This window comes from Pinus tabuliformis, chromosome 5_2 (assembly GCF_031772625.1).
Source record: "Pinus tabuliformis cultivar Carrire ecotype Pingquan chromosome 5_2, CPIR1, whole genome shotgun sequence".
Taxonomy (NCBI): Eukaryota; Viridiplantae; Streptophyta; class Pinopsida; order Pinales; family Pinaceae; genus Pinus; species Pinus tabuliformis.
In genome coordinates, this window is record NC_142306.1 from 234,378,590 (window position 1) to 234,522,768 (window position 144,179).

Here is a 144,179-nt window from a genome sequence, read left to right on the forward strand (position 1 = left end):
CCCCTTAAACATCCTTATCTGACCTCCATTTCCACTTTCCCACCATTTTTCCACCATCAACCCTCCAAAATCCTCTTTCGAATCTTCCTGTAGAACATCCTGTAGAACCCTTCCAATCTTCCTGTAGAAGTTCACGTGAGCAGTTTTTCGAGATCCAATCACTGTGAAACTCTCTAGAAGGGTGTTAGCGACCCCTTAGGCCCTCTTATCGCCTTCCAAACTTCCTGCAATTACTTACCCCATTTCCTTTCATCAATCAACCTCTGCACAATCAAAAATAGTTAGAGCACATGCATAATCATTCTACAAAATTACTCAAAAATGCAAAAAGACGTTTTTTTTTCCAGATTTTACTGCAAAAGTAGCTTAGTCACATGAATTTTACTTTTCTAAAAGTAAATGGCATCCATTCCCACTGCTTTCATCACTTTTCTTGCACCGGTAGAGTTAGTCGGTAAAACTAGGGTTTGCTAGGGTTTGCATTTCTTTTCCACTTTCAGCTTCTGTCTGCAAGTAGACTAGCTTCCTTTGAGTTAAATTTCATCTATCACAGTTAAAAGCTTCTTCCAAGAGCTCATAGAAGTTGGCTTAAGCTCCTAGCAGACTTGTGCCAACTGATCAAGTGACAGCCTGCAGCAAGAGCTAGTACTTGTGCATATAGCACCGTCGCTTCCAAGTTTGTTACGAACAACCAGGTTGATAAAAGTAAAGAAGGGAGTCCCAGGAGTTGCAGCATCATTGCTGCAATAATGGAGCCCACCAATATCACTCCAGGCTCATAAGAAGATGATAGATTCCCTTAGAGAGAGATGGATAAAGGAAGAATTGGAAAGAGAATTGGAAGCACGGAGGCACAAGGAAGCTATGAGAAAGAAGGATTAACAATTGTATCAGCTAAATCGACAGGTATTGGATCTAACGGATGAAAAAACCAAGCTCCATGACCTTGCCCTAAACCTACTAGCATGCAGGCTGCCATCCCTGTCATATCCAGTGTTCCTTTGGGAACGTTATTATTTATTTCAATTAAAAGTGGTTTTTGAGAATAGGTCCTATTTGGGTTCTTCAACCACATACTTTTCTTGATATTTTTTGCTCCTGCAACTTTGATGACTAGAGCTTGTTGTGTAAGTTGTTTTGCATAATATCATGTGTGAATATGTCAGCACGAATATGGTAGCGATTGTCTTATCCTATATGGGAGATTTGTAGTTGCGGGCCTTCCTTTCATTTATGAGGAATTTGATTGAGTGTCATCTAGCCATGAAATCAGCAGAAGCTAACGAGGAGAGAATAACATCGTGGGTCAGATTCGAAGCAAGGATGGTTTACGAACTCAGGCATGAGTTTAAGCTATTCTTGAGCACTCCAGAAATTAGAGAACAGTCGACCACCTATAGGAAAAGGATCATGAGGATCTTCCTCAACCTGTATGAAATTATGAAAAGACGAGCACTAGCAGGATGTCTTAAGCGCATTGAGGCCTGTAGTGTTGAGTTATAAGAAGGGGATCCTTTTGAGTACATGAAATTTATGGTTGTTGTTACACGATTTCTTGAGTATGCTCGAATTGTGCAGACATCGGGGGCATTCTAGATTGGCCTCAGATTCAAATTTCCTTTGATTTGGTTGCCAGTAGAGGAGTATCAGTTGGACTACCACCTATATTACTACGAAGAGGAATCTTGTCCATGTCAATTGATGGCCATTCAAAGGTACAGAGCTTTGGGTGAAGACACTGCTGGTGCCTACAATTTCACAGACTTGCATTGGGGGTACAGTAGGAAGAGCTAATATTTTGCATTGGGACATGAAGTTGCTTCAGTCGAGGGGAGATGTTGGGTGTGTTTTTTTACCTATTTTCTACACATTCTTTCCCTAGTTTTGACCCTTTTGTTCCCCAGGCCTATGACTTTACATGATCAATTTCCTTGTTTTCTCACCTTTATAACCTATTCTACTGTCATGTTACTTTTCCATATTTTACTGAATAATACAATGCTTTATTCCTTTTTGTGGCTAAATGGGAGAGTATTAAAGAAGTATTTTAGGAAGCTCTTCTTCGTTTCAAGTGATTTCTTGTGAGAACAAAGCTATGAAGCAGACATGAAGCACAGATTAACTATAAAGAAGGATAGTGTAGTTTGTTGTTACACCTTGGATGTTGTCATAGGTTTTTGTTACACATTGGATGCTATTACAGTCTGTTGTTACACATTGGATGTTGTTACATGATGTTGTTACACTACGCGCTGATATAAGAGTTCGTTGTCACACCAAAATTGTTGTCGTCAGTGATGTCATGACATCCCAAACCATTATTCACTATTCTACGTAACAACTGTCAGCAGTAGGGATTGTTTATTTTGGAAGAAACATACCCAAGCAGTTGCAATCCTAACTACTATATATTTGTATTTCGAAATAGGTTGTAACTACTTTTATTTTTTATCATCATGAGAATCATGAGATTCTCATGACTGATCTGTTTCTAATTTCGAGTTGTAATAACTATAAAGGAACTCGATTTTTCATGTACAAGGACACGACATTTAAAAAAGTATTGTTACTATACTTCTGTAATTTTGAGTTTATTTTTAATATTAATCAGCACGGTGATGCTGTTACTTCTCTTCGGATGATTCGTTAATTACTTTTGTGTTATTCCTACACCTTTCTAAGGAGGAAGGGCCCTCCTCTTTAGCAGGGACTGTAGTGATAGAGGTAGTGTACATTCTAGTTTAGCTAATTGATTTATGGTTTCTCGTTTTTGCTGTACAAATTGTGGATTGCATTCACTATTGTTTCCATTTATATTATGTTGTTACAATGTGTTAATCAACAGAATGGTAGTAACCAGTTGGAGTAGATATTATTTCCTGTGTGGCATGCCTTTACTTTGATAGTTGCGAAGTGTGATTAATTATGTAGAGTTTTTTTTTTGTGTCTACATGAATGGTTTGATTCAGCAATTTGGTCCAGTGACATCTTTTACTGTTTTCTGCATTTTATTATTCTTGGTTGTAGTGTATCGAAACAGACAATGTGAACTCCATTGAAACAACAAGACCTACCCTGGGTTGAAAATTAAATGTTGTAGTCTCGGTTAATTAGGATTGATTAAAACAACACTACATCTGGCAACTCGAGGAAGAAGCCAGTCCACCCACAATAGCATTCCAGGAAAAGACAAATAACTTGCCAGAAACAATTCCTATTTCTAAATTTAGTTACAAACTCCACTTTATTCCTGGAAAATTGTTAAGATTCACAATATACCCCTCTTGTATTTCAATTTCCTGTTAAAAGCCCTAATTTGTAATTTGATTCCTATATAATTTTAAGAGACCGCCTAGAGCAGGGGATGGAAGAGATCAGTCGATCGATATACACGCATAGAGACAGGGACATGCACAAGCACAAAAGGAATGCGTGGAAGGGAACAATTGGTCCTAATGTAGCATCACGCAATTATAACCTGTGGATCGCTCCTCTTATTTGCTGGAGTTAAGTGTTGTCTCATGATGTAAAGACTGAGTTTTCAAGAATTAATTAAAAGCATTTCTAGACATGCTTTGTTTATTTGTTTGTTGAATCTAATGATTTTAATTCCTATGTGAACGAGGTTACTAATAGAGGGTCTAAGCTGTCTGGGTTAGCTCCCAGACCAGCTCGACACCACTCTGCATATTTTTAGATTAAATTATATTTAAATTATTTGTTGTGTGAAATTCTTATCGTAGGATTTAATTACCTTCAGTCTCTTTCCTCCTCCAAACTGATGTTATTTAATTTGCTGTAATGTTTTCCTTTCGAGTGTAAGATTGATTTGGTTTTCTGCATTAGAAATTGTTCTTGCACCCGAAATATTTTTTTATATCAAATAAGGGTTGTGTCCCTTCAGAACATCTGAATTTACAAGATCGACTTATGCATTGATACTCTTCCTTTATGTAATGTGCAACTTGAATCCTTTGAATTGATTCATATCCATTTAATTTATATTCCAAAACCTGAAGATCAATTTAAGTGTTTATGGTTTCAGGGTATTAACGCACTCATTCAATCTATGCTTACAAGGAACCATATATTACTCAGAAGCAGAGATCGCATATATATTTCCGTCATGATTCTTGCAGAGCCAACATTTATGAAAATGAAATTGCCTCATGTTTAAAAATGATAATGTTTATTTTCCATTGAAGTTCTGGACAAGTTTACAAGATTTATTTCTAGGGACAAGGAAGGTGAGAGAATCTATATTGAATCCATTTCTTTCATAATATTTACACAGTAAATATTTCCAATGCTTCCAGGTTAATTTTACATAGAGGTATATGCAGTAGAATTAGTGCAGGTAGAATGGTTTTGAATTGCTCTTGATTTTATTCCAACATTTATAGTATTTTTGATATTATGCCAGCATGCTTTGTTTCCAGTTCTGATTTCCCTTCTGTTTGCTCGTACTTATAATTTCCTTTCACATTATTAAATAGTACAGGATTTCATTTTATTTCCCGCATGCTTTTGATTGCCTGGATTGATGTTTTCTCAAGTTCCCTTTTAAGTGAAGGATTTCATTTATTGCGCAAGTTGGACTAGAATTTGTTTTGTAGATTACCAGGGACTCTCTCTGGGATTTCCAGTGACGTGTCTCGAAGTTCACAAACTTTCCGAATTGAAAAATTAAATGTTGGTACATTTATAAGCCCTATACTACACCCAACATTTTGGCACCATTTCCAGGGAGGCACTTAGGGATTGACCTTGGTGACCTGTTGCATTTATTTTTTCCTTCACCTAGTTTTTCTCGCAATTTTATGATCTTTGAATTTATTTATTTCCTGCATATCTTTGTTTCTTTAAGTTTTCTCATTTTCTCTTATGTTGTAAGAACTCCCCACCCTACATATATATACATACACTATTCATGTGTTAACGAATGTACCAATTGGCTTGTTAAAAACAAGAAAATGGTATTTTGAGGAATCATCTAATGAGGAGTTTTTATGCTGCTACAGAGACATACAATTCATCCAACGAAGAAATAAGAAGTGAAAAAATTAATATTTTGATTGAACATAAGAATGATATTATTAAATCTTTGATTTCAAAATTGGATGATTTGTAGGAAGAGCAGAAGAAGGATGACAAACCATTGTTTATCTTTTGCACCAACTACAGAAAGAAACACTTCCTTGGAAAGTGTCCACTTAATAGCTTGGAAGTTTGCAAAATTTGTGAAGAGGACCATTCAACAGAAAATTACCCATCACTACCAGGATTACTAAAGGCACTCATGAAATCAATTAAGGAATCAAATTGACTACCAAGTATAACTCAAAACCCATCACTATCGGATACTTGGAATAATTTTTATAATTATCTTGAGCAGGTTCCTCAACATGTTTATAATCTTGTAGTTTCATGGCAAACTTTTAATCCTCCTCCAATTGAACACCCTGCTTCATGGCCATAGTTTCCCTCTCCTTGGCCCTCATCCTCGAGCCAGATATCTCCATGGCCTTAAGAACCGTTTGGATAATTCTCTCTACAACAATCTCCCAAGCAAATTCAATCACTTGAGCATTAACAACAACCACAATTTATTTCCAATGCACCATCAAGTTATCCTCCTCCATGGTCTCAACTAAATGTGCAACCTTACCCTAATCCTTGCCCTAACCCTACTCCATACCCTTATCCTAGCCTTAGTCCATACGCTAACCCTAGTCCATACCCTTATCCTAGCCTTAGTCCATACCCTAACCCTAATCCATACCGTAGGCCTAACCCTAGTCCTAATCCAAAACATAGTCCTAACCCTAGTCCAAAGATTAATCCCAATCCAAATCCAAAGCTTAGTCCAAGCCTTAATCAAAACCCTAGCCCAAACCATACCTTAAACCCTAATCTAAACCATCAGGTTGCACAACAGTTTGAAACACCTATTCTTCCCGCTATTGAACAAAATGTCACATCTTCCATGTTGGGAAAGGGAATGAATTTGGAAACTTCCCCCATTACCACAGAACATTTACCCAAGGAACATATAATTCAAAGACCACTAGATGAGAAATCTTTCATTGGAACTTGTTCTCAAAATGTTGTTAAAATTCAAAACCCTAGAATCTCTCTCAACCATTTTTGTTAATTTGAAAATCAAATATTTGAGCTTGTACTTGAGGGATTTATCTTTTGTCTTTCACCATATTCTTTGTGCCTCCAGGAGAGTGACTATAAAACTGTGGAAGACTTGCACTAGTTGGAGAATCATAAATATGTGGATTCCATTGAATCCTGGTTTCGAGGGGTCATCGACCCACCTTATTTCCTCATCATTCAGAAATTATTGATACCATGTCAATTGAAGCAATTTGTTTCTCATGCTTTGGTATGTATTGAGGTCTATTCTTTAAAACTAAGTGTGATTATAATCAACATTTTGTTACGCACATGGCTTCATTGGAAGTACGCCTACACTTAAAGGTGATATTTCTCTTTTTAAAAATAGGGTAGGGTAATATGAAAATAATGAATAAAGATGCATAATAATGCTCTTAAACTTGTGATTCCCTAAAAGTGCAGCTTTTGAAATTTCTATTATTATGCACTCTCATGGTATGATTTGTCAGAAGAAATTTACACTTAATGCCTCATATTTTAAGGTGACTTTGATTGTTTATCAATATACCGGTGAAGGGTATTGTTATAAATTACATATAATACTTCTCTCCTATTCTAAAAAACTATCATCCAAAAAATATCTTCAAGTTCCTCTTTGAAGGGACCAGTGAAAAACCTCCTATGGTGGACCATGCCTACAAAACTCTAATAATCTTTCATAAAGAACCCTGACATGACCAACTCAAGGAATATTTTTAGTCATTATCTCAGATGTTTTCTTTTTTTAAAGTCTTTAGGGTAGCATGACCAACCAATAAAGAATAGTAATTAAAAACTTTTCACAACATCCTACACTCTTAAGGAGTAGATTTGCTTCCCCACCTATTAAGTAACCCATCTGAGGTTAATCATAATCAAAGTTTTTGTTATAAACATAAACGAATTAATTGAGGGATAGGAGGTCCCATTATGATCTAACCTACTATGATCATGGCTCCTAAGGAGAATGACATTACCACATTGGTCACTAAGCCAGGGTAACGGCTTTCAGTTGAAGAAGCTGGAAAACAAGAGGTCTCATCGTGAGTCAGTGTCTTCATTCTTGTTAGTTCCTATGAAAGCACTGTTGTTAGCTGGTTACCAAGCCAGGACAGTGGCTTTCAATTAACTTATAGAAAGAGAAAAAATAAATTCTATTAAATAACTCTAAGTCTATATCTAATAGGTGGAACACAAGCATTTCATGAGGTTAAAAGGTATCCCTGTCGAGGCTATAGATGCCTACTAGCAGCATGGCCATGCATGTGGTATTAAAGTTAACTCTACACTATAATTTAGTTGGTTGTTTTTGCTTTCCCTAAACTCATCATCAATATCTTTGAGAATGGTTTTAAAATCCTTATGTTGTTATACCTAGGAGTTCTATCTTTTTGGAATGATTTTTATGGACGTGGGACCCTTAGTGCAGGTAATTCGTTGTGCCCAGACAAAAGTAGCTTCAACTATACATTGATAATGGTAAAATGGTCACTGTGGGAAGGTATTACTATGTTTTCTTTTAATACCATGGCTTTTAAATCTTGTCACTCATATTTACAATGAGGATTTTAAAGTGTAACTTCTGATTAGGGATGCCTCCGAGATATTTTTTGGAAATTTTAAAAGATAGCTATTTTTTATTCAAGTAATAACACCATCCTTGCAATTTAGTTTTTCCATGGCAACTTTTGTTTTAGATTTTCTTGAAATCAGTCTAAGTAAATAAACAATCCAATAGACACTTTGTTTTTAACAAGTCTTATTCAGCATAGAAAATGTGATCACATATAATTATGTAAGGAACATTGTTTTGAATGCCTACAAATGTTTCTAATTTTGTTTCTTCAAGGGAGTGACAGCACCAGAATTCCTTGCATGTGGAAATGCAAGATGGTCATCATGGGGGGATTTTTGGCCTCCATTTTGTCCTATTATTACTCGGAATCTCTCATGTTGTTGTTTGGCTAAATGATTATTTTCGAGAGTATTTGTTACTTCCCTTGTTTTATCAGGATTAAAACATTATTAATAAAGGTTTGTATGTTTCAGGTTTAAAACTGGTTCGATCATGCCTTTATACAGGCTTTGGTCATGCATTTACCTTCTTGGACAGTGTAGTAGATTCCTACACTATGCAATAGATTCTTGTACCATGCAACAAATTCTTGTACCAATTGGGATTCTTGCACTAGTTACAGTGGGATTCCTACACTCTAAAGATTTCTTGGGCTACACTCATTTTCACTTATCATCGGCATCATATTGGTCTTTGTGTTACATGTGATTGGAGTTTATTAGTGGTATAGAAGAGATGATCTATTTTATCCACTTGTTATGCTTCCTCCAAAAACAATACCAGTATTTTCTTTCAACTGCCTTGATTTCTACAAAAGGTTCAAGGAATTGATAAGTGGTACTTCACAATTCATTACTATAAAGCACATGGAAAATGTATTGGCAAAATATGAACTTGGAAAGAGAGTGTTCCGAGAAGTTTGTATTTAGTGTCAATTAAATCATTCCAATAGATTGACACTTTTATAGCACCATCTGAGACTCCATCTGGAACAGTACTAATTGCCAATCAGAGGAATATTAGTCCCACTCATTGGATACGGAGTCCATTGAATTGGAGCAAGACTCCAGCGAAACTGGGAACCTGAGCAAGGGTTTTCTGTCTAAAGAAACAAATGCAACAAATGCAGATTATGGAATGGGTGTGTGTGAATCACAATCTATCCTTTGTATTAATAGTTCAAAAACTTTTGGGTATCTTAAGTTAGCTGACAAACTAATTAAATTAGAGAATGGTAATCATACATAGCTGTGAGGAACAAGTTTCTGGCTGGTCTTAGTACACCTATAACATTTAGCAACATTGTTGGTATTTATCAATGTGTGCCATCAAGTTCTTCGGCACAAGCTCGATTGCAGGCATTTCAAAATCACATTGAGATTACTAGAAAATTCTGTGGCAAAGCTAATATCAGATATTCTGTTATGGTACTTCTCAAAAGGATGTAGCTAGACTCGTATTACATTTGTTTGGCCAAACCAATACACCCAACAATGGGGCAGCTTATGGCATTGGTCTTTATCTTTATCCAGAATATTGTTCACATGTCAGTGTTGGCTATTCAGATGTTGATGAAAATGGCTTACGACACATGGTATTATGTTGAGTAATAATGGGAAACATGGAGTAGGTTCAACCTACCTCTTAATAATTTCATCCTAGCAATGAACATTGCGACAGTGGTGTTGATGATATAAAAAATCCAAAACATTTTATTATTTGTAGCACACACATGAATACTCATATCCATCCAGAGTACGTTGTGAGCTTTAAAGTCTCTACCCAAAAGCATGATTATCCTGGATCAAAAGCAGATGACTTTCCACATAGCATTTTGGCAGTTGTGAAACATACAATGATGGATGACAATGTTTCTAGCAACTCGACAAAGAAGTTGGTCCACCCACATCATCATTCCAGGAAAAAAGGAATGAATTGACAGAAACAATTCCTATTTCGAAATTTAGTTACAAACTCCATTTTATTCCTAGAAAATTGTTAAGATTCACAATCTTCCCCTCTTGTATTTCGATTGGTTGTTAAAATCCCCAATTTGTAATTCAATTCCTATATAAGTTTAAGAGACTACCTAGAGCGGGGAATGGAAGATTCAGTCAATAGATATACACGCATAGAGACAGAGACACACACAAGCACAGAAGGAATGCATGGAAGGGAGGAGTCGGTCCCAATGTAGCATCACGCACTTATAACTTGTGGATCGCTCCTCTTATTCGCTAGAGTTAAGTGTTGCCTCACGATGTAAATATTGAGTTTTCAAGAATTGATTAAAAGCATTTCTAGCCATGGCCTGTTTATTTGTTTGTTGCATCTAATGATTTTAATTCCTGTGTGAACTAGGTTACTAATAAAGGGTGTGAGCTATCTGGTTTGGCTACCAGACCATCTCGACACCATTCTGTATATTTTTAGATTAAATTATATTTAAATTATTTGTTGTCTGAAATTATTATCATAGGATTTAATTGCCTTCAGTCTCTTTCCTCCTCCAAACTGATGTTATTTAATTTGTTGTAATGTTTTCCTTTCGACTGCAAGATTGATTTGGTTTTCTGCATTAGAAATTGTTCTTGCACCTGAAATCTTTCTTTATATCAAATAAGGATTACGTCCCTTTAGAACACCTGAATTTACAAGATCGGCTTATGCATTGAAACTCTACCTTTATGAGCTGTAATGTGCAACTTGAATCCTTTGAATTGATTCAGATATGTTTAATTTATATTCCAGAACCTGAAGATCAACTTAAGTGTTTATGGTTTCAGGGTATTAACGCACTCATTCAGTCTATGCTTACAAGAAACCATATATTACTCAGAACCAAAGATCACATATATATTTCCATCATGATTCTTGTAGAGCCAACATTTATGAAAATGAAGTTGTCTCATGTTTAAAAACAATAATGTTTATTTTCCATTGTAGTTATGGACAAGTTTACAAGATTTATTTCTAGGGGCAAGGAAGGCGAGAGAATCTATATTGAATCCATTTCTTTCATAAGTTTTACATAGTAAATATTGCCAATGATTTTAGGTTAATTTTACACAGAGGTAGATGTAGTAGAATTAGTGCAGGAATAATGGTTTTTGAATTGCTCTTGAATTTATTCTAGCATTTACAGTCTTTTTTATATTGTGTTGGCATGCTTGGTTTCCAGTTCTGATTTCCCTTATGTTTGCTCATACTTAGAATTTCCTTTCACATTGTTAAATAGTACAAGATTTCCTTTTATTTCCCGCATGCTTTTGATTGCCTGGATTGATGTTTTCTCAAGTTCCCTTTTAAGTGCAGGATTTCATTTATTGCGCAAGTTGGACTAGAATTTGTTTTGCAGGTTACCAGGGACTCTCTCTGGCATTTCCAGTGTTGTATCTCAAAGTTCACAAACTTTCTGAATTGAAAAATTAAATGTTGGTACATTTATAAGCCCTATACTGAACCCAATAGCAGCCAATATGGCCATATTAGAAAATATATCAGTGACCAAAAGCACAGTCATTCCATTCTTGGCAGAAGGAATACTAGACATATGGTCCATGGATATAGATTCCCAAGGCTAGCTAGGGGTAGCCAAAGGGGTATACAGACCTTACTTCTTAATGGTTGGCTTGGCGACGACACAAGAAGTGAAGGATATGAAATATTTTCCAACATCCTGTTAGAGTTTTTCTAATAAAAATAAATTTTCAGTATTTCCATTATCTTCTCCACACCAAAGTGTCTTGCAACTCATTTGTAATGTGCCTCCCAAATCAGTTTGGCATGCTCACTTGAAGCAACCCAAATATGTTGCAAATAACACAACAATCCATCTTAAAGGTGGAATTTTGGAATTGGCTTTCCATCCATCAACCTATTGTAGATGGAAGTGAATTTTGATTCATTGACATATAGTTGTGGACATCTAGAGGTCTCGTGCCCATAAGAGTTTAGAATTGTGCTCAATGAAATGAAATACGTGACCTGGTTGGTGCTACCCTTCCTGTATTTGATGTTAAAATGGAATTGTTGCAGATATGTGGACCATTTCTGATGGTGATCATTCTACAACTTCTCTTCTGTCTACATAAACTAAATAGGTCAATGACCGATGTGGATTATCTCCTTCCCCAGAATATAATGTTTCCATTGCCTGTAGGCCTGCACAATAGAATATGTTTCCTTGTCATAGGTGGGGTACCTTTGAACAATATTAGAGAGTGTCTCACCGTGATAGGCTATTGGATGCCCTTATTGAGTGAGGATTGTACCAATAGCATAATCATATGCATATGTCTAAATCAAAAATGGATGTTGTAGGTTTGACAAGGTGAGGAATGGTGCAAAGAAAAGACAATGTTTCAGTTCAATGAATTCCTTCTATTGTGACTCAGACCAAAAAAACTTTATTTTTAGCTACCCTTGGTAACTTGACTTAAGGTCCAAGTGATATGAGAGAACCACAACACAAATCTATGATAGAAATTAGGAAGGCCCAAGAAGCTGGGAAGCTCTGTTAGAGTTATCAAGGCTAACCAATCCCAAATGACTTGTATCTTAGCTGGATCCACATGCATTCTTTTCTCGTCAAGTATGTAACCTAGATATTGGACCTAGTCTAAGCCAAAGAAGCATTTCTCTAGATTGGCACATAGCTTGTGTTTTCCTAGAGTTTGAAGGACCCGTAGAATATGTTGCAAGTTCTTTTTCCAACTCTTTCTAATGATGGGGATATCATCCATATATACAACCATGAATGAGTTGATGAATGGCTGCAATATGTTATCCATCAGCTTCATAAAAGTTGTGGGGGAATTTTCCAACCAGAAAGGCATGACCAACCACACAAACGGACCCTCCTTAGACTTCAAGGAAGTCATCCATATATCCATGGGTTCTACTAGAACTTGGTGATAGTTGGACTTCAAATCAATCTTGTTGAAGTACTTGACCCCCTTGAGCTGGTCAAAAAGGTAATTAATCCGTGGGATCGAGTATCTATTCCTTATTATGATTTTATTCAGTTCCTTGAGGATATAATAGAGAGGTTCATGTATAATGCTAAAAGGGGAAAACTACATCATTTAGGATCTGACATACTAAAAATCCTCTTACTTAGAACAATTAGGGATGAACGCATTGATCTCCTTGATCTCATGAGTAGAGGTGATGTATACCAATTATCATTTGAATAAATTTGTGAAACATGCAAACACATATCAAGAGGAAGGGAAAGAGTAAGTCAATCAACATCAAGATTGGTAAGTCAAACTAAACTTGGAAATTTTCTTGATAATTTTAAAATATAAATTCTTAGCAATCTAAGTGAAAAAGTAGAAATGTTAAGAATACAAAATGAGAAAAAAAAATGTTGATATTTTTGTTCTCCATGAAGAATCACATGATGTTAAATATTTCCCCTCATTACCAAGGTTGAAGGAATTTTACCAAGAGCATTAAGGAGCAAGTCAATTTCCAATGCATCTATGTTATGTAGCTCCAAGAGGACCATGCCACCTATTCAACCTGATATGATGTAGGAGCCTAATTCAAAATTTCCAGCTTATGCATATCCATCTCAAAGGAATTGGAACACGCCATTTCCTTGGTAACCTTGGCCATCACAACCCCAAAACCAATCTTCACAACAAGGTTAGAAAGGAACTTATTAGAGGCATCCACAATATCCTTAATATTTTCCTCTGTTGACACCTAATCATGGGGATTGGGTGAACACTTGTAAATAATATAAATATTAAATAATGGAAAAGGAAGACTCATCAGGAGGTGAAACCCAAGAGTCACTCCCTAATGTATATTACCATGAGTAATCTTAATTAAGAAGTGATTTTAGGAGTTACCTCCTAGCCTAACATGGTATTAGAGCCAACTCCATTTTTAGCTTTCTTTCCCTTGTAACTCCCTTCTACAATTTCTGGATTCTTCTCATTTCTACAGTATGCCATATTATTTGTCCCTTTGTGTGGAAGATGGTGTGAATGATGAGAAGGATGATTTGAGCACTTAACTGGGCAATGAGGTTGGTCTGGACTAAGCGTGAAAGTTTTATGTGTTAATTTTAAATACCAGTGTGCATTTTGTTGCAACATGTGAACGTGTTGAACACTGCGGTTTTTATATCTATGAATATTGTCTTATGCACTTATGATATGCCCCATACACGTTGTTCGACTCCAATTCGATTTAATACCCCTCCATACCCACTTCCATTTTTTTAAATCTACTCCTTCGTTGTTGTTATAGAAATGTATTATTCACTGCATTTTTTTAACACAGTGGACTCTACCATATGCGCCATACCTCGAGTCTACCACATATATTAACACTTCCTCCATACGCAAAAATCACCATACTTGTCCACAACGTCCTTCCCTCCATACGCAATAGTCGTCGTACCCTTGATTGTGTATACCATTGTGTATTGTCTCCGTGGTTCAGTCCTCTCGATTACCAACCTGCTCCCAGTTTGTGGTTACAATACCTCCCTCCACGGTAATGCAACTCTGGTTGGCTCATAGTACGATTACCCATATTATGCGGCAACCACTCCTCGAACAATGGAACCGTACCCCTTGTTCATAATCTACACCCCTGGTTCATAATCTGCACCCCAGTTCATAATTCCACACATTAGCTTGCGACCCTCTACACATGTGCAACACCTTACAGTTACCTTCAATGCATAGCAGATTTGGTATTTTAGTTGTGTGGAGGACTGGTTGAAATTTTCTCTTTAGTCTAAGTGGTATCTTGAATAATTTTCCACACTTCCTTTTAAAACGTTGGTCGATATATATTGCATGATAGAGAATAATAGAGGTCTGAAATTGTTGTATGGTGAATGTATTGGTTGGAATATAGTGTGAATGTGCATTATTATATATTGGATGGTACATATATAATACATGATCTTTGAAGACCGCATATTTTTGGATAATATAGGTGATGATGTTTTGGAGACATAGCCACTTAATTTTATTACAAATACATCAACATTTTTGTGCAACCACTGAAATGTTTTGAGGCCAAATCAGTTTTTTATAATGAATTCACTAATTTCTATTGTGGGAGTGGTTCTCAATGGGAAGGAGAACTATCCTGATTGGTTGTGGAAGATCAAACACACTCTCATTTTTAATGAGCTGTGGAAAGGAGTTTGTGTTGTAGAAGGAGACAATGAACTAGCAAAGCCTACCTCAGACAAGGAGTTCGCCATTTGGGAAAACAAAAAAAGCATGGCATATGCCTTTATTGCAGCATCTATAAATGAAGAGGTGAGTCACCATATTTCACCATTTTCAAATTCTTTTGAAGCCTTACAAAAATTTAAGGAACTCTATGAATCACACTCCTACTTGAAGTTGTCCAATTGATGATTAAATTGTTCAGCCTTGAATTACAAAATGATGATCCTTTTGCTCTTGCATCAGAAGTAAAATCTATTATGCATGATATCAAACTAATGTTGAACTAGACATTCCTTTGATAGCTTTTTCCAAGACACTTTATCCCACTTATTCAAATTATCTTGAGTCATTGCAAGCAAATGGAAACCTCAAAGAAATTACCTTTGACTCCCTTATGAATAAATTTGCTAAGAGAGAGAAAGCTTTTGGGAAGAAGATAGATCCTCAGTCTTTTGAAGAAATTGTGTGTCTTGCACATAGAGAAAAGAATCATGCTCAAGATTCTTCCAAAGGAAGAGGTGCTCGAAGAGGAAGAGGAAGAAGAAATTTCATAAGCAGGGGGGTAGACAATCTCAAGGAGAAAAGTCTAACTTACAATGCATACGTTGCAATAGAGATGGATCACATGATGCATCCACATGCAAGTTTCCTTGGGACAGAATTAAGCAGGAAAGAAACCAACCCAAAGGTAAAATTAATGACAAAGAGAAAGGTAAAGCACCTGAATTCGCTCACTATGTTGTGGTACATTGTAATATTGGAGTAAATGAAGACTTGGTTAATGCTTCACTTGCTTCTTGGAAAATTTATTGGTTTCTTGATTCAGGAGCAACTCGCCACATGAATTTTAGGAAATATTTTTTTGAAGAATTTACTGACATTGTTGATGGAGAAATATATTTTGTAGATAAATCAAAACTCAAGCCATCAGGGCTTGGCACAATCAAGCTCAAATTTCTTGGTCTTCCAGACTTTCTTCTGCATAATGTTTTATATCTCCCACAGCTGAGGAGAAACTTGTCCTTGGTCCACATCCACTAGCAAGGACACTCCATTCATATGTTTTATGGCAAGGTTGAGGTGAGAAAAGCATCAAATCACTCACTTGTCATGACGGGGATAGAAGAAGAAAGGCTTCTCAAGTTGCAAGGTACCTCTGCTCGCACACAAAATTTCTCATACAGTTCTCATTATGATGAAGGTACATTTCCATCCAGTCTATTAAGTCATGCTATATTTGGACACTTGAACTATGACGACCTTCTCTTGTTGAAGAAAAATGGTGTTACTAGTTTTCCTGCAATTCTTAGGAAACTTATGGAATGTGATGCTTGCATTCTAGGAAAGCATAGAAAACAGTGTTTTCATGATTCAGATTCCAGAGCACATAGAAAACTTGAACTCATTCATTCAGATTTATGTGGTCCAATGCTTGTTCCTTGTGCAAATGGAAATAAATATATGATCATGTTTATTGATGACTACACCAGAATTTGTTGGGTTTATTTATTGAAGAAAAAATATGATGCTTTTCAAACATTCAAGAAATTTTATACATGGATTGAAAATGATGCACAATCTCATATTGGCTTTATTCGCACTGATAATGGAAAATAATACACTTCCAATGCATTTGAAAACTATCTTCACCAGCATGGGATCAAACATCAAATAATTGTGCCTTATCATCCCCAACAGAACGAAGTAGCTGAAAGAATGAATAGGACAATTTTAAATATGGTACGCTCGATGATGTTTTTCAAGAATGTAAAATTGATGTTTTGGACTGATGCAGTTCTATGTGTTGTATATGTAAAGAATAAATATCCATTTAATGCTATTAGAAACAAGACTCCTTATGAAATATGGTATGGCCACATTCCTTCGGTAAAGCATCTTAGGGTCTTTGGTTCCACCTATTATACCTTGATAACCAAAGTACATAGAAACAAACTTTGTGTAGCGAGTCGTAAATGTATCTTCTTGAGGTATTAAAATACCTCCAAATCATACCATCTCTATGATGAAGTTAATAAAAATTTTGTTGTATCTAGAGATGTAATCTTTCTTGAATCTTCCAAAACTGACAATGTTGTTGAGCGGCAACTTGATCGCTTGGATAAATTCAGACATGAAAAATAATTTCAAGAATTTGATATTCAAATTCCTCATCTTGAACCGAGGATTCCTATACTAGATCAATCTGTGGAATATTCTTCTGAACTACTCTCTCTCCCACATGAAACTCCAATCATTGATGATACTTTGAGTGATTTAATTGACAGAATTGGGAGACTCAATCTTGATTCAGTCCCAACTCAATCAAATAAGCAGCCTATACCATCTCAGAAAGGTCCCCCAAAGTGGCTGACAAAGACACTTGAAAGTGTTCATCCTGATGAGGTTGGAAAGACAGGAGCAAGAAATTCAACCAGGAAAAATGGAGGTGATGTAGATGATTCTAACTCACTTGTTGATATGTGTTGGGTTGTGTTATATTCTTTCCACGACTAGCCCACGTAGTTAACTGGGGGGTTAGAAGGGGGGTGGAGCCCCCGCTTCGTTGCACCGATTGTGTAGTGGGGGGAGTCACGGGGGGTTTGAGGGGTGCAAGTAACCCCATTGTATGGGGTCTGGGGCAACGCCCCGGAAAATTTTGGTTTTGGACCTTATGTTAGGTTGGGCAGACCTACCTATGGTTTTGTGCATGATTTTCGCACATGGTTTGGACGCAATGGTTTTCGGTCCATGGTTTTGGACACGATGGTTTTCGGTCCATGGTATTGGATGCTTCGGCATGTATAAATATGTATTGTAACATTAAAAGAAATATAATGAAAAATCAAGCTAGTAGTCCCGGTTTTGGGATCCATGTGAAAATCTCTATGTATATGTGTTTTATGTGTTATGCTCTCGCATTGTTTATTTTCTGTGTTTTAGAATTCATATGCAAGTAATTTTTGTACGGGGTTAAAACCTACATTTGTTATTGGAGTTGTTTTGGCTTCAAGGGGATGCCTTTGTTGCTGAGGGGTTTTTCTTGGGCCTGTGGTAGACCTTGTTCAATGGGAGATCTACGACATCGATTCTGGTGGTGAAAGAAGATGGCGAAGAGTGGAAAGATAGAGATCAAGAAATTTAATGGTTAGAGTTTTGAGTTATGGAAAGTCAAGATGGAGGATCTGTTGGTGGATAAATATCAGTGGATCGTGATAGATCTAGGTACTAAACCAATGGGAGTGTTCGATGAAGAATGGAAGAAGTTGGATTGGAAGGCAAAGAGCACAATACGATTGTGTGTCTCAGATTCAGTATTGTTGAATGTATCAGGGGAAGCTACGAGGAAGGATTTGTGGGACAAGTTAGGGGCTTTGTACCAATCTAAGTCTCTGGTGAATAAACTATTCCTACGGAAAAAGTTGTATAACCCGAAGATGAAAGATGGAGACTCAGTGACAGAGCATCTGAACGCATTTATACTGTGGTAAGTCAATTATTATCTGTTGATATTAAAATTTTAGATGAAGATAAGTGCATTAGTTTGTTGTGTTCTCTACCAGATTCGTGGGATAGTCTAGTTATTGCAATAGGTAGCAATGAAACTACCATGCAGTTCGATGAAATAGTCTCATCCTTGCTGATGGAGGAAATGAGACGGAAAAATATGTAGAGCCAGAATGGTGATGCCTTGTCTATACGAGGATGGTCCCAAAATAGAAACAAAAATAATTCATCGAGTGGGAGGTCTAAATCTAGAGGGAGATCTAAAACTCTAGGAAAACCTGTAAAGGTGGTGTGCTGGAAATGTGGAAAGGAAGGGCACTAGAAAAGGGACTGTAAATCTAAAGCTCCTGATAAAGGAAAGGGATCTGATGATGCTCCTTCTTCAGAGGCGAAAACCACCTCAGATGAAGGTGGGTATGTGTACTTGGCTTCTTCAAGTACACATTTAGATCATGAGGCATGGTTGATTGAATTAGGTGCATCCTTTCACTTCACTCCCCATAGAGAGTGGTTCTGCGAGTATGAGAAATATGATGGTGGTGATGTCTTCTTGGGGGATGACAGGAAGGCTAGAATCATTGGTCGTGGAAAGGTATAGTTGAAGTTTCAAGGTGGAAGGGTTAGAACACTTCTGAGTGTTCTGCTTATTCTTGCATTAGCTAGAAATCTAATTTCTGTAAGCAAGCTGGATGATGCAGGTGCAAAAATAGTGTTCGAGAAGGATACCTGCAAGATGGTTCGGGGGGCACTGGTATTGATGCGGGGAGTTCGAAATGGAACTTTGTACAAGCTGCAAGGTAGCACTGTTATTGATGGATGCACTAGTTCTGTGGTTCCTGAAAGTGGAGCAGAAAATCTAGTGGTCTCTGGAGTGAAGACCATGTTGTGGCATCAAAGGCTTCGACATATTGGAGAGAAGGGCCTTTGAATACTTCATGGTAAAGGTATGGTAGAACATATGAGTAATAGCTCTCTAGATTTTGACTTCTGTGAAAATTGTGTATATGGGAAGCAGAATCGGGTAAGTTTCCCCTTTGGTGGTAAGAGGGTGAAACAAATATTAGAGCTTGTGCATAGTGATGTGTTTGGACTTGTGAAGGTTCCACCATTGGGTAAGTTTGTGTACTATGTATCATTTATAGATGACTTCTCAAGGAATATATGGATATATTTCCTTAAGAATAAATTTGATGTCTTTGACAGGTTTAAAGAATTAAGGTTTTAGTGGAAAACTAGACAGAGAAGAAGATAAAGGTGTTGAGGACAGATAACGGTGAAGAGTTTTGTAGTAAGGAATTTGAAGAATTTTGTAAGAAGTGTGGTATAGCACGGTAGAAGACTACTCCATATACACCTCAGCAAAATGGAGTTGCAAAAAGAATTAACAAGACGTTGATGGAAAGGGCAAGAAGCATGCTCAGTGGTGTCGGGTTATGTTGACACCTAATCCTCAACGGATGGGTGAACTGGAAGGTGAATAGTCATCAAGAAGATGAACTGTTCCGTCTCCTTTTTGTATATAAACAATAGTTCTCTAATGAAATAAGATATCAGTTTTTCTTCCGCTCATTCTGGAGTTACCCTGGCCTGACATGGTATCAGAGCACAGGTCCCAGGTTCTAAAAATAGTTGTAACTCCTGCCTCTGTCCTGAGCGCTGCTCTCTCCTGAGCGCTGCTCTGCCCTGAGTGTCATTGATTCTCTGCGCATCATTGATTGTCTGCGCCTCTGTCCTGCGTCTCAATGATGATTCTCTGCGCTCTCTGACTAACATGAACGCCAGAGACTGCGCATTGTTTTTATGAACGTATCTTACCGTTTTAGCATCCATAAGCACTGAGCTATTCAAACGTTACACATACAATCGCCTCAATTGTTTAGCTGAAACATTGGGCGGATATCTTTGTGAAAAACGTATTGCAGGACGATCCCTTGATCTCCTCCGAACGATTACACACCTTGTATTTCCATCTGATCATCTTTTCGCAAGACACCTTCTACCAATCCGCTCTGCGCCTCGGTACTGGTCTTCACACTCGTAGGTTTTGAATAGCACAGAGTCTCCGCGTCCATGAAGCACTCAAGAACCAGTTTTGATAAACTGTAACCCTGAGCTTGTGATCGACTGTATCCATGTCCGAACCACCCAAGAGCGTGTTGAAATTCGTATTGGAAAGCAGAGAGTTGGAGATGGTCACATCGGTGGAGCCCAGAATTACGCTGTGGACCGAGGCGTGAATGGGAAGTTGAGTACAGCGATTGCAGACATTTTGGAGTCCAAACTATCAGTGGACAAGTCACGCTGGTATATCAGTGGACAAGTCACGCTTTTATATCAAGTTTTATGATGCACAATCTCAAGTTTTACTTTGGTTTCAGAGGCTCCACATTTTAGAAATTTGTGTGGCGGAAGGTTTCGGCTCTAGAGAATTTCATATAATCATAGATGGTTGATGCAAAATAGCTCACATGGACTGGACATGGAAAGCATTTATAAGTTTCATAACATTTTAGCATAGCTTATTTAGTCCACGTTGCATCTTGTTATAAATAATGTTTCATATACTCAGAAACTTTTGCACCAGATTCATATTGCAAGACTTGTGAAATGAATAGAAGTGGCATTCGTAGATGGTTTTCGAAAGGCTCAGTAGTAAATGTCTTATTAGATAGCCAATTTAAAAATATGGTGACATGAGAGCACTGTAATTTATTTGAGAATAGTTTTGTCATCGTTTATTATTTGAGAGCAGTTTGGATTCTATTTGTCATCACTCACGACCACAAGGATATGAGTGTGAATGTCTGAATGGAGTCAAGTATTGCGCAGTTTATGTAAGCAGTCTTTCAAAGCAGTCAAAGTATTGTGTAGTTTTCAAAGGGTTTATTTATCATTCTGAGTATTGCATTGTTCTTCAAAGTATTTATATATATCAATCAAAGTGTTTGATATTACGCAATTTATTACACAGTTTTCTTTTGAATGATAATGCTACATTGAAAAGTTATCATTTCAATGCTGATGCTTCTAGCAAACATTAGAGGGATTTGAAGGCTGTAACGTAAGAAAAATTTTTTTTATCAGCAGAGATATTTTTTTATAGAATGCATTCAATCATCTCTATGGTCGGAATAGTTCTCACTGGCAAGGAGAACTATTTTGAATGGTCTCGAATGGTAAAACACACCCTCATCTACAATGAGTTGTGGAAAGGAGTGTGTGTCGGAGAAGAAGACAAAGACCCTGTGCAGCCTACATCAGATAAAGAACTTGTCATTTGGGAAAACAAGAACAACAAAGCCTATGCATTGATCGCAACATCTGTAAATGAAGAAGTAAGTCATCATATTTCATCCTATTCCATTGCCTTTGAAGCTTTACAAAAGCTGAAAGAACTCTATGATTCACATTCTGCACTTGAAGTTTTTCAGCTCATGATTAAACTCTTCACTCTTGAACTGAAAAATAATGATCCCCTTGCTCTTGCATCTGAAATAAAGTCTATAATGCATGATATTAAATCCACTAAGGTTGAGCTGGATATCTCTCTTATTGCCTTTCTCAAAGCACTCTATCCTACCTACTCCAATTATCTTGAGTCTTTACAAGCAAATGGAAATCTTAAAGACATAACCTTTGAGTCTCTTGTGAAAAAGTTTGCTGAAAGAGAGAAAGCCTTTGGAAAGAAAACAATCCCTGAATCTTCTGAAGAGACTGTTTGCCTTGCTCATAAAGAAAAGCATCCTGCTCAAGATTCTACAAGAGGAAGAGGTGGACGAAGAGGAAGAGGAAGATACTTCAGAGGCAGGGGGGGCAGACATTCTCAAGGAGAAAAGGCAGATCTGCATTGCATTCGCTGCAAACGAAATGGATCACATGATGCTTCTACATGCAAGCTACCATGGGACAAAATTGAGCAGAGAAGAAACCAGCAGAAAGGTAAAACTAATGACACAGACAAAGGTAAAGCACCTGAATCCGCTCACTATATTGAGGCACAATGTAACATTGGAGTAAATGAAGATTTGTTTAATGCTTCACTTGCTTCTTCGAAAAATGATTGGCTGCTTGATTCAGGAGCAACCTGTCATATGACTCATAGGAAATATTTTTTTGAAGATTTCACTGACAATGTTGATGGAGCAGTATACTTTGCAGATCAGTCAAAAATCAAGCCATCAGGGCTTGGCACAATCAGGCTTAAACTGCCTAGTCTTCCAGACTTTCTTCTGGATCATGTTCTATATCTCCCACAGCTCAAGAGAAACTTGTTGTCCCTGGTCCACATCCGCCAGCAAGGTAACTCCATTCATATGTTTGATGGAAAGCTTGAGGTAAGAAAGGCATCTGACCACTCACTTGTCATGAGGGGTATAGAAGAAGAAAGACTTCTTAAACTGCAAGGAACATCTGCTCATGCACAACATTTCTCATATATTTCTCATCATGAAGAAGGTACACTTCCATCAAGTTTATTATGGCATGCTAGATTTGGACATTTAAACTATGACAGTCTCTGCTTATTAAAGAAAAATGGTGTTGCTGGTTTGCCTACAATTCCTAGAAAACATAAGCAATGTGATGCTTGCATTCTAGGAAAGCATAGCAAACAGTCTTTTCATGATTCACATTCAAGAGCACATAGGAAGCTTGAACTCATTCATTCAGATTTATGTGGTCCAATGCCTGTTCCTTCTGCAAATGGAAATAAATATATCATGACATTTATTGATGATTAGACCAGAATGTGTTGGGTTTATTTATTGAAGAACAAATCTAATGCTTTTCAAACATTCAAGAATTTTCATAAGTGGATTGAAAATGATGCACAATCTCATATTGGGTCTATTCGCACTGATAATGGAAAATAATATACATCAAATGAATTTGAAAACTATCTTCGCCAACATGGGATCAAACATCAAACAACTGTACCTTATAATCCCCAACAGAATGGTGTAGCAGAAAGAATGAATAGAACAATCTTGAATATGGTACGATCCATGCTTTTCTTCAAAAATGTAAAGATAATGTTTTGGGCTGATGCTATTCTATGTGCTGCATATATAAAGAATAGATGTCCATCTAGTGCTATAAGAAACAAGACTCCTTATGAATTGTGGTATGGACATGTTCCTTTGGTAAAACATCTCAGGATCTTTGGTTCCACCTGTTATGCTTTAATACCAAAGGTACATCGAAACAAACTTGGTGCTAGAAGTCATAAGTGTATCTTCCTGGGGTATTCAAACACCTCTAAAGCATACCGTCTCTATGATGAAGTAAATAAAAAGTTTGTTGGATCTAGAGATGTCGTTTTTCTTGAATCATCCAAATCTAACAGTGTTGTTGAGCGGCAACTTGATCGCTTGGATAGATTCACAAAAATGAAATCATTTCAAGAGTTTGAGAATCAGATTGCACATCTTGAAGGGGAGATTCCTATACTAGATCAACATATGGAATCTTCTTCTGAAGAACAATCTCCCTTGCATGAAACTCCAACACTGGATCATCCTTTAAGTGATGTAATTGATAGAATTGGGAGACTCAATCTTGATTCATTCCCAACTCAATCAACAGAGCAGCCTAGACCATCTCAGAAAGGTCCCCCAAAGTGGCTGACAAAGACACTTGAAAGTGTTCATCCTGATGAAATTGGAAAAACAGGAACCAGAAATACAAACCGACAAGATGGAGGTGATGTAGATAACTCTAATTCACCTGTTGATATGGATGTTACTTATGATTTTGAATTGAACTTGTCTACAGATTTTGAACCAACTTCCTTCAAAGAAGCTTCTTCTCATGATGAATGTAAAGAAGCGATGCAGAAGGAGTATGATGCCCTCATAAAGAATGGCACTTGGAAGCTGGTTGATCCTCCATTTGGATCCAAACCAATTGGCTGCAAGTGGGTCTACAAGAACAAGTACAAAGCTGATGGCTCACTTGATAAGCACAAAGCTAGGCTTGTGGCAAAAGGTTTTTCACAAAAGGAAGGGGTCGATTATGAGGAAAATTTTGCCCCCACAGCAAAATGGGCCACCATCCGGACACTCTTTGCACTAGCTACTCAGAACGGTTGGAAAGTCCATTAAATGGATGTAAAAACTGCATTCTTGAATGGAGATCTAAAAGAGAATGTTTTTATGTCCCAGCCTGAAGGATTTGCTGTGAAAGGACATGAACACAAAGTATGCAAACTTGTGAAGTCCTTGTATGGCCTCAAACAAGCACCACGAGCCTGGTATGAAAAACTAACTGAGCATCTTATGAAACTCAACTTCAAACATTTTGATCTTGATGATGCAACTTTATTTTTCAAGAAAGTTGGCAAAACAGTTGTATATCCTATGGTATATGTAGATGATCTTTTAATGACAGGGAACAATGAAAGCTATATTGCCTCCATAAAGAAAGAATTAGGAAAAAGTTTTGAAATGACTGATTTGGGCTATGTTCATTACTATCTTGGCATTGAAGTAACCCAACATCCAAAATCCATATTTCTTTCTCAAAAGAAATACATTGGAGATTTGTTAAACAGATTTGGCATGACAGAGTGCAATCCTCTTTCTACTCCAATGGAAAAAAACTTGAAGCTCACATCTATTGAAGGAAAGGAATTTGAGGATGCAACAAAGTATAGACAACTTGTAGGAAGTCTCATCTACCTCACTACTACCTGACCATACATTTCATTTGCTGTTGGAATCCTCTCCAGGTTTATGCAAAAGCCTTGTGAGGGACATTGGTCTGCTGCAAAAATAGTTCTAAGGTACTTGAAGGGAACTCAAGACCTTGGAATCAAGTATACACAGGTGGACGACTTCAACTTGATTGGATACTCTGATTCAGACTTCGATGGAGACAAAGAAACTGGGGTATCTACTTCAGGATATGCTATGAGTCTTGGATCAGGAGATGTCTCCTGGAGATCACGCAAACAATCAGTACCAGCAGATTCCACAACAGAAGCAGAATACGTGGCAGCAGCTGAAGCAACGAAAGAAATTGTGTGGCTCAGGAAAATTCTTGAATATTTGCAGGTAAAACAAATACAATCAACTCCACTCATGATTGATAACACCTCTGCAATAAAGTTGGCCAAGAACCCAAAGTTCCATGATCATACTAAGCACATCAATACTAAATATCATCTGATCTGACATCATGTTGAGGCCAAAACAATCCATCTCCGTCATTGTTCCACAAACGAGCAAATTGCAGACATCTTCACCAAAGCGCTTGGAAGAGAAAAGCTTGAAAGATTCAAAACGATGCTTGGACTCACCAACATCCCTTCAGATTAAGGGGGAGAATGTTGACACCTAATCCTCAACGGATGGGTGAATTGGAACGTGAACAGTCATCAAGAAGATGAACTGTTCTGTCTCCTTTTTGTATATAAACAATAGTTCTCTACTGAAATAAGATATCAGTTTTTCTTCCGCTCATTCTGGAGTTACCCTGGCCTGACAGGTTAGGACAAGAATTCTGGGTAGAGCCGGTGGAGACTGCATGTTACCTGGTCAATAGATCACCTTTGTCAACGTTGGAGGATAGGACTCCACAAGAGGTATGGACTGGTAAGAAACCCTCTCTTTCACATTTGAGGGTATTTGGATGTGATGCATATGTACATGTTCCAAAGGAGAAAAGAACAAAGTTGGATAATAAATATGAAAAGTGCATCTTTATTGGGTATAAGGATGGTTTAAAGGGTTATAAGCTTTGGAACCCAATAACAGGGAAGGTTTTGTACAGCCGAGATGTGGTGTTCAGAGAGGTGAAATATGTTATTAAACATGAATTCCAACCAAAGGAATCTTAGAAGATAGAGTTTGAACTAAAGGAGGAAGAATCAGACTCTACAGCAGAGGAGGAATCAGAAGATGAATAGCCACAAACTCTAAGTGTGAGAATATCAGTTCGAGAAAGAAGGCATCCATAAAGGTATAGTCCATCTATTTTCTATTCAAATTTTTCTTTATCTATTACTGATGATGATCCTAGAACTGTGAAGGAAGCAGTAGATTAAGAGGATGGAAAACTCTAGAAAGAGGCCATGGTTGATGAAATGGCATCTTTGCACAAAAATGAGGCTTGGGATATACTGTAGTTGCCAGCTGGAAGGAAACCCATTGGTAGCAAATGGGTGTTCAAGAAGAAGACAAATGCAAAAGGAAAGGTGGAGAAATACAAAGCTCGATTAGTAGCAAAAGGTTATTCCCAAGTGCCGGGAATTGATTTTGGTGATATTTTCTCTCTTGTTCCCAAGGTAACTTCTATTAGATTACTTTTATCTGTTGTTGCTGCTTTTGATTTTGAGGTAGAACAGATGGATGTGAAGACAACATTTCTTCACGGGATCTGGAAGAGGAGATCTACATGAAGCAACCTGAAGGTTTCGCGGTGAAGGGTAAGAAAGAACTGGTATGCAAGTTAAAGAAGTCTCTGTATGGGTTAAAATAGTAACCAAGGATGTGGTATCATAAATTTGATACATTTATATGGGGACTTGGCTTCAACAGAAGCAAAGTAGATCACTATGTGTATTTTAAATTAATTGGTGACCGTGTTATTTATCTAGTCTTATATGTGGATGATATGTTGCTAGTTGGAAATGACAAAGAAATTATCTAGGATTTGAAGACCCATTTGTCCTCCAAATTCGACATGAAAGATCTTGGTGCTGCAAGCTATATTTTGGGCATGGAAATTAAAAGAGATCGTAAAAACAGGAAGCTCTGGTTAAACCAGAGGAAGTATGTCGAGACAATATTGTAAAGGTTTAATATGCAGGATAGTAAACCGGTGAAGGTTCCTATTCCTGTGGGTGTAAATTTATCTGTTGAACAGTGTCCCAAGACACAAGAAGAGGAAGAGGACATGTCCCGTGTTCCATATTCAAGTGCAGTCAGTAGCCTCATGTATGCAATGTTCTGTACTAGACTAGACATTGCACATGCAGTGGGAGTATTCAACAGGTTTATGTCAAAACCAGGGAAGGAGCACTGGACAGCAGTGAAGCAAGTTTTTAGGTATTTGTGCGGTACTAGTGATTATTGTTTTGTTCTACCAAGGAAGACCAGGATTGGACAGAGTGTTGGATATTTGTGGCTTTGTTGATGCAGATTGGGCTGCAGATCTAGATCAGAGAAGATCTACAAGTGGGTTTGTGTTTAACTTGTTTGGAGGTGCAGTCAGTTGGATGAGTAAGAAACAATCTATAGTGGCATTATCAACTACAGAGGCAGAATACATGGTAGCCACTCATGCAAGTAAGGAAGCAGTTTGGTTGCAGAGATTGTGTTCAAGTATGGGGTTAGTACAGGGAGGTTTTCAATATCACTTTGTGAGGGATATGATAGAAGACAAAAAGGTGTTGCTAGTAAAGGTGGACACTTTGAAGAATACAACAGATGCATTGACAAAATCTGTGAGCTCTGAAAAGTTATCTTGGTGTAGAGAAACAATGGGCGTTGCAGGGTTGGATAAATGAATAAGCTCTCTTGTGGCCCCCTGTGGAAAGAAAACAACAAGTGAGAGAATGTTGGGTTACATTATATTCTTTCCACGATTAGCCCACGTAGTTAACTGGGGGGGTAGAAGGGGGGCAGAGCCCCCCCTTCGTTGTGCTAATTGCGTAGCAGGGGGAGTCATAGGGGGTTTGAGGGGTGCATGTAACCCCACTCTATGGGGTCCGGGGCAGCGCCCCGGAAAATTTTGGTTTTGGACTCTATGTTACGTTGGGCAGACCTACCTATGGTTTTGTGCATGATTTCGCACATGGTTTTGGATGCGATGGTTTTCGGTCCATGGTTCGGCATGTATAAATCTGTATTGTAACATTGAAAGGAATATAATGAAAAATCAAGCTAGTAGTTCCAGTTTTGGGATCCAAGGGAAAATATCTATGTATATGTGTTTTATGTGTTATGCTCTCGCATTGTTTATTTTCTGTGTTTTAGAATTCGTATGCAAGTAATTTATGTACCGGGTTAAAACCTACAATATGGATGTTTCTTGTGATTGTGAACTAGATCTGTCTATAGATTTTGAACCAACTTCCTTCAAATAAGCCACTTCTCATGATGAATGGAAAGAAGTGATGCAAAAGGAGTATTATGCCTTGATAAATAATGGCACTTGGAAGCTGGTTGATCCTCCATTGGGAACCAAACCAATTGGCTGCAAGTGGGCCTACAAGAACAAGTATAAAGTTGATGGCTCACTTTACAAGCACAAAACCAGGCTTGTGGAAAAATTTATTTCATAGAAGGAAGGGGTCAATTATGAAAATACTTTTGCCCCCACAACAAAATGGGCTACCATCCAGACACTCTTTTCCCTAGCAGCTCATAACGGTTGGAAAGTCCATCAAATGGATGTAAAAATTGCATTCTTGAATGGAAATCTAAAAGAGAATGTTTTTATGTCCCAGCTTGAAGGATTTGTTGTCAAAGGACATAAACATAAATTATGCAAACTTGTGAAATCCTTGTATGGCCTCAAGCAAGCACCGCGAGCCTAGTATGAAAAGTTAATTGAGCATCTTATGAAACTCAACTTCAAACATTATGATCTTGATGATGCAAATTTGTTTGTCAAGAAAGTTAGCAAAACAATTGTATATCTTGTGGTATATGTAGATGATATTTTTGATCACACAAAACAATGAGAGCTATATTTCATCCATAAAGAAGGAATTGAGGAAAGTACTTCAATGGAACTCAAGACTTTGGACTCAAGTATACACAGGTGGGTGACTTTATCTTGATTGGATACTTTGATTCAAACTTCGATGGAGACAAAGAAACCGGGGTATCTACTTCTGGTTATGTTATGAATCTTGGAGCAGGAGCTGTCTCCCGGAGATCACACAAACAATCAATTCCAGCAGATTCCACAACAGAGGCAGAATATGTGGTAGCAACTGAGGCAACAAAAGAAATTGTGTAGCTCAGGAAAATTATGGAAGATTTGCAAGTAAAACAAATACATTCAACTCCACTCATGATTGGAAACACCTCTACAATAATGTTGGCCAAGAACCCAAAGTTCCATAATCGAACGAAGTAAATCAATACAAAATACCATCTGATTTGACATCATGTTGAGGCCAAGACAATCCATCTATGCCATTGTTCCACTAATGAGAAGATTGCATACATCTTCACCAAAACACTTGGAAGAGAAAAGCTTCAAAGATTTAAAACGATGCTTGGACTCACCAGCATCCCTTCATATTAAGGGGGGGAATGTTGACACCTAATCATGGGGATTGGGTGAACACTTATAAATAATGTAAATAGCAAAAAATTGAAAAGGAAGATTCATTGAGAGGTGAAACCTAAGAGTCACTCCCTCATGTATATAACTATGAGTAATCTTAATGAAGAAGCACAACTGATTTGAGGAGTTACCTCCTGGCCTAACATCCTCAATATCCTCCATATCCAACTCCATGTTATCCCTATCGTTCACCTCCACCACAACCACAACCCCAACCACATCCATTTCAAATATCCACTCCCACTCAACTACCTGGACCACCATTTCCAAACCCACACAAGGAGGTAGCTCAGCCCACTTACAATGTTGAGGCACAAAACTTCCAAGCATCTCCTCTTGATCAAAATGATATTCATCTTAGGTCGGGAAGAGTATTGCAAAAAGGATATTCACTCGATGCCATTGAAGGACAACATGCAGAAAAAGAAGATTCAAATGAGAAGACCAAAGAATCATGGGCTGCACTTGATGAAGAGAAGACATCATAATCAGATATTGGGAATGTGCCCTCATGTTTACCATCAAATCCTCTATGTGTTCAAGATAATAATCAGCAAAAATAAGAATATCTGAATTTCATGGAAGAAGAATACATCCAAGATGATCCAAATTAGCAAGTGGACTAGGGGAATCACAATTATATTGAAATATGGTTCCAGATAGTCACTAAGTTGCAGTAATACTCTCTTCTTCAATTTTTCTTGATATCATCAAATTCAAATCATTTAGTCTCTTACATTTAGGTACATGTCAAAGAATATGTTTTGAGCCTACACATGATTTTATCTCTCATCTAGTTATGCAAGTGGCTCCATTGAAAGTATTCGTACACTTGAAAATTATTTTGTTTTTTCAAGTAAAGTAGGATAGGAAAAGAGAAAAAATGAAAAATAAGAGAAAAAATAAAATCTCAGGTGAAAATCTCCTTTGAGGCCCCTGAGATTGGCTCATTTATTGAAAACCTTCATGAGGCGGTCAATGGTTTGAAAAAAGGAGAAAAAAAAGAGAAAAAAAAATCATAGGTGAAAACCTCCTTTGAGGCACCTAGGCAGACATACTAGATGAAAACCTCACTGAGGTGGTTAGTGGGTCTAAAAAAAAAAAAAAAAAAATTCTCCATGTATGTCTCTAATGAATGCAAGTGCTCTCCAACATCTACAAGCAACAAAAACAAGTTGGCACCAAAAAACAAAAAAAAATTGGTCAAAATTCTAGTCAAAGGAAGTCAAACTTGGACTTTCCCCTCCTTTGATCAGATTCTCTAGAAGGACCAAGATCATGCCAATCAATCACCCTCATCTATTTCCACCATCAACTATCATTCCCAAGTTTTTCCCATTCATTATTCTTGTTGTCCTAAAATACTACAGGAAGGCTTTGTTTTACTACAGGAAACAAAAATACATAGAGCAGAAAATTATTTTTGTCATATCTTGAAAACCATGCATCCATTTACCAAGCTGTTTCAGGTGGAGATGCATATGGATGATGGTAACGTGCTCAAGCAATTTCAGAAAATTCTAGTGAACAGTTTTCGTGAAATCAGCCTCCATCACCTACAATGATTTTTAAATTTTCTTGATATTCGTGCATCCATTTAAAAAGTTGTTTAATGGGGAGATGCATATGAATGATAGTAACATGCCCAAGAAATTTCATCAAATTCTAGTGCACGGTTTCAAAGAAATTGACCTCCATAAACTTCAATCATTTTTATTTTTTCTCGAGATTCGTGCATCCATTGGCTAAAATTGTTTTTTGGGGAGGTGCATAAGGATGATGGCAACATGCTCACAAAATTTCAGGTCAATAGATTCCAATGTTTGGGAGATATGGACAAAACAAGGTTGCTACAGGGTTTCTTGTAGTACTATAGGAGTCCTAGTTTTGCTACAGGAAACAGGCTAAAAGCTATACGAAGGTACGCAAGTTAAAATAAAGTGTGGGAAAGGTGTATAATTGTGGAATAAGGTATATGGAAGGTGAACATCACCCATGGAAAATCCAAACACTCCAAGAAGGCCTATTTGACTAAGATAACTTGCTCATGGTAAATAGAAGACAAAGGTTTAGAATCACCAAGCTATGAAGACCTATTTAGAAGCAAACAAAGGAAATTATTACCTCGAGATGACCATGGATTGATCATCAACTCAGCAACAATATGCATGTCTCTCCAACAACCATCAGGTAGGTACAGGTATGCAATATTCTTGACCTCTTCTCTTGAGCATATTATAGTTAGAAATTTGTTGTCAATGGATGAGAGATGAGGTTTTATAAGCTAAGGATGGGTCAGCACTCTCGGCCACCTTCAACTAGTTAATTGAAGCTCATTCCTTCACTCATGCAATGTGGAAAATCCAAATTAGGAAGGGTGATGATTTCGAGGAATGGGGACAACGGTTAAAAGAAAAATATTATGCAAACTCCAAGTCACCACAATACTCCAAGCCCTCCATCCGCTTCATATCCACTATCTATCCATCATTCATCTATCCAATTTCATAAGAAAAAAATTAATATTTTTCAAGAACAAACCCTACACTCTGTCTCACCCTGAAAATTTCTTGAAAAGATACATAGAGCACATCCTCTCCATTTTCACAAACCTACACTACTCCCTCTGAGCCCTAGCATCATCCTCCAAATCCTCTGCATCATTTCTCATCACTCTCATACAGTTAGAAGACCCAGAAAGAGGAGGAATGACTGCTACAGCAAGGCAAAATGCTGCTACAAGAAGGAAGAAAGGAACAAATTGCACTAAAACCCAAAATGGCAATGCCTAAGAGAGACCTAATCAAAATAGAGAACTCCAAGGCCATTAGGCAATCATCTAGTCCACAAAAGAGAAGAAGAAGGCAACAAAAGGAAAGAATGCAGTCACCATCAAAATAGAACTCAAACTGCAGTAATGAAAGGAGGCTTTCCAAGAGGTCTCTAATCTCTTTCTAGCTTTTTTCTAGGGCCTAAAAGATGTTATAGAAATAGGATAAAGGCATGGAAGTCAAGTTGAGGGCCTACCCTAGGCTTAGACTATCATTTCTGCTCAAAATAGGTTTAAACAGCATTTCCTGTAGTACTACAGGAACTGCTACAAGGTTTCCTTTATTACTACAGGAAACGCTAAAGGGTTTCATGTAGTTTACTACAGGAAACATCGATTTACTACAGAATGTCCTTGTTCTCATCTAAAGGTGTTTTGAAGATTTCATAGGTGTCCAAATGGTGGAAAAAGGTAGCAGAAGGTTGGAAAAGGATGTGGAAGACCTTGCCAAACTAAAAAATATTCAAGAACCCATCTTGAATAAGGGAAAGAAGGAAGGCTAACGGTCTCAAGAAACACTATGATTTTTTCTATACACAAACAATTTTGGAAAAATGAGTGAAAATGGAAAGAAGGTTTCCAGGGAGAGGATATGAATGATATGGATCTGTAAACCAATAGAGTTCACTTGCAAAGAGGAAAGTTATGTTTTGTTTTTGCTTGAAAGATTGTTAAACAAACATGAAAAGAACAATTGAATTTTTGTGTTTGTCCTTGCAGAACTAATAGCCAATATTCTTAAGAGGAAGGACTGAGGAATTCACAAGAGAGATGCCACCGGGCCATGAATGAGGCACAATGAAGTCACTAAGTTGCTTAGAGGATGATCAACACTTTCAACAGGGGTATGATGGGCCTCTAAATTAGACATAAATTAAGGCCCATCTGACCATCCTTCAGCACATTAAACCTCTATTTTTGCATTAGATAATGTATTTTTAACTTTAATATGTTCATTATGAAGGTTTATGGATAATTTCATATTTGTGCCTAATATTATTTATTTTTATGGAATATTGTGAGAATATTGGGAAGATTATGAATATTTGGAAGAGATAATTTAGGGACTTTCTTCCTACTATAGGAGGATCAATATTAAATAATAAATCAACAAGATATTATAGAATTATGGCACAGATTGTGGAGCTCTAATGATTGAGAAAATATAGGAATGTGTTCCCTGCCATTTAATGCAGATTCCTAGTATTGGGAACCACATCCACTAATCAAGGGATTTTGGTGGGGAAAGCTTCCTCCTTTCATGGGGAATGATTCCTAATCATTTTTAATAAGTACCAAGTTGAATTTTCCTCTAGGGGTTGAATTTTATTAGTCTTCTTGTGGAGAAAACCTGTATTTCCGCAACTCCACCGTCATTTCTTACAGGGATGTAATTGTACTAATGGAAATAATGAAGATTGGTGCCATGTTCAAATTGTAAATCTTGATCTCCTCCATAGGACTCTGAGTTTCCTTGGGCTTGGTCATCCTAGGAGCCTCAGATCCCTTTTGTATAATTTACTTTTCTTCTTTTCACTTCTTATTCACATGCATCTCTTGTTCTTATCTTTTTTCTATTTCTGCACTTAGTATTAAAGATTTCTTGTTGTAGGATTGGGTTAAATGGTTGAAGTAAGCTATTTTTCAATATCACAAGCATAATTTCATCATTGTAACAAATTTTGAAGGTCATAGTAATCATTGAGCTACTTGGATTAGCTTGCTTATTCCCAAATCTAGATTTCTGGAAGTCCCTTGTGGCAAATAACTATAAATTTCTATTATTTTTTTAGCATGATAATGAGCTTAAATAAAGTTTATTCCACTTGAATTAGATCAAAAAAAAATTCTAGTTAATAAATAAAATTACCCCGTTACATTTGCACTTGATTAGGTTAGACATTTGATAGATTTACTAGCCCACTAGTTCTTGAATTTCTAGATTTTAGACTAGTAATTTTCTGCCATTTTTTAGCATGGGTTAACAGAGGTATTTTTTAGTCATTCCACTTGGAATGGAGACCTAATACATCTTAGTCGATAAAAAATTTTGTCCCATCCAATTTGGATTTGATTTGGTTGGTCATTCGGTGAACTATAAGTCCCTATAGAAAATCTATTGTTTCCTGTAGTAAACTACTAGAAACCATGTAGCAGCCTTCTAACATGTATATATTTTCTTAGATTCACTCAATTATTAGAGAAGACTAAAGGTTTCTTAGAACCTTCATCTTTACCTGTACAAAATATTTCAATGATTTGGGTTAATTGACACATTTATGAATTGGATAGAACAATGATGATTTTCTTGATTGCCACATCCAATAAAATCTATTAATGGATATAAACTCTTTGAAATGTAATGGTTTACATTCATCTTTACTTTATGCAATTAGAATAGGTTTCTTTCCGTTAAGGTTCCCATTTCTAGCATTTCATTTTCTGCAATTAGTTTAGGATTTGATTTTATTACATTCACTCCATTACATCATGACATCAAAGGAAGCACACATTGTATGCTGCACATATAGTGTCGATACCTCTTAAGTTTGTATGAACCCTAGATTGATAATTAAAGTTGGTAGACTTGGGAGTTGTAGCATTCTTGTTACAATACTGAGGCTCATCACTTTTTGGCATCGTTGTCAAGGAGGTGTCAAAGTATGCATTGTTTTCTTCTTTAGTTGATTCATTTATTTTACTTTCTGCATAAACAAAAAAAATCATTCCATTAGCATTCTTATTCAAAAAATAATAATTAAAAATACTTCTCCAACACCAACCCACCCCCATTTGATCACGTGGTGTGGTAAGAGCCACATGACCATCCATTTTTGTAGGCGGAAGAAGAAGATAGAAGAAACGAATGGAGATGATGGCAATGAAGAAGATCCTATTGGATCTCTCATTCAAGATACTGATGTCAGTGTGCATATGAAGAACATCTCTCCATCTTTTCTTCCAAAATTTCATGGTCTAAGGTCAGAGGATCTGGAAACCTTTCTCTTTGAATTTGAAATCTTTTGTATATCTTATGGTTACTTACTAAACACTCAAAAATTGAGATTGTTTCTGGCAGCATTGAAGGATAGAGCTCTTAAATGGTTCATGACTTTAGGGACTAAATCAATAAGATTATGGAGTGAGGTGCAAAATATATTTCTAGAAAAATATAAAGATCATGATACTAAAGACGAAATATTTAGAATGAATCAAAAAGAAAATGAGATCCTTCAGGATCTAATAGAGAGGTTCATGTATAATTTTAAGAGGGGAAAACTACATTATTTAGGATCGGACACACTAAAAACCCTCTTACTTAGAACAAATAGGGATGAATGGATTGATCTCCTTGATCTCATGAGTCGAGGTGATGTATACCAATTATCATTTGAAGAAATTTGTAAAACATGCAAACACATATCAAGAGGAAGGGCAAGAGTAAGTCAATCAGCATCAAGATTGGTAAGTCAAACTAAACTTGGAAATTTTCTTGATAATTTTAAAACAGAAATTCTTAGCAATCTAATTGAACAAATAGAAATGTTAAGTATACAAAATGAGAAAAAAGAAGATGTTGATATTTGTGTTGTCCATGCAGATTCTCACGATGTTAAATATTTCCCCTCATTACCAAGGTTGAAGGAAGTTTACCAAGAGGAAAAATGAGCAAGTCAATTGTCAATGCAGCTATGTTATTTAGCTCCAAGAGGACCATGGAAACCTATTAAACTTGATATGATGTAGGAGTTTAATTCACAATTTCCAGCTTATGCATATCCATCTCAAAGTAATTGGAACACACCCTTTCCTTGACAACCTTGGCCATTTCAACCCCAAAAACAATCTTTGCAACAAGGTTGGCAAGGAACTTATGGGAGCCATCCTCAATATTTTCCTCAAAATCCTCCATACCCAACTCCATGTTATCCCTATCATTCACCTGCACCAAAATCACAACCCAAACCACATCCATTTCAAATATCCACTACCACTCAACTACCTGGACCACCATTTCCAAACCCACACAAGGAAGTAGTTCAACCCACTTATAATGCTGAGGCACAAAACTTCCAAAAATATCCTCTTGATCTAAATGGTATTCATCTTAGATCAGGATGAGTATTGCAAAAAGGAGATTCACTCGATGCCAATAAAGGAAAACATGTAGAAAAATAAGATTCAAATGAGAAGACCAAAGAATCATGGGATGCACTAGACGAAGAGTAGACATCATAGTCAGAGATTGGAAAAGTGGCCTCATGTTTACCATCAGATCCTCCATGCGTTCAAGAGAATACTCAGCAAAAAGAAGAAGATCTAAGTTTCATGGAAGAAGAACACATCCAAGATGATCCAAATCAGCAAGTGGACCAGGGGCATCACAACTATATTGAAATATGGTTCTAAATAGTCACTAAGTTGCAAAAATACTCTCTTCTTCAACTGTGTTTGATATCATCAAATTCAAAGCATTTGGTCTATTTCATTCAAATACATGTCAAAACATATGTTTCAAGCCTACACATGATTTTATATGTCATCTAGTTATCCAAGTGGCTCCATTGGAAGTATTCCTACTCTTGAAAAGGATTTTGTTTTTTCAAATAGAGTAGGATAGGAAAAAAAAAATGAAAAATAAGAGAAAAAATAAAATCTCAGGTGAAAATATCCTTTGAGGCGCCTTAGATTGGCTCATTGATTTAAAACCTTCATGAGGTGGTCAATGGGTTGGAAAAAAAGAGAAAAAGAAAAGATCCTAGGTGCAAACCTCCTTTGAGGTGCCTAGGTAGAGCTACTAGTTGAAAACCTCATTGAGGCGGCTAGTAGACTTAGAAGAAAAAAAAGGAAAAAATAAAAAATATTTTCTCCATGTATCTCTCTGATGAAGTCAAGTTCTCTCCAACATCTGCAAGCAACGAAAATAAGTTAGCACCAAAAAAAGAAAAAATTGGTCAAAATTCTAGTCAAAGGAAGTCAAACTTGGACTTTCTCCTCATTTTCTCAGATGCTCCAGAAAGACCAAGGCCATGCCAATCCATCACCCTCATCTATTTCCACCAACCACCTATCATTCCCAAGTTTTTCCCATTCATTTTCCTTGTTGCCCTAAAATACTACAGGAAGGCTTTGTTTTACTATAGGAAACAGAAATACGTAGAAAAGAAAATTATTTTTGTCATATCTTGAACATTATGCATCCATTTTCCAAGATGTTTCAAGTGGAGATGAATATGGATGATGGTAACATTCTCAAGCGATTTCAGAAAATTCTAGTGCACAGGTTTCGTCAAATTAGCGTCCATCACCTAAAGTGATTTTTAATTTTCTCCATATTATTGCATCCATTTGCAAAGTTGTTTCATGGGGAGATGCATATGGATGATGATAACATGCCCAAGAAATTTCAAAAAATTTCACTACGCGGTTTCCAAGAAATTGGCCTCCATCAACTTCATTCATTTTTACTTTTTCTCATGATTCATGCATCCATTGGCCAAAATGTTTTTATGGGGAGGTGCATAAGGATTATGTAAACATGACTAGAAAATTTCATGTCAATCCATTCTACCGTTTGGGAGATATGGGCAAAACAAGGCTGCTACAGGGTTTCCTTTAGTACTACAGGAGTCCTAGTTTACTACAGGAAACAGGTTGAAAGCTATAGGAAGGTAAAAAAAGGTGAAATCAAGTTTGGGAAAGGTGCCTAATGGTGGAATAAGGTATAAGGAAGGTGAACATCACCCATGGCAAAGCCCAACACTCCAAGAAGGTTGGATTTGACTAAGATAACTTGCTCATGGTAACTAGAAGACAGAGGTTTAGAATCACCAAGCTATGAAGACCTGTGTAGAAGCAAACAAAGGAAATTATTACCTCCATAGGACCATGGATTTATCATCAACTCAGAAAAAGCATGCATGCCTCTCCAACAACCATTAGGTAGGTACAGGTATGAAATATTCTTGACCTCTTCTCTTGAGCATATTATAGTTAGACATTTGTTGTCAATGCATGAGAGATGAGGTTTTATAAGCTAAGGATGGGTCAGCACTGTCGACCACCTTCAACTAGTTAATTGAAGCTCACTCCTTCACTCATGCAATGTGGAAAAGCCAAATTAGGAAGGGTGATGATTTCGAGGAATAGGGACAATGGTTAAAAGAAAAAAATTCTACAAAGGCCAAGTCACCACAGTACTCCAAGCCCTCCATCTACTTCATATCCACTATCTATCCATCATTCATCCATCCAATTTAATTAGAAAAAAAATTAATATTTTTCAAGAACAAACCTTACACTTTGTCTCACCCTGAAAAGTTCTTGAAAAAACACATAGAGCACATCCTCTCCCTTTTCACAAACCTACACTACTCCCTCTGAGCCCTAGCATCATCCTCCAAACCCTCTACATCATTTCTCATCATCCCCATACAGTTAGAAGACCCTGAAAGAGGTGGAATGACTGCTACAAGAAGGAAAAATGCTTCTACAAGAGGGAAGAAAGAAAAAAATTGTGATAAAACCCAAAATGGGAGTGCCTAAGATAGACCAAATCAAAATAGAGAACTTCAAGGCCATTAGGCAATTATCTAAGCCACAAAAGAGAAGAAGGCAGCAAAAGGAAAGAAGGAAATCACTATCAAAATAGAACTCAAACTACAGTGATGAAAAGAGGCTTTCCAAGAGGTCTCTAATATCTTTCTAACTTTTGTCCAAGGCTTAAAAGATGTTATAGAGATGGGAGAAAGGCATGGAAGTCAAGTTGAGAGCCTCCCCTAGGCTTAGACTATCATTTCTACTCAAAACAGGTTTAAACAGGGTTCCCTGTAGTACTATAAGAACTGGTACAGGGTTTCTTGTAGTACTACAAGAACCGCTACAGGGTTTCCTATAGTTTACTATAGGAAACACAAATTTACTATAGAATGTCCTAGCTCTCATATAAATGCATTTTGAAGGTTTCAGAGGTGTCCAAATGGTGGAAAAAGGTAGCATAAGGTTGGAAAAGCATGTGGAATAACTTGCCAAACCGAAAAATATTCAAGAACCCATCTTGAATAAGGGAAAGAAGGCAGGCTAATGGTCTCAAGAAACAATATGATTTTTTCTATGCACAAACAGTTTCGGAAAAATGAGTGAAAATAGAATGAAGGTTTCAAGGGAGAAGATATGAATGAAATGGATCGACAAGTGTTGTTGGGAAAAGTATCCAATACGGAATGACCCTATCCCACTCTAAGGGTGATAGTACCTTAGCAACAACCAAATGCAAAGCTATTCAAGATTACTTCTTTATGAGATGTAAGAGAGGGGAGAAAGAGATCCACTAACCGTTGTCTTCCGCTAATGTTTGATCCAATCTTCTCTCCTTGCTGCTTGCTCCCAACTCCTTGCTCTTTCACTGGCCTAGCCACACAAAGATCCTGCAAAAGCACAAGAAAGGGAAACTACAAGAAGCATACATCCATAATTGATTCAAGGATTAGAATAAATCAAATATACAAGCATCAATACGCCACAGAGACACATGCATATAGAAGAACCTCAAATGCTTTATTAATGGAAGAAGTAAAGTTCTGAGAGTGTTACAACCATAATAGGCCCAATCCAGCAACACCTCCCAGCAGAAAGAAATCTCCTCTTCACCTCCCTCAAAGCAATCACCCAATAGTTCTATACTCAAACCAACAGCACTTCCTTACATTCACAACATTCCAGCCTCTATAGACCTCATGAGAGAGCTCTATATATAGGAGATTTGGAGAAAGGATGAGTCAGCTTGAGTTTGGCATGAAGCTGACTAGTGTCCTCTCCCACTTCAGTTATACTTCAGTTCTTGAGTCCACTTGGAGTTTCTTGCTTCCACTTGGAGATCTAGATCCTCTTACTCATCACAAGGCGAATTCCCTGATCCAAGTGTCATTTTGGAAGCTTCCTGGGCATTTGACACCTTGCAGAATGAATGTGCCACTTGGCCAATCTCGCCCAGCGCAGGTAGCCTTCATTAGATTTGACATTCAGCGCAGGTACAGAGTGGAGCAGTTGACATTCAGTGCAGATGCTCAGTGGAGCAGTTGACATGATCCAGAATTAGCTTGTTTTTGAGTGTTTTCAGGTGGAGAACTGATTTTTAGTGCTGTGGTTTGCTGACCTTGTTCCTCTAGGGGTAGGAACAACATGTTTAGGGACTTTGGATCCCTCGGTTTATCGACATTTCATGCTTCATGTTGTAAGGCACAAAAATGTTTATAACAACAAGCCAGTAGAGTCCACTTGCAAAGAGGAAAGTTATGTTTTTTTTTTTTTTTTCTTGAAAGATTGTTAAACAAACATGAAAAGAACAACTGCATTTTTGTGCTTATCCTTGCAGAACTTATAGCCAAGATTCTTAAGAGAAAGGACTAAGGAATTCACAAGAGAGAGACCACCAAGACCATGAATGAGGCACAATTAGGTCACTAAGTTGCTCAGAGGATGATCAACACTTTCAGCAGGGGGTATGATGGGCCTCTAAATTAGACATAAATTAAGACCCATATGACCATCCTTCAGCACATTAAACCTCTCTTTTTGCATTAGATAATGTATTTTTAACTTTAATATGTTCATTAGGAAGGTTTATGGATAATTGCATATTTGTGCCTAATATTATTTATTTTTGTGGAATATTGTGAGAATATTGGGTAGATTATGAAGATTTGGAGGAGGAGATAATTTAAGGGATTTCTCCCTACTACAGGAGGATCAATATTAAATAATAAATTAACAAGATATTCTAGAATTATGGCACAGATTGTGGAGCTCCAATGATAGAGAAAATCTAGGAATGTGTTCCTTTCCATTTAATGCAAATTCCTAGTATTGGGAGCCACATCCACTAATCAATGGATTTTGGTGGGGAAATATTCCTCCTTTCATGGGGAATGATTCCTAATTATTTTTTTATAAGTACCAAGTCAAATTTGCCTCTAGGGGTTGATTTTTATTAGTCTTCTTGTGGAGAGAACTCGTATTTTTTCAACTCCACTGTCATTTTTTGCAGGGATGTAATTGTATTTATGGATATAATGAAGATTGGTGCCATGTTCAGCTTCTAGATCTTGGTATCTGCCATAGGAATATGAGTTTACTTGGGCTTGGCCATCTCTTGTTCTTGTCTTTTTTCTATTTCTACATTTAGTATTAATGGTTTCTTATTGTAGGATTGGGTAAAATGGTTGAAGTAAGTTATTTTACAGGATCACAAGCATCATTTGATCATTGTAATAGCTTTGAAAGGTCATAGTAATCATTGAGCTACTTGGATTATCTTATTTATTCCCAAATCTAGATTTATGGAAGTCCCTTGTGGCAAATAACAATAAATTTCTGCTATTTTTTCAAGCATGATAATGAGTTTCAATCGAGTTTATTCCACTTGCATTAGATCAAAAAAATATTCTATTTAATAACAAAAATTACCCCAATTCATTTTCACTTGATTAGGTTATGCATTTGATAGATTTACTAGCCCACTAGTTCTCTAATTTCTAGATTTTAGACTAGTAATTTTCTACCATTTCTTAGCATGGGTTAACAGAGGTATTTTTGAGTGATTCCACTTGGAATCGAGACCTAAGACATCCTATTCAATAAAAAAAATTGTCCCATCCAATTTTTATTTGATTTGGTTGGTCATTCTTTGAATTATAACTTCTTATCGAAAATCTGATGTTTCTTGGAGTAAACTACAAGAAACCCTATAGCAGCCTTCTAACATGTATATACTTGCACAGATTCACTCAAGAATCTTGGATATTATCCATTAGGGTTGAATCAATACCCCTAGGTTTTAATTCAATTATTAGGAAATACTAAACACCGCTTAGGACTTGCCTCTTTACCCATGCAAAACATTTCAACGATTTTGGTTAATGAACAAATTTATGAGTTGGCTAATACAGTGATGATTTTCTTGATTGCCACATCCAATAAACTTTATTAATGGATATAAACTATTTGAAATGTAATGGTTTACATTTATATTTACTTTATGCAATTAGAACAGGTTCCTTTCCTTATATTTCCTTTTTTGCAATAGGTTAAGGTTTCCATTTCGAGCATTTCATTTTCTACAATTAGTTTAGGATTTGATTTTATTACATTCACTCCATTACATAATGATATCAAAGTAATGACACATTGTATGTTGCACATATAGTGTTGATACCTCTTAAGTTTGTACAGACCCCAAGTTGATAATTAAAGTTGGTAGTCTTCGGAGTTACAACATTCTCGTTGCAATACAAAGACTCATCACAATAGTGGCACTGGGTTTTGCATCAATGATTTATTTCCCCTTGTTGAGTTCTGGCTCAGATTTGGAACTTGCATCTAACTTTGAATATTTTAATTCAACCACCAGTGAAAGCTTTGTGTGACATTCATTTGTGTTGTGAGTTGGGATCTTGTGGAACTCACACCAATTTCCTATTTATTTCTTCATCTTCCCATTGTTAATTTTTTCTTGTGGCTTCAACAAATTGTCCTAGATCATTCCACCTTGGCTCCATCCTTTGTTCTATAGTTTGGAGTTTCCCTTTCCCTGCTTTGGGTTCATAGATCCAAAGTCTCACTTCTTTTGTTTAAATTTTTTCTCAATCTTGAAAACATATCGTTATGTTGCACCAAGCGAGGAGATGTCCAAGAACTCCAATTATGCCTCGCTGTTTTTTTGTAGATAAACATGATATTTGAGCACCAAATGTCATTTATATTCCTTGATACCCAAATTCGTGCATAGGGTATGAAAGGTATTCATTAACTCTGACACTTCTTAGTCCCTTTTTTGTCATAGTTTGGTCCATTTTATGTACTTGTCTTCATAGCTCCCAATAGGGTAATATTCTTCCTTAACATCTCAAAAAGAGCCCCAATAGGGTGTGACTAAAAATAGTGAGGATTCCTCATCGAATCTTTTCTCACAATAAGTTTCCCGCCAGTCATTTACATGGGGGGGGGGACCTTTAGGAGTGCAAAATAAATCTTTTTTCTATTGGAAAAATTATTGATTGAAAATATCCTTCTAGTAGATTGAACCATTTATCTAAAGCATTTGGGTCTATCTGGCCTTCAAATATAGGAATGTCAAATTAACTTGTACATTAAAGGGGGTGGTGCCTCCTAAATGACTATTGGATGAAGATGTATCACCCATTGGCCTTCGCCAAAGAATCTAGAAAAAAGTATCCATCATCTCGTTCCTTTATCACTCAAGGGATTCTTCGAGAAACAATTTGATAGGATCTCCTACTCCCTTGTATTTATTTTCATCTATCATGTGAGGTCATTGAGTTCGACGAGGTTGGTCTTGCAAGGGATCAAGGAGTTCAAGTCCTAACTCCTTGTTCCTAGACCTCGTTATGGATATGCACAAAAAAGAGAGAGAGAGAGAGAGAGAGAAAGAGCAGACTGCTCTGATACCACTTATCTAGATTTATGAAGGAACAAAAAAACAATATAGATTTCAACAAAAACATAGAGATATAGTGAGACAAAGCTTCAATAAATTAATAGCAAGTGTTGAAAAGTTTTTACATGTAGAATGAAAGTAGACTAGCTCGAACAATGGTAGCTTATATCTGAGAAGGGAAATGACAACTACATGCCTTCTAAACTATGTTACAATAAGGCTCTAAGGAATTTTTATCATAAATAAATAATGAGAAACCCAAAAAATCTAAAAACCTAACCATAGGAGATGAAGTGCCCAAAGCTTATGAGCCTCAATGGGGTTAGTTGGAAAGTCAACTCCTCAAGGTCGTAACTTTGAAATATGATCTTCGTTTGGCATGCATGATACCCCATTAGAAAGGTCTATTCAAGGACAACAACTTTCTACTACAAATGTATTCATTGGCTAATGTTTTCTTGTTTCCCTAAAACTGTCATTTAGGGCCTCGTAACAGCTCCAAAAGTTTAGGACCCAAAAATTGCCAAAAAAATAGAAAATTGCCAAAAGAGGAAATTGCTAAAAAATAGGAAATTGATAGGAAACATTGTTGTGGGTCCAAGTGGAATAGGCAGATGAACACTATATGCACCTAGTCATGTGATATGAACAAGCGATCCAATATTAAATAGGAATGCAAAAAATTACAGATATAACCATAAATACAGAGAAGAAGCAAAAATAACACTTCATTTCATTAATATCAAATATTGAAATATGCTTACAAACAAAATGGAAATAATACTAGCTCGGGCGATCGTAGCTTATCTCTAAGAAGAGATGTGGTGGCTACATGCCTCTAAACTGTGTTACAATGAGGCTCGGAGGCCTATTTATTACTAAGAAATAATGGAAAATCATAAACATCCAAAAACCTAGCCCTAGGAGATGAAGCGCCAAAACTATGGGCCTTGTTTGGGTAAATTGGTACATCAACTTCCCAGGGTTGTAAGTTTGGCATACAATCTCTGTTTGATGCGAAAAATACCTCGTCAGAAATATCTATCCAACAAATACAACTTTTGAGTGGCCAACATGGGTAAACTACCCATGTTGGCCTCGGTTTTCCCAAAAATGTCCTTTATGGCCTCAAACCAGCGCGAGAAGTTCAAGACCTGAAAAAACTACGAAAAATAGTAAATTTTGCTACACTTAAGGAAAATGAAAAAATGATAGAGATAGTGTTGGGGGTCCAAGTGGAATAGGAGGTGGCCACCAACATCCATTTGGATCATTCTTGCCCCCTTAGGAAGCAATGGTACCCATTGCGTTGACTACCTCCATGAGATGGGGAAACTTCTGTTGAACTTGGTCCCTGGTGAGCCACTTGCCTTGGTCCAATAGTTGGCCAAATTTGACAACCTGATATAGTTGGATCTTCTATTAGCAAGTGTTCTTGACCTGTGTGTCCATAATCTGATCAGTTGTGGCATGTTCCATGCAGTCTGGGTTTAACTTTGTTGGTGTGACTTGTTCTCTAATGTCTGATGTGTCCAGTAATGGTGGGAAGTATGGTCGAAGGTGATCCACATTAAAAACTAGGTGCAAGAAAAGGAATGGGGGAATATTGTGCTCAAAATCATTGTCTCCCGAAACCTTGGTAATGGTGTAAGGACCATATATGAGTGTTCTGAGCTTCCGATGGGATTCGATAAGGCGTTCCTTCTGAAAATGTAACAAAACATTGTTGCCCACCTAAAACTTGTGTGGCACCCAATGTTGATCATGTTATTTCTTGTACTTGGCATTTGAATTCTCTAAGATGTTGTGAACCACTGGTGGACGTGCCGGATGCATTCAATAAATTTGGTCACTTTATTAACCTCGGACAATACATGTGTGGATTCTACCAGTGTAGTCCCATTAGGCATGGAAACATTAATCAGACACAATGGTTGAAATCCTAGGCCTTTGAAATAGTGTATAGAGTCCTGACTAGAATGTGCTGAGGAACCTGTTATCCTACTCTGATATAATGGTCTGCGGGATCCCAAAATGTACCCATACTTGTTCAAAGAAGATTTTTGAAGCTTCCTATGTTGTGATACTCTGCTTGTAGGCTATTGGTGGGCTCCAGTATTGCAACAATGATGTTGCAACTCCTAGGACTCCTTTCTTTACTTTTATCAACCCGGTAGTTCGTAACAAACTTGGAAGTGACGGTGTTGTATGCACAAGTACTAGCTCTTGCCGCAGGCTGTCACTTTATCAGCTGGCACAAGTCCACTAGGAGCTTAAGCCAACTTCTATGAGCTCTTAGAAGAAGATTTTAACTATGATGGACAAAAGCTAACTCAAAGGAGGCTAATCTACTTGTAGAAAGAAGCTGAAAGCTGAAAGGAAATGTAAACCCTAGCTTTACCGACTAACCCTATTGGTGCAAGAAAAGAGATAAAAACTTCCAAAATGGTTGCCATTGACTCTTGGATAGGTGAAATGCATGTGACTAAGCTACCTCTGAAGTAAAATCTGGAAAAACATCTTTTTTTATTTTTGAGTAAACTTGCAGAATTATTATGCATGTGCTTTAACTGTTTTTGGTTGTGCAGAGGTTGACTGGCGAAAGGAAATGGATCGGGCACTTGTAGGAGGTTGGGAAGGTTAGAAGAGGGCCTAAGGGTTCCCTAGCACCCTTCCAGAGAGCTTCACAACAATCAGATCTTGAGAAACTGCTCACATGATCTTCTACAGGAAGTCTGCAGGGGTTCTACAGGATGTTCTACAAGAAGAGCCGAGAGAGGATTTTTGAGGGTTGATGGAGGAAAAATCATGGGAAAGTGGAAATGGAGGTTGGATGAGGATGTGAAGAGGTCTAGGAATTGGTAAATGAGGCTAAGGAGTGATGAAGATGGTTGTATTTGTTCAAGGATGGAGGGAGCAATGTTGCACAAAAATGTAGAAATTAGGTCAAATTGGAAAAGTGTGGCAACTGAAGGGAAAGAATCTGGAATTTGGGGCTGGAGCAGGCTGTGTGATGAAGGAAGGATAGGTAGGGATGTATTATAGGTTATCTGCACACCATTTCTCAAAACTGATCAAAGAAAGACTAAAAAAATCAAAGATCTATCTACTTTGACCTAATCTGACCTAAAAACAATAAACATGATGAACAACAAGTTATGAATAGCAAATTATGCAAGATAACTATGGAAACCTAAGAAAGAATAGATCTAAATATGCAAGCACAACTGGTATCAACTTTTCCAACTAAAAATCTAACGCTAGCAATTGCATTGAAAGGAAAAACAGTGTTTTTGTGGCAGCAAGTATGCCTTGGTCTTAGTTCATGGTCCCAAGGAGGGAGAGATGAGATCAAGGATTGCTTGGTGGCCTCTTTGCAGATATTTTCTGTTATCAAATTGTCAAATCAAACTGAAGCATGGAAAGTTATTTTAATCATCAAAAACAACCTAAGTAACAAAGCAAGATATTAACCTAAATAGCAGAAATTATTCTATGAATGCAAAAAGAACACATAATAGTACACAAAGGAAGTATTGGCACTTGGGTTGGGCCCAACCCCAAGAGCTACAACCTCCTAAGAAAAGCTCAGAGCTGGTGTAAAGTGAAATTTATCTCCATTACTCAAAAAATAACCATGTTACAAAAATGTTTACAGCAAAAGCTCGAAAATGAGCTGAAAGGCAGAGCAGTACCAAAGTGTGAAAAACAACTGTTCAAGAGCTAAACTACCAAGGCTTGAAGCCTTCCTACTTATGCACCACAAGGACCTCCAATAGCCCTCCTTAACTTGAGGGGCTTGGCTGCTCAAAACTGTAAGTAATTAGCCACTTCACAAAAGCTGCTTGGCTGCCCTTGGAAACCATCTTTGGTGGGCTATTGAACTCTGAGCTGATGGTGGAGAACTCGAGAAAGGGGCCATTTAGTGCAGGAGACACCCTTCCTACTAATCCTCAGCCTTGTTCCCTCATATTTGGCTATCAACTTGCTCATAAATGCTTGACCTTGGTCCAAAAGATGTCCAAAAATATGCAATAAGCATGTATTAGACTTCATGGTCAAGTGACTATTCTCATTCATTCAATTAACATAAATATATTCAAAAGCATGCCTAAAATATGAAGAATGGTGGATTAATCGAGAATAATAGGAAAAATGAGCCCAATAAGTTACCCATTTTTGGGGCTCATCATCACCCCCCTACTAAATGTGTTTCTCATCCTCTGAGCAACTAATCCAGCTCATCATATTTGATTGCTTTGACTGCCTCTCTAACATCTGAAGCTTCTGAGGTGATGTCCTCTTCTCGGTCATGAAACCTTGTTTTTCTCTTTACTTCCTCCCATTTCTTGTGCTCTTCTTCTTCTTTGACCCCTTCCAGCAGTCCCAAAAGCAATGGAGGACTGAACTTTAGGCTGATCCAGTTGGCCTGCAGAGTTTGCATTGACTATTTATAAAGTGGTACCCTTGCCAAGGCCTCCCTCATCCCTGTTGGGGAGTGGTACTCTCTAATTTTCAGACTGTGGGACAATGTGTTCCATCTTCTTGTGCAAGCATGAATGCAGTTATCACCCAATTGTTTTTCCATGTCCTCAAAGTAAGCAATGGCCTGAGATTTATTTTCAATGTAGTCTAGGAGAACCTGCAGGTTGTTGGCAAGGTGCTGATGGGCATACAGTAAAGCTGAGGGATCTTTTGGTTTTGATCTGATCATGAGTGGCTCACTTAGCTCCCGGTTCATAACATTCCAAATCTCTACTACCCTCTTTTCCTCATGGTTTAACCAAGAGGCCATGGCCATGAGTTGCACATCTCCCAATGTAGCATTTCGGTCCCATAGATTCATGTTCGGAAGGGCCAAGTTGTGTAAATAGAATTCTGATAACTTGGCCTTCTCTTCTGCTGAGCTACTGTCACATAAGTCCATAAACTGATGGTAATTCTGAAATGGAATGGTGCCCCTTTGGGCCAATGTGTTAATTTTAAATTGCAACCATTGATCTTTAAGATATAAGGCATATGACTTAGCAGGTTTCCTACATTGTAAGGCTTCTACAACTGTTGTTTTAAAACTTGTATCTTTTCTACTGCTTGAGACTCCTGTTCTTGCAACAATTTTGTGAGCATCTCCACATTAGCTTGTAGCTCTTCCTCCTTCTGTTGTTTCTCAGTTGTGTCCTTGTCTACTGGAGGTCCTTCTTAATGTTGTTGCCCTCCCAAAATGGACAACCTACCTTCCTTGTGGACTTCCTGTAGCTGCAACTGTTTTTTCAATAGCTCATTCTCCTCCTGCAGCCGGGTTCTTTTGCAGCTTTCTACATGCCTTACCATGGCCAGTTCTCCTCTCAATTCTTTTAACTTCTCCTCCATGTGGCCTATGTCCTCAATTCCCTTAGATTTGGCAATTTTCATCCATGTGTGTGTTCTGATCCTCTCTTGTTCCAATGCAAAGAAGAGTGGCACAACAAATTTCTGTGGGATGATTTTCCCACCCTCTAACAGATTGTAATATGAGCCCAAGCTAGGCTGAGGGGTAGGTTCAGGTATTTCTTCGGTTTTTCTCTCCCCTTGTGATTGTTTAGCTACTTTCTCCTCCAATTTCTTAGTCTCTTTTAACTTGGATAGAGTTTCCTATAGAGATGTTGTAGCTTCCTGTAGAACTGCCTTTGAGTCCATCAACTTATTTTTCTCTTTCCATGTAGAGGTTTTTGGGCTTCCTCTTTCATAGGTGATGGATATCTTGGAATGAGGATATCTTGGAGTGAGTCCTCAATGACAATTGGTTCCTTGGCTAGTGGCTGAGGTTTGCCTGCCTTGATCCTTGTGCTTCTCCTTGCTTTAAAGTACATGGAGGTTTGCCTCTTTCTCTTTCCTTTTTGTTTTGTAGGTGTGCTTAAGGTAGCAAGCACAGCTGCTGCCTCCCTTGCCAACATCTCAGGTGATTTCTCCTCTTGTTGTTCTCTTTCCTTGCTTCCTGTAGAAATCCCTGTGTCCACTGTTTCTGTCTGTGTTGCTGATATCTCAAGGTGTGTCTTTTCATTTTGTTTCTGTGTGCCTGCTTTGGCTATGGCAGCCTTCATTTGGGATTTCTCAGCCTTTTCCTTTCTACTCTGCATCCTCTTTTCCCTTGGTGATTTTGTTGTTGTTTCTTCCTCTGTTTTAGGCTCAGCAATCTGGCCCATTTCCCCTTTTTCTTTCTGTTCTTTCTGTGCTTGAATGTCCTATGTTCCTTCATCATTATTTTTCTCACCTTCTTCAGTGTGTTCTTCCTCCTCACTGCTGGATGGGGTGATGTTTTCAGCCAAAGTTCTAATGTTTCCATCCCTGGACATGTTTCTGAAGATTTCCCAAGATATGGGGACAGTGTAGGTGTGCAAAGCATCTTCCACTAATAGTTTGATGAGCCCATAATGGGCCAACTGATCTAGGATCCCTTCATTTAACTTTGTACCACATTAAATTAGGGACTAAAGAAGGAAATATGGGATTCTCAGCTTCTTGGCTAGAGGCAAGTCAATCCCATGCCTTAATTCACACAGCAACTTGAAATGATATCCATAGATAATGCTAAACCTCCCTTCACATGTGATATACTTCATAATTTGAAAACTAACTTCACTCTAGAGAGGAGGCAAGTTGGTTATTCCAACCCCATTTTTATATTCTACAGGATGCTTTGTGGGCAGAAAAAATGAGTTCTTAGCAATTTGGCCCAATGATCTCTCTTCTTTGCTCCAAGGGAGCCCCAATGGTAGACCAGTAACTCCACTGATGAGCTCAGGGGTGAGTTATAGGGTCAAACCCCTAAAACTAACTGTGGCATGTGTTTTTGACTATGATCTCAAGGACATTAAAAACTCCTCAGTTATCTCCTCATCATGACCCTGAATTTTGTTAAAGAACGATATCCAATTTGATTGAGAGAAAAGGTCCACCACTTCAAGATGCTTGTGCAATTTTCCTGAGTCAGAGGGCTCCTTCCTTATGAATCCTCCTGGCATGGTGTGAGTGCTCTTTCTATGTTTTAACCAGAAAAGAAAATACTCAGGCAATCAAACAATCAATCTGAAACAGAGGATAGCTGAATTCGGTTTCTTCTGAACCCAAGAAGGAATTTCTCGTGTATTCAATATCAACTAGCAACAATTTCCTTGGTTTAAGACTGCTGTCACCCAGAATTCGACTGTCTTCTTATGAAAAGGAAAATTTGGTTTTTACAGAACAGAGCATAGGGACACAGGTTCCCTTCTCAGCATGCAGATAGATATGTAAATTTAGTTTTTCACACACATAGACTGGTTTCTATGACTGCATATATCCTCCGTGCAGGAGAATTTAAAAAGAAACATGGAGGAGATTTCTGATGCAAAAAAACTGGGGAAACTCAGTGAAATATGCAGGCAACTTTCACGTTTTTCAATACACAGGCAGACTCTTTCCTTTTGTTTTTCAAACTGATGCCATTCAATTCACCACCTTGCACAAGCAGCGTATGCACATAAAAGGTTTTTTTCGAGCCTACATCGTTTGGAGCTTCAAAGTCAACGAAAATTCCAAGTTTCTTTTCCTCGCAGAGTTGTTCTGCCTTTCCTATAGAACCCTTCCTGTAGAAATCTCCCGGTTCCTGTAGAATGAAACTGTACTTCTGACAGAGCCCGATGCGCGGGAGATTTTTGAAAATAAGCCGAAAGGCTGGTGGAGGATGACTGGTTAACTGTTTTTGGAAGCGGTGGAGGCGTACTCCAGTCAAGGACATTGTGAGTGCAGAGTGAACAGAAGGTGGTGCATGTTTCAGCTAGGCATATTTTAACTGTGGCATGATTCGTGGTGAGGGGATGAGGTGGCTAGACCAAACCGTTGATCCAACGTCATAGCCATAATGTTTCTACGTGTTTCTGACCGTCATCACCTCCTCTCTACTATTATCCGCCTCCACCACTACCAGTCCCGATGATTTCTCCCTAGATGGACTCTCCACACGTGCTGGCTGCACATCTCATCGGCCATCTTGAATGTAACGGGGCTCATTTGGATCCCATGACGATAGGTAACTGGCCAAGGGTGGCCAGTTGACTAGCCACCAATTCCACTCAATCTGAACCATTCCCATAGGCATGCAGCTTTTTAAAATATGATTTATGCAATTGAAGAATGAGTTTAGGCACTTACCTGCGTGGTCACGGTCGTGTTATGCAGATTTCGGGTTTTGGAACCCATTCCTTCATTTGTTGTTGCTGCATGCACACTGCATGCTTGGCTTTAGCTACTGGTGATATTCTTACGTTCAAAAAGAGCTCTTTGCATGTCTATTTTTTCATTCTTGGCTGTCCCTGTTTCCAGATTATGTCTTCCAGAGGGATTAGCTGCTACAGGGTTCCTATAGGATGTCTTGTAGCTACTTCTCCTCCTGGAATGCAAGCTAGAATGAGCAGGGCTACACTGTTGATGAGGGTTTCAGCTGATGAGGCGTCTAGATGGAGGGTGACAAGTATGGTGAGTGAGAAATTGCTGCTTGATTTGTCATCAAAAAGTTCTTTTCTGGCAGTATGAAGAAAACAGGATTCTGTGTGTGACTGTGCAGGAATATATAAAAAAATGGGTGCAATGGAGGTGTTCAGAGATAGAAGAAGGCGACATATGGTGATGAATGGAAACAAGTATGTGGACAGGTCTCATAGGTAGATTCCCAACCTTCGGATTCCCTTCTGAGAACAATTTTGCTCGTCTATGGGTTCTACAGGATCTTCCTGTAGAAGACACAAGAATTCCTATAGAAGACACAAAACTCCCTGTAGAAGGTGAAATCTTGGCCCGAATGAGATCAAATATTAGGGAAGGGTAGTGGCCATGGAGGAATTGATCATGAGGGATGCCTGCAGCCTGGTGCTAACCTCTGTCTTTGTCTTGTGCGATCCTCCTACCCTGCAATGTCCTTCCTGCAACCTACAATTTGCTCAACAAAAGTCAGGTTTATTTTTTGTGTTTTTTCCTTTTTTTTCATTTTTTTTTTGAGACAGTCGGGGCGCATCCAGGAGGTTTTCACCCTCACTGCCTGCCCTGGGTGCCTCCAAGAGGTTTTCACCCAAGGATCTTTTATTCTTTTTCTATTTTTTTCTTTCTCTTTCTTCTTTTTTTTTTTTTGGTGCTCAACATGTGGGTGGGGTGGAGACAGGGGCTTGCTCCACTACTAGCACTGATTTATCTAGAGTTTTAATGAACTCCTGCTTAGAAAGGGACTTCCTGTAGATCTTCGATTGATGCCCATTGACAAGCATGGAGATGGCTTCTTCATCAATGGTCCTAATAAGGACTGAACCATTGTCGTTACATTTCTCCACTATATATGGTCCCAACCATCTTGTCCTCAACTTCCCTTTGAAATCCTTGTATCTTGAATCATATAACAACGCCCAATCTCCTGGCTGAAATTGATTCTCTTTAAGGTGCCGGTCATGCCACATTTTTCTTTGAAGTTGGACCACCTCTGAGTAGAGGAGGGCCTGCATTCTTTGTTCATCTAGTCCATTCAGCTAAAGTAGTCTTTCTTGTTGTTCATGGCTGAGATCTAGGTCCATCTGAGCTACCAACCTCAATGTGGTGTATTCATTGAATTCTATGGACAACAAAGCCTTCTTCCCGTAGACCAGCTCATAAAGTCTGAAACCTGTTGTAGTTTTCCAAGTAGTGTTGTAGGCCCAAGTGGCCTCAACCAAGCGATCTGCCCAATCTTTTCTGCTGCTGCTCACCACTTTAGTCAAAATCTCTTCCAAAGCCCTATTAGTGACTTCCACCTACCCATTTTCTTGCGAATGATAAGGGATGGAAGTTCTGTGCTTCATCTTGTGATGAGCAAGTAGGTCTTCAATCAGGTTAGAGGTAAACTAGCTTCCTTGATCTGTGACTAATTCTCTTGGGTAGCCAAACTTATAGAAGATATTTTCCCTCAAAAACTCAGCCACTTTTTCTTCTGTTGCTGCTTTGATTGCCTTTGTTTCTTCCCACTTTGTTAGGTAGTCTGTGCACACAATGATGTAAGACTTTTGTTTTGAAGGAGGGTTGATAGGACCCACAAATTCCATGCCCCACTTCTCAAATGGCTCGAAATTCACCTGAGGTTGGAGGGGCATTTCATCCCTTGGAGTCGGTTTCCCCATCCTTTAGCATCAGTCACATTGGCTTATGTATCTTCTGACATCTTGATGAAGAGTGGGCCAATAGTAGCCTGCCTGTAGAATTTTGAAAGCGGTTCTTTTTGCTGCAAAGTGGCCTCGACAGGGTCCATCATGACCGATTAGGAGGATGTAAAAAACTTCCTCCTCCCTAACACAATGCCTCAAAATCTGATCTAGGCCAAGTTTGAACAGGTTGCCCCCAATCTAAGTGAATGGGGCGCTTTTCCTCACGATCTTGCTCTTCTCTTTTGAGGATAAGTGTGACGGGAATTGTGCCGAAACCAAGTAATTTGCTATATCAGCAAACCATGGAGAGAGTACTAAAATAACAAACAGGTGTCATCTGGCAGTTGAGCATCGACCACCCCTTCTTCACCTGCAGGCAAATCTAGTCTAGACAGAAAATCAGCAACAACATTTTCCTTACCTGGCTTATCAACAATGGTCAAATCAAATTGCTACAATAAAAGTAACCATCTAATGATACGAGCATTTACATCAAGTTTATTCATCAAATACCTAATTGCAGCATGATCAGTGTGTATGAATGTTTGATAACCAGTGATGTAGTGCCTGAACTTGTTTAGGGAATGGACTACAGCTAGGAGCTCTTTCTCAGTTACAGTATAGTTTAATTCTGCCTTGGACAGGTTTTTACTGACAAAATATATGGCATATGGTAGCTTCTCTTCAACTTGTCCTAAGGCTGCCCCTATGGCTTTGTTCGAGGCATCTGTGTGGATGTGGAAAGGTAGGGCCCAGTTTGGACCTCTCAAGATTGGGGCAGTTACCAGCTTATCTTTCAACACATTCAGAGCCTCTTGACAGTTATCAGTCCATATAAACTCGACATCTTTCCCCAAAATACCAAACAATGGAGAGGCTAGCTTACTGAAATCTTTAATGAACCTTCTATAATATCCCGCTAAGCCTAAAAAACTCCGAACATCTCTTACCTTTTGAGGAGGTGGAACCCTTTGGATGATAGCAATCTTGTTGGGATCCACCTGTAAGCCTTGTTGAGAAATTGTATGACCTAGCATGGTCCCTTCAGTCATCAGGAATTCACATTTCTCAGGATTGAGGGACAGGTTCATCTCAATACACTTGGTTAAAACTTTTCCCAGGTTAGTCAATGCTTCTTGGAAGTTGGACCCATAAGGAGTAAAGTCATCCATATAGATTTCCATTGAATCATGAACCAGCTCAGCAAATATGCTCAGTACTGCTCTCTAGAAAGTGGCAGGAGTGTTGCATAATCCAAAGGGAAGGACCTGGTAGGCAAAGGTACCCCATGGACAAGTGAAAGTGGTCTTATCTTGATCTTTCGAGCTAATTTGGATCTGATTATACCCGTTAAACCCATCTAGGAAGGAAAAGAACTTCTTCCCTGCTAAGCCATCTAACACTTGATCTATGAAAAGCAAAGGGAAATGGTCCTTCTTGGTAGCTTTGTTAAGTTCTCGATAATCTACACAGATTCTCCACTTCTCATTTTTCTTAGGTATAAGCACTAAAGGAGAAACCCACTCGCTGTCAGAGATAGGGTAGATGAATCCTGCATCCAACAACTTTTGCAATTCTTCTTTGACAATGTCCTTAAGGGCTGGATTCATTCTCCTATGAGGTTGCCTGACTAGTTTACAATCCTCTTTAATGCAAATGTGATGGGTACAGACTGAAGAGTGGACTCCCTTCATCTCCTTATAGCTCCAAGCAAAAGCATCCAAATGGCAGTTCAATAAGCTACACAGCTCCTTCTCTTGAGAGGGAGATAGGGATGAGTTGATCTTCAAGGTTCTTTCAGGGCCAAATTCCACATTCTTAACTTGGGAAGAGGTCAAATCAGCCACACAGAGATCCACTAAAGAACTGGCTTGGGTGTCTCCTACCAACTCTTCTAATGGCAGCACACTGGGAGGTGGATTTTGAATTAAATTCTCAATAATGTCATCCTCGGTTTGAGGACCTCCCCTAGTGGCTTCCACGGTGCACACTGGTGCAGAGTAGACTTCATCCTCATCTTCCTCCTCCAACCAAAGAGGTAAGTCATGTTCGAGCAAAGGTTGGGCAGGAGGATATAGGACTAGCTATTTGGACATTGACCCATTCTTAATGGTCATGCTCCCAGCTCGACAATTGATGCAATCATCTTCAGTAGCTAACCAAGGCCTTCCCAAAATGAGGGGGTATCCAGTGAGTTTTTCCTTTGGCTGAAGGACCAAAAAGTCCACAGGGTACTCCCAGGAATCCACAGAGACCATGACATCTTCCACAATCCCTTCAGGAGTCACGGTGGAGCGGTCTGCTAACTACAGTACTGTCGAGGTCTTTATTAGGGTAATCTGAAGGTTGAGTTTGAGCATAGTGTCTCTGGTCATCACATTAACGGCAACCCCTAGATCAATCAGGGTGTGGGGAATCATGGTGCCATTGATGTGGACATCAACGACAGGACTCCCAAGGTCTAAATATTTGGGACAGATTACTTGTCCCAACAGTAGGTCGAACAATTGTCCTATGACATTGATAGTTGGGGCATCTCTCTTTTGCGTGCGTGGGTGCCTGAAACACTTCTCTTTGATCAATTTGTTGTAGATTAGTACATCTTTGATGGCCCAGAGAAGTGGTATTTTTACACACAACTGTTAAAGTTCTCCCAGAAGTTCATTCTCTTCTAGGTTTGGTTGCGTGTTTCTAGTTGTCTCTCAAGAAAGGGTGGAATGGATTTGGGTTCAATTTCTTGTTCCTCTACTTCATCCTCCTTAGGAGGAGGTTGGCTATCTGGCAGGACCTTCACAGATCACAGGTTGATCTCCTGAATCTCCACAGCGTAGGTCGGGAATGTTGTCTCCAATATATACCTGTTGGGCTTGTCTGTTATTAGGGTTCGGGTTCGGTTGAGCAGGCATCTAGGGTTGTCTTGGAGGATCAAGAGATAATGGTTGTGGTTGAGGAGGTGGTGGAGCCAAAATGGCAGGAGGAGAGTTGTACTGAGGCCTCCACACCTATTTTGGTACATTCCAGTGAGGTTGCGACTGAACATGAGAATGAAACGAATGAGTAGCAGGTTGAGTATGGTATTGAGATGGATATGACCAAGGAGGGGGTGTGGACCAGGAAGGATGAGCAGGGGGACCCCAAGAAGGTATGTGAGTGGATTGGTTGGAGTCGTAATAAGTTTGGGATGTCCCTTGCATCCCCTGTTGGTAAGGTCTGGATCCATGCGGCCTCCTTTGGTTGAGAAAGTAGAGTGGTTTAGTGGCTCCTTCAGCCCCTTGGTACATAGTTTTAAGTCTGGGTAAGTTTGGGCACTGGTTTGTAGGGTGGTCTTCTTCACAAATGAAACATACCTCTACTAAGTGTAATGGACACTCGTTCTTAGGATGCTTCCTTGTGCATCTGGGACAAAAGATGGCCAAAGCCCTCTCAACTTCCTCTTTCTTCTATTGGATTTGGAAAGTGTCCAGTTGCATGGAAATGGTCTGTCTCACCTCACTTTAAGGTCTTCCATCTAATTTGTAAACTCATGTTTGGAGAAGGTGGCACTAGCTGAAAGTGGATTCCCCCTACCTCTTTTCCAGGGTGCCCTAGAATGGTTTCTAAACACAATCTTTATTTCATCATAAGGTAGTTGGTAGATGTCTCCTCCAGCTAGCAAATGGAGGGTATCTAGAAGGTCTTCAGGGACTCCTCCGAGTAGAACCAGCTTCAGAGAGTCAGGTTCAAGTGTGCATCTGGCCCTTTTATAACTAAGTTGGAACCTTTCTTCATAGTATTCTAAAGATTCATCACTTCCCATGGTCATCTGAAAGATGTCTCCCTTCGTTTCCTTTGACCGATAGTAGTCCCGGTATTTTTTGTTAAAGGCTTGTTGCATTTGAGCCCAAGTTGTGATACTGTTTCCAGGTAACCCCATGAACCAACGTATTGCTGCATCCTTGAGGGTAGAGGGAAAGAGTTTCAACTTTTGCTCGTCTTCTACATAGTCATAAGTTCGATAAAGGACAACAAACTCAAACAAAAAGGTATCAGGGTCTTCAGTGGTAAATCCATGGAAGTGAGGTAAGGATGAGGGACTTATGTTTTTCATTTTTGTGTCCCCATTAGTCTCTCAGATGGGAAAGGCACCTTCAATTCTCTCCTCATCTCCTATACCATTTCTGTGTTCAGCCATGGTCTCAGGAGGAATGTTTTCTTGCTCTTCTTCTGTTATAGGATCTTCATATATCTCTGGAGGTTCGCCTATTGGTTCTTCTGGATCACTACCACCAAAGAAGAGAGAAGGCTGACTCAGTGATGTGGTGGGGGTGTTGGGTAAGAATTTTCCTGTATTGTCTCTGTTCCTACGAGGCATGAAATGAAATATTTTTGGTTGATTTTTGTGTCTTTTCTACTTGTACCTGCAAAACTGAAATAGAATGAACTGCAACTAACTAAAATCTATCTTGCTGGAATGAAAATTGCAAAATTGAAATGAAAGCAGGAAATGACTAATCTATGCTGCTGAAATGAAAATGCAGAAATGAAATGCTAAGCTACGCTTGCAAAATTGAAATGCTAATCTACGCTTGCAGAATTGAAATTGCAAAATTGAAATGCTAATCTACGCTTGCAGAATTGAAATGATAGTCTAGGAAAGTAGGAAATGTCTAATCTACTCTTGCAGAATTGAAATGATAGTCTAGGAAAGAAGGAAATTGCAGAATTGAAGTGAAACAACTACTCTACTCTTGCTGAAATAAACTACTTAGCAGAAGGTTGTAGTAGAAAATAGAAGAAAAGTAGCAATTACAAATACTCTGACGCTTCCCCGACAACGGCGCCAAAAAAATGGTGGGTTCCAGTATTGCAACAATGATGCTGCAACTCCTGGGACTCCCTTCTTTACTTTTATCAACCCTGTAGTTCGTAACAAACTTGGAAGTGACGATGTTGTATGCACAAGTACTAGTTCTTGCCGCAGGATGTCACTTAATCAGCTGGCACAAGTATGCTAGGAGCTTAAGCCAACTTCCATGAGCTCTTAGAAGAAGCTTTTAACTGTGATGGATAAAAGCTAACTCAAAGGAGGCTAATCTACTTGTAGAAAGAAGCTGAAAGCTGAAAGGAAATGCAAACCCTAGCAACCCTAGCTTTACCGACTAACCTACTAGTGCAAGAAAAGAGATAAAAACTACCAAAAGAGATTCCATTGACTCTTGGAAAGGTGAAATGCATGTGACTAAGCTACTTCTAAAGTAAAATATGGAAAAATATCTTTTTGTATTTTTGAGTAATCTTTCAAAATTATTATGCATGTGCTTTAACTGTTTTTGGCTGTGCAGAGGTTGACTGGCGAAAGGAAATGGAGCGGGCGCTTGTAGGAGGTTGGGAAGGTGAGAAGAGGGCCTAAGGGTTCCCTAACACCCTTCTAGAGAGTTTCACAGCGATCAGATCTCGAGAAACTGCTCACGTGATCTTCTACAGGAAGTCTACAGGGGTTCGACAGGATGTTCTACAGGAAGAGCCGAGAGAGGATTTTTGAGGGTTGATGGAGGAAAATCGGTGGGAAAGTGGAAATGGAGGATGGATGAGGATGTGAAGAGGTCTAGGACCTAGTAAATGAGGCTAAGGAGTGATGAAGATGGTTGGATTTGTTCAAGGATGGAGGGAGCAATGTTGCACAAAAATGTAGAAATTAGGTCAAATTGGAAAAGTGTGGCAACTCAAGGGAAGGAATCTGAAATTTGGGGGTGGAGCAGGCTATGTGATGAAGGAAGGATAGGCAAGGATGTATTATAGGTGATATGCACACTATTTCTCAAAACTGATCAAAGAAAGACTAGAAAAATCATAGATCTATCTACTTTGACCTAATCTAACCTAAAAACTAGAAACATGATGAAAAACAAGTTATGAACAGGAAATTATGCAAGATAACTATGGAAACCTAAGCAAGAATAGATCTAAATATGCAAGCACAAATAGTATCAACTTTTCCAACTAAAAATCTAACACTAGCAATTGCATTGAAAGGCAAAACAGTGTTTTTGTGGCAGCAAGTATGCCTTGGTCTCAGCTCATAATCCCAAGGAGGGAGAGATGAGATCAAGGATTTCTTGGTGGCCTCTTTGCAGGCCTTTTTTGTTATCAAACTGTCAAATCAACCTAAAGCATGGAAAGCTATTTTAATCATCAAAAACAACCTAAGTAACAAAGCAAGATCTTAACCTAAATAGCAAAAATTATTCTATGAATGCAAAGAAAACACATAATAGTACACAAAGGAGGTACTGGAACTTGGGTTGGGCCCAACCCCAAGAGCTACAACCTCCTAAGAAAAGCTCAAAGCTGGTGCAAAGTGAAATTTATCTCCATTACTCAAAAAATAACCATGTCACAAAAATGTTTACAGCAAAAGCTCGAAAATGCACTGAAAGGTAGAGCAGCACCAAAGTGCAAAAAACAACTATTCAAGAGCTAAACTACCAAGGCTTGAAGCCTTCCTACTTATGCACCAGGAGGAACTCCAATAGCCCTCCTTAACTTGAGGGGCTTGGGTGATCAAAACTACAAGTAATCAACCACTTCACAAAAGCTGCTTGGCTGCCCTTGGAAATCATCTTTGGTGGGCTGTTGAAGTCCGAGCTTATGGTGGAGAACTCGAGGAAGGGGCCATTTAGTGCAGGAGACACCCTTCTTACTAATCCTCAGCCTTGTTCTCTCGTATTTGGCTATCAACTGGCTCATAAATGCTTAACCTTGGTCTAAAAGATGTCCAAAAATCTGCAATAAGCACGTATTAGACTTCATGGTCAAGTGACTATTCTCATTCATTCAATTAACATAAATGTATTCAAAAGCATGCATAAACTATGAAGAATGGTGGATTAATCGAGAATAATAGGCAAAATGAGCCCAATAAGTTACCCATTTTTGGGGCTCATCAGCTGCCAATATAACTATATTAGAAAATTTGTCCATGACCACAAATACAGAGTCATTACCATGCTCGATAGAATGGAGGTAAAAAATATAGCCCATGGAGATGGATTCCCACAGCTGGCTAGAAGTAGGAAGATGAGTGTACATGCCTTTCTTCTTGATGGTTTGCTTGGCGATGGTGCAGACAATGCAGGATCTGATATATTTCCCAACATCCACTTATAGTTTGGGCTAATAAAAGTACTTTTGTAGTACAGCCATAGTTTTCCCTACACCAAAGTGTCTCGCGACCCCACTATAGTGTGCCTCCAAAATCAGATTGCCACACTCGCTTGAAGGAACATAAAGGTGGCCCAGGTAGCATAATAATGCATTGTGGAGGTGGAAATTTGAAACTTTCTTTCCATCTACTAACGTCTGGTATGTTGAGGTGAACTTTGGATCATTTTTGTATAGTTGCAGCCATCTAGAGGTCTCATGGCCACAAGAGTTGAGAATAGTAGTCAGTGTTATAACTGAGGGTTGGCTGAGGAAGTCTGTAACATTATTGGTGTTGCTCTTTTTGTATTTAATGTTCAAGTGAAATTGTTGCATATATGTAGACCACTTTTGATGGCGATCATTATACAACTTCCCTTGTGTCTATATAAACTAAATAGGTCAGTGATTGGTGTGGATGACTGTCTCCTTCCCCATAATCTAATGCTTCCATTTTCAACAAGCCTGCACAATGGAATACATCTCTTTATCATAGGTGGGGTACTTATGAATTGTATCAAAAAGTGTCTCACTATGATAGGCCATTGGATGCTCATGTTGGGGAGGATTGCACCAATAGCATAGTCTCAGGTGTCTGTCTCGATTTCATATGGATACTACAGGTTTGGTACTGGGAGTACTTGTGCAGAGAAGAGTCGGTGCTTCAACTCAATGAACACCTTCTATTGGGACTCAGACCAGGAAAACTTTCCTTTTGTCCTACCCTTAATAACTTAACTCAAAGGCCAATTGATATGAGAGAATCCCAACATGAACCTCCAATAACATTTTGTAAGGCCCAAAAAGTTGCAAAGCTCCAATAGAGTAGTCAGGGCTAGCCAATCCTGGAGTACTTGGATCTTAGTCGGATCCACATGCACGCCACACTCATCTATGATGTAACCCAAATATTGGACTTGGCTCATGCCAAAGGTTCATTTCTCCAAGTTGGCACACACTTTGTGCTACCGAAGGGTTTGAAGAACCTGTCAAATGTGTTGCAAGTGTTCTTCCCAACTTTTGTTGAAGATGAAGATGTTGTCCATATAAACAACCACGAATGCGTTGGTGAAGGGCCTCAAGATGTCATCCATTAGCCTCATAAAAGTAACAAGGGAATTTTTCAACCCGAAGGGCATAACCAACCATTCAAAAAAGCCCCTTCTTGGATTTAAAGGTGGTCTTCCATACATATGTGGGATTTATTGGAACCTAGTGATAGCCAGACTTCAGATCAATCTTGCTGAAATACTTAGCCCCCATGAGTTGATATAGAAGGTCATCAATCCATGGGATTATATACTGGTTCCTAACATTGATTTTTTTTAGTGTCTGATAATCAATGCAGAGCCTCTAGGTCCCATCCTTCTTCTATACAAGTACAATCATGCTCCCACAAGGTGAGGAACTTGGTCGAATGTGCCCTTTTTGTAGAAACTCCTGGATTTTCCACATGATCTCTTAATTTTCCATAATGAAGTGGTAGTATATCGTCCCTTTGAGTAGAGGTGCTCCAAGAGTCAGATCAATCAAACACTTGACCTATCAGTGCAAGGGGTACCCATGTGGGTGAGGATAAGATGTCCTTATTTTCTTCCATGACTGTATCCACTTGCTTCTACTACTTAGAAGAACCCTTCTCGGGAGCCATGTATGTGGCTATGATCCTATCCTTACTTTGAGAGTGAATCATAAAGAAAACAAATTTCCCAGTCTGGGAGATGATCTTGGTGCATTTCTTAGCAAACATCAAAGAGATGGCAATAGGTGAGGCTACCTCTGGTATCCTATATGACTTACTATCCAAAGAAATAATAACAAAGTAGGATCTAGACTCATATACAACATGTCACTTCCATAGGTATGGTTTTCCTAATAATACATCACAAACTTCAAGAGGAGCAACATCACACAGTACCTCATCCATGAAGGGCTTGATGTTGTAGGGAAGGCGACACTATTAGCTGATGCATAGATATCGTCCTTAGTGAAGCCACCGATGGTGTATGGTTGTGGATGTGTTGTAGTTGGTAGGCCCAACCACTTCATGACCTCTACTAAAATAAGATTCTTTTGGCTACCATTGTCGACAATTACCTACAACAGAGAACTCTTCACCCACATCTGTGAGTGGAATAGGCATTCCCCTTTGTCTAGATCTTTAGGCTCAATATTTTGGATCTTGGTGGTGGCCACAGTGGAATTTGGCTCCACGTCAATGATATTATTTTCTTTTTCATTACCCTTTTCAGGTTCTGACATAGATTCAGAACATGCGTCTGACTCGGAAGCCTTCAACTTGGCTACTAGTGACTGCTTGGCCTAACACTCACTTGTTTTGTGACTAGAGCTCTTATAGAACTCACACCGCTTTCCTGTGTCTTTTTTTGTCTTCGTGGTGTTGTTATTTTCTTGTGGCTTCGGCAAGTTATCCTGGTTCGCCCCTCCTTGGATTTTCCCTTTTCTCTGTGTTTCACGGGTGCCTTTCCCTTTCTTTGGATTCACAGATCCAAAGTCTTGCTTTTTCTGTTTAAACTTCTGCTCAATCTTGATAGCATGTTAGTACGTCATGCTAAGCAAGGATATGTCTAGGAAATCCATCTCATCCTGGATGTACCTGTGTAGGCAACTATTGCACTTGAGTACTAGATCTTTCTCATAATCCTTGATACCCAACTTAGTGCGAAGAGTATGAAAAACATTGGTAAACTTCGGCACGCCTTAATCCCTTCCCTACCACAGCATGGTCCACTTTATGTATTTATCCTCATATCTCTTGAGAGGGTAGTACTGCTCCTTGATGGTGTCTTGAAACGAATTCTAAGTGGGTGTTACCGAAAATAATGAGGGTGTACTTTCGTCCTTCTTCTCACAGTAGGTTTCCCACTAGTCCTTGACGTGGGTGGCGGTTTTGAGAAGTGAAAAAGTAATATTTTCACAACTAGAAAAATCATTTATAGAAAAATACCCTTCTAGTAGATTTAACCATTTATCTATGGCATCTGCATCTATCTGACCCTCCAATATGGGGATGTTAAAGTTAACTTGTACCTTAAAGGGTGTGGAGCTTCTAGAGTAGCTGTCGGAAGGAGATGTGTCACCATTGCGTAGATGCTGAAGGATTTGAGAAAATTTTACCATAATCATTTTCCTTTGTCACTCAAGGGCTTCTTCAAGAAATATTTTGAAAGGATCTCCTGCCCCCTCGTCTTTCTTCTCTTCCACCATGGGAGGCCGTCGGGATCTACGAGACTAGTCTTGCAAATGTTCGACTAGTTCGAGCCCTAACTCCTTATATTCCGACCTTATTGGGGACATGCAAAGAAAAATAGAGAAAGAGTAGACCACATTGATACCACTGATCCGAACTTAAATAGGAACACAACAAATTACAGAGATGCAACAGAAAATACACTTCATTTCATTAATATGAAATATTGAAGTATGCTTACAAACAGAATGGAAATAATACTAGCTCGATCTATGGTAGCTTATCTCTGAGAAGAGATGTGGCAGCTACATGCCTCTAAACTATCTTACAATGAGTCTCAGAGGCCTATTTATTATTGAGAAACAATGGAAAACCCTAAACATCCAAAAACCTAACCCTAGGAGATGAAGCGCCAAAAATATGGGCCCTGTTTGGGTAAATTGGTACATCAACTTCCCAAGGTCGTAACATTGGCATACGATCTCCATTTCACGTGCACAATACCCCTTTAGAAATATCTATCCAAGCATTACAGCTTCCTAGAGGCCAACATTAATTTATCCAATTTTGGCCTTGGTTTTCCCAAAAAACGTCATTTAGGGCCTCAAAATAGCTCTAGAAGTTGAGGACCTGAAAAACTGATAAAAATAGTAAACGGTTCTACAATTAAGGAAATTGAAAAACTGAAAGGGATAGTGGTGGGGGTCCAAGTGGAATAAGCGAGTGGCCACCAACATCCACCTGGACCAGTCCTCCCCCCTTAGGAAGAAATGGTCCTCATTGCATTGAGTGCCTCTATGAGATGGGGAAACTTCTGATGAACTTGGTCCCTGGTGAGCCACTTGCCTTGGTGCAGGAGTTGGCCAGCTTTGACAACCCGATATAGATGTATATTCTGTTGGTGAGTTTTCTTGACCTATGTGTCCATAATTTGATCAGTTGTGGCATATTCCATGCAGCCTAGGTTTAACTATGCTGGTATGAGTTGCTCTACAATGTCTCATGTGTCTAGTAATGATGGAAAGTATGGTCGAAGGTGGTCCACATTGAACATTGGGTACATGCCAAGGAATGGGGACTTGGACCAGGAAAATTTTTTTGTTTCCCCACCCTTAATAACCTGACTCAAGGGCCAAGTAATATGGGAGAATCCCAACACAAACCTCCTATAAAAATATGCAAGGCCCAAAAAGTTGCGAAACTCTGTTAGAGTGGTTGGGGCTAGCCAATCCTGAAGGACATGGATCTTACTTGAATCCACATGCATGCCACACTCATCTATGATGTAACCTAAATATTGGACATAGCTCATGCCAAAGGTTCATTTCTCCAAGTTGGCACATAGTTTTTGCTGCCAAAGGTTTTAAAGAACTTGCTAAATGTGTTGCAAGTATTCTTCCCAACTCTTAAGGAAGATGAGCATGTCATCTAGATAAAAAAACACGAATGAGTTAGTGAAGATCTGCAAGATGTCATCTATTAGCCTCATAAAAGTAGCAAGGGCATTTGTCAACCCGAAGGTCATAAATAACCATTCAAAAAGGCCTTCCTTTGATTTGAAGGTGGTCTTCCATACATTTGTGGGCTCTATTGGAACCATGTGATATTCATACTTTAGATCGATCTTGTTGAAATACTTGGCTCCCATGAGTTGGTCCAGAAGGTCATTAATCTATGTGATTGGATACCTGTTCCTGAAAGTGATTTTGTTTAGTGCCCAATAATAAATGCAAAGCCTCCAAGTCCCATCCTTCTTCTGTACAAGTATAAGCAGGCTCCCACAAGGTGAGGAACTTGGTTGGATGTGCCCTTTTTGCACAAACTCCCAGATTTTCTACTTGATCTCTTCATTTTCTAGAATGGAGCAACGATATATCATCTTGTTGGGTAGAGGTGCTCTAGGAGTCGGATCAATCGAATGCTTGACCTGACAGTGCACGGGTACCCCTGTGGGTGAGGAGAAGATGTCCTTGTATTCTTCCACTATCATATCCACCTACTTCTACTACATGGAGGAACCCTTCCCGGGGGCCATGTATGTGGCTAAAATCTTCCCCTTACTTTGAGAGTGAATAAAAAAGAAAACAAATTTCCCAATCTTAGAGATTATCTTACTGCATTGCCTAGCAGAGATAAAAGAGATGGTGATAGGCAGGGCTACCTCCAATATCCTGTATAACTTACTACCTAAGGAAATAATAACAGAGTGAGGTCTAGACTCATATAAAGCATGTCGCTTCCACAAGTATGGTTTCTCTAATAATACATCAAAAACTTCAACAAGAGCAACATCACACAATACCTCATTCATGAAGGTCTTGATGTTGTAGGGAAGGTGACACTATTGGCTGACGCAAAGATCTTGTCCTTATGAAGCCACTCAATGGTGTACAACTGTGGATGTTCTGTATTCAGTAAGTGCAACCACTTCACGGCCTTTATTGAAATGAGGTTCATTTGGCTCTCACTGTTGATAATGAACTACAACGGAGAACCCTTCACCCACATTTGTGAGTGGAATAGGTGTTCCCCCTCCCCTGGATCTTCAGGCTCAATATTCTAGATCTTTGTGGTGGCCACAGTGGCACCAAGCTATGTTTCAATTCTCTACTTCCCTTTTCCATTCCCCTTCTCAAGTTCTAACGCAGAGTCAGAACATGCATCTGACTCAGAAGCCTTCAGCTTGGCCACTACTGACTACTTGGCCCAACTCTCACTTATGTTGTGAGTGGAGCTCTTATGGAACTCACACCACTTTCCCATGTCCTCTTTATCTTTGTGGTGTTGTTCTTAGCTTATGGCTTTGGCAGGTTATCCTAGGTCACCCCGCCTTGGATTTTCCCTTTGCTCTGCAGTTTGGGGGCACCTTTCCCTTACTTTGGATTGGTAGGTCCAAAGTCTCATGTTTTCTATTTAAACTTCTTCTCAATATTAATATTGTATAGGTACGTCATGCCAAGCGAGGAGATGTCAAGGAACTCCATCACATCCTTGATGTACCTATGTAGGCAGGTGTAGTACTTGGGTACCAAATGTTTCTCAGAATCCTTTATACCCAACTTCATCTGAAGGGTATGAAAAAAATTGGTAAACTATGGCACGTCTTGGTCCCTTCCCTGTCGCAGTGTGATCCACTTTTTGTATTTATCCTCATAGCTCTTGACAGGGTAGTACTAGTCCTTGAATGTGTCCTGAAACAAATTCCAAGAGGGTGCGACCGAAAAAAGTGAGGGTGTAACTTCATCCTTCTTCTCACAGTAGGTTTCCAACCAGTCCTTGATGTAGGGGGCGACTTTGAGAAGTGAAAAAGTAATATTTTCCTGGCTGGAAAATCATAAACATAAAAATATCCTTCTAGCGTATTTAACCATTTATCTACGACATTTGCATCTATCTAACCCTCAAATATGGGGTGTCAAAGTTAACTTGTGCCTTAAAGGGTGTGGTTCTTCCAGGGTAGTTGCTAGAAGGAGATGCAATGCCCATGGGTAGTCGTTGAAGGATCTAGGCAAAGTTGTCCATCATTGTGTACCTCTGTCACTCGAGGGCTTCTTAGAGAAATATTTTAAAAGGATCTCCTGCATCTCATCTTCTTCTCTCCTGCCATGGGAGGCATTCAAGATTTGCAAGGTTGGTCTTGCAAAGGTTCGACTAGTTCGAGCCCTAACTCCTTATATCCCAACCTCATTGGGGACATGCAAAGAAAAATAGAGAAAGAGAATACCACGCTGATTCCACTGATCTGAACTTAAACAAGAATGCAAAAATTTATAGATATAACCATAAATAAAAAGATGCAATAGAAATAACAGTACATTTCATTAATATCAAATATTAAAATATGCTTACAAACAAAATGTAAATAAGACTAGCTCAGACAATGGTAGCTTATCTCTGAGAAGAAATGTGGCGGCTACATGCCTCTAAATTGTGTTACAATGAGGCTCGAAGGCCTATTTATTATTAAGAAACAATGGAAAACTATAAACATCCAAAAACATAACCCTAAAAATGAAGCGCCAAAAATATGGGCCCCATTTGGGTAAATTGGTACATCAACTTCTCGAGGTTGTAACTTAGGCATACGATCTCTGTTTGACATGCACAATACCTTGTCAAAAATATTTATCCGAGGACTACAACTTCTGAGTGGCCAACATGGGTCAAGGACCCAACGACCTATTTTGGACTTGGTTTTCCCAAAAAACGTCGTTTAGGGTCTCAAAACGGCTCTGAAAGTTCAGGAACTGAAAAAATGCCAAAAGTAGTAAATAGTGCTACAATTAAGTACACTGAAAAACTGAAAGAGGGAGTGTTGGGAGTCTAAGTGGAATAGGCGAGTGGCCGCCAACATACACCTGGATCAGTCCTTCCCCATTTAGGAAGCAATGGTCCCCATTGCATTGAGTGCCTCAATGAGATGGGGAAACTTTTGCTGAACTTAGTCCCTGGTCAACCACTTCCCTTGGTGTAGGAGTTGGCCAGCTTTGATAACCTGATATAGCTAGATCTTCTGCTGATGAGTGTTCTTTAACTATGTGTCCATAATCCAATCAGTTGTCACCTACTCCATGCAATTTGGGTTTAACTATGTTGGTGTGAGTTGTTCTGCATTGTCTGATGTGTCCAGTGATGGTGGGAAGTGTGGTTGAAGGCGGTCCACATTGAAAAATGGGTGCGATCCAAGGAATGGGGGAATGTTGAGCTAAAAAACATTATCTCCTACAGCCTTGGTAATAGTGTAAGGACCATATCAGAGTGGTCTGAGCTGCAAATGGGCTTCGGTAAGACATTCTTTCTGCAAATGCAACCAAGATTTTCCGCCCACCTAAAACTTGTGTGGCACCCAATGTTGATCATGTCGTTAATTGTACTTCCATTTTATTTCTCCAAGATGTCTTGAACCTACTGGAAGATGTGTTTGATGCGGTCAATAAATCTAGTCACTTTATTAGCCTCAGACAATACATGTGTGGATTATGTTTGTGTAGTCGCATGAGGCATGCAAAATCAATCAGACACAATGGTTGAAATCCTAGACCCACTTGAAAGGTACTACGACCAGTCCAGATATGGAGAGCTCTATTATAACTGTGTTTCACATAAGGAAGACTCTCATCCCAGGTTCATGGATGCTTGAAGTTGTACATGTGGTGTATGTGCACTATCATCCTATTCACAACCTCCACCTAGCCATCAGTATAGGGATGGAATGTAGTTGACTTGGTAATCTTGGTGTTTAATAGTGTCCAGAGGCTTGACCAGAATGTGTTTAGGAACCTATTATTCCAATCTGATATAATGGTCTGTGTGGAGTACTAAAAAGGTATGTTTTTGATGATCATTTCAGTGGCTTTTCAGTAGAACTTGTAAACCTTTTTGCATCATGAACTTGGAAAACGATAAAGAATTATAACAAAACATGTGAGATTAATATGCAAGACTTAACCGCTGACAATTGTTATTCCCTCATGTAGGAAGGGGTGAAAACGAGGAGTTGCTAATACAAAGGAAAGGACAAGGACGAGGTAACCGCTGTCCCTTTGACGGGAGACTGAATGCAAACAAGGCTAAGAAGATCAAAGCAAATCGGCCCTGAAAAGGAGGTGAAGACACCAGCTCGGCGCAGGAGGGAAAAGAGATGATTAAGGATTAACGGTTCGGCGAATCCCTCAAGATCCTTGATCCTGAGGGATCGCTACTTTGTCTATTTTTATACTTAGACATCTCCACCGTCACCCATATAAAAGGGACAACATTGTTAGCTCGGGAGAGTTCGGCATGATTATGCTTTTATGTAATTTCTATTAAGATCAAAACTTTGATCATCGAGTCTCGATAATAACTGGTTCATTGTAATTTTGTTTCATGCATTAATACAAACTTGGTGATTATTTCATCTCTGTGTCTGGATTAACCTCAAGCGGTGTATGCCTGGAGGCTAAGGGCCCGACCCCGAAGGACATTTGCTCCTGTATTATTACGATTTGATTTGTGCGTGATTTGCTTATCGTCGTTATTTGGTAATCTGATATGCTTTATAAGTTTACATCACATGCTCTGTTAAGATTAATTCATTAAGATTGCTACGGATAAAACTATTGTATTGACTCTGCATCATATTATTGTTCCTTTCAGAGTTGATTGAATATTATTAGTCTTAACCAAATATTGTTACTATTTTATTACAGAGCTTTTGTGCTGTACATTCATGTTACAAGATTCATCTTGAAAGTTGTGTTCTTTACAATTGTTGGATTCAGAAGCAATGTTGTTCCATTTTGAAATGCAGACGTATTCCTTTTGATTGGGATTGATGCTTAGATCAGATTACTAGTTACGTGTGTTGTGTGCGTAAATGGTTTCCAAGCGTTGTTCCTTAACTTATCGGTAATCAGTGTTGTTCCATTAGTGTGTGCTGTTTAATCTGCCTTAAGAGTGAAAGATTGTTGTTTGATTACGATTAATGCATTTGAGTTAGTAGATTAAGTTTGATTACTGCTTGAGAGACTTAGTTGTTTAGCTGCTGTTCCTTTTAAGAATTGTTGTTCCATTTCAGAATTGTTGTTCCATTCCAGATTTGTTGTTCGATTTCTTATTTGTCGTTCCATTTTCTTATCTGTCGTTCCATTTACTAGCATTTGTTGTTTTGGTGTGGGAGACGATCTAAGGCTGTAGTGAGCCTCGACATTTACTGTCTGGTTCCCAGACCCGTGGTCTGTTCTCTAATTTCCTTTCCATCAGTTTCCAAAGGGATGGGTTATCGCTGCCGAACCCTTGACTGATAAGTTGCCTAGTTTTCTGAGTGTGTGATTTACTCTTTTGAAGTAGCTTAGTTGTAGACAAGCATCCGTTTACTCTTGTATTTCTGAACGTTGTACTACTAGCATTACTCTGACAAATGATAGCCTCAGACTGAGACACTCTTTGAAATAACAAAACGCTCTCGTATTGACATATTAATGCGAGATAATTAGAGGTGAAAGAGACCCTTTTTATAGCTCTACATTTTGGCGTCGTTGCCGGGGAAAGAGTGTAGCCATTTGTCCTTTTTTGCAGAGTAGTGTACGAACCTGCTAGGGAAGAGTTGGATTTTAAAAACGGAAGGTAAGAACCTACGTACAGAGCATGTAAAATCCCTGCTCCTCTGTCTGCTTTCCTAACAGATTTGTTGATTTGTTTAGAATTTAGTAGTTCATTTGAGTGCATGACTAAGTAGAAAAAACCAGAAAAAAATACCAAGCCTCTACCCAAGCCAGGAAAAGCTAAGGGGCCGGTGACCCTTGGCCGAACGACCTTTATAAACGAAATCTACAAGAAAGCAGAATTTCAGTCATTAGTAGGACCTAGGAAAATCATTTCTAAACAGCCTACTAGTTCCCTTCAAGCCACAGGATCACCATCTGTAGCCTTTGCTGAGGTGCATAGTCAAACTGAAGAGTAGGACTTTCAAGAAATTGAAAATTCTACTCCAGAACTATTGCAGGAAGGGAATTTCAGCAATCTTTGTGAAGGAGAAGGAGAAATAGGGGAAACTGAGGAACCAAGATCTCCTATTGGAACAAATCAACCATTAAATAGCCCAGATAAGGGGAGTGCTGCAAAAATCATTGTTGAAGGAACCCAATCTCCTTAGACATCAGGCATTCTCATTATCCCATATAGAGGAAGTGCTATTAAAACTATCCCTGTCAAAGCCATTACCTCTCAACCTAGGAATACCCTCCTAGATATCCCAGAAGGTTATTGACATATATTCGATCCTATGGCTCAGAATCAGCCAAACACTCAAACCTCTACATTACAATACCCTATAGTGGATTCTGCAGCAAATGCACCTATGAAAGCAATCCCTCTTCAACATATCCCTACATTCCATGGTCTCACATCGGAAGACCCGAATGCATTTTTATTTGAATTTGATGTGTTGTGCAGGGGATATAATTACACCACCGACCCCCAGAAACTGAAATTATTTCCCTCTACATTAAAAGGGGCTGCTTTAATATGGTTCATGGGATTAGGTGGTGGGGCTATAAACAACTGGGATCAAATGAAAGAATCTTTCCTAAAAAAACCAGGATTACTGCAGGTCTAGAGAACTGAAGGAAGAAATATTCCAAATGACAGCTAGACCGAATGAAACATTAGAGGAGTATGTGGAATGTTTCCAGTATAATCTGCAAAGATCTCCTTATGCATCACTACCTTTACCTGATAATGTGTTAAAAACAACATTGATAAGGGGCATGAAGGAACAATGGATTGAAACATTAAACATCATGGGAAAAGGGGATATTTATCAAGAGAATTTTGCTGACATTATTGATTTATGTATCAAGAGCTCGAGAGGTAGCACAAGAGTAAAACTGGCAGAACATGATCGATTTGTAAGAGATAATAAAATTTCAACAGAAGGAGTAACACGGGTAGAAATTGGAAATTTATTGGAAAATTTTAAAACTGATATCCTGGGGACACTAACTACACAACTTGATATTATGCAGGCTAAACAAAAGCAAATGGAGGCAGAACAGAATTTGGCGATCTTCTGTCCCCGATGCAGGAAAAAGCATAGTCACAAGGAATGTCCACTGGATACAGTCCAAACATGTTCCATCTGTACAAAAGATCACCTTACGAAGAGCTGCCCCTCACTTCCTGGATTGAAAGCGGCATATAAGGAAGCGGAAGAAGAACCAGAATCGGTGTACTTGATCAACTAGCGCCGTTAGTGGTAGCTGAGACAATCTGGTATGTTTTCAGACCCAACTTCTTATTTTCACCCTCCACAGTATAATGCTCAACAATATAGTATGTGGCAAAGTCAACCCCAACCTCCGTTTCCAAACTGGTCACCACAGTCGTTTCCTTATTCAAACCCGTAGTTGAATCAGGCAAGCCAATCTGGTTGGCCGAATTTCCCTTACACTGCACCATATTGGCAAGGTAGCCCATATCCTCCACAATGGACTCCCCCTACTTCACAAAGTTTAGCTTGGCAGACAAACTGGCAGAGACCGATGCAACAGCCAGTAGGAACTATTCCGCTCCCTCAACCTACACTGCCAGCCTTACAACAAAATCCCCAGTCTAATTTGAGACCACAACTCCCAGCCCAACCCAACCCCAATCCAAATAACAGACCGGTCCAATATCTCCAAATTATAGAATCACCAGAAATAGGACCCGACCTGAGGGAGTTTAATGATCTTCAGTTAAGATATGGACGTATTATTGAAACTGAGGGAGATAAAATAGTTCATATTGAAGATTAGTTGCCAAGATAACATCTGTTGCAACAAGAGGATGTGAATAAGCAGCAGACTCATAATCAAGCAACCACATCTTCTCCTCCGTTCCCAGAACGATTAGCCATACCTCGACCTTTACAATATCCTAATTTTGACATTCTGGGAGAATTACAAAATCTGTACATAAAAATTCCATTCCTCCAAGCCATTCAAGACATTCCCATATATGCAAAAAATATCAAAGAATTGTGCATAAAGAAACCAAGGAGGAATATAACAAATAATCCAAGAGTCCAAGTAGTCGACACTTTATCTGATTTACTATCAGGGAAAGAAACACCCATTAAATATGAAGACCCAGGGAATCCAATTATAACTGTTCAAATTTATGGTCAGACCCTGTCTAATGCCTTAGTTGATCTAGGAGCTACAATTAATATTTTAACAACCACTACTTGCCAAAAGCTCGACATTACATCTGTAGAACCCACCTCTACTTTTCTAGAATTGGCTGACCGATCTGTGGTTAGGCCGGAGGGTACTCTACATGATATCATGGTCTCTGTAGATTCCTGGGAATATCCAACCGATTTCCTGATAATTAATCCAAAAGCCCGACTTGATGGACACCCGCTGATTTTAGGTAGACCTTGGCTTGCCACTGCCAATGCTTACATTGGCTACCGGTAAGGAAATATGACCATAACGAAAGGACCAAATATCAAGAATTTAGTTCTATATCCTCCAGCGCAGCCAAGTGTAAAAATAATTAAAACTAATAAGCACCCTATATCATACCTTACTGATAACATTAGATCTCCATTAACTATACAAGAGGCACTTGATTTTAAAAACCAAACAGAAGATGATGCCATTAATAATTTTATTAGCCAAACTAGATCTTGCACACAGTTCACATGATAGAAGCAGAGCAATCTGAAGGAGAAGAGAAAGAAGAGGCCGAGAAATCTGAAGAGGAGGCCGAGAAATCCGAAGAAGAAAATGAGGAAGGAGCCTAGCAGTCTAAAATAGAAGCTGAGCATTCTGAAACAGAAGCTGAGCATTCTGAAGAAGAAGCTGAACAATCCAAGCAGGAGGGGGAAATGGAACAACAGGAAGGTAGCCCATTGCAGGACCCAGTGGGAGAAGACGAATTGGCCACAGTCTTGGCCAATATGGGCGAATATGGCCAACCTTCCAGCCCATCAAACCTCCATGACGAAATGAAACCCCAGGAAGAAAATGCACCTGAAAAACCGCATGTAAAGGAGGAAGAAGAAGAAAATCTGCCTATTCATGATAAAGAAACAATAGGAGATACTGAACAGGAACAATCCGTTCCTAACTTGAGGGCACCGGAAGAAATTCTGGAGGAAGCAGGGGCAGAAAAAGAAGTTGCCCAAGAAACGACAGAACTAGTTAGGGTTCCTGCCCTAGAACAACTGGAGCATAACAATGAAGAAACACCCCAGGAGGAAGATCCAGCGACTAGTCATGGCCCAGGCCGTGGTAGACAGCCTGTTGTTCCTTCTAACGAAATTTTGGAAATTAAAGAATTGTGAAAGGAATAGCAGAGATTATTGAGCATAATAGCCCAGCTCCACCAGCAAATTAGGATCCTGAAAGCAAGGCAGAGGGTAAGAAAGACTGCAGGGAAGAAAAAGGTGACCACTCCAGCAAAACCCCGCAAGGAAAAAAGGCAGAGGATCAGAATTCGTCCTGCTATTCAAAACCCTGTTGAAAATCCAATTGCTATTCCAAATGATGCTGAAGAACAAACTACTGTTCCATTTGAAAAGGAACAGCAACAGACTGATATCCACGTTAAAATAGAAATGGATGATATGATGACCTGTGACAAGGAAATTCAGATGGAGGCACCACTCTCAGGGGTGATAAGGGTTCTGAACTCAAAGCAACGCAATAAGAAAGTTCAGGTAAAACTCCCGGCCTCCACTGCTGCATGGAGAAGAGATCCAAAAACAGTAACCTTGCGCAAGGGGTTGAAACAAGCTCAGCAAGAAGTAGAAAAGCTTAGAGAGCAAACGGTCCCTCGCGAAAAGTATGAAGAGCTACAGCAGCAACTTAGGAACGTCAATCAATCCGAAATCCAGGCCTTTGAAGGTTGGCGGAAGGAACAAGAGAAAGTTGCAAAGGTAACTTGTAGGCTAGATATTGTTATCAAGCAGATGGATACCTTGTGTTCTTTATACAATGACGTCTTAGCATGTAGGGCCCCTGCCAAAAATTATGCCCTGTTTTTACTGGAACGGTATTTGCAATTAAAAATAAAAGCTGTTAAAGCAGGTGCTCCCATACAAATTAACATTGTCAATGACTTTATAGACTGCTGTAAACACTACGGGGTGAAGGTCCAGAGACTGCTGTGTGAATTCTATTTGCATAACCTTGTACTAGACCAGGAGACTGAGCTGAACCCTGGCCCCTTTGTTGGAGACATCCAATTGCAGGCATTCATCTCATTCGGGGTTAATCAGATTAAATGGCTCAAAGCCTATAATACTTTCCAGAGGCAAGAAAATGGCCTAGATTTGTGGGTAAGGGTTGAGCCTAGGAACCCAATACAGTTGTGGAAAGCACATAGAAACCTCATGAAGTGTTGTGGGGGAAAATGCCTATGCAGGACGATCCTATCCACCTAAGGTGTGACAGTGCCTTAGCAACAAACGAGTACAGCTATTCTGGTTTCTTCCTTTATGAAAAGAAGAGAGATCAATAGACTTACCGGTGTCTTCCGTTTGTCCCTCGATCCGGTCTCTCTTCTCTTTGGGTTTTCACAGCTACTTGCCTTCTTGCTTATCCAGCTTCAACTTCCTGCAAGATCACAAGAGAACAGCTACTTGCGACAAGAGAACAGCTACTTGAGACAAGAGAAGAACACTACACAAAGACAGATATTCACATTCATAACTAGTTTAGGATTAGAAATAAACCAAATACACTAATGCAATCATACATCAAGAATACATCAGAATATAGGAGAAACCAAGATAGCTTTATTGATGAATAACAAGGTTCAGGAAGAGATACAACCCAGAGGGCTCCAATCCAGCATCTCCTTCCCAGCAAATGGAATTCCTATCTTCTCCCCCTTCAAAGCATTAAGCACCCAATGATTCTGATCTCAAACCATCAACAATTCTTTGCAATAATAAAATTCCAGCCCCTAGATCTCATGCAGGAGAGATCCATATATAGATGTTTGGAGAGAGGATGAGTAAACTTGAGATCTGACTAGTGTCCTCTCCCTCTGTCAGTTCTTGAGTCCACTTGGAGGTTCTTGCTTCCACTTGGAGATTTGGAACCTCTTACTCATCACCAGTCGAATTCCCTGAGGCAAGTGTCATTTTGGAAGCTTCCTGGGTTTTGACACCTTGAGAAATGAGCCTGCCACTTGTCCATTCTCGTTCAGCGCAGGTAGCCAGTGTTCCAGTTGACATTCAACGTAGGTAGCCAGTGTTGGCTTTGACATTCAGCGCAAACAACTAGTGTAGCCACTGAAATGATCCTGATTTGACTTGTTTTGAGCAGTTTCTGGTGGAGAACTTCTGTGAATTGCTGTGGTTTGTTAGCCTTGTTCCTCTAGGGGTAGGAACAACATGTTTAGGGACTTTGGATCCCTTAGATTATGGACATTTCATGCTCAATGTTGTAAGGCACAAAAATTTCTATAACAGTTGCCCCCTAAAGTATGAGGCTGTTTATCGGGCGAAATGCTTTATCAGGGGGATCCGAAGTTCATCCAATGCTCGGAGGAGACCTGTAATACAATACAATACAATACATTATTTTTCATACTGCTTTCATGATCTATCTGAGGCAGGCATTCCCATGCTCAGCTTTATAAATTCATTTTTTTGTACATAGAACAGACAATCGTCTGATGGTAGACTAATAATTTTGATGAAATTATCATCCTTTGAGTAGGATGATTATCTACTGCAATGATGTACATGTCAATGTCTTTATTTTTCCTGAATATGTATCGCAGCCCGGATGAATGAAACTAGATCCGGGGTCTTCAAACTCGTTCGATCTTCACTCTAAGTACAAGTCGATCCATGTGAGAATTGTTCTGAAGTCGAACATGGAAAGACATCGCTTGATTACCGGTCAATGATGTAAACCGTTAACAAGTGCGAGAGGAATCACCGATAATGATAATGACCCCCAAGGTACTGCAGTACAATTCACGTGGTGTGAATAAAGGACTTGGCGTCGAACACCACGCAAAATCTTTCGGTCGAAGGTCATTGATGTATACCTGTCGCCGGAAGTGAGAAACTTGCCATTGTGGCATGCAAGCTTCAAAGTACTAAAGGGGTTGTTCCTAGATCAACTTCTTGGATAATGAGCTGATGTCGACAAGAAGCGATCCGTCAAAGGAGGGCCTTAATGAATCCCACATCAGTGACATGGAATGGAGCTAATGATTTTAATGGAGGTGAAAACGATATGTGACATATGATTCAGGGTGGCGGTCATGAAAGGATGAAGAATAATGTATGGCAGTGGATGGGACACGGTTGACTTTTCTGAATGACTTCTCTTGAACATATGGCGACACTAATGCGATGGATTGGTAGCATTACCCCAAATATGGATGGTATGGTGAGACCATGGATGTGACCGGTGAATGAAACAACCCAACCCGATTGTGGTACGGAGGAAAAGTGTCATGTTCAAGAGCGACTTGCTACCATCAAAGTTTTCTTTAGTTTCTCCCAATTTTTCCCCAGTCATTGCTGACCAGTACCTCTTTATTTTTGTCAAGCTTGAGGAGGATAACATATGCTTGTTCTATAACCTGCCCTTCGGGCAAGCCCATCGCTATGTTTTAACGAGCCTAGCGATATTGAAACTCGTTCTCGTCTAAAGACAAGTTTGTCGCTATTTAATGATTTTAACGAGTCTAACGACAAGGATAACTCGGTTCTTTTCATTTTTAGAGAGTCTGAAAAGATACATAAAGTTAACTCCAAAAGTCCTTTTTCGTCATCTAATCCCTTAAGTCCGAAAAAGTATAAAACAATACAGAAGGGATGAGTTTTCGATAGTTTTAACGAGCCGAATAAAACAAGCGCTCAATCTTTTTGTGCAATAATCCCTCAGGTCCAAAAAGATTAAAATCTAGAGGAGGGATAGCTCTTCCTGTCCCTTTAACGAGCTGGAAGGCCAAGGACTCGGCAATCTTTTCATATTTTACGAGTCAGTTGAAAAGAGCTTAAAGAAGACTCGTCTTTTGAGGAACGAGTGATAAACAGGGTTAGCAGTTGATTCCAGGTACAGGTTGGAATTTTCCAATCACGGCAGTGTCACAAGGATGGCTAGGTGAAATCACTCTTCGCAGCTGTTCCTCAAAATGGGTAAACAATCATATGGAGGTGAACGATCGGCCAAATGAAAAGTGGAGGTGACGGTGCAAACACGACCAAGGCTTTAATGGCTGATGATATTACATTCACAGTGGTTATTTACCGGGATAGTTCATTTTTTAACGAGCTTAAACATGGGTGGAAACATTTGCTCGATCTTATGTTTATTTTTTAACGAGCATGAACTATGTGCTAAAACTGCTCGGATCTTGCGTTTATTTTTTAACGAGCATGAACTTTGTGCTAAAACTGCTCGGATACCCAGTCATATGATAAGAGTGTCTCATCAAGATTCTATTTTTTATGGAGCTTCATCTCACTAAGCTTTGCTCCGTATCCTTTCTTTATGCAAGTTAGGAAACGGCTAACCCAAAAAACAGATAAATAACCACTCTTTGCTTGCACTCCAAAAGGTTTGCATGCCCCCAGGTATAAAGTATGATTTCAAGGTTACCCCTACTTCATTTCTGTCAAAACATTCGTTTCACCGAGAGAGGCCTACCTCTTTCAGGTTACCCAAAGATTGTCTCGTTAATCTTTCAAACAAAACACTTCCTCGGCAATGCCTACCGAAATAGACAAAGGTGAGTGACGTAGCCCGCCAACTCACGTAACTTTGACAAAAGAATCTTATTCTAGAATAACCCTCTTCCTAGATGGACGGGGTACAGACTAGTCATATTCTCCCGCGGAAACCTACTCTATACCCAAAGTTTCCCTACCGAAGCAGACCAGGACGCATGCCCCCTGGCTTCCAGTCATATCCTCCCGGATTACTCGCGCTCATCAGGAGGACGGACCGTGGGTTGAGACACTTCTTGCGTGAATAGACCATTTAGGGATGGTACGTGACTATTTGCGATGCGTGATCCGGGAAACGAAATTTGGTCCACGAGCTTGACCACTCTTCCTTCATGTGGAAAACACATTACTCTAAAGAGTGAGGAGATGATGGCTCCCATGCAATATATATAGTCTCGTCCAAGAAGTAGGTTATAATCCAAGGGTCCTTGAACGACCATCACGTTCATTTGAACGGTCTTCCCTTTCAATGTTATGGGCACATTGGGGAGGATCCCTAAAGGTCGACTGGTTCCTTTATCAAAACCTGATAGATTTCTCATTTCAGGTAAAAGCGTTGGCAAACCATGTGCTTTCCAAGCAATAGAGGAAAGGATACTCACAGATGCCCCCTCATCAATGATAGTGCCAGCCATCACCATTCTGTATATTTGAACGATAATTCTGAATGGTATGCTTGCTGGCAACCGGGGTCTGCCTAGTTGGTTCCAATCAAAGGACACAACCAGGTTGCTTGGTGGTGGGACCGAATAAACGGCCGGATATCGCTCTGATGAACTTCCTTCCTGCAATAAAGGAATGGGGGTATTGCCCCCTTGTTCATCAGAGTTAGTGTTGATGAAGAGAATTTGGACGGTGTCGTCTTTATTCTCCTCTATGATGGTATCATTCAAAGATAGAGCCTCTGAAGGCAAAACCGGGTCAACTGCCGTCTCAACCTTTTGACTTTCGTCAGGCATGGATCCAGATGGTTCATCTTCAATGATAGGTGCTTCGGCTGACCACCTGGGCGGGCCAGCCGGGTTCTCAACTAGTGAAGGACTTGGCAGGAGTTTTTGATATCCAGGAGGAAGTTGCACTCGTAAAATCGGGCGATCTTCCAGAACTCTTTTAGCCTCACCTAAGAAGGGACAATGGTGGATGGCATGATTGCCTTCACACAGTTTGCAGGGAAATCTAGCTTTCCCTCTCTGTCCTGTGGCTTCACTTTCACTAGTTGACGGTGAGCAGTCAACATGGCTATCAGAGGTTGATGCTAGCGAATTGTGCAAACGGGGAGACCAGTCCCTTAGTATCCGAGGGATGCAGGGACAGTCTCTGTGGAAGTGGTCTCCCTTGTATATGACACATGGCGGTTTAGGCCTGGTCAGTGCTGTGTGTGGATTTTTGTCAGACGACACTTGTTTTCCCCCAGTCGCCTTTGGCTCCTTCTTCTTCTTCTCTTTCTTCTTCTTTTCCTTCTTCTCCTTAGGAACCTGGTTTTTTGTTTTACCAGTTCCATCAAACGAAGAGGAAGGAGGAGAGGAAGATGAAGTAGAAGGCTGGTGGGCAACTCTGGTCTGGTCTAACTGTTGACTCGACTGTTCATGAATGGTGGTGTTCTGAACGACATTGGTTGAAAAGAGCCACACTGGCAGGCTAATTGTCAGTCCTGGAAGCGACAATGTGGCCATGTGGGGCACACCAACATCTCCCCAAGAGGAGAAGGGACTAGGATTTCCACCAAGGGGAATTCCTTGGTTGGTGTGCTCCATTTTTTCAACCTAAAGATCAACGCAGGAATAGGGGTGATTGTTCTGTTTAAAATAAATTTTAACGACGCTTTAGACACAACTTGCTTTCTCAGTTTCAAAGAGTCGAGAAAAAGCTAAAGATGACTCTAGTCTCCTTCGATGTTTTAACGAGCCCGAAGTGACAAATGCTCGGATGGACTTTTTCCATTATAGAGTCTGAAAAAGGCCAAAAGGAACTGCTCTGGAGTTCTAGGCAGAGGGTGTGCCAAACTTTTCGCAAAACCGCAGAATACTTTTTAGGGTACGGGCGATCGATCTTCCTGAATGCTGTGTTCAATGCATTGCGATCAGTAGGGCGGCCGACATGGCTTCCTAAGGATAAAGGTTTTATGCCTATAGGGGTCTCCCAATATATACGCGACGGTACGTGGGAGCACAATCCGTACTGGCGCTATCGTCCCTCAGGAGGAATCACCCACCTTCCACGAGATCGACAGTCACCAGGCTTAACGACGCCGGAACACGTCTCTAGCCTAGACCTCTATGTTGTGCGTTATGTTGCAAAGCGTTGTTAAGTTCATTCAATTTATTTTAGGTTGATCTTTTTAAAGTTTGCCTTTCAAGGTTTACCACGAGATGTATGATACAAATTCCTAAATGCAGTCTAAAGATGATAAGCAAGCTTTATATCCTTTTCAACTTTGAAAATCCTAGCTACTAAGGGAAAAGAAAGACACCATCTTTTCTCAAAGAGCAATCAACACACTCTAATGCACTTTTCCTAAATCCAACATGCAAACTATCAAATGCAAATGCACAATGCAGGTGTTTGTTTTCCGCTTTCTTGGTATTGATTCCTACAAAGAAAGATTTTTGTACAACTTTGAATTTGCTTTTAAATGATCAATACAAACAAGTTTACTTTTTCGAAATCAGAGAGGGTAGAAGAGATTACAACACTTAACGATTTTCGAAATGAATACTTGTTTCGACATTTAAAAGAGACAAATTCAAACCAATAAGCAAGAGTAAATGTATAATCAATCTGCAAACAGCCAATGAACTCTCTTCTAAGATCACAATCAATAGATCTGAATCAAGGGCTACAGGATGACTATTTCACTCATGCAAAGGAAAACTGTAAATGACACCACAAACACATAAAAACACTCACAGTCTTTTTGTACAAAAGGAGGCGGAATCTAAGCAGAGAAAAGGAGTTATCAGACTGGTACCTATGCTGGTTACAGGCTACAAAAATCAGAGATCAAAACAAGGCAAAACAGAGCAGAGAACCCCAGCTGCACAAAGACAAACTGGTTCAGCGCAACCTCAACACAGGGGTTTTGACATTCAACGCAGGTAGCCTTCACGAGACCTGCGTTGAAATGCAGAATCCCCTCACTAGGTCTGCGCTGAAGGAGAAACTCTCGTTTCCCACAGGTTCTGGGTCACAGATTGCTATTTAATTCATTGTTTTAGGCCAAATAAAAGCAACAAGCAAGGTGTAATCAAAGGGATGCTTTGAAGGGCTACTAAGATCTATTACAAGGATCATCAAATCATTTGTGAATCCATTATTCAGATCATAGACAAGTCCAGTGACTGGATCAAAGCAGCAACTTTCTACTTTGCATCCAGGAAAGATGCAGTTCGATTGTTGCTGTCAAGTCTATGAAACAATCAATGATAGAAACACAAATAAAATGACTAAACAAATGTCCCCAGTGGAGTCGCCAATTTGTTGTGGGGAAAAATGCCTATGCAGGACGATCCTATCCACCTAAGGTGTGACAGTGCCTTAGCAACAAACGAGTACAGCTATTCTGGTTTCTTCCTTTATGAAAAGTGAAAGAAGAGAGATCAATAGACTTAATGGTGTCTTCCGTTTGTCCCTCGATCCGGTCTCTCTTCTCTTTGGGTGTTCACAGCTACTTGCCTTCTTGCTTATCCAACTTCAACTTCCTGCAAGATCACAAGATAACAGCTACTTGCGACAAGAGAACAGCTACTTGAGACAAGAGAAGAACACTACACAAAGACAGATATTCACATTCATAACTAGTTTAGGATTAGAAATAAACCAAATACACTAATGCAATCATACATCAAGAATACATCAGAATATAGGAGAAACCAAGATAGCTTTATTGATGAATAACAAGGTTCAGGAAGAGATACAACCCAGAGGGCTCCAATCCAGCATCTCCTTCCCAGCAAATGGAATTCCTATCTTCTCCCCCTTCAAAGCATTAAGCACCCAATGATTCCGATCTCAAACCAACAGCAATTCTTTGCAATAACAAAATTCTAGCCCCTAGATCTCATGGAGGAGAGATCCATATATAGATGTTTGGAGAGAGGATGAGTCAGCTTGAGATCTGACTAGTGTCCTCTCCCTCTGTCAGTTCTTGAGTCCACTTGGAGGTTCTTGCTTCCACTTGGAGATTTGGAACCTCTTACTCATCACCAGTCGAATTCCCTGAGGCAAGTGTCATTTTGGAAGCTTCCTGGGTTTTGACACCTTGAGAAATGAGCCTGCCACTTGTCCATTCTCGTTCAGCGCAGGTAGCCAGTGTTCCAGTTGACATTCAACGCAGGTAGCCAGTGTTGGCTTTGACATTCAGCGCAAACAGCTAGTGTAGCCACTGAAATGATCCTGATTTGACTTGTTTTGAGTAGTTTCTGGTGGAGAACTTCTGTGAATTGCTGTGGTTTGTTAGCCTTGTTCCTCTAGGGGTAGGAACAACATGTTTAGGGACTTTGGATCCCTTAGATTATGGAAATTTCATGCTCAATGCTGTAAGGCACAAAAATGTCTATAACATGAAGACTCTGGGTGTCATTGAAACATTAGGACCCATGCATGAGGCACTCATTCGACAAGGATTAGAATACTTTCTTTCTATCAAAGACCTTGCCACTGATGCAGCTAAATTTCGGTATCAAATCTCTAATCCGAATATCCAGCTTAGGGAACCGTTTAAGTATGAGAATTTTAAATTAGCTGCCAATCGTTTGCACCTTTATGGAGAAAGAATTTTGAGAGCAGGTCCATCCTGGTTAGGATATAGGTTTTGCAGTCCAATTATTTGGCACCCTGCACCTGGATACCAAGCCCTGTATGAGATGCCTGAGGGTCAAACAGGCCATTTCTTTGACTACCTAGTTACTCATCATGGCTGTAGGCCTCCACATGAGATTCCTTCTCCAGCCTATTCTCTCACTACCTTGCATGTCAACTACAACGTTTTCATGAGGGCATGAAACAGGGTAAGCAGGGGGGTGTGTGGAGTACTAAACAAGTATGTTTTTGATGATCATTTCAATGGCTTTTCAGTAGAACTTGTAAACCTTTTTGCATCATGAACTTGGAAAACGATAAAGAATTATAAAACATGTGAGATTAATATGCAAGACTTAACTGCTGACAATTTTCATTCCCTCGTGCAGGAAGGGGTGAAAACGAGGAGTTTTTGTTCCAAAGGAAAGGACAAGGACGAGGTAACTGTTGTCCCTTTGACGGGAGACTGAATGCAAACAAGGCTAAGCAGATCAAAGCAAATTGGCCCTGAAAAGGAGGTGAAGACACCAGCTCAGCGCAGGAGGGAAAAGAGATGATTAAGGATTAACGGTTCGGCGAATCCCTCGGGATCCTTGATCATGAGGGATCGCTGCTTTGCCTATTTTTATACTTAGACATATCCGCCGTCACCCATATAAAATGGATAGCATTGTTAGCTCGGGAGAGTTCGACACGATTATGCTTTTATGTAATTTCTGTTAAGATCAAAACTTTGATCATCGAGTCTCGATAAGAACTGGTTCATTGTAATTTTGTTTCATGCATTAATACAAACTTGGTCATTATTTCATCTCTGCATCTAGATTAACCTCAAGCGGTGTACCCCTGGAGGCTAAGGGCTCGGCCCTGGAGGACATTTGCTCCTGTATTATTACGATTTGATTTGTGCGTGATTTGCTTATCGTCGTTATTTGGTAATCTGATATGCTTTATAAGTTTACATCACATGCTCTGTTAAGATTAATTCATTAAGATTGTTATGGATAAAACTATTGTATTGACTCTGCATCATATTATTGTTCCTTTCAGAGTTGATTGAATATTATTAGTCATAACCAAATATTGTTACTATTTTATTACAGAGCTTTTGTGTTGTACATTCATGTTACAGGATTCATCTTGAAAGTTGTGTTCTTTACGATTGTTGGATTCAGAAGCAATGTTGTTCCATTTTGAAATGTAGACATATTCCTTTTGATTGGGACTGATGCTTAGATCAGATTACTAGTTACGTGTGGTGTGTGCGTAAATGGTTTCCAAGCACTATTCCTTAACTTATCAGTAATCAGTGCTATTCCATTAGTGTGTGTTGTTTAATATGCCTTAAGAGTGAAAGATTGATGTTTGATTATGATTAATGCATTCAAGTTAGTAGATTAAGTTTGATTACTGCTTGAGAGACTTAGTTGTTTAGCTGCTGTTCCTTTTAAGAATTGCTGTTCCATTTCAGAATTGTTGTTCCATTCCATATTTGTTGTTCGATTTCTTATTTGTCGTTCCATTTTCTTATCTGTCGTTCCATTTACTAGAATTTGTTGTTTTGGTGTGGGAGATGATCTAAGGTTGTAGTGAGCCTCGGCATTTACTGTCTGGTTCCCAGAACCGTGGTCTATTCTCTAATTTCCTTTCCATCAGTTTCCAAAGGGATGGGTTATCGCTGTCGAACCCTTGACTGATAAGTTGCCTAGTTTTCTGAGTGTGTGATTTAGTCTTTTGAAGTAGCTTAGTTGTAGACAAGCATCCATTTACTCTTTTATTTCCGAACGATGTACTACTAGCATTACTCTGACAAATGATAGCCTCAGACTGAGACACTCTTTGAAATAACAAAATGCTCCCTGATTGACATATTAATGTGAGGTAATTAGAGGTGAAAGAGACCCTTTTTATAGCTCTACAGTTTGTAGGATCCCAAAATGTACCCATACTCGTTCAAATAAGAGTTTGGCAGTTTCCTCTGTTGTGATACTCTTCTTGCAAGCCGCCAATATAGTCATCTTATAAAATATATCCACGACCACAAATACAGATTCCTTACCATGCCTGGTAGAAGGGAGGCCAGACATATAGTCCATAGAGATGGATTCCCATGGCTGGCTAGGAGTAGGCAGAGGAGTGTATAGGCCTTGCTTATTGATGTTTGGCTTGGCGATGACACAGGTAGTGTAGGATCTGATATGTTTCCCAACATCCAGTCAGAGTTTAAGCCAATAAAATTACTTTTTTAGTACAACCACAATTTTCTCAACACCAAACTGTTTTGTGACCCGACTGTAGTGCACCCCCCAAATCAACTTGGCACACTCGCTTGAAGGAACACAAAGGTGGCCCAAGTAGCATAATAATGCATCATGGAGGTGTAAATCAGGAACTTTCTTTCCATCTACCAGCATCTGGTATGTGGAGGTGAACTCTAGATTATTTTTGTATATTTGTGGCCATCCAAAGGTCTTGTGGCCACAAGAGTTGAGAATAGTAGTCAGTGCTACAACTGATGGTCTGATGAGGCAGCCTGCAACATTATTGGTGCTGCCCTTTTTGTATTTAATGTTCAAGTGGAATTGTTGCAGATATGAAGACCACTTCTCATGGAAATCATTCTGCAACTTCCCTTGTGTCTATATAAACTAAAGAGGTTGGTGATATGTGTGGCTAACCATCTCCTTCCCGTGAATGTAATGCTTCCATTGCCGACAAGCCTGCACGATGGAATACATCTCTTTATCATAGGTGGGGTACATCTAAATTGTATCAGAAAGTGTCTCACTATGATAGGTCATTGGATGCCCATGTTGGGTGAGGACTGCACCAATAGTATAGTCTGAGGAGTCTGTATTGATTTCAAATGGTTGTTGCAGGTCTAGCAGTGTGGGTATTGGTGCAAAGCAAAGTCGGTTCTTCAACTCAACGAACGTCTTCCATTGGGACTCAGAATAGGAAAAATTTTCTTTCGTAACCTAAATAGGCTAAGTGATATGGGGGAATTCCAACACGAACCTCCAATAAAAATTTGCAAGGCCCAAAAAGATACGAAGCTCTGTTAGAGTGGTCGGGGCTAGCCAATCCCGAGTGACTTGGATCTTAGTTAGATCCACATGGATGCCACACTCATCTATGATGTAACCCAAATATTGGACCTAGCTCATGCCAAATGTGAATTTATCCAAGTTGGCACACATTTTGTGTTGCCGAAGGGTTTTAAGGACTTGTCGAATGTGTTGCAAGTGTTCTTCCCAACTCTTGTTGAAGATAATGATGTCGTCTAGATAAACAACCATGAATGAGTTGGTTAAGGTCCGCAAGATGTCATCCATTAGCCTCATAAAGGTATAAGGGAAATTTTTCAACACGAAGGGCATAACCAACCATTCAAGAAGGCCTTCCTTGGATTTGAAGGTGGTTTTCCATACATCTATGGGCTCTATTGGAACTTGGTGATAGCTAGACTTCAGATTGATCTTACTGAAATATTTGGCCCCCTTAAGTTGGTCCAGAAGGTCATCAATCCATGGGATTGGATACCTATTCCTAACAATGATTTTTTTTTAGTGCCCGATAATCAATCTAGAGCCTCCATGTCCCATCCTTCTTTTGTACAAGTACAATCAATCTCCCACAAGGCGAGGAACTTGGTCAGATGTGCCCTTTTTACAGCAACTCCCAGATTTTCCGCTTGATCTCTTCATTTTCCCAAATAGAGTGGTGAAATATCAGCCCGTTGGGTAGAGGTGCTCCGAGAGTCAGATCAATTGAATGCTTGACCTGACAGTGCAAGGGTGCCCATGTGGGTGAGGAGAAGATGTCATTATTTTTCGGTTATGTTATATTCTTTCCACGACTACCCCAAGTGTGGGGGACTCACAGGGGGGTTGGTAGCCCCCCATGTACATTACGTTGGGCATTGTCAGGGTGTCACATGGGGAGTGGCTACCCCCCTATTGAGGGGTAAGCAGGAGGGTGGTAGCCCCCCTGCACAGGATCCGGGGCTCTGCTCTGGGAAAATTTTTTGGACCATATATTAGTTGAGCGAACCTACCTATGGTTTTGTGCATGGATTTCACACATGGTTTTGGGAATGATGGTTTTCTATCCATTGTGTTTTTTAGATCCGATCAAGGGAACTACGATTATGTTCTAATCCAAGGTTAATGGATTGGGGTTTGTGGATGCTTTGGCATGTATATATATGTATTGTAACATTGAAAGGAACATAGTGAAAAATCAATCTGGTAGTCCTAGTTTTGGGATCTAGGGGAAAATCTCTGTGTATATTTATTTTATGTGTTATGCTCTCACCATTGTTTATTTTCTGTTTTTAGAATTCGTATGCAAGTAATTTTTGTATGGGGTTAAAACCTACACTTGTATTCTTCTACAACTATATACACCTGCTTCTACTATGTGGAGGAACCCTTCCTCGAGAAAATGGATGTGGTTACGATCTTCCCCTTACTTTGAGAGAGAATCAGAAAGAAAACAAATTTCCCAGTCTAGGAGATGATCTTACTGCACTGCTTAGGAGAGATCAAAGAGATGGCAGTAGGTGGGGCTACCTCCAGTATCTTGTATAACTTACTACCCAAAGAAATAATAATAGAGCAGGGTCTAGACTCATATACAACATGTTGCTTCCACAAGTATCATTGTCCTAATAATACATCACAAACTTCAAGAGGAGTAACATCACACAATATGTCATCCGTGAAGGGCTTGATGTTGTACAGAAGGCGACACTGTTGGCTAATGTAGAGATCTCATCCTTCGTGAAGCCACCCAATTATATATGGTTGTAGATGTGTTGTAGGCAGTAGTCCCAGCTGCTTCACGACCTCTACTGAAATGAGGTTCTTTTGGCTCCCTCTGCCGACAATGAACTACAGTGGAGAACCTTCGCCCACAGATGTGAGTGGAATAGGAATTCCCCCTCCTCTAGATCTTTAGGCTCCATTTTCTGGACCTTGGTGGTGGCCATAGTGGCACAGAGCTCCACTCAATGATTTTTTTCCCTTTGTCATTCCCCTTGTCAGGTCCTGACTCAGAGTCAAAACATGCGTGTGACTCAGAAGTCTTCAGCTCAACCACCAGTGACTATTTGGCCTGACACTCACTTGTGTTGTGAGTGGAGCTCTTATGGAACTCACACCACTTTCCCATCTCCTTCTTTGTCTTCATGGTGTTTTTAATTTCTTGTAGCTTCGACGGGTTATCCTAGGTCGCACTACCTTGGCTTTGCCCTTTTCTCTACAGTTTGGGGGCAACCTTCCCTTACTTTGGATTCTCAGATCCAATGTCTCACTTTTTCTATTTAAACTTATGCTCAATCTTGACAGTGTATCGGTATGTCATGACGATCGAGGAGATGTCTATGAACTCCATCTCATCCTATATGTACCTGTGTATGTAGCCACGGTACTTGAGTACCAAAAGTTTCTCAAAATCCTTGATACCCAACTTCGTGCAAAGGGTATGAAAAAAATTGGTAAACTCCAACACATCTTGGTCCCTTCCCAGCCGTAGCATCATCTAATTTATGTATTTATCCTCATAGCTCCCGACAGGGTATTACTTCTCCTTGATGGCATCTCGAAACAAATTCCAAGTGGGTGAGGCCAAAAATAATGAGGGTGTGCTTTCATCCTTCTTCTCACAATAAGTTCCCCCCAGTCCTTGATGTGGGGGGCGACTTTGAGAAGTGCAAAGGTAATATTTTCCTAGCTGGAAAAATCATGAATAGAAAATATCATTCTAACATATTTAACCATTTATCGATAGTGTCTGCATCTATCTGGCCCTCAAATATGGGGATGTCAAAATTAACTTGTACCTTAAAGGGTGTGGTACTTCCAGAGTAGCTTCTGGAAGCAAATGCATTGCCCTTGGGTAGTCGCTGAAGGATATGGGCAAAGTTATCCATCATCACATTCCTTTGTAACTCAAGGGCTTCTTCGAGAAATTTTTTGAAAGGATATCCTACCCCCTCATCTTTCTTATCTTCTGCCATGGGAGGTCATTGGGATTTGTGAGGCTAGTCTTGCAAAGGTTTGACCAATTCGAGCCCTAAATTATTATATCCTGACCTCATTGGGGACATGTAAAGAAAAACAGAGAAAGAGAAGACCGCTCTAATACCACTAAAGCGAACTTAAACAGGAATGCAACAAATTACAGATATAACCATAAATATAGAGATGCAATAGAAATAACACTTCATTTCGTTAATATTAAACACTGAAATATGCTTACAAACAAAATGGAAATAAGACTAGCTTGAGCAATGGTAGCTTATCTCTGAGAAGAGATGTGGTGGCTACATGCCTCTGAACTGTGTTATAATGAGGCTCACATGCCTATTTATTATTGAGAAACAATTAAAAACCCTAAACATGCAAAAACCTAACCCTAGGAGATGAAGCGCCAAAACTATGGGCCCCGTTTGGGTGAACTGGTACATCAGCTTCCCAGGGTCGTAACTTTGGCATACGATCTCCATTTGACGTGAAAAATACCTCGTTTGAAATATGTATCCGAGGACTACAGCTTTTGAGTGGCCAACATGGGTCAAACACCCATGTTGGCCCTGGTTTTCCCAAAAAACATTGTTTAGGGCTGCAAAATGGCTCCAGACGTTCACGACCCGAAAAACTACCAAAAATAGTAAACTGTGCTACAATTAAGGAAACTAAAAAAGTGAAAGAGACAGTGGTGGGGTCCGAGTGGAATAGGCAGGTGGCCACCAACATCCACCTGGATCAATAAGTAGTTAGGAATTTTGTTATTAATTCAATGATGTTGTGTGTGGTTTTGTTAAAGATCGTTTAACAGAGATCTCATGTTGGAATAATCGTTAGTTTAATTGATAACCCTTTGAAAAAAGAACTTTCAAAGCTATAATTTATGTTGTCCTTTGCTTATCAATTTCACTAATTGATAACTACTCATGGTGAATTATCTATTGAAGATGTTAATTTTATCTTTCTTTTTTTTTTTTTTTCAATTGAAGGTTGTCAATCTAGAAGACAAAGTAGATCCAACAGAGCACAGTTGAATGTAATTTTATGTTCAACTTGAAATTATACCTTAGAATATCCACTATTGGATGAGCAACTAATTTTGTGAATGATTTATAATTGAATTTTTGTGTGTTTCTTTGATATTTGTTCTGCATATATATTGCATGGTATCTCACAAGTCGACTAACCTGGATTGATAATAAATGTATCAAATTACTATTATATAATTTTTTTGACAAGTTGCAGAAGCAATTGGATAGTTTAAGAAGATGTAGAATTCTCTTCCTAAAGAATAATATAAGAATTATTTTCAAGTTCTTTATAACCACCTCTCCTACATTTACCCCATTTCACTGTCCTGCCAAGGTAAACATGAGACAAAGAGTTACTATGAAATGACTCGGCCTCCAAGTTGCAATTAAGGAAGTGGGGCTTACAAGCTGACCACAAAATGACAACTCATAATATCCCTCAGGGCTGCAAGACACTCATGGGCCAAAGAAATACCCCAGGTGACCAAACTTTGAGTTGGGTCTACTTTTCACTTACCTATGCCCCCAACTGCATGAATGACAAGGCCTAGGTGTGGTTGAAGGCCTCCAACAACCTTCACAACACTACCTAGTGCAGTTGTGACCCAAATTGTCTAGTTTTGAGGGTGTGGTCCCGCGATCTGAGCCCGATTTCTAGGTCAGCCTCCAGACCACTGCCTAGAACTTCTTGAAACTTCTTAGAATCATTACTGACATGACAAAAAAGATAAAGATTCAAACTCGAATAAAAAAAATTGACCTAGACTGACCAGAACATACTAGGAATTTCATCAAATGCATGGAAAACATGTAAGCTAGAGGTCATGAATGCATATGTGATCATAAAAGTATGATATGCATCTAATAATCACTGATAAGGCCCTATGCACTCTCCACATAGTTGCAACAACACTTTTAGTCTATATATTCATCAACTAATCAATAGAAAAATAATTCATGACAAGATCCATAAATGATACACATCATATAACTAGCATATAACCAAAAAATAACTAGTATATAAACCATGGCAACTTAGCCCTAATATCGCCAACATAATCACTACAAATATACATGAATCATAATAGAATATTAACTCTTATTAACATATGAAAATAACAACAAAGTTAGGGACTTCCATGTACCACCCGACCATAGATTGGGTTGAACACAATCTCTCTTTTATCCAATCACTCCCACGCCATATTCCAAGTGTGAATGAGGGATCTCATGGAATGAACCAAACAAAACCAAACCATGGCTTCTAGAGGCCAAACCACCTCAATCCTCAACCAGTGATTCCGCCTCATGGTCGGACATCACTAAACCCAACCAGATCTGTCTCTACCCAAGTTGTCCAGGGCTCCAGGAACTAGTAACTCAACCCCTAGCCTTTCAAGGCTCCAAAGCATTTGTCCAACCTAGCTCCAGGGACTAGTAACTTAACCCACTAAGGGCTCCAAAGAATTTTTCCCAACCTAAGCTCTAAGACTAGTAACTCAACTGAAGTCATTCCAGGGCTTCTAGATCGTTTTTTCCAAACCACATCTATAAGGAATTATGAGCACCAATCATTAAATAATCAAGTGGAAACACCCAAAACACCATGGTTATCTAAGAAATGGAAAGACAAGGCTAAAATCATTTTCAATCGAGGCAATCCTCCATGCTAATGACAACACATAACCAAATAACCACATGCATATTCCATGTATCCATAAATCAACAAGGAAATCACACATGCAATTTATTACCTGCAAAGCAATCCAATTGTAGTTTTTGATCCATTTATTCCCTTGTACTTTCCTTTGGCTTCTTTCTCCAATCCAAGTGAAACTATAGTGATCCAAGAATGCTCCAAGAATTTTGTAAGTATGCAAGGGAAAAGTATATTTGTCAATTATTGCCACTTTTCCTTTGCCAATTTCCATAAGCCATTAATTAATCAACAATGATACCCATCACTATGGTTTTCCCAACATTTAGGTTGGAATGTGTGTCTTGTGACCTTGGTCTTATTTTTATTTACATAGGAAATCAACCAGGGATTGTTACATTCTTAATATAAACCAAGAACCGAAAGTGGATACCATTATGAAAAAAAAAGTAGTTCTTCGCAAACTCCCGCTTCAACAAGTATACTAGTTGGGCTTGAAAAAAACAATATTGCAATGCTAGAAAAAAACATATTACATATTGATTGTCACACTCTGGAGGAAGCAAAAAATACCATTCAAATGATGATATCAGTTGCGAGCTAAATTTAGTAAAGGGAAATGCACTACCATCCTACCACTAGAAAGATACTAAAGATAATGGAACATCAATAGATAGATTTGCAGTCACCCTATAGGTTGAAGCAATGGACTTCCCAATCTCTATCCAAGGTATTCATTCAACCATATCTTTCTATAGAATAGACTACATCAAAGATGATTACATTCTTGGTTTTTAGTTCCTTAAGGGATTTAGTCCGCTCATCATAGATTCAAAGTCCATGGTGTTAGTAATGAATGTAGCAAGATAAGTTGTATCTTGTCTTTTATCGTAGTTTTCTACTTATTAATTCACTAATCATTTAAAATCATTTGTATTCAACCCCTTAGTGTACACAAGCTATTTAAACTTGAAACATCAGTTGCATATTCCAAGACATATAAATAGAAAACACTTTTAGCCATATTAGAGAAACTGGTAAATAACCATACCTTTGAGTCTGTCAATGCCTTTTAGGCTAGAGAAAATTCTACTTTTCTCTTTCATTTCATCCATATGTCTCTCGCGCACGCCAAAAAGCCTCAGCTAATTTAATGAGCCCTTTTAAGATCAAGCTTTACTAAGAATAAATTTCTAAGTTGTCAGAAAAGGCTATGATAGAGCCATCAAAAATCCCTTGGTCATGTTGCAACTTCTATGTAAATAATCACTCTGAGATAAAATGAGGCAAACTCAGACTTACAATAAATTGCAAGCCTCTTAAGAAGGTTTTTTAGCCCCTCAAGTATTCTCCGCTTAATAAATCATCTCTCATATGAAAAATATCTCATCTTGTAAATCATATTTTTGTTGTATTATATTTTATTATATTTAGTGAGTTTAATTTAAAATTTGCTATAATTTTAAATATTTTAGTTATTAGTATGTGTTTCTCCCTAAGAAACCACAAGTTTAAATGCAAAGAAAGTATGATATATACACCTCTATAAATTTTAGCCATCATATTACTTTACTTTACCGCTATATATATATATATATATATATATATATATATATAACTTGCAGAAACAAAAAGTATTTATAGAAATTCTATGATCTTGTATACAAACATAGGCTAGTGTTGTCAAAGCAAAATATGAGAATCGACAAAACATAAATTGAATTTTTGAGATTCAAAATCGCAAAAAGGCACATGCTTCTCCACTAACACATCTTATATTTTTTCAAGAAATTTCCCGATAAACTCACCAACAAGGTATAACTTCCAATATTTCTTGGAAATGTAAACTATTTGAGACCTTTGTATAAACATCAAGCTGAAGATACAAAATTGCACTTGAAATTGAGAAATACAAGATGGTCGATAAACTTATTGTAAGTTCCTATGCCAAATATTGGATTCACATATATTATAACTAGCGTACTAAAGGTGGTGTTGTCAAATATTGATAAGAAATTAGGATTCAAATAATATCTTTTCATGACTCTTCACTACCCCCTTGCAAATGCACTAATAAATGGTACAATGGTACATGCCCCATCACCATCAATTGAAGAGTTGGAGCTTTTCAAAAAGATTTAGGTGGAGATCATTTATACACAACAACATCAGAAGCCAATTCGACAATGAAGAATATTAGTTCCTTCAACACATAAATCTTGCTTCATGTTCAATTAATTTGATGTTAACCCTCATGTGAGCTTAACATTAAATGATAGAGATTAAAAGAGAGCACGACGATTGAACGATTGAATATATTCCCACCATTCAATTTCCAAAATATACCTCCATATCCAAATAAATAGACTCATCTATCAATGTAATAACTAAAAGAGATTTGAATGTGACTCTTATGTAACATAATGAAATTCTTATATAACATAATGGAATATGAGATTCTAATGATGGTGGTCCCTCAATTTTGAAAGATTTTTTTTAGAGTCTAGCATTTATAAGTTAATGACAATGTGAAAGCTAATCATATTCATTATGTCACATTTCATAATATGTAATAATAATAAACAGCCAACCGAGACACCAAATTGGTGTATGAGACCCCTTTATTTGTGGGAAAGGGACCCACCTCTGCTAGCAATTTGACTACTAAATTAACTTTTAATATGAAATTAGAAAGTATTTAATTGTATTATATAATAAATTAATTAAAAATTAAAAATAAATAAAAATAAAACTTATTAATTAAGTATTTAATTTACATCATTTAGTGATGAATAATAAATATTTATTCATAAAATATTAAATATTTTGTATTTTTAAATTGGAAGCAACTTCACACACACACACACACACACATATATAACGTAAAAGAGTAGAATTTGTACACCTCTATTAAATACTTATTACTACCCTTAAAATGTATGAAATACTTGTTAAAAAAATAAAAACTTAATGCTACCCCTTAAGATTTATGATCACACCTCTGCTAAATACTTATTACTACCCTTAAAATGTATGAAATACTTATTAAAAAAAATACTTAATGCTACCCCTTAAGATTTATGATCACAGGGAATATCGACAAGTGTGAAAGATGCTTAATGATGGCCTTGGGGTTTATGAAATCACAAGGAATATGAACAAATGTGACAACACAAAACTAAAAATAAGCTTAAAGGGATCTTGCATAAAATCTTTTATGCAGCATAGAGGCATTCATTGGTTCAGGTCAATGATGATCCAAGGATGGAACTTGATAACCAAGTCGTTACTAGGCATTTTTCCTATCAAATACGGTTCATCTTCGTTAAAAATCTATAAAAAAATAACGGAGTGATTGAAACTGTAAAATTGGATCATTGCTTCATTTTCAAATTCCAATGCGGTGGACATCTTGATTTTACTAAGGATGAAAAGTGCATTTCAAGCATTTCGTGAGCAGAAAAGGTGTAGTAGTGTAATTCAGAGGGAAGGTATCAATGGTATTACCAATTTTGGATGTAAATGGTCTCTCATGTATTTAAAACATGAACTAGACATCTTGTTTTTAGAGAGAATGAATTGGCCATTTTAGGTAGGCATTTGGCGAGCAGAAAAGATGCAGTAGCACCATTTAGAGGCAAGTTATCAATGGTATTATGGAAGAATTCTTCATGGGAAAAGCCTCTCCTTGTTGGGAATTCCAATCCATCTTCACCCCGATAGACTCCTCACCCTTCTGATCTATGCCACCTTTCTCCTCACTCCAACCATCCTCAGCCCTTTCAGTCCACAAATAATTCAAGCACTTATCAAGGTCAAGCCCACCATCAATGACTAGGACTATCATAGGATGTTCTTGAAGATGGAATGCAATGACACCATAGCTCAACATCTGAAGGTCATCACCTAAGAACCCCATGTGGCCGGAACCCCTAAAAACTTTGCCACAACAGAATATGTTCTCTTCAATTTTTAGAATTCTTGGTTTGGATGCTCATTACACAAATTATGAATTTCCATTGACTTATCCTCTGTCAAGGTCTTTATCCCTCACATTACCATAGGGGGAGGTCATCCGGCTAAAACTCAAGGAGAAGGAAATAGAAACTGGTCCTTCTACCAAAAACGCCAAAGTCATCCCCACCTTTCATGCTTACTCTCCATCCGCGGACATTTCTGCAGAAGTGGTGTTTGTCAACTATGGCTCAGAATAGGATTAGTCCACCCTCAGAGACATAGGTTTGGAGTCTGGACGCTAAAGGTGCCATTGTTATCACTAAATATGGAAAAACTTCCAAAGCAGATATCATAGAGATTGTTGCAGGACCAAGAGCAATTGGAGTGGTTATATATTTTGATCCTCGATACCATGGAGAAAACAAAACACAAGGATACTATCTAGACTCTAGATGGTTTCCTCCATATGGAGTTCAACAAGGCTCCATTTATCAAAAAATTGGCGATCCTATAACGTTGGGTTGGCCTAGTCTCCCTGATTTAGAACGCTTATTAGTAGATGATCTAACAACTAAATTGCCTAGGATTCCATCGATTCCAATATAAGAAGAGGATGATACAACCATAATGTAGTGGCTCAATGGCCTGGTAGCTCTGGCTAAGTGGCATGGTGCCTTCATATCCCCTTGGTTGGGGACCAAGCTCTTAGAAAATTAATCCCAACCAACGTGTTAAATACACTGGCAGCAACCATACTTGCCAAGTAGATTTTGTTTGTAGGTTGCGAAGTTTTGTTTGCAGGCTAAAGGACATATTAAATGAAGTTTTAGTGGGAGTACAAATTATTCATTCTGCAACACACATCAAGTAATTAAGAAGGAATGTATATTTAATGAAGGGTTGGTAAAAACATCTAGGTAAATAGTCACTCTGCAACATAGAAAAACATTTTCTGTATAATCGTTCATCCTATGTCTTAATGTTTTTCTCTGTCATGTATTAATGAATCAAAATTGTATGTTTTGAAATATATGTATGTAAAATTCATTTTCATAGTCGAGGGTTTATGTCTGAGAGATCAAGAGTGTTGAAATTTCTAAGTCTAACTGTTAGAAATCCTTAATGTACTTTCTACTTCATTTCTACCTACTTGTTATATTTAATTAACAAGTTATTTACCATGTAAATACCGAAAATAAATACAAGTACATGCTCAACACATTATAGATCACTAACTGTAGGAAAAACAAGAACACAAATGACATTGTTGTTTTTGGACCAATGTCCCCGGAAAAACCCAATATGGGAAAATTAATGCAGCTATCTGAGGGTTTTATTATTAATCAGTTTCAAAATACAATCTGGGTGCCAAACCGGCTCACCGAACAAAGAATGATCTCAGCAGTAGTACCTCTTAGTCAAAGACTGATATTCCAGCTAAAACCTCGGATGAACAATCCCACAGCTCTCAGCTCCAATCTTCCCCACAAAATCTCCAGCTTCTACCTCTAGGGACTGTGTTAGCCTCTCTGGCCCAGCGTCAACCCAACTCACCCTGCGTCAACCTCTAGAGGCACTACGTTAGCCTCTAGAGACTCTGCATCACCCACGCTGGCTCTCTTTGGCACTGTGAAGCTCTTGGTTTCCTCTGCGTGGGCCCTGACTGGCTCTGCATGGCCTCTAGCTAGCTCTACGTCCCTCTCTCCCGGTTTCTAAATTGATGCTCCTAGTACCCTCTCTTCCTCTCTACTTCTATATTCACTTCCCCTCAGCTACAACTCTAATCACTCCTTCGATTCCCTCAGCAAGCCCTACCCTAGAAAATCGAATTCATGTTCAACTCGGTGTATTCTCCAAGTGACCCTCAAGCCTCCTCTTATACTTTTCTCGTTGACAATTCAACGTCTAAGATTAAGTCCCTAATCAATGGATAAGATTAAATCTGGCTTGATCCATGACATTTGGACCCTTCTAACACAGCTTTATATTAATTCACATTAATATTTTATTTTCCCTAAGTTTAGACTTAGGGACTCCATTAAAAATATTAATTATTTTAATATCTCCCAAACTATTTAGAATCTGCCCAAACCATTTCTGGGTATTGGATATCTCATGTGCTTTAGCCCCTCCAACAACTTTTGTGGCTAGAGAACATCCTATGCTACCCAAAATCAACACTCCCTCTTAGCGAGGACTATGCTCTAGTAATACTCTTCACTGAGCATCACCCTGATCATCCAGCATCAGTCCTGGTGCTGATGCTAGGCCTACTACCCAACATCCTTTGTACTACTATGTCATTTACTACTACCCATGGCCCTGCCACTGCCACTATTGCATCTTTACGGTAGCCCCTTTCATCATGTTGCATCGTGCTACCCATAGCACTACCATTGCTAACTGCTGCACTGCAACTCAGTTACTAAGAAGTACGTAACTGATATCCCAACTTTGACATCTTTGTCATGCTAGAGACACCCACAATGTTGAAACTCCTTCTATCACTGACAAGTGCTCCCTCTCTGACCTCTGCAATGCTGCAACAACTCCATGCACCTTGCACTGCTGCCTCACACTATCATGGGACTCCTGCACTGTAGATCCCTCTGTCGTTCCATCCGCATCCATCTCTACTGACATCCACGAGTATTGCTACTCCTCTTCAAGGCTCCTATAGCAAGGTATAATCCAAGAGGATAGGTACCTTGAGGGTCCTACCCCTCATTGCCTGTAGTCCATCTGACTACAGCTTGATGTGTCCCCACTTCCTCTCAAGTGGCGTGTAAGCACTCATGGCACAGTCATCATCTGTCTCCACTTCCTTCTCCGCCCTTTCTAGCACAACCTTGGTCTCGAAAGCCTCTCCCTTGCTCTTCTTCCTTAGACAATGGCTCACATAGTGACCCAGTTCCCCACAGTGGAAGCATTTGACCTTGGAGAGGTCCTTATTCTTTTGCTTCTCCTCCATTCCCTCAGATGCTAGGGTAGCATCCTCCTCTTCCTCCTTCTTGATTCTGGCCCCCTTGCCACTACTTCCCACCTTGTTCAGCCTTTTGATCTCTTCCTTGTGAAGAGTTGCCCATAATTCCTCTTAATCTGGAAGGGTCGACCTACCCAGTATGCTTTGGACAAACACCTCCCAGTCTTCTGAGACTACGTTCAAGGTTGTCCTCACCATCAATTCTTGATCTGACATGGCCCCTATGGAAGTCAGTTGATCCTGGATCTCCTTTAATCGACCAAGGAAGGTGTCGATTTGTTCTCCCTTCTGCATCTAGTATGACCACAGCTAATTTTGTAGTAGCATCTTCCTCTACAAAGAAGTATGCTGATACAATTTCATCAGGGCCTCTCACATCGGATTTGTTGTTTCCTTTTCGGAAATATGTGGTACTACATGGTCCTTGACCCTATCAAGGATGATGCTCTTGGCCCTCACGATTGCCTCCTCATACTTTTCATTCTCAACCAGGTCAACTAGGATTGCTATCATCTCCAAGGCGAAGTGCTTGAGACAATTCTTGTCTAGAACGAACAAGAGTCTGGCCTTCCAGACTACGAAGTTTGAGGCTTCATCCAATCTGTCCTAGTGTCTTACCCCATTCACTGCCATTTCACTACTCCTCTTCTTTCCTTATGGAATTTCTCGGTGTCACTCCCTCTGAGCCTCGATTTCCCTCTTGGAAACCCCTATGCCAATGTTGATATGCCCTCACTCCGATCGTTAGTGCAGCTGCACCTCTGATCTAGATTTCTTGGCTAGAAATCCTTGGCAGCAACTCCCTCCTCCTTGGTCTTGCCCTGTTAGGTATTGTTCTAACCCCAGTACCCCACCAACTTCACTCCACAACTTAGCCACGGCCTCCTATGCCTCAACAAACTGAAGGTTAGAGCTTCTAGGCTCTGCGCAATCCTGGCACCATCAAAATACACCCCTCCTAGCCACAGGTGTCAATCCTTCCTGACTAAGAAAGTTGACTAGGCACTGCGTAGGTCAGGTATGCTCCCTTCTACCACTACGTTGATCCTCCTCCTAGCTCAAACATGATGGCAAAGGCACTGTGTCACCCCTCCGTTACTGCTTCACCACTAGGAACATATTTTGTCACTCAGGATAGTTGTTTATGTTGTTGTTGCTCTGCTCAACTAATGCCCTCAATTATCTTGTAATATGCAACCACACTCTAATACCATGTTGGAATTTCTAAGTCTAACGGTTAGAAATCCTTCATGTACTTTCTGATTTATTTCTGCCTACTTGTTTTGTTTAATTAACAAGTTATTTACCATGTGAATACTGAAAATAAATACAAGTACATGCTCAACACATTACAGATCATCAACTGAAGGAAAAACAAGCACACAAGTGACATCGTTGTTTTTGGACCAATGTACCCAGAAAAACCCAATGTGGGAAAACCGTTGCAGCTATCTGAGGGTTTTACTATTAAGTAGTTTCAGAATACAATCTGGATGCCAAACCGGCTCACCCAACAGAGAATTATCTCAGCAGTAGTACCTCTCAGTCAGAGACAGATATTTTGGCTAAAATCTCAGATGAACAATCCCATAGCTCTCAGCTCCAATCTGCCCAAAAAAATCTCCAGTGTCTGCCTCTAGGGACTTGCGTCAGCCTCTCTAGCCCAGCGTCACCCCAACTCGCCCTTGCATCAGCCTCTGGAGGCACTGCGTCAACCTCTAAAGCCTTTGTGTCACCCATGCTGGCTCTCTCTAGCACTATGCAACTCCTGGCTACCTTTCTGTGGCCTCGAACTAGCTCTGCATGGCCTCTAGCTACCTCTACGTCCCTCTCTCCTAGCTTCTATGTTGATGCTCCCAATACCCTCTCTACCTCTCTAATTCTTTATTCACTGCCCCTCAGCTGTAACTCTAATCACTCCTTCGATTTCCTCAGCAAGCCCTGCCCAGAAAATCAAATTCTTGATCAACTCGGTGTATCCTCCAAGTGACCCTCAAGCCTACTCTTATACTTTTCTCATTGAAAATTGAACAGCCGAGATGAAGTCCCTAATCAATGGCTAATATTAACACTAGATTGATCCATAAATTTTTGACCCTTCTAACACAGTTTTTAAAATATCAATTATTTTAATATCTCTCAAACTGTTTAGAATCTACCCAAACAATTTATGGGTATCGTAGATCTCATGTGTTTTATTCTCTCCACCAATTTTTGTGGCTAAATCACATCTGATGCTACCCCAAATCAACAAATAGAGAAAACCGTGGAGAGTCAAAATTGTATGTTTTGAAATATATGTATGTAAAAGTCATTTTCATAGTCGAGGGTGTATGTCTAAGAGATCAAGAGAGAAAATCGTGGAGAGTCAAAATTGTATGTTTTGAAATATATGTATGTAAAATTCATTTGCATAGTCTAGGGTGTGTATCTGAGAGATCAAGAGAGAAAATCATGGAGCAAATTGTGGTGGGCGCATGAAAACAAACAATAATGGGGTTTTACAAATAGTTACTCCACAACTCTTGGTGAATGTAAATTGTAGTAAGAACACTTGTTTTACTTATTGAATGAGTTGCAGTCTCCATATGAATGTATTTCATGCATTAAATCTATAAGTCAAAGTTTTATTTTGTTACTCCAAATTTTTACTCTGTTCTACTGCGTTAAACTTTTGAGTTTTAAGCTCCTATCTAGTTGCGATTTGATCTCCACAACTAAAGTGTTGAGGGAAAGACTCCACTCCTCTACCCCAAATATTTCACATGGTATCACAGCAGGTTAAACTTTGTTAATGTAGAACAAGTGTTTTTACTGGGAGTTAAAAATTGTTTTGAAGGAAGATTTTTTTCTTTGGAGCGTATTTACCAGCAGGGAGAAAGTTTTTTACACTCGGAAATGGCAGCATCAAACACAAGCTTGACTTGCCATCGGGGAGAAAGATTTTGGCAAAAATCATGATTATTGGGCTATAACAATGAAGGCTCTGATTTCCTCTCAAGATATTTGGGATTTGGTGGAGAATGGCTATTTGGTTCCAAGAACCAGCAGATGCAACAACATATACTGCCTTGTCACAAGCTGAAAATAATTTGTTGAGGGATAACAAGAAGAATGATTAAAAATCCCTCTTCTATATTGTTCAAGAACTTCATGAAAGCATTTTCCCAAGGATTCCAGCAGAAAAAAAGTCCAAGCAAGCATGGGATACCCTCCAGACAACCTACCAATGCATGGAAAAAGTGAAGACAGAAAAACTACAAATTCTAAGGAGAGACTTTGAGACAATATGAATGAAAGAGTCTGAGAATGTAGACTCATTCTTTACACATGTAATTGGACTGGTTACTCAAATCAAGTCTCATGGTGAGACACTTGAGGAAAGGAGAATAGTTGAGAAGGTTTTGAGAAGTCTACCAGCAAGGTTTGATGCCATTGTTGTGGCCATAGAAGAGACAAAGGATCTCTCATAGTTTTCAGTTGATGAGCTTCATGCATCACTGATTTCTCATGAACATAGACTGAACAGAGAAACAAACTCCTCATTGGAGAATGCCTTCAAGACGCAAGTTTCATTTGTTCAATGTGGAGGCAAAGGAAGATCAAATGCTAGAGGAAGAGGAAGAAGCCCATACAGAGGAGGAAGAGGCAGCCCTGCAAGCTCAAGTGGAAGGAACAACAAACAAAATTCAAGTCAAGGCCCAAGCCAAAATCAAGCACAAGATCAGAGGTATGATAAATCTCAAGTTCAATGTCATCATTGTAACAAGTATGGTCATTAGGCAAATGAATGTAGAAAGAAGCAACATGTTAAAATTGGCAACCAGGGAAAAACTTCATGTGGGTCATATTATTCATGGCTAACAATATTTTTATTAGATTCCTCTCGTCGAGAGGTGTAGGATTGATATAAAGATCATCCAATTCCGATAACTATTCATGGAGATATGAATTTATTTTGATTATGGAATTATTATCAAGCCGACCTACAACTCATGTAGGCTCAGAAGCCCAACAGTCGCATCTATTTGCCCACCAATGTTGTGTATAAATATAAGAGGACTTTTCCTCATTTAGACTCACTCATCTCATCACATCTCTCTCTCTCTACTGCGCAGATATGAGTCTCTTCTCTACTGCGCTGAAATGGGTCTCTCTCTCTCACACATGTGAAGTCGGAAGCTGTTGAATTTGAAGCTGCAACTGCAGAAGTAAAGATTGACTTGCGTGGCCTAGAAGATCTCCTCTTTGGAACTGCGTTGTAGTTTCATCTAAACCTCCTTTGAAAGCCGCAACTTTTGGTGGTGGAATGAAGTCAATCCGACGAACGGTTTGCAAGATATCGACTGCCCTAGTTTGAAGCTGGAAACTGCTGAAACTGAAGCTGCAACTACAGAAGCAAAGATTGACTTGCGTGGCCTAGAAGATATCCTCATCTGAATGCGCTATAGGTTCATTTGAACCTCCTCTGGAAGCTGAAACTTTTGGTGGTTGAATGAAGTCAATCCGACTGTCGGTTTGTGAGATATGGTCTGCCCTAGTTTGATAATGAAGTCGCTAATGCTGATGCTACTGATCTAGGGTTTGCTACTGCTGATATGAGTCAGATTTATTGTACTATTTATCTCTGCTGATTATTGAAGATAAAAGAAGATTTGATCAAAGGGTTTCCCCACACATTGTGGGGTTTGTCCCTGGCTAGCCGCCACATCTTATGTCTCTTGTCTTGGCTTGTTTTCTGTCAATCGTTTAATGTTCTATCTGCACTTTACTTTATGTACATGTGATTGCTAATCAGTGGAATATAATAAGAAAAAAAAGTAAACTGTTATAAGCATAGAACATACCATAACTTAACATGGTATCAGAGCTGAGGTGAAGACAAAGCCCGAGCAAGAGCAAGAGCAATCATTGAAGAGAAGATTGGCAAGGCTATCCTAAAAGAACTATGGGGTCCTCAACACTCTTTCCTGCCGAAGACAAGCTCCGTGAGAAAGCTGACTATCACGGATGAAAGATGTCTATCGATCTAACCCTTGAAGATCAAGGAGTGCTGGACCATGTAAGAGGCAATATTGTTGAGCCTTCATCAAATGCATCTGCTGCTGCCTGGAACAAATGGAAAAATGGAGAAGTAAAAACAAAGAAGATCATCTGGGACTCTATCGAAAAGTGCTTGGTGGCCTACATCTCTGACCTAGACACCTCCAAGGAAATCTACGACAGACTAGTGAGTTTATTTAAAGTTAATGATGCAAATCAAGTTTTGTTTCTTAGAAATAAGTTGAGGGAAATCAAGAAGGGTAAAGATGAAAGTATGCAAGAATACTTCTTAAGAATCACCGAGATCAAGAACGATCTCCTATCTATTGGGGAAACCATTACTGACAGAGAAATGGCACTCACAACTCTCGGAGGATTACCATCTGAATGGTATGTGTTCAGGACTACTCTTCTGAACAATAATGTAATTCCTAGTTTCGAGGAATTAACGGCTAGATGCATTCAAGAACAAACAAGGGTAGAAGAGCAGGAAATGCCCTTGCCTAAAGGTCCTCCTGCTGCTTTTTCTTCTCATGCAAAAAAAAGAAATAATTCCGGGGCTAAATCAAAAGGAAAGGCTGGACCTAAGGCTAGAAGAAAAAGATGATGTTACATTTGCAATAAAGCAAGTCACTATGTATGAGATCATGAGCATCATGATGAATGAGATCATGGACATAAAGGGAAACATGAGATCATGGACATATAGGATAGCATGATGATGATGCACACTAGTTTGAGTAGCATTATGATGGATAAAATCATGGACATGGGCACCATGATGATAATCATGATTAGAGAAGCATGGTACAGTATGCAGTGGTGCAACTCGAAATCCCTCTGATGGCAATCAAAGGAATGACAAATTCAACAGTAAAGGTAAGAGGAGAGCTAGGGATCGAGGAAGAGGACAACCATTCAAGAAGGCTAGAAAGTCCAGGATGTATTAAATGCACCTGACCTCAAAATGAACCTAGTGTCCATCTCGGCAACAGAAGACAAAGGCTACAAGGTAACCTTTAATGATGGCAAGGTACGTATATGGAAAAATAATCTTAAAGATGCCTTTACTCTTGGGTTTAGTGTTGATTCATTATATTAGGTCGATGGAAGTCTGCTAGGTGTCATGTCTTATGACACATCTCTTCATTCTGAACTTTGGCATTAGAGTTTCCTCCCCTTCATTATAAAGCTATACTCGGTGTAAGACAAATGGTGATAGGGATGCCCGAATTCTGAGTAGAGAAAGAAGGTGTATGTCCAGGATGTGCTGAAGGAAAGCTCAAAAGGGGACCATTCCCTTCAAGTCAAAGCAAGACCTCTGATATATTACAACTAGTTCACTCAGACATATCAGGTATGATGCCTGTGAACTCCTTGGGAGGATACTCATATTATCTCACTTTTACAGATGACCATTCTCGAAAGACCTGGATATACTTCTTGAAAAAAGAAGGATGAAGTGTTCCCTTGGTTCCGACACTTCAAATCCCTAATCGAGAAACAAACCGAAAAGAATATCAAGATCTTAAGAACTAAAAATGGGACTGAATATGAATCTAATGAGTTCCATGATTTTTGTAAAGAGGCTAGCATCAAGAGGGAGACTACTACACCATATACTCCCGAACAAAATGGTGTGGCAGAAAGGAAGAACCATACAATTATGGAAGCTGTCCGGGCCATGCTACATGATCAAAGTCTTCCTAAGTTTCTATGGGCTGAAGCTGCAAACACTACCGTATATGTACAAAATTGATGCCCTTATCAAGCATTGGGTTCCCAGACTCCTAAAGAAAAATTCACCGGTAAGAAACCTGATGTTTCTCATTTTAAAATTTTTGGAAGCCCTGTATATTTTCATGTGCCGAAAGAGAAAAGAAATAAATTGGGAGCATCTGGAAAGAAGGAAATTTTCGTGGGCTATAGTGAAAATACTAAAGGCTATAGAATCTATGTAGCCGGTCAAAGGGAAGTCATAATTAGTCATGATGTCACCTTTGACGAAGATATGGCTCTCAGCAAGGTGATCAATCTTCCGACTTTGAGGAGCTCTCAAGAAGCCGACACTAGGGAACCGAAAGAAAAGGATGATGAATCAATTCCTGATGTAGAAGAACCCATGGATCCGATTGATCCTCCTCCATATGAGCCTTCCTCTTCTAGGAAGAGGCCTTCATGGCTTAGGGGGATACTTGATGATGCTAAAGGACATGCTGCACCCTGAGGAAACTTCCGTCAAAGTAAGAAACTTAACAGGTATCAGGGATACTTGACCATCATGAGCACAATCATACAAGATGAGCCTTCATCATTCTCAGATGTCGTCAAGCATTAAGTATGGAAGGATGCTATGACCGAAGAATATGAGTCTATTATGGAGAATGATGTTTGGGAAGTAGTTCCCAAACCCTGGACAAGACAATTGTTACTTCAAAATGGCTTTACAAGATAAAGCATGCATCAGATGGATGTACGGAAAAGTATAAGGCTCATTTTGTTGCTCGTGGAAGGAAGGTATAGACTATGATGAGATATTTGCACCTGTTGCCAGATATACGACCATCTACTCGATCATAGACCTCATGGCTTCACAAGAATGGAACCTACATCAGATGGATGTCAAGACCGCGTTCTTGCATGGTTCTATCAAAGAAGAGGTCTATGTGGAGCAACCTAAAGGACTTGAGATTTATGATTGAAAATCTCATGTATACAGGTTGAAGAAGGCTCTCTATGGGCTGAAGCAAGCACCCTGAGCATGGTACGAGAGGATCAATAGCTACTTGATGAAGCTGGGATTCACTAGGAGTGAAGCCGATCCTAACCTTTACTTTAAGGTTGAAGATGACAAGTCTCTCATACTGGTGTTGTATGTGGATAACCTCTTTCTAACAGTTGCAGACCCTCTCATTCACAAATGTAAGAGGGAGTTGGCCTCTGAATTTGAAATGAAAGACCTAGGACTGATGCACTACTTCCTAGGACATGAAATATGGCAGAAGCCAAGGGAAATTTTCCTATCTCAAGGGAAATATGTGGTAAAGATATTGGAAAGATTTGGTATGATGGACTGCAAGCCTGTGACTTCCTCGAGGATCTTAACTTTTAGAAGTTATATGGTAGTGATGTCGGACTAGATTTGGGAAATGCCTCTGAGTTTCATAAACTCATTCGCATTGATGTTCTTGGTGAACCTCCGTCCGAACATATTTTTTGCAGTTAGCATTGTGAGCTCATATTTGGTTGAGCCTCACTGGATTGATGCCAGGAATATTCTGAGATGTCTTCAGGACACAATCTCTCATGGATTAAGATACACTGCCGGAGATGTGAGACTACTTGGATATACTGATGTTGATTGGGCAGGTAGTGTGGTGAACCGTAAGAGCACTTCCGGGTGCTGTTTCACCTTGGGATCTGCTTCGATATCCTGGATGAGCAGGAAGCAGAAGTTGGTGGCTTTGAGCACCACCGAAGCAGGATATATTGTTGCTAGCATAACCTCGTGTGAGGTAGTCTGGTTGCGAAAGCTCTTCAGTGAGTTGTTTGGATTTACATTGGATACCACTGTGATTCTCTATAACAAACAGAGGTGGGATTCGATTATTGAGGAATCCCGTATTCGTCGATTGCTCCAGCAGATAGACATCATCTTGGATATGGTAAGTTGATGAGCAAGGAGGCTCCATCGCTTTAAGATGATGTACAGGTTGATACACCTTGTCAAAGCCCCGAGGAAAGATCTAATCTATGATTTTCCCAAACGACTTGGAGTCGGTAAGAAACCCTTGTACAAGGGTCCTGCATTGCATACATTGAGCTCTGGGAGCTCTGAGGGCTTGCGGTTATTACTGGAGCAACATACGACCACAGGGTGACTCACCCTCCCCTGGTGGTGCACACTAGAACAAGATGATTCGCTCTCTTGTGGGACAAGATGATTCGCTCTCTTGTGGAACAGGATGATTCGCTCTCCTGTGTAGCAAGATGATTAGTTCTCCTGTGAGGCCTGGATTGATGTGTTCTCCATGGTGATTGTAGCAGGATTGATTTGTTCTCTTGTGAGGCCTAGATTGATGTGTTCTCCATGGTGGCCTGGATTGATGTGTTCTCCATGGCAATTGTAGCAGGATTGATGTGTTCTCCTGTGAGGCCTGGATTGATGTGTTCTCCATGGCAATTGTAGCAGGATTGATGTGTTCTACTGTGAGGACAGGATTGATTAGTTCTCCTGTCGAGGCATCCTACCCATGCAGTCTGGGACTCATGGAAGTACCTCTCATCTGATCAATGAGCAGGGAAATGAAGTTAGGGACCATAGTAGTACCGATGGACGCATCGTTGTAACTACCGTACTCCCTACGCTAGGATGACCTCCATTGATCTGGGATCAATGATACTGGTCTGGGACCAGTGGTAGGAGTTGTACCATACTATGACGCTGACTTCGGGTCGGTTGAGACTGGTCTGGGATCAGTGGTACATACTCTGAGACTGACTTTGAGTCAGTGGAGGATGATATTGGTCTGGGACCATTAGAGTTGTACTCACTATGACACTGACTTTGGGTTGGTTGAGACTAGTATGGGACCAGTGGTACATACTCTGAGACTAACTTTGAGTCAGTATGATACATCCTCGATCATTTCTTCTTCTTCATAATTCAGACAAAAGCAGAGTAGAACAGAACAATGCAAGAGCAGGGCAGAACAGAACAAAACAGTACAGATCAGTGCAGGGCAGAACAAGACAAAGCAAAACAGGAAAAATAGAGCAAAGCAGGGCAAGGGTCAGGTTGTACAAGGTAGTGCATTTGATGGATGAATAATAATGACCGATAGACAGATTGCAGATGAAGTTCTCCATGGTTGAGAGGGAGTGTTAAAATTGGCAACCAGGGAAAAACTTCATGTGGGTCATCTTATTCATGGCTAATAATATTTTTATTAGATTCCTCTCGTCGAGAGGTGTAGGATTGATATAAAGATCATCCAATTCCGATAACTATTCATGGAGATATGAATTTATTTTGATTATGGAATTATTATCAAGCCGACCTACAACTCATGTAGGCTCAGAAGCCCAACAGTCGCATCTATTCACCCACCAACGTTGTGTATAAATATAAGAGGACTTTTCCTCATTTAGACTCACTCATCTCATCACATCTCTCTCTCTCTACTGCGCAGATATGAGTCTCTTCTCTACTGCGCTGAAATGGGTCTCTCTCTCTCACACATGTGAAGCCGGAAGCTGTTGAATTTGAAGCTGCAACTGCAGAAGTAAAGATTGACTTGCGTGGCCTAGAATATCTCCTCTTTGGAACTGCGTTGTAGGTTCATCTGAACCTCCTTTGAAAGCCGCAACTTTTGGTGGTGGAATGAAGTCAATCCGACGAATGGTTTGCAAGATATCGACTGCCCTAGTTTGAAGCTGGAAACTGCTGAAACTAAAGCTACAACTGCAGAAGCAAAGATTGACTTGCGTGGCCTAGAAGATCTCCTCATCTGAACTACGCTGTAGGTTCATCTGAACCTCCTCTGGAAGCCGAAACTTTTGGTGGTGGAATGAAGTCAATCCGACTGTCGGTCTGTGAGATATGGTCTTCCCTAGTTTGATAATGAAGTCGCTAATGCTGATGCTACTGATCTAGGGTTTGCTACTGCTGATATGAATCAGATTTATTGCACTATTTCTCTCTGCTGAATTATTGAAGATAAAAGAAGATTTGATCAAAGGGTTTCCCCACACATTGTGGGGTTTGTCCCTGGCTAGTCGCCACATCTTGTGTCTCTTGTCTTGGCTTGTTTTCTGTCGATCGTTTAATGTTCTATCTGCACTTTACTTTATGTACATGTGATTTCTAATCAATGGAATATAATAACAAAAAGAATTAAACTGTTATAAGCTTAGAACATACCATAACTTAACACAACATGATAGAAGTAACAAACCAAGTGTGAATTTCACAAAGGAAAATCAGAACTAAGATAGCATGATTTTATATTGTAATGTAGCATAAGAAAAACAAAGTGATGTAAGGTTTCTAGATTCAAGGTGCAGCAACCACATGATTGGGAACAAAGAAATGTTTTCCAATTTAGATGAAAGTGTGAAATATGAAGTGACATTAAGGATTGATGGCAAAGTATCTTTCATGGGCAAAGGAAGAGTCAATATTATAAAAAATTAGGGGGAGAAGAAGTACATTTATGATGTCTATTTTTCCCCTAGTTTGAAGCATAACCTCATAAGCATTGGACAGTTCATGCAAAACTGATACAATGTCTCTTTTAAAAATGATGAGTGAACAATTTTGGATAAGTCTCCAAGCAAACAACTGATTGCAAAAGTTCAGATGACAAGCAATAGAATCTTTTCCCTAAAGATAAAATCAGATTTGAAGGAAGAAAGTGCACAAATATCAATGAATTCACAAGAGAATAAAAAAAAAAGTTGCAGCTATCGCACAAGTAAACTTTCAAGCAGAGGTCAAAGATGAAAATTGGTTATGGTATTTGAGATTTGGTCATATCAAATTTGGAGGTTTGAATTTGTTGCGTAGGAAAGGCATGGTGAAGGGATTTCCACTCATAGAGAAGTCGAACAGCCTATGTGAAGGATGCATCTTGGGAAAACAACATAGAGAAACATTTCCAACAGGAAAGTCAGTAAGGGAAAAGGAACCTTTGGAGATTGTTTATTCATATTTATGTGGACCAATGCAAACACCATCAATTGGTGGAAACTATTATTTTTTGACTTTCATAGATGATTATACAAGGAATACATGGGTCTACTTCCTAAAACAAAAAGTGAAGTTTTTAAGCACTTCCGCCAATAAAAAGCTCTTGTTGAGAAGCAAATTGGACACTACATCAAAGTCTTTAGGACTAACAGAGGTGGTGAATACATATCAAATGACTTCCTTCGATTTTACAAGGATCATGGAATTCACAAGCAATTTAAAACAATGTATACACCTCAGCAATATGGTGTCATGGAAAGGAAAAATAGGACCATTATGTAAATGGCAAGGAGTATGTTGAAGGCAAACCATTTTCCAAATGACTATTGTGTTGAAGTTGTAGCTTGTGCGACATATATCATTGATAGGTGTCCAACCAAAAGTGTAATTGAATATGGTTCCTGAAGAGGAAGGGAGTGGAAGAAAGCATAGTGTCACTCACATGAGAGTGTTCATATGTGTGGCATATGCACATGTCCTAGATGAGTTAAGGAAGAAGTTGGACAGCAAGGGGGAGAAATGCATATTTTTTGGATACAGTGATGGGTCTAAGGCATACAAGCTCTACAATCCATCAACCAAGAAGGTCATAATCAACAAATATGTGTAGTTCATAGAAGAGGAAGCATGGGATGGAAGTTTAGAGAAGCCAATCAATGTGAAAACATGTATACCACATGAAGATAAAGAGGAATTGATCGTAGCAAGCAATTCCTCAACAGTGACTCCTCCTACTCCTATTCAAGCCCAACAAAGCAGTCAACAAGTGACACCGTTGACAAATAATAGGACAACATCGCACAGTCAAACAACTACTTCTCCAAGCACGCCCTAAATACCCACGACGTCATCTAATTCAAGCGCAACATCAAGCCCATCTTCCGCAAGCATAAGAAGACAAAAATTTAGAAAATTAAGTGAAATTTATGAGAAAGATGAAGTTGATAGTAGCACTAGTCTAAATTCCTTATTTTCATTGTTTTGTCATGTAGATGACCCAATCCATTTTGAAGATGCAATCAAAGAAGAAAAACAGGTTGCGGAAATGGATGAATAAATAGAAGCAATAGAAAATAATGACACATGGGAGTTAGTGGGCCTTCCACAAGGAAAAGAAGTTGTTAGACTGATGTGGGTCTACAATACCAAGAGAAACATTGGAGGAAAGATTGAAAGGCATAAAGCAAGGCTAGTTGTCAAAGGATACAAGCAATAGCATGGAAGAGATTATGTGGAGACATTTGCGCCGGTTGAGAGGATGGACATAGTGCATACAGTGGCATCGATTGCCACACAAAATTAATGGAAAGTGTATCAAATGGATGTAAAATCAGTTTTCTAAATGGAGTGCTGAAAGAGGAAGTGTATGTTGTGCAACCACCTGGTTATTAGGTAGAAGGCCAAGACGACAAGGTTTATAGGTTCAAGAAAACTCTTTATGGCCTGAAGCAAGCACCGCATGCATGGTATAGTAGGATAGATGCTTACTTGTTGAACAATGGCTTCGACAAATGTGATGGTGAGCCTACTCCCTACATTAAAGAGAGTGACGATAAGCTTCTTATTGTTGTCTTATATGTAGATGATTTGATTTTTACAGATAGTGATGGTTTCCTCATCGTTGATTTCAAAGAAGTCATGAAAAGTGAGTTTGAAATGACTGACTTGGGGTTATTAAGGTATGTTTTGGGCATAGAAGTGAAGCAAATAGAAAATGGTATTTTTATTTCTCAACCAAAGTATGTAACATATATTTTGGAGAGATTTAACATGTAGAACAGAAAGCCCGCACCAACTCCAACTATCATGGGGTTGAATTGAGCAAAGAAGATTGTAGCAGCAATGTCAATCCGACATTATACAAAAGTATGGTGGGAAGTTGGATGTATTTTGCCAATAACTAGGCCAGATATAATGTATGCAGTAAGCTCAATGTCAAGGTTCATGGAGACACCGAAGGAGACACATTGGCAAGTAGCGTAAAGGATTCTAAGGTATGTCAATGGGACATAGTAAGGAATTTTGTACACCGCAACAGATGATTTTAGGTTGGTTGGTTACACTAACAATGATTGGGCGAGAAGTGTCAATTATAGAAAGAGCGCGTCAAGATATGTTTCTAATTTTTGTTTGTGAGCCATTGCATGGGCCTCCAAGAAGCAGCCAATAGTGTCATTGTCAACAGCGGAAGCTAAATATGTCGATGCAACAACAACAATGTGTCAAGCAGTTTGAATGAGAAGAATGTTGAGGGATTTATGCTGCAACCAAGAGGGAACAACAACTATTTTCTGTGAAAACAATTCCTTTTACCATTATCAAAGAATTATGTTTTTCACCATTAGAGAGTTTATTAACAATGGTGAAATTGTGTTGCAGCACTACAGGTCATAGGAACACTTTGCTAATATTTTCACAAAGCCATTGGCACGTGAAAATTTTGTTCATCTCAGAGACTGTTTGGGAATTGTCAATGCTGGAAGTTGTGATTAAGGGGGAGTGTTGGAAAATTAATCCCAACCACTGCATTAAATACACTAACAACAACCATACTTGCTAGGTAGATTTTGTTTGCAGGTTGTGGATTTTTGTTTACATGTTGAAGGACAGATTAAATGAAGTTTTCAATAGGAGTACAAATTCTCCATTCCACAACACACATCAAGTAATTAAGAAGGAATGTGTATTTAATGAAGGGTTGGTAAAAACGTATGGGCAAATATTCACTCTACAACATAGAAAAACATTTTCTGTATAATCACTCATCCTGTGTCTTAATGTTTTGCTCTTTCATGTATTAATGAGTCAAAATTGTATGTGTTTAAAATATGTGTATGTAAAATTCATTTTCATAGTCGAGGGTGTATGTTTGAGAGATCAAGAGAGAAAATTGTGAACAAATTGTGGTGCCCATGTGAAAACAAATAGTTACGGGGTTTTATAGGCAACTCCTGGTGAATGTAAATGGTAGTGAGAACACTTGTTTTACTGGTTGAAGGAGTCGCATTCTCGATATAAATGTATTTTTTGCATTAAATCTATAAGCCAAAGTTTTATTTTGTTGCTCCAAATTTTTACTCAGTTTTACTCTATTCTACTGTGGGTTAATTTTTTGAGTTTTAAGCTCCTGTCTAGTTGAGATTTGATCTCTGTAACTAGAGTGTTGAGGGAAAGACTCCACTCCTCTGCCCCAAATCTTTCACAAGCATTCTCAATCTTCACTACAAGGTAAGCATGCCCGTCTTTATTCAATTTGTCACTGTATTCATTCTACATCCCCAAAATCATACATTTCAGTCTTCTATAATAAGAATATGGAGAAGTGTTGAGGGAAAGACTCCACTCTTCTACCCTAAATATTTCACAAGCATTCTCAATATTCACTACAAGGTAATCATGCCCGTATTTATTCAATATGTCATTGTATTCATTCTGCATCCCCAAAATCATACATTTCAGTCTTCTATAATAAGAATATAGAGAAGTGTTGACGGAAAGACTCCACTCCTCTGCCCCAAATATTTCACAAGCATTATCAATCTTCACTACAAGGTAAGCATGCCCATGTTTATTCAATCAGTCCCTGTATTCATTCTGCATCCCCAAAATCATACATTTCAATCTATTATAATAAGAATTTTATCGAACTTCTTACTACAAACCCTCTAAAAAGAAACCATAAATCCTCCCAATTAGAAGATCTTGCTTTTGTTTCATATTGGGGGGACAAAAACTACCCCATTCTTTCCATAAGAATTGAAATTGAAACTATTGGGAAGAGTTGCCCAAACCAAAACGCCAAAACTGAAACCTCTTAAAAGCTAGCTTATGTCTCAAAAAAAAATCTGCAGAGAAATAAACGAATTTTTGGTAGGGATTTCATCAATATGATTTTTCTAGAAAGCACTCATGTTAATATTTTTCCTGCCTAAAAAATTTAAATAAACCAATTTTTTTTTCTGGGATTGCATCAATATGATTTTCAAATTGATTTGTCGAGATTGCATCAATTTTTATCTTTTTCCCCCTTTTATTATGAATTGGAACCTCCTCATTTTTATTTGGCATGGAAATTATAATTATTTTTTTCCAGATTGACACCACCCAATATTTGGCTATAGAAATTGAAAATTTAGAGAGGGACAACTTTACGGTAGAACGCATGAGTTGGCTAACAAATTCCAAACATAGTAACCAAACATCATAAGGTCTATTTTGATAATGTATTTTGGATTAATCACATCATAAGAACATAATAACCAAACATAATAAGGTTTTTTTTTATGATGTCTTTCGGATTAATCACATCATAAGTTGTTAGTTGACGTTTTGAACCATCTAATGTGGGTCATCTTTAGGACAAAAGTGATATGTCCATCTAATGTGGTTCATCTTCGAGACAAAGGTGAGAGAAACACAACCAACAATTATGTTTCAAAATTTAAACTTAATTTTATAAGAAATATCTAGTAGAATGTTGAATCCTATAATTGAAATCAATGAATGAACTCTCAACAAGTGAAGGAGAACTGAATTCTTAACAGTTAATGCAAATGCATGATTTTCTCTTTAAAAATTAAAATGTTAAGGTTTAATTAGATAATAATTTAAAAATTTTGAAATATTTGTAATAATATTGTCAAATATTTATAATTTCCATTTTCAAAAGAATAGAAATTTGCTAAATTTCAAATAAAATAAGTATATATCTTTTAAATTTTCTTTGATTTCCAACATCTTTTCTCAACAATTCTAACCTCCTAGAGGAGCCTATTTGAATCCAATACCATGTTGAAAATTGTACAGAGGACTTTCCCTAACTCTATCACTGACCTATATACTCCTTTAATCATTATCTCTAACAGTTCATCTAATTTAAAGGTGTGGATAGTTGGTGTCTTGTAACATTGAAAGCACAATATTATGCTATGGTTTCATTGACGGGATTCCTATTTTCTGAAGAGTAGTATGGAATCTGGATAACTAGCTTCCTATAATGTCGAAAGCATAATATTATGCTATGGTTTTATTGAGGGGGCTCCCTTTTCTTATAAAAAAGTGTCATCTTAGGAAAATTGCGGAGTAGCTAAGTTGGGAAAGTCATTACTGTGGCCGCATGAAGAAGCAGAAAACTTTCTCAAGACCAACAAAAGATGGCCATAATAAGGGAAAGGACCATGTGGCATGAGATTGTCAGTATAACCAAAGTAGGAAGAGATGAGAACTTTCACCAGCATAGATCCATATAACACTGGATCTATCATGTGTAAAGAGGGATCAAATCCCTCAAGGTGAAAACCTTATTTTTGGTGTGTAGAAATTGAGGAAAGGTTTGCACCTTGCTTAACCTCCCATCTATATCTATATCTCCATCTACCTCTCCTTTATCTCTCTATATCACCCCCAAAACATACACACTTTTTCTCCATATTTATATCTCTCTCCCTCCCTCTTCCTCTCCCTCTCTCTTCCCCTTCACTCTCTCTCTCTCCCTCGTCTATCTTTCTTCCCTCTTGTTCTCCTCTCTCCCTCTCTCTATATCTCCCTTATCACTCCCTCTCTCTCTCTCCAGCTTTATCTCTCTATGAATTTCTTCTTACCTCCCTCTCTCTCTCCCTCCAACTCCATCTCTCTCTCCCTCCCTCTCTCCTTCTCTCTCTCACGTTCTCTCTCTCTTCCTTCCTCTCTCTTCCTTTATCTCTCACCTAACGATGTCTCTCCCCCACCCCCCTCCTCTCTCTTCACCCTCCAACCCTATCACTATCTCCCTCCCTCTCTCCTTCTCTTCCCCCTTCCTTCCATCTCTCCTTCTTTGTCTCTCTATCTCACCCCAAAACATACACACTCTCTCTCCACCTATCCTCTCTCTCTCTCTCTCTCTCTCTCTCTCTCTCTCTCTCTCTCTCTCTCATCTTCATTTTACTTCCATATCTCCCTTGCCACTCTCCCTATCTCTCCACCTCTATCACTTTATGTCTTTTTTCTTCCCTTCATATATATATCTAGAGTTAATATATATCATGATATATTAATATATATTATAATATAACAAATTAAATATCATATTAAATTTAATATTGTATTATTCCAAAGTTATAAAAATTAATAATATTAATATTAAATTTAATAATGTTTTTTATGGCATGATAACAAAAATTATAATAAAACTGCATCAAATTAATATTTTCAAATATTAAAAGTTTGATGTGGAAATATTTGTCTTTAAAGACTTTAATATATCCATAGGATATGGTTTTTCCCTACAAATATTTAATCAAAAGAAATATTAAAAGATTTTGGAGTAGGATTTTTTATTTTTTGTGTTGAATTAACCTTTTTCCTTTGATTTAAGAGATGTCATTAGCTTTAGTAAATCTGAATAAAGATGTTTAATATTTTACCTGATTTGGAATTTTAATGTGGTAAATTTTTTGTTAAAGGTAAATTTATGATCCATTCAAATTCATGTATATGATAAATGAACTATTAAATGCATGAGATAATGTATTATCCATTAAAATTATATATAATAATACATAGTTATATTTTAATAATAAATCGTAATCCATTAATAATATTAAAGAGTTATATATAATTTAAGATTCAAGCTAATATTTTGGCCAACATTAATAAAAAATATTTTTATTATTTTTTGAAAATGTGACATACTTACACATCGGGGTCATACTAGATTGTATAATGCATCTCTAGGCGCAATGAAATATAAATTTCATTTACTCCTGAAATCTCGTTTATTTTCTTCAATGAGATTGCCTTATCCACACAAGATTTGAAGCTTAGGCTTCTCAGCAGGATCATTAGTTTAGAATAAATATGTAATGAGATGTGCATCTCATGATTAACGAGGAGAATGGCATTTAGCACTCTCCTTATAGTACCTTTTTATAATCTGGTGAAAAACTATAGAATCTATACTTATTTTTCTTTAATATAAATCTTACATTCTCGTGATTTTAAATAAAAATCACACTATATAACTGTTGTCCTTGCTTTCATGTAAAGTTTGTTACTATTAACCTTAATATTGTTTGTAGCTCTGGAAAATGGTAGATATCCTTACATATTGATGTTTGATTGTCATTACAGTCAAATCATACCATTGCTCCAATTCGAGATGTATGTGTCCTAATAAAAGGTTTGGAGGAGCCTAAAAGATATGGATTGCCTTCAAGGACTTTTAACTTCATGACTAGATCAATGCATTTCCAATCATGGTGCATATTTTAAGGCTGAAGCAATGGTTAATTTCATCTATTTCCGTGTTATTTGGTGCAAGACTTAAGTGAATGTGTTACAATGTTAAATACTATAGTTGTTTTTTTGTAACACAATCGGTATTGATTATATTGCAAAAAAAGAGAGAAGCAAACTCATGTTCCATTCGATGGGGAATGGATTCAAATAGAGAGCTGAAAATGGGAGTGCAGTCCCTATTTCTAAACTTGAAACCATTTTTCTATGAATTCCTTTGACTAACTTGGCATATTGTCGAACATACTGTCCTAGAAGTAAAATAAACTTGCAATACATATAAAATTAAAATATTTCACCAAAACTAGTTGACTAACTCCTCCTGTTGAGGGTGGCACTTCTTACTTTGCTTAGTGGAGGTTTCCCCTTGCTGGATCTGGTTGATTGACTTGATATAGTCAATAACTTCTTGAAAATGCTTGCATTTGTCTTTGAGCTCTATTATTTTAGCTTTCTGCTTATCTATGTCTCTCTGTTTATACATCTTCTCTATTTTCATTTCCACCCTAAGATCCTTGAGTGCTTGGTTGAACCTACCTATCATGAACCTATTTGCCCTGCATGTTGGACAACTTTCATTTTTTGCAACTCTTTCTATGGGATTACACTCCATTTTGATCCTCTGACTTGCTGTGTTTTTTGTAGCTTTTTTGTTCCTTTTGAGTGTGCTCTTGCTGAGATTCTTTTGCTCTGCTTCTCTATCCTTGAAATGAGAGTTCGAGCTGATGCAGCCTGTTGCCTCACAAATACACTGTTGTGCCCCAACTGGCCAAGAGAGGATACACTGGGCTAGCTTTGATAAAATACTATGAAGCCTGTTTGATGGGATGTCCATTGAGGCTTTTCCGGAAGCTGAATGGATGATGGAGAGGGCGTTGTGATGAGGCAGATGAAGGAGTTGATGAAGGTTTCGAAAAGAGGGAGACACCCTGGTAATATGACATAAATGAATGATGACACAGGAATGAATGCTCTGTCAATTCAAGGGAGGGATACACAGGGAGCTATTGGAAACGTAATGCTTGTTAGATGATACTGAAACCTTCTTGCTGTTGCGGATTTTGGGGAAAGCTGAGATACTAACGATGAGCTCGCAGCAGGATGACGAGAGACCCAAATGAATGAGAGTGCCTGGCTAAGGGATTGCTTCACTGATGGCTTGACACAGAAAACTGAAGACTTCTACCTGAGAATTTTTGCTATTCGTTGTGTAGTTATTTAAGCTTGCATTGAGATTACTAGACTTGTAGATGAATGCTAGGATGCGTGTCCTGTTGCAGTGATTGAATATGATCATTCGACTGTGATTTATGATCACATTTGTTTCATGTAACTTGACACTGATATGACAGATATCATCTTGACTCAAGCAGAGAGTATTTCTGTAATCCTTGGCTTGCGAGCTTTGGATATTTTTTTATTTTGTTTGGATTTTCTGCTTATATTCTTGAAGGTACCAATTGAGTGCCTCTGTTAACAAATCTACCTTTTGATCTGCTGGTGTACTCTCCCTGATTTTTTGATTTTGTTCATGCTTTTTTCCATTTTTTTTCTCTTTCATCATGAGGGATGTTGTAAATTATGGGATGGAGATATAATAAATTTCGTTGTTTTCCTTTACGCTTCCTACTTCTCTTTTTGCAGCCTTATTGGTGAGGATATCAGCCTCTTTATTATGTTCTCTCAAAACATGTTTGAAGCTGACCCTCCCCAATCCTTTTAAGTTCAGTCTTATCCTATGATATATTCTATTGATAGCCGTATTATTGGGATTTTTACTATTAATCATTGCTTCAATAACAATTGCAGAGTCTCCTATTATCATAGGATCTCGGATTGCTTGTTTTTTTAATATCCTTGAGCCTAATAAAAGACTATAGGCTTCTACTTTGTTATTTGTGGTTTCTCCTAGGCCCCATTCATATGTGACAATCTCTTTCCCATCTAAATCATTTATTACTCCACCTGATCCTACTTTCCCTGGATTGTTTTTTGATGCCCCATCAAAAAAAAGATTGCAACTATTTTGATTTTTTCTCCACTCTTCAATTTATTTTTCGCTCATCCTTAGTTTCCAATTTATTACTGTAGTGGTTTTCTTTGGTCCTGCTTTCCCATTGTTTTCCAATATTTCTTTGGCAATCCATTCTCTCTCCTCTTGTTGAAGATTGTTGTGATCCACAACTGACATTCCTTTAGTGTTTATAATTTCCGAGACTAAACCCCATATTTTTGATAAGATTTTGCCTGTTCTTGGCTTTTTTTCTTTGAAGATACTTTTGTTTCTAGTTAGCCAAATATGCCAACACAGTAGTACTGGAAGGGATTTCCAAAGCCTGATTATTGTAGCCTTGTTTTTTTTAGAGTAAGGGTAATTCTTCTCCCATGTTTTATAAAAATCTGAGAGAGTGTTTATGAAGTTTAAGTTAATTTCCAACGGTCTTGTAATCTACTTCCAACATTCTCTAGCTATCTTACATTCCAAGAAGAGATATTTGATGGACTCTTCCTCTATCAAGCACATGACGCACCTAGATGGGCCCTGAATTCCTTTTTTTTAAGTTATCAATATTTAGAGTTTTTCCTTTGAGAAGAGTCCATATAAATGCTTTGATTTTAGGGAGACATTCAGTTTTCCAAACCACTTTCCATAAACTCCACTCCTGATGGTTTTCTTGTTCTTAAAGTGATTTGTACCCTATTTTGATCGTGTATCCTCCTCCATTTGGATCCCAAACATACTCGTCCTCTTCCTCAATGCTTATGGGCACTACCCCTTTGAGGTGGTGATTTGTTTTCTCACGTTGTCATTCTAAGTTTATTGGGATTGTTGGGATTTTCCACTCATGCCAAGTATGTTGATCCCATGCTGAGATTGAATGAAGGCTGTTAAGCCCTCTTTCAGCCATCCTTTTTTGTATGCTAAGGAGATCCTATTGAAGATTTAGGGACTCTTTTCCCGTTATTCTATCATCCTAGATTGCCGCCGATTTCCCATTTCCCTAAGTTTTAGATATATTATTCATGATTGAGGGGATTATTTTCCTTACAAGTTTCCAAACTTGCGTGTAAGGGCTCACAGGAATTATGTTTGTCAATAACTTTTTTCTGGAATGATTAAGAGTGTGGCAAAGGATTTTTTCCTCCAACTTTCCCTTTCAGTAATCATTCTCCATATTATTTTCACCCCTAGTGCAGCATTCATTAGGCCTAGTAAGCATATAGATAGACCTCCCTGTTCATATGGAACTGTGACTTGATCCCACTTTACCAGACTGAATTTTTTATTCTCTTGCTTTCCTCCATCCAAAGAAAGCTTCTTATGATTAGTTCCACTTGCTTTTGTGCACTTGCCAGAGCCAAAATAATCACATACTGATATATTGGAAGAGTTGATAGTAGTGCCTTAATCATAATCACCCTGTCTGCCATATTGAGCCACATCATACCACTTTTTTGTATTTTGTCATTCATTTTTTCCACTTGCTTGCTCCATACTTTAGCTTTCACATTCTCCTTTGCTATTGGAAGTCCTAGGTAGGTAAAGTGCATCCATCTTGCTTGTGTTGGAATTTCAAGAATTTGTGAGATGTTCTGCATTATTCTTGGAGGAGTGTTCCAACCATATATTCTACATTTTGAGTTATTTAATAGCCCTCCAGAAACCTGAAGAAAGTCATCTAGAACTTTTTTAAATATTCTTGCTATTATACTTGATGCCCCTCCCAATAAAAGAGTGTCATCAGCAAAAAGAGAATGATTGATATTTTTGACACCTTTTGCAATTTGAATACCTATGATTTTTTTTCCTTTCCTTTGGTTTTCCAATGTTGCACTTAGCATTTCAGCCATTATGATATATAAAAATGGGGATAGGGGACATCCTTGTCTCAACCCTCTTGAGCTCTAAAATAATTTGTTGGGTCTTCCATTTATTAGTGGCGCTATCCAAGGGGTTGAGATGCAAGCTTGTATGGTCTCGATTATGTCTTGAGAGAACCCAAACTTTTTAAGAACTGCTGTTAGATATGTGTGGTTGACTCTATCAAAGGCATTTTCCATATCTAGCTTTACAATAATTCCTTTCTCTTTCCTTTGGATGCTAGTATGTATTGCTTCATGAACAATAATCACATTGTCAATTATTTACCGGTTGGGGAAAAAGTTGCCCTGGTTTTCAGAGATTACTTCAGGGAGAACTCTCTTGATTCTATTGGCAATAATTTTTGTGAGAATTTTGTAGGAGGAATTGCAGAGAGATATTGGTCTAAATCTGTTGAAAGTTGTTGGGTTGGATTCCTTAGGAATGAGAGCCAGATATGAGGATTTTGTGTTTCCTCCCATTTTTTTTTTTTAATACATTTTTTGTCATTCTCATGAACTCTTTTTTAATGATATTCTAGTGCTGCCTATAGAAGGCGATTGTGAACTCATCTGGCCCTGGAGCCTTTTCTAGATGAAGAATCCATATTGCTGCTAGCGCTTCTTCTTCAGAGGTTTCTTTATTTATTTCTGAATTGTGTTCATCACTTTTTTTTTGGATGTGTTATAAAAAATCCTCATTATCTCTTGGTTGTTCATTTGTTGTTAATAGCTCTTTGAAGTGGTTATGTGCTTCTTTTTTTAATTCCTCTACTCCCTTTATTTCTTGTCCATCCACTTTAATTTGGTCTATCTGATTTCTAGCTCTTCTAATTTTCATTGTGTTGTGAAAGAAGGCAGTATTTTTATCCCCTGCTTTCAGCCAAAGACATATGGATTTCAATCTGAGCTCTTCTTCTTCCTTTCTATTCTGCCTGTATATTTCCCAAAATAATTCCTTTTCTTTCAAATAATCTTGCTTGTCCTCCTCTTTATTTTCCTTTTCTTCTTGCATGCTGTCCATTTTTTTTGCAACTCTATTTTCCTTTCTTCTTTTTTTAATTTCATTCTCTCTTTCCATATTTTTAGTTTTACCCTCCGATTTTTCAATTTTGTTTCCCATACATAATGGGGAGATCTTGTAATGTTTTGTGCCCATCCCTCTTTGATTTGATTTCTGAAATCTTCATTGCTATCCCAGATCGAATTGTATCTAAATGGAAGAGGACCTTGGTTGTCCAATTTGCCCAGAATAAGTGCTACTGGCTTATGATCCAAAACTATTGTATGAATAATTTTGGATTTTACAAAGGTGTAATCAACTGCTATATTTTCTTGCACTAAAATTTTGTCCAACCTCTCCTTTATATTGTTCTTACCCATTCTCTTGTTTCTCCATGTGTATTTCTAGTTACTTGGCAGGATATCAATTAGATTATGTTGCTCCATTATTTATTCCAAAGCTTCTCTTGATGGATCTGCATGATAAGTCCCTTGAAATTTTTCTTCTATCTTTCTTACCAAGTTTAGATCACCTCCCAAAATTATTTTCCCATTTTGTCTTTATGTTAGTACTTCTTTTACCGAGTTCCAACATTGTTCTTTTTCTTTATAATTATTTGGAGCATATATGTTTATGATGCTGTAATTTTGCTTTGTGCTAAGATCCTTTAAATCTGTTTTAATACAATGCTTGCCGATTTTTTTATTTGTCATTTCCCATTTCCTTTTTTCCCAAAGGGTGTAGATTCTTCCTAAGGCTCTTGTTGCCTCAAGTGTTATTCCTTCATAATTTTTTAGCTTTTGTATCATTTTTCCAATTTCTTGACTATTTTTTGGTCTCCTAGATCATGAAAATGTCTAGCGCTTCTTTCATTAGGATGTGTCTTGCTGCATTTCCTTTGTAGGATGTGCCCAGACCACGAAAAATCGAAGAGACCACTATCATTATTTATTGGTTTGTTGGTGCGCGATGCCCTTCCCTCTTTGATGATTTTTCTCACTGTTTCCTATATTTTTCCCTAGGAAGGAGTCCATTGGTTGTTGAGTACCTAAAGCCATCTCTTTGGTCGCTACTTCATCCCTTATTTCCTTGTTGGATTTTCTACCTACCTTTTTTTTATGTTCATTTATTTGTATGGTCTCTTTGGATTGGTTTCTAGTTAAGATACGATCTACTAACAGGGGGGAGGGGGAACGAGGGATTGAAGGGATGGTGGACAAAGTAAGGGGGTTGGGACAATGCGTTGGGGATCTGGGTGAGAGGGGACCTGTGGTATCTTCCAGTGGCCCAAAGGGGTTCGAATTTGTAAGGTGTGAGGGGATGGCAGTGGAGGGAGATGGTGAGGAAGTTTCATTTGATTCCTGGGGCTATAGAGATGGTGGGGGGGGGGGGGGGGGGTTGCTTGTTGGTGGGCTTCTTTCTTTTTACTTGCTCCCATTTATTTTCTTGTTCCTCAACATTTTCACTTTCTTTTTTTTTTAGAACATCTATTTGCAAAATGACCATATTCATGACATACCTTGCATTTGAATGGAATCTGCTCATAGTCTAGCTGTTGTATGTGTGTCCATTGGTTGACCTTAATCTTTATCGCTTCTGGAAGTCCTTTTCCTAGATCCACTTCCACACATATTCTAGCACATGCATGCATATTGTCCTTCGGTTCACATCTATCTATATATTTTCCTACTACATTTCCTATGGCCTTTACTGACTCATCTCCCCAGCAGTGTAAAGGGAGGTGGGGTAATCTGACCCATACTAGCACTGCACTTGGCACATCCATTTTAGGATCAAAATCTGGGGTCCATCGATTTAGATATAGTCCTCTGGTATCCATGAAATATGGGCCATTTCTAAAGATCAGATCTATGTCTTCCTTAGTTTCAAAATGAAAGGTATAGTATCCCCTTCCACAGAACCTTATTGCGATTTTCCCATTGATGGTTGAGCTCCAGTTTCTTTCAACCCATCTTTGAACTAATTTGGGGGATGGCCATAGCCCAGTGAACTAACCCACTAGACCACGTTCAGTGAGTGACAAAGCTACTCTGCAAGGAAGAGCAGGAGGAAGGGATATTTATGGAATATCATCGAGATTTTTAACAAACTAGTTTAATGTTGGCCTGATTCTTGGAGGTCATGTCACTACTATAAGGGAGGTAAATGCTTCAGAAGCTTCTTCATTTCCTTGGAGTTGATTTGGTAGAGGATCGCCCTCCTCTGAGGGATCCATAGGCTCTAAGATCCCAGCAGGAGGAGGCTGCTGAGTGGCGACTGCGTTGCAGAGAGGGAAACCACTAGGTCAAGCAGCAGGCTCGCACGCGCAGCCCAGGTAGCCAAAAAAGTGACCTTTTCACCTTCCTTAAGAACAAGTCCAAGGTTATGGTATGTAGATTTGTGGTTTAAATACTGTAGTTGTTGCTAAAAGAAACAGAGTTATATTTGGTGACAAGCGAGTATGTTTTCCTGGGTAACCACCGGAATGTGTGAACATTTGGTGCATGTGACCCAAATGGCAGAACTTCAACCCTTCTGGAAGTCAAAATCATCGTGAGCTTAATTCCCCTTCTTTTCTAAGATAAATCCATTTCTATCCATAAAGATATCCAAGTTAGCCATTGTCTGTCTCATTCAGGTGTCCCATAGATTAGGGAAGTTGCTAAAACAAGGCTGACAGCCAAAAGGAAAGTATATTGTTGTGTAACTAGGATGCAGAGGAATACACATGGGTAAGAACTTGTATTTACGTTATGGGGTGTGGATGAATACGATGTTTTGGAAATCAGTGTTTGATCTCAAGTATACTCTTGAGCTCTGTTTTTTAAAGTTATCTAATCTTTGAATAAATCAAGTAGTTTAGATAGTAAATTTATTGGATGAGGTAGCCCCTATGTTACCAAAAACTAGAAACAAGAATGAAATCAAAAAAGACAATGGGACAAGAAACAAAGTTTGGAAGTTTCGCATTCAAGAAACTAGGAGAGAAAAAAACCAAGAAAAATGTGAAAAACATAAAATAAAGCATACATCATTAATGTTCTCTAATACTATGGTTCATATGCATTTTCTCGTAGGATTTCATTGCTCACATGGGTCATTCTCGAATATTCATGATGAGAAACATAGCTCGTGTTGCTTACATGGGTCATTCTCAAATACCCATCTTTGATCCTCTAAGCTGACAGATACAATAGTGAAGAAACCTTTGGCCCTAAACTCAAGTTTGATTTAGCCTTCCATTTCCACTTGATTTGGACCCAGTGAGAGTGGGATTTTTTTGAAGGCCATATCCCTAGAAACTTCTAGATGAGTACATGATCTCACATATATTGTATATATTCTCCCATGTGATTTAAGCGGACCTCATATTTGGTCTCTATTGTAGTATTTGGCAAGCAAACTACTAGGTTGTATTTTCCCTGGTTGGGCAATAGGATAGTGAATATTGAATTGATTTCCATTGGGAATAGAGCCAAAAGTATAGGGTTGTTTAGAACTACTAGTACCTACAACTATCTTTCTATAGGAAGGAGTGTCACTCTCTCCACTGGCATTTTCCATAGAAAAAGCGAAAGGGTTGAGAACCATAAATGCTACAACTAATGTTTGAATACAAAACCTAAAGAAAGTTACCATTAAACTTTCAAAACTTTATCATTAATCCATTATAATAATAATTAATCTTTATAATAATAAAAATAATATATTTCAAAGTATAGTTGAAGTAGATACTAAAATCTTCACTAAATTATTTAACTACTAATTTATAAAAATATATAATGTAACCCTCTACATTTAAATTTATAATTTTGTATGAAGAAACAATAAAACCAACACAAAAATTAAGAAAAAATAATTAAAACATTAAAAAAACATAACAATAGGCAACACATCGAAATAATATAATTTTAACGAAAAAAATCCCTAAATAGACAATGTTGTTATGGAAAGTTTAGGCTACATACCGCAGATCATGAAACTGCCTCTGAAAGTTATCAACAAAACCAACCTTCATTTTGTTTTTATTCATCTCAATGTCCAATCGGACTGATTTCAACATTACAATTGACCAGAATAATGTTTCTCATAAAACCATTTCAAAAAACCATTTGTTTCTCAAGAAACTAGTTTCGTGTATTGAAAAATGGAAACGACCGTACAAAACGGCGTTTTCCATACCATTCTATTTTATTTGCGTTTTTTTTTCCAGAAACAAATGTTCCTATTTCATTTCTGGTAATGTAGGGTAGTCCTGAGAGCTCCCATCGTTAAAGCACCTCGCTAATGGGACGTCATGGATCAATTCTCTCAATGCTCTCGACATTAGGCTCTGCTAATATTAGTCAACGGTATAATCCATTAGGGTGGATCTTCCCAGACATTTCCAAGAAAAAAAAGTAAAGTTATGAGATGAGAAGCATAGATAAAGTAGGTACTTGCAGAGGATGTCCATTTAGTAGCCCAGAAATAGAATTAGAGTTTTTCATTGGAACTAGAGAAAGTGTATATATAGTAATTAAGCCTAAGGGATTAGTTTAATTAATTGGATAGTGTATATATACTAGCACAAGCAAATTTACCAATGTGGTTGATATATGCCGATAGGCGTATTTGAAACACATCTACAACCACATTTACCAATGTGGTTGATATATGTCGATAAGCATATTTGAAACACATCTACAACCACATTTACCAATGTGGTTGATATACACCGATAAGCCTATCCACATTAATAACTATTAGCTATATTTTGATAAAGGCTAACTATTTTCATTATTAACAACTATGTAAATAATAATAGCCATATTATTTTTTATTTATATAATTACATTTATTACATTAACATTATTTTTGTATATTAATATAATATTAGTTATTACATAAAATATTGTTAATATATTGATAGTTATATTTAAAACTATAATCTAATTCACATATAACATAATAATAACATTAATCTAATTCACATATAACGTAATAATAATATGCCTTTATCTCTCACCGTTATATCATTGCCAATAAACCTAACGGAATTAATATTTTAAACCTAATGGATTATTAAGATAATTATTTTAAACCTAATGAATTATTAATATTTTAAACCTAACAAATTATTAAAACAAAAGGGATTTATAAACCCATGGATTGATATTTTAAACTGAAGAGATTCATAAACCCACACTATTATTAATATTATAAATTCTAGGCATTAATACACCTTAGATATTGTTAACATTATAAACTCAACCACAACCAACCTTAATGATATAAATCTAATATTAATTTCATATTAATAATTATATAATAATAAAAATAATAAAACTATTAAAAAATAACTATTACAATAAAAATATTATTATTATTATTATTATTATTATTATTATTATTAATATCTTTATTATAATAATAATTATTAATTTATAAAAATAATTAATTATGATGTAAATAAATTATTATTATAATCATTTTAAAATAATTAATTTTATTACTAATTATTTATTATTTTTATTGTTCATTAAATTTAATATATTAATTAATAAATAATACTATTAATTAATTAATTAATATTATTTATTAAAATATATATATAGATATATTATTTATGGTTAATAATAATAACAACGATGGTTATATATATATATATATATATATAGCCGAATCAGCAACAATGGTGGTATCATACTCTCGTTACACAGGGTCGAATCCCACTGGTTGCCACTATAACAGCTAGGAGGAACCATCCAGCCCGTAAGGAACGACCCCTTAGGATAAGACAGGACTTGAACCCGTGACCTACACAGCGGCACGAACGACTTAGCAGACCGTTCGCTAACCACGAGAACAAACCCCTGCGGGAAATTTAATAATAATGTATTAATAATAAATCAATCAATTAATTAATTATTATTACATAATAATAACAATTAATTATTTATAATAATAAATATTATAATTTAATTTATTTTTAATTAATAATAATTAATTAAATAATTATTTTTATTATTTATTAAAAAATATAAAATATTACCTTGTTTTTTAAACTTATATTAATTATTGTTAATTAATTAAACCCAAGAGATTTATATTAAACCCAAAGATTAATATTATAAACCCTGTGAATAATATTACACCCTAGGAATATGAACCTTTAGATTAATAATCCTAGGGATTGATATTATAAACCCACGAGAATAATAAACCCAAGGGATTGATACTATAAACCCACGGGAATAATAAACCCAACATATATATACCCCAAGATAAATATTGTACACCCTAAAATTATCATGGTTGACCATGGTTGATTTTCATATTGAGACAATTTGTCACAATGCGATGATGCACCATGGTTGATCATGATTGATTTTCATATTCAATCACTATTTGTCATAAAGAAATGTTGGACCATGGTTGATTTTCATATTGAGAAAAAAAATTCACAATGTGACATTGATCCATGGTTGACCATGATTATAAACCAAGGGGATTTATATTAGACCCAAAGATTTATATAAACCCTATGAATAATATTAAACCCTAGGAATAAGAACCCTTAGATTAATAAATCAAAGGGATTGATATTATAAACCAAAGGGATCAATACTAAAATCCCGAGGGATTATAAACCCAAGGGAATAATATTAAACCAAGGATAAATATTATAAACCCAAGATATATAAATCATAAGATAAATATTACAAACCCTAAAACCCCAACATTTTATAAACCCAAGGGAATAATATTAAATCCAAGGGATTAATATTATAAACCTAAGGTATATAAACCCTAAAATAAATATTATAAATCCTAAAACCAAAGCGACTAATAAATATAAGGGTTTAATATTATAAACCCAAAGAATTAGTAAACACTAGGGATAAATATTGTCATACCAGGAGGTAACTCCTCAAATGTAATCGTATTATTCATTCAAGTTGTTCATTATTATATACAAGAGGGAGTGATTGTTCAGTTCATCTCATGATGACTCTCCATTTTCTCTATTATTTATTTACACTAATTACAGTTGTTCACCCAATCCCTATGATTAGGTGTCAACATTCCCCCCCTTAATCTGAAGGGATGTTGGTGAGTCCAAGCATCGTTCTGAATCTTTCAATATTTTCTCTTCCAAGTGCTTTGGTGAAGATTTCTACAATCTACCCATTAGTGGAAAAATGGCGAAGATGGATTGTTTTGGCCTCAACATGATGTCGAATGAGATGATATTTTGTATTGATGTGCTTCATTCGATCATGGAACTTTGGATTCTTGGCCAACTTTATTGCCAGGGTATTGTCAATCATGATTGGAGTCGATTGTACTTGTTTTACCTGCAAATATTCCAGAATTTTCCTAAGCCACACAATTTCTTCTGTTGCCTCGGCTGTTGCCACATATTCTGCCTCTATTGTGGAATCTGCTAGAACTGATTGTTTGCGTGATCTCTAGGAGACAGCTCCTGATCCAAGACTCATAGCATAACCTGAAGTAGATACCCCAGTTTCTTTGTCTCCATCGAAGTCTGAATCAAAGTATCCAATCAAGCTGAAGTCTCCCACCTGTGTATACTTGATTCCAAAGTCTTGATCTCCCTTCAACTACTTTAGAACTCTTTTTACAGCAGACTAATGTCCCTCACAAGGCTTTTGCATAAACCTGGAGAGGTTTCCTACAAGCTGTCTATACTTTGTTGCATCCTCAAATTCTTTTCCTTCAATGGTTTAAGTTTTGTTCCATTGGAGTAGTTAGAGGATTGCATTCAGTCATGCCAAACCTATTCAACAAATCTCCAATGTACTTCTTTTGAGAAAGGAATATGGACTTCAGATGTTGAGTTACTTCAATACCAAGATAGTAATAAACATAGCCCAAATCAGTCATTTCAAAACCTTTCCTCAATTCCTTCTTTATGGATGCAATGTAGTTCTCATTGTTCCCTGTCATCAAATGATCATCTACATATACCACAAGATATACAATTGTTTTTCCAACCTTCTTGACAAACAAAGTTGCATCATTGAGATCATAATGTTTGAAATTGAGTTTCAGAAGATGCTCAGTTAGTTTTTCATACCAGGCTCATGGTGCTTGTTTGAGGCCATACAAGGATTTCACAAGTTTTCATACTTTAAGTTCATGTCCTTTTACAGCAAATCCTTCAGGATAGGACATAAAAACATTCTCTTTTAGATCTCAATTCAAGAAAGCATTTTTTACATCCATTTGATCGACTTTCCAACCGTTCTGAGCTGCTAGGGCAAAGAGTGTCTGGATGGTAGCTCATTTTGCTATGGGGGCAAAAGTCTCCTCATAATCAACCCCTTCCTTTTGTGCAAAACCTTTTGCCACAAGCCTGGCTTTGTGCTTGTCAAGTGAGCCATCAACTTTATACTTGTTCTTGTAGACCCACTTATAGCCAAATGGTTTGGTTCCCAATGAAGGATCAACTAGCTTCCAAGTGCCATTATTTATCAAGGCATCATACTCCTTTTGCATTTCTTCTTTCCATTCATCATGAGAAGCATCTTCTTTGAAGGAATTTGGTTCAAAATATGTAGACAAGTTCAATTCACAATCATAAGAAACATCCATATCAACAGGTGAATCAGAGTCATCTACATCACCTCCATTTTGCCAGGTTGAATTTCTAGTTCCTGTCTTTCCAACCTCATCAAGATGAACACTTTCAAGTGTCTTTGTCAACCACTTTGGGGGACCTTTCTGAGATGGTCCAGGCTGCTCCGTTGATTGAGTTGGGACTGAATCAAGATTAAGTCTCCCAACTTTGTCAATCACATCACTAAAATTATCATCCGTTGTTGGAGTTTCATGCAAGGGAGAGAGTGCTTCAGAAGAATATTCCACAGGTTGATGTAGTATAGGAATCCTCCCTTCAAGATGTAGAATTGGATTATCAAATTCTTGAAATGATTTTGCATTTGTGAATCTATCCAAGCGATCAAGTTGTCGCTCACCAACATTGTCAGTTTTGGATGATTCAAGAAATATTACATATCTATATACAACAAAAAGTTTATTGACTTCATCATAGAGATGGTATGCTTTGGAGGTGTTTGAATACCCCAGGAAGATACACTTACGACTTCTTGCACCAAGTTTGTTTCTATGTACCTTTGTTATCAAGGCATAACATGTGGAACCAAAGACCCTAAGATGCATTACTGAAGGAATGTGCCCATACCACATTTCATAAGGATTCTTGTTTCTAATAGCATTAGATACACATCTATTCTTTACATATACAGCACATAGAACTGCATCAACCCAAAACATCATTTTTACATTTTTGAAAAACATCATGGAGCGCACCATATTTAATATTGTCCTATTCATTATTTCAGCTACTCCGGTCTGTTGGGGATTATAAGGCACAGTTGTTTGATGTTTTATCCCATGTTGGCGAAGATAATTTTCAAATTCATTTGAAGTTTATTCTTTTCCATTATTAGTGCGAATAGAGCCAATATGAGATTGTGCATCATTTTCAATCCATGTATGAAAGTTCTTGAATGTTTGAAAATCATCATATTTGTTCTTCAATAAATAAACCCAACACATTCTAGTGTAGTCATCAATAAATGTCAACATATATTTATTTCCATTTGCAGAAGGAACAGGCATTGGACCGCATAAATCTGAATGAATGAGTTCAAGTTTTCTATGTACTCTAGAATGTCAATCATGAAAGAATGTTTTCTATGCTTTCCTAGAATGCAAGCATCACATTGCTTAAGTTTCATAGGAATTATAGGCAAACCAGTAACACCATTTTTCTTTAACAAGCGGAGGTTGTCATATTTCAAGTGTCCAAATCTAGCATGCCATAATAAACTTGATGGAAATGTACCTTCTTCATAGTGAGAATTATATGAGAAATTTTGTGCACGAGCAGAGGTACCCTGCAGCTTGAGAAGCCTTTCTTCTTCTATCCCCATCATGACAAGTGAGTGGTATGATGCTTTTCTCACCTCAAGCTTGCCATCAAACATATGAATGGAGAGTCCTTGCTGGCAGATGTGGACCAAGGACAACAAGTTTCTCCTCAGCTATGGGAGATATAAAACATGATGTAGAAGAAAATATGGAAGACCAGGCAATTTAAGCCTAATTGTACTAAGCCCTAATGGCTTGAGTTTTGATTTGTCTGCAAATTATATTGCTCCATCAACATTGTCAGTAAATTATTAAAAAAAATAGCTTCTAAAGGTCATGTGGCAAGTTGCTCCTGAATCAAGCAACCAATCATTTTTCCAAGAAGCAAGTGAAGCATTAAATAAGTCCTCATTTACTCCAATATTACAATTTGCCACAACATAATGAGTGGATTTAGGTGTTATACCTTTCTCTTTGTCATTAGTTTTACCTTTGGCTTGGTTTCTTTCATGCTCAATTCTATCCCAAGGAAACTTGCATGTGGATGCATCATGTGATCCATCTCTTTTGTAGCGTATGCAGTTTAAATCTAACTTTTCTCCTTGAGAGGGTATGCCCCCCTTCCCTCTGAAATTTCTTCCTCTTCCTCTTCGACCGCCTCTTCCTCTCGAAGAATCTTGAGCAAGATTCTTCTCTCTATTTGTGAGGCACATAGCCTATTCAAAAGATTAAGGAGCTTTCTTCTCCCCAAAAGCTTTCTCTCTTTCAGTGAATAATAAAGGCACTTAAGGAAAGGTTTAGCGCTTAAACTCAGTATTAATGCTTAACACTAATTGACTATGATTTATAAATAAAATGTATGAACAGAGAAAAATACCCTATTAGGGTCTAGAACGTTGATGAGCCCCAAAAATGGACAATTATTTGGGCTCATTCAACCTCCTAATTTGACTTAATCCACCATTCTCATTAGTTTATTGCATGTTTTTTATTATATTTATGTTAATAGAGTGAATCTGGTTAGTCATTATGCCAACAAGTCTAATGGGTGCTTTGTGTAGCCTTTTTGGTCAACTTGGAGACAAAATTGAAGGTCTTAATGAGCACTTGGCAGCCAAATTCGTGGGAGAACAAGCTAGAGGATTTGTAGGAAGGTGTCCCCTTCAGTTATGGGCCCTTACCTCGAATTCTCCACCATCAACTTGGAGTTCAAGGGCCACCGAATCAATCAACACAAGGGCAGCCAAGCAAGTCAAGTAGGACTGCTGTTAACTCCAAGTTTTGGGCAGCCGAGTCCCTAAATTCTAGGAGGACTGTTGGGTCCTCAAATTGTATAAATAAGAGGGCTTAAGACCTCATTTCAGTTAGTCAATTTGGGTTTTTGCTCTTTGTAAGCCAGTTTTGGCATGATGTTAGACTCATGATTATTTAATAAAGGCAGGCAGCTTTGGATTCAATTTTGAGTTTTTAAGGGAGCTATAGCTCTCAGGTTAGGGCCCAACCTGAGAGCAATAGACCTCCTCTTCCTTGTATTGTTACTTGTTTCCTTGCAGCACTTTATTTCCTCTGTTTTGACATGCATTTAGAATTTACAGTCTGCTGATTTGATTTCTTTTATGTGATTGAGTAGGATTATTTTACAGTTCAAGTGCTTTCAGTTGCTTAGATTAGAGTAGGAGGATTGTAATTCATTAGAGCTCCAAAAAAGGTTGATAGTGCACTCGCTGCCATCTTTGTTTAGAGATTGGGGGTGTGGGCTGTACCAACCACCAAAAAACGCAGTCTTATGCTTTCATGCAAGCTACCACACAGTCATTTCAATTGTAGATCCGTCCATGCATTCTGCTCTTGAGCACTACTGCTTCGTTCCAACACCATGCACGATTTTTCTCCACACTTTACATTGTTGTTCATTGGTCTAATAACATAGTTAGAATAGGTTGATGGAATTCTCGGTTTTGTGCAGATATAGAGGATTTGTTTCTTTTACACTGCATAGCATCACTTTATCGTGTTCTTTTTCTTCTCCACCACACCTGAAGCCACTTGCTAAGCCTCTGTTCAGCTCATTAGCCTTCCAACCCATCTACTTCTCACGTAGCTCCATCTTTTTAACTTTTCCTTGCTTCCACACTTCTATTCACCAACCAACTGTACTCACTCTTTCCTCACCTCAGATCTCTGTCCCTGAACCATCATAGGCTCCCTTTCCATCCTACCTATCCACTCATACCACTCCTCCACTCCTCCATCACCCAAAACTCCAACTACAGCACATCCTGTAGAAGTTAGCAGACTTCCTGTAGAAATCCCAAGCTTCCTGTAGGATCCCCTGCAGACATCCTGTAGAAACCTGTAACCTCGGTTGCCGAGCACCTAAACGTTGTGGACTTCTGTGGACTGATGCTAGGGATCCTCTGGGACCTCTCCTAGCCCTCCTGACCTTTCCCAAGCTTTCTCTCCCTTCGCACCACCTCTGCACAGCCAAACCCTAATAAGAAACAAAATCATAATCACTCCATCCACGTAAGAAAAAATACAAAAACAATGTTCTTTTCAATGGAAGTAGTTTGAGTTCATGCATTTCACATCACTAGAAGTAATGGCATCACTTTTAGACATTTTCACTCTCACTATTGCATCATAGAGGTTAAACTAGTCAGATTAGGGTTTACTAGGGTTTCCATGTTTTGGTTGGCTTTCAGTTCATTTCTGCAAAGTAGATTAATTTCCTTTGAGATAGCCTTCGTCCATCATTTAGAAAGCTTCTTCTGAGAGCATATAGAAGTTGGCTTGAGCCCTAGCGGACTTGTGCCAGCTGACCAAGTGACAGCTGCGACAAGAGCTAGTACTTGTGCATACAGCACCGTCGCTTCCAAGTTTGTACGAACTACCGAGTTGATAAAATTAGATATAGGAAGCCCCAGGAGTTGTAGCATTATTGCTACAATACTGGAGCCCACCATCTTTTTGGCGCCATTGCCGGGGAAGCGTCAGAGTATTAGTGATTGTCGCTTTTCTTCTATTTTCCACTACAATCTTCTGCTAAGTAGTTTATTTCATTTCCATTATGCAATTTCGTTTATGCAAAAGTAGATTAGCATTTCCCGCTTTCATAGATTAGCATTTCTCGCTTTCATAGATTAGCATTTCAATTCTGCAATTTCAATTCCGCAAGCGTAGATTAGCATTTCAATTCTACAAGCGTAGGCTAGCATTTCAATTCCGCAAGCGTAGCCTAGCATTTCATTCTTGCAATTTCATTCGAGCAAATTAGATTAGTCCTTTCCTGCTTTCATTTCAATTCCGCATTTTCATTTTCGCAAGATAGTTAGTTGCAGTTCAATCTATTTCATTTTTGCAGGTAGAAGTAGAAAAAAAAACAAAAATCAACCAAAAAGATTTCATTTCATGCCTTGTAGGAGTAGAGATAAGTTAGAAAAATGATTGCACAACACCCCCACTGCTTCACACAGCCAACATTCTCTCTTCTTCAATGGCTGTGATTAAAGAACCCCTGGGTGGACATCAAGGCATATTTAAAGAACCTCTAGGGAAGAAGAAGAAGAAACCATTCCTCTGGAGCAAATGGCTACAAGCAGAAATGTTGGGAGCAGTACCTTATCCAAAAATGAATTTGCAAATCAGATCGAAGATTTCAAGAGTGATATGAGGCAGTTTCTTGCCATGCAACTGGATTCCTTGCGGATCCAAAAGAAGCAAGAAGAAGCCAAGAGGGCTTTGGCCATTTTTTGTCCTAGGTGCACTAGAAAGCATCCTAGGAACGAATGTCCAATGCACTCCCTAGAAGTTTGTTTCATCTGTGAAGAATACCATCCTACAGATCAGTGCCCTTCCTTACCCAAATTCAAAGCTGCATATCAGAGAGCCAAAGGAGCCACTGAATCACTCTATTGCATGAACCAAAGTTGGCCGCATGGACCTAGATCTCACCAGCAGCAACTGCAAGGGACACCCGAGACCTATTATGACCCCTATCAAGCCACTTTCATGCCTTCTTGGGGTCCCCCTGCTCATCCTTCCTAGTCTACACCTCCTCCTTGGTCATATCCTCCTTGTTCTTTCACAGATCCATATTATGCCCTACCAGTTGCTCCTTCATTTCACTCTTACGCTCAGCCACAACCTCAGTGGAATGCACCTTATCAGGAGTGGAGGCCCCAGTACAACTCTCATCCCACTCATTTTCCTCCACCACCTACTCATCCACAACCATCGCCTCCTCCTCCACCAAGGCAACCCCAAATGCCTACCCAACCACAATGCCATCCATCTCCATCTCAATTTCACACCTCCACTCAACTACCCGTACCATTTCCAAAGCCATACAATGGAGCAGCTCAACCCCATTGCAAATCTGAGGCACAACATATGCAAACAACTCCTCTTGAGCTCAATGATCTTCACCATAGCTCAGGAAAAGCATTGCAAAAAAGAGATCATCTTGAAAGCATTGAAGGATCACATCCAGCAAAAGAAGATTCAAAAGAGGAGATCAAAGAACCATGGGTTTCACTTGATGAAGAGAAGAGATCAGAATCAGAGATCGAGAAAACTTCCTCATGGTTACCATCAAATCTTCCATGTATTCAAGAGAAAGATCAGCAAAAAGAGGAAGATGAGAAAGTCATGTTAGAAGGTGACATGAAGAATGATCCAGATCAGCAAAAGGACCAAGGATATCAAAGCTATATTGAGATATGGTTTCAGAAGGTGACTAAGTTGCAGCAGTACTCTCTTCCTCAGCTATGTTTGATCCCTTCAGAGTTAGATCATTTGGTCTCTGAGATCTGGATACCTATCAAAGCATGCATTTCGAGCCTTCACATCATTTTGTCTCTAATCTCGATGTGCACATGGCTCCATTGGAAGTATTCTTATACTTGAAAATGATTTTGTTTTTCAAGTAGGGTAGGGTAGAAAAAAAGAAAAAAAAAAGAAAAAAAGAGAAAAAAGAAAAAGAAAAAAAATGAAAAAAGAGGAAAATAGAAATCTAAGGTGAAAACCTCCTCAGAGGCGCCTTAGATTGGCTCATTGATTGAAAACCTCCATGAGGCGGTCAATGGGTTGGGAAAAAAAGAGAAAAGAGAATAAGATCTTTGGGTGAAAACCTCCCTTGGAGGCGCCCAAGGCAGGCAATTAGGGTGAAAACCTCCATGAGGCGCCCTAGTTGTTTTTCAAAAAAAAAAAAGAGAAAAAGAAAAAGAAAAATAAAGCTAATATCCATTGAATAATTTCATGTTGCAGCAATGACATTGCAGGTTGCAAGAAGGACGTTTCATGACAGGAGGAGCACTCAAATCAAGGTTAAAGGAATCTTTCTTGTGCCTTCTACAGGAAGCTCTGTATTTCTACAGGAAACATCCTGTAGAACCTTTGGACGAGCCAAATCCAATTTAAAAAGTGAATCTAATGGTGGGAATCTGTTGATTAGGCCTACAAGCACTTGTGTGTCCATCCCTTGCCTTTATCCATCATTTTTTCCACCTCATTGTGCTTCTCATTGTGCTTCTACAGGAACTTCCTGTAGAAATTGTGGGAAACTAGACATGGGTTTCAAAAAGTGGTTTGGTGAACATTGTAGCTTCCTCAAGGGTTCAGAAGCCCTCATGTAATCTTCCAACTCCTCCTCCATCATCTCCATACCTGCATCACAGCCCAAGCTCAGTTTTCCCTTCCATGCAAACACATGCAAAGTGCCTTGAAGCAAAAACACCTAGAACAAAATTTGTTTTTGCCATAACTTGAAAACCATGCATCCATTTGACAAACCATTTTATGGGGAATTGTACAAGGGTGATGACAACATGCCTGAGCAGTTTCATGCAGTTCCGGTGCACGATTTCCAAGAAATCAGCCTCCATCACCATCAGCCATTTTTGCGTTTTCTCCACATCCGTGCATCCATTTTAAAACCTGTTTCATGGGGAGATGCACATGGGTGATAGTAGCCTACCCAAGCAGTTTCAACTGATTCCGATGCACGGTTTCCGAGAAATTGATCTCTCAAATCTTCAGCCATTTTCCATTTTTCTCGAAATCCATGCATCCATTGATCACGATTTTGCTATGGGAGATGCATAATGATGATAGAAACATGCTCAACAAGTTTTAGATTGATCTGCTTTTCCGTTTGGGAGAAATGGCGAAAACAAGTTCTAGTTTTGTGACCATGCAGCAGCAGCAGCTTGAAGGTGCAGATCTGAATGTGGAAACAATTGCCTGGAGCTTAGATCTAGCCAGAGGACACTTGCACGAGAAAAAACAATCAAAGATTAGCATCCAAGCCACATGCAATCAAAGGATCCAAGCATGCAGCAGCAAAAAGCTTCACAAGCAGCCATTTGACTTCAGGTACGTGACTAAACCTTGCTCATCTGTTTGCATAGATCTAATCTAAAGCATTGCATGAATGAATGAGATGGTGAGATTCAGTTAGGAAGGTAGCCATATTCGATTGCACTCATCCAGGCAAAAATCACGCAGCATGCATGGGTAAGTCATTCACGTGGAAGTTGAAAAACACAGTTAGTGGTAGATCAGTTGAACTCCAATGCACATGACGTCAAATAATTAACAGATAGAGGAGAACATATAGTTTATAACATCATTGTAGTTCGAATGAAGACAGCACACGTTTTTTCCAGCTCACCACAAATCACGCTGCAGTTAAACGACGCTCGGCTGAAACTCTCACCACTCTTTGTTCAACTACAGTCAACTGAAGCACATGTCCACCACTTCCAGATCAGTTAACCAATGGTCCTCTACAAGTTTTCTTCCTGATTTCTTAGATTTCTGCCGTTTTTAAAAAAAATCTCCCACCTATCACACTCTACAGGCGTTTCTACAGGAAGCTGTGCTACAAGAAACCCAGCATACGAAGAAGCTTGGACTGTTCACGTCGAGGGTGGAAATTCTCAGTGAGGTAGGCCTGAACATAACTTTCCCATGCAAATAATTCAAAAGGTGGTGAATTCGATGTGTTGATGGGGTAAGGAAAATGTGAATGGAAGTCTGTCTACGAATTCAAAAGTTGTTTTATTATCGCTTCCTGGAATTATCTTCATGGTCTGCATGTGAGATTTTCTCCAGGGTCTTGAATTAAAATCTCTCTTGTAGAAAAGATAAATCACCGTCAGGGCTAACCTGTCTGAAAAATGTGAATTTTACATGGTTATATGTATGCTGGTGGGTGTGAAAATTAAGCTCTGCACTCTGTCTGTGAGAGCCTAATTTCATTTTGACAGTCAAGCTTTGGGGCAGCAGCAGCAATATAACGAGGGAATTGGTGAAAAGGGAGATACAAACATCTGAGAAACCCTGTCTTGAGAATCAAAGGAGGAAACCATACACAGAATTCCCCTTCTGATCAGAGCACAAGCCAAAACAGTGCATTATATCTGAATTCTGGCCAAGGAACTCACTTCATCCAGCAGTGAGGAAAGGGAGAAGGGCAGAGAGGACTGAAAAAGTCCAAACAAGTGAAGACAAAACCAAGGCAACCACACCAAAATTAAAAGGGAAGACACCCCCAGCCACGCAGACCAAAACAGTGAAGACACTTTCTACAGGAAGCCAGAAATCAGCTACAGGACTTTCTACAGGAAGTCCTGAAAACACTATTTTGGCTTGGTTTTGATTGATTGTCTTGTGTCTCCTTGTTTCACTGATGTTTGTGAAATTTATAAAAGAGGAAGGTGTTTTCAACTTGGGACTTGGGTGTGTTCGTATATTGCTACTTATTCCATTTACTAATATGCTTAAGCACAATAACCTGCTTACCAAAGCCTTTGAAAAGTGGGGTGATTTGGTGATGGCTTCATTCTGCTAACTGGTCCAACTTAGCATTTGAGGATTGTTGGCAAGATGTTCATCTTTGATGATTTCTGTGAAGATCTTACTTTGGAGCTGAGAGGTGATAGTTGATGGTATATTTGCTTTCACACAAAGTGCTGGGGAATTGTCTTTGACAGACAGTGAGGAAGAAGAGCAGAAGGGCCAGAAGACGAAGGCTGCCACAGCCAAGCTGAAAGGAAAAGCACCCTCAGCCCAGCAGGCTAAGACAGTGCCGATTGTTTCTACAGGAAGACAGAGAACTGTTAGCAGACTGTTTCTACAGGAAGACAGAGAACTGTTTCTACAGGAAGTTTGAAAAGAGGGAAGCCAAAGGAGAAATCAGCCGAAATGTTAGCCAAGGAGGCCACCAGGGCCATCAAAGATGGGGAGAGAGATTGGTTGCTCAGAGGATGAGCAACACTTTCAGTAGGGGGGTGATGATGAGCCCCAAAAATGGACAATTATTTGGGCTCATTCAACCTCCTAATTTGACTTAATCCACCATTCTCATTAGTTTATTGCATGTTTTTTATTATATTTATGTTAATAGAGTGAATCTGGTTAGTCATTATGCCAACAAGTCTAATGGGTGCTTTGTGTAGCCTTTTTGGTCAACTTGGAGACAAAATTGAAGGTCTTAATGAGCACTTGGCAGCCAAATTCGTGGGAGAACAAGCTAGAGGATTTGTAGGAAGGTGTCCCCTTCAGGTATGGGCCCTTACCTTGAATTCTCCACCATCAGCTCGGAGTTCAAGGGCCACCGAATCAATCAACACAAGGGCAGCCAGGCAAGTCAAGTAGGACTGCTGTTAACTCCAAGTTTTGGGAAGCCGAGTCCCTAAATTCTAGGAGGACTGTTGGGTCCTCAAATTGTATAAATAAGAGGGCTTAAGACCTCATTTCAGTTAGTCAATTTGGGTTTTTGCTCTTTGTAAGCCATTTTTGGCATGATGTTAGACTCATGATTATTTAATAAAGGCAGGCAGCTTTGGATTCAATTCTGAGTTTTTAAGGGAGCTATAGCTCTCAGGTTAGGGCCCAACCTGAGAGCAATAGACCTCCTCTTCCTTGTATTGTTACTTGTTTCCTTGCAGTACTTTATTTCCTCTGTTTTGACATGCATTTAGAATTTACAATCTGCTGATTTGATTTCTTTTATGTGATTGAGTAGGATTAGTTTACAGTTCAAGTGCTTTCAGTTGCTTAGATTAGAGTAGGAGGATTGTAATTCATTATAGCTCCAAAAAAGGTTGATAGTGCACTCGCTGCCATCTCTGTTTAGAGATTGGGGGTGTGGGTTGTACCAACCACCAAAAAACGCAGTCTTATGCTTTCATGCAAGCTGCCACACAGTCATTTCAATTGTAGATCCGTCCATGCATTCTGCTCTTGAGCACTACTGCTTCGTTCCAACACCATGCACGATTTTTCTCCACACTTTACATTGTTGTTCATTGGTCTAATAACATAGTTAGAATAGGTTGATGGAATTCTCGGTTTTGTGCAAGATATAGAGGATTTGTTTCTTTTACACTGCATAGCATCACTTTATCATGTTCTTTTTCTTCTCCACTACACCTGAAGCCACTTCCTCGGCCTCTGTTCAACTCATTAGCCTTCCAACCCATCTACTTCTCACGTAGCTCCATCTTTTTAACTTTTCCTTGCTTCCACCCTTCTATTCACCAACCAACTGTACTCACTCTTTCCTCACCTCAGATCTCTGTCCCTGAACCATCATAGGCTCCCTTTCCATCCTACCTATCCACTCATACCACTCCTCCACTCCTCCATCACCCAAAACTCCAACTACAGCACATCCTGTAGAAGTTAGCAGACTTCCTGTAGAAATCCCAAGCTTCCTGTAGGATCCCCTGCAGACATCCTGTAGAAACCTGTAACCTCGGTTGCCGAGCACCTGAACGTTGTGGACTTCTGTGGACTGATGCTAGGGATCCTCTGGGACCTCTCCTAGCCCTCCTGACCTTTCCCAAGCTTTCTCTCCCTTCGCACCACCTCTGCACAGCCAAACCCTAATAAGAAACAAAATCATAATCACTCCATCCACGTAAGCAAAAATACAAAAACAATGTTCTTTTCAATCGAAGTAGTTTGAGTTCATGCATTTCACATCACTAGAAGTAATGGCATCATTTTTAGACATTTTCACTCTCACTATATTATCAT

The 144,179-nt window shown here is 38.7% G+C and overlaps 1 pseudogene; it reads left to right on the forward strand.

Annotated features, from left to right (window-relative positions):
- The first annotated feature begins 15,000 nt into the window (after nt 1-15,000).
- Nucleotides 15,001-98,033, forward strand: LOC149158396 (putative glutamate carboxypeptidase LAMP1; annotated as a pseudogene).
- Nucleotides 98,034-144,179: the final 46,146 nt, after the last annotated feature.